The sequence below is a fragment of the Calliphora vicina genome, chromosome 5 (assembly GCF_958450345.1).
Source record: "Calliphora vicina chromosome 5, idCalVici1.1, whole genome shotgun sequence".
NCBI lineage: Eukaryota > Metazoa > Arthropoda > Insecta > Diptera > Calliphoridae > Calliphora > Calliphora vicina.
This window is the reverse complement of record NC_088784.1, coordinates 12,432,427-12,557,191: the sequence shown is the minus strand read 5'-3', so window position 1 is coordinate 12,557,191 and position 124,765 is coordinate 12,432,427. Positions and strand designations below refer to the sequence as shown.

General features: G+C 29.1%; 3 protein-coding genes and 1 non-coding gene across 6 annotated transcripts; 2 read left to right on the top strand and 2 right to left on the bottom strand.

Annotated features, from left to right (window-relative positions):
* The first annotated feature begins 4,216 nt into the window (after positions 1 to 4,216).
* On the top strand, positions 4,217 to 75,665 carry ckn (CRK like proto-oncogene, adaptor protein). 3 transcript variants are annotated; one of them, XM_065511556.1, is made up of 9 exons: positions 4,218 to 4,391; positions 57,929 to 58,278; positions 58,378 to 59,081; positions 71,137 to 71,370; positions 71,898 to 72,071; positions 72,680 to 72,931; positions 73,010 to 73,315; positions 73,383 to 73,691; positions 75,017 to 75,665. In XM_065511556.1, exons 2-9 carry the CDS (start codon positions 58,002 to 58,004, stop codon positions 75,635 to 75,637), a joined length of 2,877 nt encoding a protein of 958 aa, XP_065367628.1. In that variant the 5' UTR covers positions 4,218 to 4,391; positions 57,929 to 58,001; the 3' UTR covers positions 75,638 to 75,665. The 3 variants fall into 3 exon arrangements, with proteins under 3 accessions (XP_065367630.1, XP_065367628.1, XP_065367631.1); XM_065511558.1 differs by lacking the exon at positions 71,898 to 72,071 and having other exon boundaries at positions 4,217 to 4,391; XM_065511559.1 differs by lacking the exon at positions 73,010 to 73,315.
* A 4,710-nt stretch (positions 75,666 to 80,375) lies between these two features.
* On the top strand, positions 80,376 to 120,206 carry pcs (parcas). The gene is made up of 4 exons (XM_065510889.1): positions 80,376 to 81,074; positions 117,822 to 117,884; positions 117,950 to 118,127; positions 118,187 to 120,206. The coding sequence occupies exons 1-4, from the start codon at positions 81,036 to 81,038 to the stop codon at positions 119,485 to 119,487; spliced, it is 1,581 nt and encodes a 526-aa protein (XP_065366961.1). The 5' UTR covers positions 80,376 to 81,035; the 3' UTR covers positions 119,488 to 120,206.
* TRNAL-AAG (transfer RNA leucine (anticodon AAG)) lies at positions 88,514 to 88,595 on the bottom strand. The gene has a single exon. It is a non-coding gene; the product is annotated as a tRNA-Leu (tRNA).
* LOC135959814 (SAM50-like protein CG7639) lies at positions 114,361 to 123,683 on the bottom strand. The gene is made up of 8 exons (XM_065510891.1): positions 123,458 to 123,683; positions 117,616 to 117,757; positions 117,422 to 117,543; positions 117,032 to 117,352; positions 115,707 to 115,818; positions 115,202 to 115,633; positions 115,002 to 115,128; positions 114,361 to 114,930 (listed from the first exon to the last, which is right to left on the bottom strand). The coding sequence occupies exons 2-8, from the start codon at positions 117,673 to 117,675 to the stop codon at positions 114,779 to 114,781; spliced, it is 1,326 nt and encodes a 441-aa protein (XP_065366963.1). The 5' UTR covers positions 117,676 to 117,757; positions 123,458 to 123,683; the 3' UTR covers positions 114,361 to 114,778.
* Positions 123,684 to 124,765: the final 1,082 nt, after the last annotated feature.

The window sequence follows — 124,765 nt, the reverse complement described above, 5'->3', positions numbered from 1 at the left end:
ACTCACTAATTAACAAATAATTAATATGCTTATCACATTTTCTATCTAAAAATTACCAACTACATTTTTAATAAATTTATTTTTAGCATTTAACTACTTTTCTTACTCAATACAACTTACATTTTTCTTTTATTATTTTCTCTTATTTAACTATTTATTTTCTCCACTTTTAATTTGTTCAACTACGGTTTCCTTTCCACTTTTTCTTATTTGTAGTTTTTCCACCTCAACATGCAACAATTTTTTTTTCTTTTTTGCATAAATTGTCGTCTGTACGTGAGTGAGAATATTTTTTTGTTAACAAGGAAAATTTCTCCAGACACTTTTTTTCTTTTACGCTTTTCCCTCTTATTACACTTACACATAAATTTCCGTTTTTGCAAAGATTTTAAACAATAATTGTTAACACTAAAATATTTGTTATAAAATTGAAAATAAAAACAACGAAAAATATAAAAAATCTATGATTTCTTTAAAAAAAAATGTTCTTTTTGAGGGAAATCAACGCAATTTTTTTATGTGTCACCTACTACTAAAAAAAAATCACCGACCAGTGTTGTAATTTAAAGGAGTAAATTGAAGTTGTGCAGTGGTGTAAGAGTGGCAGCCCTGTAATGTAATGCAGCGATTTTTTTTGGTATTAAAACTAAAAAGCGTAGAAATAGTTTAATAACGGTAAAAAGGATTAAAATAGAGCTGCAGAAAGGGATAATAATGTTTTACCTTTAAAAAGTTGAAGGATAATTTATCATTTCATGTATAATACATCAATATGATCTAAATATTTCTTAAATGCTGGGTCATTCTTTTATTAAAATGTAGATTTTCAAGTATATACATAATTTTTATTTGAAATTTATTTTGTAAACAATATGTCTATTTCGACCTTTCTACTCTTTCAGCACAAAGTAACCGTAACCTCCATCTAAAGGCGAATATATTTATTGGTAGTTGAATAGCATAGCATATTAACATTTGCAAAATCGTGAATAAAATCCATGCATTTAAATGATTTTTTAAACTAGTCAATTTAACCTGATTAATTTAATGCTTTCATTAATCACTGATTACGATCTAGCATAGGCCACATACATTTCGGGTGTACTAATGATAAATAAATTTTGATAGGTTTTTTTATAAAAAACATTTCGCTTATTTCTATATGTTTTTATTTCGTTTTTAAATAATCCATCAATGTTCACAATTCCATCATTATTATGTTAAAAAAAACAAAAAAAATCGAGTAAAAAACGTAACCTATAATGAATTATCCTTGCTCCTTCCTTTGATAACAAATGCACAGCATTACCGACTTTACGCACGTTATTATCTTCTAGAGTTGCCTTTTGGTGTTATTTATTCTTAGGAACAATGATGCCAACTTAGTGCTTTTTGCATAAAACATTTTAATGGAAAAACAAAAGAGCTATATTCGGCTGTGCCGAATCTTAAATATGCTTCACCAAAATATACTTTAAAATAAATATTAAAAACTTTGTTTGATCTAAATTCAGCCATATTTTATATTTAATTTTTAAACTTGAGGCCACCACTTTTTATTACCTACAAAAATCGGAAATAATTTTTAAAGTTTGCTCAATTCATTATAAAAAGGACTCAAATTAAAAAAAAAGACAATTGAAAAAGGCATAAACTCTAGTTTATGGGTGCCACTCCGGATCGAGACTAAATTTTTGTCAGAGGTAAATCTTTTTATCGGCGGTCCATAGACCCTAAGATATGGGAATCCATAGTTCAAATATTGGATTTGTTGTATTTTTTTTATTGTTTTTATCCGATCTATATGCGAAACCGGTGTCCGACTTACCACAGAGTTGAAAACTATTTTATGCGAAGGTTTTCCGACAAGAAAATATTTTATGCCAAAACTGTTTTATCAACCATAAAACCAATATCTTAAAAGTTATGCGGTTATATAATAATTTAAATTAAAGCTATGAATCTTGTCTAATGTATAATAATACTTACCTTTATTATAGTATTTTTTTTTTTAAATAAAATACAATTAAAAATATAACTTCGGGTCAAAATTCGAAAATCCGGAATTGGGTCCAACTGTGTCAATAAATTGGGATGCTTAATAACTCATATTAAAAGTACTTCAAAATGTTATAAAAAAAATTTCAATCCAATAGCAAATATCAAATAATTAATAAAATTACAGTTTCAACTTCAAAGGCCCATAACTCGGAAAATATGGACCGGCATTAAAAAAACTTTTGTTTGGGCAAAATCACCTTCCTACCTTATATTTCAAGGTCTCTTTTTTCCCCTGGCGGCCATAAAATAGACTTGTTCCAAAAAAAATAAACAAAACTTTGACATTCTTGAATTGACACTCACCATTTTAGCTTATTTTAAGAGTAAATTTGTTCCAATTAATCTTAATAGATTAAATTAACAAAATTTCTTTGAAAAATATAGCAAACAATTCAATAAAAGATATTTATTATCAAAATTTGTTAAGAAATAAATAAATATTCTTAAAATAACGTCTGAAAATCATTTTAGCGTTTTTTACTGTTACTTTGTTAAAAGCAATACGGCATCCCTATTTTCTTTTACTTACAATAACACAGAGTTGATTTTATGTTAAGCCTTGCCATCTGTTCTCAAACAACAAACCTTTAAAACCTTGTTCTAAAACCAACAACAACAACAACGAACCAACCAACTGTACTAAAAACCAATAAAGAAAACCAACCAAAAGAGATAATAAAACCAGTTTTTCAGTAGATTTTCGTTTAGTGAGACGTGTTTTTGTATGTGAACAGTGCTTTTTAACATAAATAGTTTTTATTTGGTTTTTTGTGAATGTTACTTAGTTTTTATGTGTTTTAAATAAAACCAGATAAAAAAAAATAAATAACAAGAAACAAAAATAATGTACGCCTACGTATATAACTGAATTATGTGTAAAAAATACTACTGCTATTGTTGAAAAGTGTAAAATTGTGTGAAACTAAAGGAAAAAAATACAAAAAAGGGCACGCGCTAATACAATAATAATAAAAAATAATTGTTTTACAAAAAATTTAAAAGGTAAAATAACATAAATTAGAATATTTGTGAGACACATGACAACAACAAATAAATAACATGAAAATGGTAATTGTTACAAGAAAAAAATAAGAAATATCCCTTTAACAATTTCGTATGTACAAAAAAAAGTGGTTTTTACATGTAAATTTTAAAGAAGAAATCGAAAATCAAAAGAAATTTGCCATAAAAACAAGTGAACGAACAAAAAGGAAAAGAGAATTGGGAAAATCGTGAAAAAAAATAGAAACCCACCAGACGAAATATGAAACGTTAATTAAAATTGAAAATGTGAACCAAAAACGGGCTTTTTTAAGCTGTTTATTTTAATTGAAATTTTATGTGTCTTTTTTTTCTGTTTTGTTTTTATTATTTTATTCCTTTTTTATATGCTATTTCTCAGTTTATGTGTTTGATTAACCAACCAAGTGTTTTTATTTGAATCAAAATTGAGGAAAAGTTGGTTCTTTTTTTGGTATAATTGAAATCTAAAAAGTACAATTAATTAAACTGCTTAAATCGTTTATAAATTTCTTTTTTTAAAGATATCTTAGTGGAATTTACCTATATGAGCAAATATAACTTGTTTTGTTTTCTAAATTTGTAAACAAATAAATTTAATAAAATTTGGTACCTTTCAATTTCAAAAGTGTCCCCCAAAAGTACCTAGAAACTTAAACTTACCTCCCTGATTTGAAGTACTTAATCCAGCATTCATTCATTCCAATGTTAAGTCGTTTTTTTATTATTTTCTTCAATTATATTTTGTTTAACATTATGTTTTTTTTATTCCTCAAATTTTATTAATGTAATCTCAGTTTGTTTATGAGCATGTATGTGTAAAGTTTTTGTTTGACATTTGATTTCTTAATCACAGATTAAATTTATTATTTTGTTGTTTATTTGTGCGTGTCTTCCTATTCTTTTTAATAGCAAAATTTAATCTTTTTCTTACATTTTTATTATGGCTGTTCTTAAAACAAAGTATGTATCAAGTACATAATTTCAACAACTTTCAATTATGTTGCAAAGCTACACAAAATGTCAACAATTAATTTCTAATAAAAAAACTATATTTATTAAATGCTTTGAATTCATTTGTAATTTTTTTTTTATTGTCTAAATCTTTATAGGTTAATACTTGTTTAAAAATATATTAAAAATAAACATCACACTATAAATGAAATTGCCTGCTAATAAAAAACAAATAAAAACCAAAAAAATAGTGTGAAAGTGTCATAAAATAAATGTAAAATTTGGCAACTCTAATTGTGGAGTATAAACAGTGGTACGAGCAAAGGAAAAATAAACGCACAATTTTATTAAAACAGGTAAATAGAAAATAAATCTTTATTTAGTATAAAAAATAAAATTTATGCAAAAAATTAACAAAATAATTGAAACCAATTGAATATGTAATAGATATTCATATTGAAACTGTTTAGTAAATTGTTTTTAGGTGAAAATATTAATTATTCTTGAGCAAAGAAAAGCAAAAATAATAAAATTGAAATTTCAAATTTTAATTCAAATTTTCGAACATATTTTTAAAAGCTTATACCTATTCTGAAACATTATTGAAAATACTTCAAAAATCAAAAACATTTTGATTTTTTTTTCAAAAATTTTTAAATTCAAACTTAAAAAGTAAAAGAAAACAAAAAATATTTTTAAAAAATCCACAAGATTCATACCTAGATTATTTTAAAAAATTTCGAACATAAGTTAAAATTTTCGATATCAAACAAATGAACAAAATTCTGTTTTTATAGTAAACAAATATCAGGAAAAGAGCAAAAAATACCAAATATTAAATTTTAAAAAATTTTATTAAAAACAAGTAAGAGAGCTATATTCGGCTGTGCCAAATCTTATAAACCCTCCACAAAATTATGCGTCAAAATACAAATTTTAAATATTTTTAGGTAAACAAAATTTCTTTTTCCAAAGTTATTTTTTTTAATTTTTTGGAATTTTTTTTGTTGAAATTTTAAAATTTTTTCTTTTAAATTTTAAAATTTTTTTTGGGTGAAAAAAAATTCGAATTAAAAAATATTTTTTCCGATTTTGACCCATTGTAGGACCAACTTACTATGGTCTTATATACGTCGTTGCATAGGTCTTTGAAATATCTATCATTAGATATCTATATTGTCTATATTAATGACATAGTAATCCAAATCGAGGTTGTCCTGGTTTTTTCCATATATCTCAGTCATTTGTGGACCGATTTTGCTGATTTTAAATAGGAAACTTCTCGAAAGCAGTCTGACAGAATTATTGAAGATTTGTATCCCGATGATATCTGGGGTCTTCAGAAAATTGATTACAACATACAGATGATCAGACAGACAGACGGACATGGCTTACTCGACTCCGTTATCTATAAGGATCCAGAATATAAATACTTTATAGGGTCGGAAAATTATATTGTGGAAATTACAAACGGAATGTCAAACTTGAAGGTGAAGAGTATAAAAAAGCCAAAAAAAAATTACAAAGCAATAAACAAGTAAGAGAGCTATATTCAGCTTAGCCGTATCTTATATACTCTTCACCAAATTATACTTTAAAATAAAAATTTTAAATATTTTTAGGTAAACAAAATTTAAATTTTTTTTTTTAAATTGTTCTTTAAATTTTCAAAAAAAAAATTATTTTTAATTTATTAGAAAAAAAAAAGAATTTTTTTTGGAAAAAAAAAAATTTCGGCTAAAAAATATTTTTCCCGATTTTGACCCATTGTAGGTCCAAATTACTATGACCTTTTATTTGTCGTTGGAAAGGACTTATTTATCATAAGATATCCATATTGTCTATATTAATGACTTAGTAATCCAGATATACATAGATACAAAATAGGCTAAAAATCGAGGTTGTTCCTTATATACCAGCCATTTGTGGTCCGATTTTCTAGATTTTAAATAGACATCGAGCCGGGAATATTTTCGATATATTGATGTATCAATCATATTTGTAAGTTATATGGGGGTTACGTAAAGTTGATTTCAACATATAGGCGGACATTGTTAAATGGACTCCGCTATCTATAAAGATACAGAATATGTATACTTTGTAGATTCGCAAATGAAAAATGTTAGCTATGACCTTTTTCCATCTTTCTGGCAACATATGCATTTCGAACCAAAAGTACTGCTCATATTTTGAGGCCAAGAACGAATCAAGCCAATATCAGATACTATATTCCAAAGTAAAGCGTATCGATCGATACAAATAGTAGTCGGACGGGGCACGGTCTGGACTATAAAGCGGATGAGGCAATATGTGGCTTAGCCATGATGGGATATTACGGTCACAAGTGTTCCCTGTGATGGTCTGTTCTAATTTCTGCCGCTTACAATATATATAATCCCTTTGCTTCGGCTGGTTGTCCGGGCTTCACAAAATGATTCTCTTTTATAGCGTTCAAGCATCATTTCTTCAAAATCGTATTTCAAGGTCTCTCGCTTCTATTCGTATGGTACCCAATTTCACTGATTTTGTAAGAATCTTGCTGTTCGCAAACATTTTGAATTTGTTGCTTGGGAGTAATGACTCCAATTCTTGGTCTTCAAACTTTTTTGGCTGGAATGAGCGATCTTTGTTTTCCGTGTCAAAATCACCAAAAAATATTTTTGTTTACTGAAAAACTAAAACTTATCAAGTTCAAACTGAACTAAGAATTATATTTTCTTCAGTATCTTACGAGTGTCTTTGATATGAATTGACAACAGTTGACAATTCCATAAAGAAGTTACAATTTGCAGATTGCTACACGACGGAAATTAGTGGACTAAACAATCTTATAATGAAATTTAAAAATACTTTAGTCCTGTCGATTTACTGCTTCTATATTTAATTCCCAGCCTAAATACAGGCGCAACATGCTGAACTTATTCAGCTGTTCAGTGAAATTAGTTTCCTATATAGGAACTTAATCATGCCCTAAATAAGATATCTAATATTTACGAGATATAAAAAAATAAATATCAATCATATAATCGATTTGTAACATAGTTTTCAGCAAACCAGTAATCAAGCGATGATATGTTAATAGACAATTATGTGAATGAGAGAATATATTAGAACTAAATTCAAAGCATGTCTGACTTTTGTATTAGAAATATCAACAAAACTATAACTTACTAGCCTCTGTATCGGATACCTCTGACAGTTTAAAACCCAAAAACAATCCTCTTTACACTATAGCTGTTGAAAACCTTGTCAAAAATATCATCACTTCTATATGATAATCATATTTTTAGCAGTTTATTTTCTTACAATTGACTTCTTTATATTTTATATAAACAATTTTATGAAAACAAAATAAAAAAGATAAAAATTCCAAGAAATCGGTGACTTAGTCTTTTTTAATATGTTACTAACTAAATAAAAGCTATAATAAACAATATTTATTTACTTAGGAATTTGAGTGTTATATCTTATGATAAGAATTTATGTTTTCATCACAACTCATGTAATATATTTAAAAATTACTTATAACATATAAAAAAAGTCTTCACAGTACTTGTATTTTATCTTTTTAATTTAAAATAAATATTTGTTTATCATGTTCCTTCGAATTATAAATTCTTATTGGCAAATTGTCTACTAATTCAGTTTTAAACAATGTTATTTTACCTAAACAATTTCTATATTTAGACTACTGTGCTAAATAACTGTTTGTGACAGACTGTCTAGCTTTTATATATGTTTGCCAATGTATGTGTGATGATGTATTTGTTGTATTTCTCTGCTATTCCCTTGTACCTATCATTCTTGTATGTTTGTTTATTTATTTTTTTGTTTGTTGGCTTTTTCTACTTCCTGCTATAAATTTGTTTTACAGTTTTTGTTGTTGCTACGACTGTGGCTGCTGCTCCTTTTTGCCACTAATAGAGAGATGCCAGCTGTTTGGCTTAAAATGTCACTTCACATCATTATAAACTCAGAGACAGGCCAGACACACACACAGCTAAATTCTTAATGAATTTTTCTGCTTTGAAGGACTATTTTAACAATAAAATATGAATGAAATTAAAAATAAGCAAGGAAAAAAGAGAAGAACATTAAAGGAAATATAAATCTTTATACAAAACATGTGTTGTTGTTGTCTGTTATGACAGATTTGTCTAGTGTTTGGTATATTTTTGTTCTATAAATAAAGAATTATTTTTAACACGAGCCAGTTTTGGAGTATTAGAAATCTATGTAAATTTTTAAAAATAGAAAGGAATAAATTCATGATGTAATAATGATTGAATGTATTAGTTTTTAAATAGGAATTTAAAAATACGAGGGCAAAAGGTAAAGTGCTTTGTAAACAGATTTATATGTATATTTTTCCATAATTTTCGAAATTAGATATTAACAATATTGGAAGAATATTCCAATAAAATTCTTTTTTATTATTTTTAAACAATACCAACAATTTAGACATTTTTAGCCATGTTTGAAAATTCGAACATAATTTCGAAAATTTAGTTTTAAGCCAAAAATATTTTATTTTGAATGTTTATTACAAATGTGCAAGGATTTTTATTCTGTTCTCTGATTTTTGCCTTGTTTTCGATTTTCGAAATTAAAAATATTGGATGAAAACCAAAAAAGAAAAGTTTCTTTTATTATATTCTCGATTAATAATGAAATTGAGACATTTTGAGGCATGTTCGAAAATTCGAACATAATTTCGAAAATTTAGTTTTGAGTCGAAAGTGTCTTATTTTGATTGTTTATTGCAAATATATAAATATTTTTATAATCTTATGCCATTATTGCCTTGTTTTCGATTTTCGAAATTAAAAATGTTTTAGGAAAACTAAATATAATAATTTTTTTTATTTTAGTTTTGATTAATATTGAAATTGATACATTTTGAGGCAAGTTCGAAAATTCGAACATAATTTCAAAAATTTAGTTTTGAGTCGAAAATGTCTAATTTTGACACTTTATTGCAAATATACAACGATTTTTGTATGTTTCTGCCATTCTCGCCTTATTTTTTATATTTGAAATTAAAAATGTTTGAAGAAAGCTAAAACAAATCAGGTATTTTTATTTTATTTTCGATTGATATTGAAACATTTTGAGGCATGTTCGAAAATTCGATCATAATTTCGAAAATTTAGTTTTGAGTCGAAAGTGTCTTATTTTGATTGTTTATTGCAAATTACAAAGATTTTTATAATTTTATGACATTTTTGCTTTGTTTTCGATTTTCGAAATTAAAAAATGTTTGAGGGTAACAAAAAAGAAAAGTTTTTTTTATTATATTCTCGATTAATAATGAAATTGAGACATTTTGAGGCATGTTCGAAAATTCGAACATAATTTCGAAAATTTAGTTTTTATCAAAAAAAAAAAATATTTATTTATGTTTTTGTATTTTCATTTAATCTTGAATAATTTAAATTATAAATTCAGAAGGAAATTAAAAGATAGGTTTTCGTGTTTTCTTACAATATTAAAAGGACTTTTCGGTTAACCTTAGAATTCATTAAATTTAAGGTGTGTTGTTTTACTTATTTTTTTATTAAGAAAATTCTACTTATTATTAATATTTATTTTAAAATCTATGACTATATAAAATAAAAATCTCAAATAAAAAAAAATCAAAATAAAAAAACGAAACAAACTATAAAATCTTAAAAACTTATAACTCGTACATTTTATTACTTACTTGCATTTTGTATTTTGTGCATATGTTTCGTTAGTTTAGTTTAGTTTTTTCTTTTTTATTTTTTCTCTATAAGCATTGACACCCACATTTTCTGTTTTAATAGCGAGCGATAAGATACAGAAATGTGATGTGAGTTACTTTGACTTTATGGTTTTTAATAGTCAAGTCACCTGCGGCCATAATCCACATTGCACTCGTACATGTACGGCTACGACGTGTATTGTATTCATTCATACACTGCACGCTTAATTATCTCTATGAGTGAGTGCCTGCTCTTGTATGTTTTTCTTATGAATATTTTCTTACTGTGAAGTAAATGCATGAACTAAATTTATACATATATTTTTTTACTTTTTAAAAATAAACACCAACACAATATTTTGTGAACAAAAAAAAAATTATGTGTGGTGAAAAAAAATTATTTTCATCCTTGTGTTTTTAATGCGAAATGTGGTAAATCGTTTGGTTATAAAGGGGGTTTGGAATAGTGCAGATAGTAATCCTAGAAATAAAATTTAGACATTTTGAGAATTCGAACATATAATTCTTAGCCTTAAATATTATATTTTGCAACCATACAAAGGTTTTTTTTATATTATTCTGATATTTTGATAAAGTTTTTGATTTTCGAAATTAAAAAATTTTTGAGGAAAATTAAACAAAAATAGTTTTTCTATAATATTTTCTATTAAAATTGAAAATTGAGACCTTTGAGGCATGTTCGAAAATTCGAACATAATTTCGAAAATTCGAACTTATTTTCGAAAATTTGATTTTTAGCCTAAAAACTTATATTTTGGTTGTTCATTGCAAATATAAAAATATTTTTGTATGTAATAGCTATTTTTGCCTTGATTTCGAAATTAAAAAATTTTGAGGAAAACTAAAACAAATCCTTTTTTTTGTATTATATTTTTTATTGAAATTGAAATTAGGGATATTTTGAGGCATCTTCGAAAATTCGAATTTAACTTTAAAAATTTATTTTTTGAATTTATTCGAAATTTATTTTTTATTTTAAAAATTTTACTATTTTTTTAATAATATGTTTGAAAATTCGAATTTATTTTCGAAAATTATTTTTTTAGGCGAAAAAGTTTTATTTTGCTTGTTTATTGCAATACATTCAAAGGTTTTTATTTTTTCAGCTATTTTTACACTGTTTTCGATTTTCGAAATTAAAAATTACAGATAAAAATTCCAAAAATATCGTTTTTTAAAACATTTTCGATTAATATTGAAATTTTAAGACATGATCCAATATTCTAACTTAATTTCGAAAATTTAGTTTTTAGCCGAAATAACTTATTTGCCATATTATTACGAATATATAGAAATTTTCTATTCAGTTCTGGTTCAGAACTAGAACTGAACTAGAACTGAACTAGAACTGAACTAGAACTGAACTAGAACTGAACTAGAACTGAACTAGAACTGAACTAGAACTGAACTAGAACTGAACTAGAACTGAACTAGAACTGAACTAGAACTGAACTAGAACTGAACTAGAACTGAACTAGAACTGAACTAGAACTGAACTAGAACTGAACTAGAACTGAACTAGAACTGAACTAGAACTGAACTAGAACTGAACTAGAACTGAACTAGAACTGAACTAGAACTGAACTAGAACTGAACTAGAACTGAACTAGAACTGAACTAGAACTGAACTAGAACTGACTAAACTTATCACTGCAACAGCAGCCAGTTTTTAAAATCGTGTAATTAGCAAAACATTTTAGACTAGGAGTAATGACTTTTTGTTTAAAATAAAAAATCATTTGGTCCTAATATAAAGTGTTTTCTATTCTTTTAATAGACAGTTTTTTCCCTAATGAAAAAATCTACCTGTTTTTAGATACAACAGCACTTAAAATCTGTTTGTGTCTACCTTTATGTCGCCCTAATTTCTATATTTTATTACATATTTCTTGCTCAAGTGCAATTTTCTGCCATTTACTCCATTAAAAAATCATTTATTTTCTATTTAGTTTTTTTCTTTTATCTGACGTACAACTTCTTCTTAAACTCTTTTATGTGGCTGTTCTCAATAATTTTCGCTAAAAATAAAATACGCAACATCAACAATGAAAAGCGACGACAACGGCAACAATAACAAAAGTAACAAAATAATAATAATAAGTTCAAATCTATTGTGATTCTATGGGTTACAACAATAAAAACACTTAAACATTTTGCTCGTTTATTGTTTTTATTGTACAATGTACTTGTTGTTGTTGTAGTCAATTCATTTGCTACTTTTGCAGGTTTTTTTCTATTGTTGTACCATTTGCAAACGTTTTAAGAGGGTAGTTTGGAAAGGGCTTTTCTTAGTTGATATTGATTGGCAATATATTCATTATTTTAGAAAATTGACTCTGTTACAAAATTACACTAAATTTTGGCCAGTTCTAGTTCAGTTCTAGTTCAGTTCTAGTTCAGTTCTAGTTCAGTTCTAGTTCAGTTCTAGTTCAGTTCTAGTTCAGTTCTAGTTCAGTTCTAGTTCAGTTCTAGTTCAGTTCTAGTTCAGTTCTAGTTCAGTTCTAGTTCAGTTCTAGTTCAGTTCTAGTTCAGTTCTAGTTCAGTTCTAGTTCAGTTCTAGTTCAGTTCTAGTTCAGTTCTAGTTCAGTTCTAGTTCAGTTCTAGTTCAGTTCTAGTTCAGTTCTAGTTCAGTTCTAGTTCAGTTCTAGTTCAGTTCTAGTTCAGTTCTAGTTCAGTTCTAGTTCAGTTCTAGTTCAGTTCTAGTTCAGTTCTAGTTCAGTTCTAGTTCAGTTCTAGTTCAGTTCTAGTTCAGTTCTAGTTCAGTTCTAGTTCAGTTCTAGTTCAGTTCTAGTTCAGTTCTAGTTCAGTTCTAGTTCAGTTCTAGTTCAGTTCTAGTTCAGTTCTAGTTCAGTTCTAGTTCAGTTCTAGTTCAGTTCTAGTTCAGTTCTAGTTCAGTTCTAGTTCAGTTCTAGTTCAGTTCTAGTTCAGTTCTAGTTCAGTTCTAGTTCAGTTCTAGTTCAGTTCTAGTTCAGTTCTAGTTCAGTTCTAGTTCAGTTCTAGTTCAGTTCTAGTTCAGTTCTAGTTCAGTTCTAGTTCAGTTCTAGTTCAGTTCTAGTTCAGTTCTAGTTCAGTTCTAGTTCAGTTCTAGTTCAGTTCTAGTTCAGTTCTAGTTCAGTTCTAGTTCAGTTCTAGTTCAGTTCTAGTTCAGTTCTAGTTCAGTTCTAGTTCAGTTCTAGTTCAGTTCTAGTTCAGTTCTAGTTCAGTTCTAGTTCAGTTCTAGTTCAGTTCTAGTTCAGTTCTAGTTCAGTTCTAGTTCAGTTCTAGTTCAGTTCTAGTTCAGTTCTAGTTCAGTTCTAGTTCAGTTCTAGTTCAGTTCTAGTTCAGTTCTAGTTCAGTTCTAGTTCAGTTCTAGTTCAGTTCTAGTTCAGTTCTAGTTCAGTTCTAGTTCAGTTCAGTTCAGTTCTAGTTCAGTTCTAGTTCAGTTCTAGTTCAGTTCTAGTTCAGTTCTAGTTCAGTTCTAGTTCAGTTCTAGTTCAGTTCTAGTTCAGTTCTAGTTCAGTTCTAGTTCAGTTCTAGTTCAGTTCTAGTTCAGTTCTAGTTCAGTTCTAGTTCAGTTCTAGTTCAGTTCTAGTTCAGTTCTAGTTCAGTTCTAGTTCAGTTCTAGTTCAGTTCTAGTTCAGTTCTAGTTCAGTTCTAGTTCAGTTCTAGTTCAGTTCTAGTTCAGTTCTAGTTCAGTTCTAGTTCAGTTCTAGTTCAGTTCTAGTTCAGTTCTAGTTCAGTTCTAGTTCAGTTCTAGTTCAGTTCTAGTTCAGTTCTAGTTCAGTTCTAGTTCAGTTCTAGTTCAGTTCTAGTTCAGTTCTAGTTCAGTTCTAGTTCAGTTCTAGTTCAGTTCTAGTTCAGTTCTAGTTCAGTTCTAGTTCAGTTCTAGTTCAGTTCTAGTTCAGTTCTAGTTCAGTTCTAGTTCAGTTCTAGTTCAGTTCTAGTTCAGTTCTAGTTCAGTTCTAGTTCAGTTCTAGTTCTAGTTCAGTTCTAGTTCAGTTCTAGTTCAGTTCTAGTTCAGTTCTAGTTCAGTTCTAGTTCAGTTCTAGTTCAGTTCTAGTTCAGTTCTAGTTCAGTTCTAGTTCAGTTCTAGTTCAGTTCTAGTTCAGTTCTAGTTCAGTTCTAGTTCAGTTCTAGTTCAGTTCTAGTTCAGTTCTAGTTCAGTTCTAGTTCAGTTCTAGTTCAGTTCTAGTTCAGTTCTAGTTCAGTTCTAGTTCAGTTCTAGTTCAGTTCTAGTTCAGTTCTAGTTCAGTTCTAGTTCAGTTCTAGTTCAGTTCTAGTTCAGTTCTAGTTCAGTTCTAGTTCAGTTCTAGTTCAGTTCTAGTTCAGTTCTAGTTCAGTTCTAGTTCAGTTCTAGTTCAGTTCTAGTTCAGTTCTAGTTCAGTTCTAGTTCAGTTCTAGTTCAGTTCTAGTTCAGTTCTAGTTCAGTTCTAGTTCAGTTCTAGTTCAGTTCTAGTTCAGTTCTAGTTCAGTTCTAGTTCAGTTCTAGTTCAGTTCTAGTTCAGTTCTAGTTCAGTTCTAGTTCAGTTCTAGTTCAGTTCTAGTTCAGTTCTAGTTCAGTTCTAGTTCAGTTCTAGTTCTAGTTCAGTTCTAGTTCAGTTCTAGTTCAGTTCTAGTTCAGTTCTAGTTCAGTTCTAGTTCAGTTCTAGTTCAGTTCTAGTTCAGTTCTAGTTCAGTTCTAGTTCAGTTCTAGTTCAGTTCTAGTTCAGTTCTAGTTCAGTTCTAGTTCAGTTCTAGTTCAGTTCTAGTTCAGTTCTAGTTCAGTTCTAGTTCAGTTCTAGTTCAGTTCTAGTTCAGTTCTAGTTCAGTTCTAGTTCAGTTCTAGTTCAGTTCTAGTTCAGTTCTAGTTCAGTTCTAGTTCAGTTCTAGTTCAGTTCTAGTTCAGTTCTAGTTCAGTTCTAGTTCAGTTCTAGTTCAGTTCTAGTTCAGTTCTAGTTCAGTTCTAGTTCAGTTCTAGTTCAGTTCTAGTTCAGTTCTAGTTCAGTTCTAGTTCAGTTCTAGTTCAGTTCTAGTTCAGTTCTAGTTCAGTTCTAGTTCAGTTCTAGTTCAGTTCTAGTTCAGTTCTAGTTCAGTTCTAGTTCAGTTCTAGTTCAGTTCTAGTTCAGTTCTAGTTCAGTTCTAGTTCAGTTCTAGTTTGAAAGCACTGTTCCGTTGGCCCTTGTATCATATAAAAATAATTTTCTATTTGCCTTTTTAATGTTTTAGTTTTTTTTTTTCCTCTTGTACCTACTACATACTAATATATCAGTTCATTTTTTTTTTGTTTGTTTTACATTAAAGCTGCTTTTCATGTTTAGTTGTTTTTTTTTGCAATATTTTTCTTTTCATCAAGTTGCTGCTGCCTTTTATTTAGCTGTAGTAGTTGTAGTTGTTGTAGCTATTGTTGTTTTTGCTGTTTTTGTTTTATTATTGAGCAGGCAACATCAGCATATAAATCAATAAGAAGCTCTGTATTCAGCAAACAAAATGTATGATGGTTGAGATTTTGTGTGGGAATTGTTGTGGCATATTACCTCCTAATAATCCCCACCGCCATCACCACTATCACCATCACCACCCAATAAACACACTTACATACATTAGTATTTATACTTACTTACATACTTACTTATGTATGTATGTAGGGGGGGGGGGGAAGGGGAGAGTGCTTCTATGCACATAGATAATTTTATTAAACCAAGTAGAAAATTTTCTTAATATTCCACAAACGTCGTCGACGTAGTCGTCATTGTCATCATCGTGCTAGTCCCAACTAAAGTAGACCCATATGATGCTTTACGAGCACATTTACTCTTAGATTATTACAATTTATTCATGTAATAGCAGAGATGGACAACAGTCAGTTTAGTAACTTTTATTACAGGAGAGTTTTTAACATCATAACTTCAGTTCAAAATGTTTACCATTACTCCCAAAAAGCATGCTTTAAATTTCAAGTTTTGAGGAACTATTAATGTTGTTCCTCTTAAAGGTTAAACAAACGTATCACTTTGACCTACTTGAAGGAAAATTAAAGCACCCATTCCGTGGACCACAAAATAAAAATGTCTATTTGATCGATAAAATGTTTATAACTTTCAATGATTTCAAAAATATATGCTTTTAATTTTAAGTTTTTGAAAATTATGTTTTAAATTTTGCTAAATTTACAATTGCTTTGAATTTTCCATTCCTGCTTTCGAAGTGTTTTTGCATTAAAATTTGTATTAATACAAGTACTCGTATTATCAATAAAATGAGTAACTGCTACAACTTAAGAGAGAAAGAGAGATAGCTGACACCCTGGTGAAAATAATATTTATGTGTTTTAACGAGTAGTCATTGTTGTTCTCTTTTTCCTTGAAAATGCTCCTTGTTTATACACTTGCAAATTGCAATTTGTATTTACTATAGTAATGCTAAGTTAAGTGCTTTTATTTTTGAGCCACAATTTTGTAGTAACAAGTCCTGCCAAGGCACTGCTACATCTAAGCAGTGGCAGTGTCAGATGTTGATAACAGTTTTATTCTATTACTGCTGTCTCTTACCCTTCTTCTAAATTACGTATGTCACGGTTTCACTTCCAAGTGCAAGGTTTGCTTTCTAAATTTAAGCTTTGACAACTGCTTTCATAAGTTTTGAACTTAAATTGAATTATTCAGCCCATATTGATATTATTGATTAAAGGAGTTTTTTCCCTTTTCCCATTTTTCCTATTCAAATTTAGTGTTATAAAAAACGGATTTTTTTATTCATGATTGAGCTGATTTTCTTAAGATTTTCCAAGTTCTTCATATAAATATTTGATAATTACATCTTTACTGCCTCATTTTTAAACTTATTCAATGTTTGCTAGTTATTATTTAGCTTTATAATTATTGACATCACTTGTTTACTACCAAAATAATCCGGTTTTTATTTACTTTGGCTCTCTCTTTCTCTCCCTCTCTTAGTTTTCTGAACTCCACTCCTCATAATCATGTGTGTAATATGTGTGTGTTAGATGGATTTTTTACAATGTTGCCATCGTGATAATAGTTTTATGCCGAGTGAAGTGAAGGAAAATTGAAATATTGTTGCAATATAATTAATTTTTACATAATGTAACAATTTGCAAAAAAAGTCAGTGAATTTATCTACAATATATTTGAAATGGGAATAAATAATGTTAAAAAACTAAAACTTATTAAAAAGTTTATGGTTCAACTAATTTTTCAAGTGCCCAGCAAGATGGACATCATTGAAATTTCATTTTATAATGTTTTCTGTTCAAGAAGACTGAGTGCAATTTTGTCCCCTAAATCCATCACTATGTGGTGAAGTAGATTTGGCTGCTATTGTGCAAAAGTAGGGGATGGTACTCCGTATGCAAGATCTGAAGGGATTATGCTAGTTGGTGCCGGAAAGGCTTTTTTTCTGCATTGATTTTTCACGAAATATTGTAAAATTAAGCGATCCCTATCTTTAAATTCGAAATTTTTATTCTTTCAAAGGCTTATTGATGACATTATCTATGGTATATAACATAGCGCAATTTTCCGTCGCGGCTTTACTGGGAGGCGCGTATCCGAAATGTCGAATTTCCCATGACTGGCGCATAAATCAGGCTGAATTTGAGCAATTGCATGGGTTATTATGGTATTGAGGGCCAACATGGTTTGTAGCTTATTCGCATAGACTTGGGACATCACCTCCACGTTAGATGACCATGCCCTCAAATCACTTTGCAAAATGACCAAGGTGGCATGAGCTGTGCGGCTGTGGTATCATCCAATTCAGGCCAAAGGAAGTTAGTAATCACCGACCTATAGCGCTCGCCGTTGAGGATGATGGCCTGTCCAACGTCGTTCTCAGAGAAATATGGACTGATGAAGCTGCCAACCAAATATCCACACCAAACAGTGACTTTTACGGGATGCATTGGACGCTCTTGAATCTCAGTTGGATTGGTATCGTCCCAAATTCGACAATTTTGTCGAAAATGTTGTCCTAACCGTAAAATAGGCAAATCGAGCGGAAGTTTGCCCGAATAGAACACCTATTTTGATAAAACAATTTTATCATTTGCACGTGTTGTTGAATGCTATATTTGTTAATGGTGATTTTAAAAACAAACTGAATAAATGACACTCAATTCGACAGCTGTATAAGTTACTTAGAGACCGACATAAACCTGTTTATTTAGACCGAAATTGGACCGCTGTTCTATAAATTGAGTGATTACAAAAACGAGCTAAAAGTCATGCGAATTCGATTTACAGAACACTAAAATATGCGAATTCATTTAAAAACGAACACGTTCCTCGGATTCGGTTTACAGAACGGAGTTAAGTTGGTTTCGCGTTTGGTGAAGTATGTTTCGCTCCATTGCCAAAATCCTATGATTGCGAAATTTATGGCATTGCTATAAACATCAAAACTGTCAAAAATTTATCTTGAGCAATGCTCTGTATGATCTCCTAGTATTCAATGATGAATGACGTTGTATTTCCTGTGAAGGTTATTTATAATTTCTGACGGCGTTTTACGCCATGGAGAACAAGGTATAGATATAGTTTTTCCTCGTTCATTCAAAAATGTGGTCCATGGTTTAGTCATCCAGCAGGTTTTACGCACTGCATAACACAAATTGCCTTGGTAAAGTACTGACTACGGGTTCTGGTAGCTGTGTTGACAGGTCACTGTTTGAGGTGTGCGTACGTAAGGAGATCTCATTTACCTTTTATTGACTTCGGCAGATGTTGTCACAATGAGGACACCCTAAAAGAGTAGTTTTTGCACGATCTGACGGATCTTGTGGGAGTGGATTTTTAGGAAGATGTTTACATTCATTCGTGCATATGGTTGGTTTTGGCAGTGAACCGCACATGGACATGAAAAGGTGCTTATTGGGGGACCCAGACATAATCCTTTTCGGATATCGGTATGGACCATATATGGTTGGCGTATGTCAGCGGTGTACACGGGATTAGCTACGGTTTATGGTAGTTGTATTGACAAGGCACTGTCAACTTATTAAGAGATTAAATCTATCGAGTACGAGGAGAAATCGGTAGAATATATCTTCTTGCAATTGATTAGGTGGGTTTGGCATCGAACCGCACAGGACTCTGTTTGATGTGCGCGCATGTGAAGAGATCTCATCTACCTTTTATTGACTTCAGCAGAATTTATCGCGGTGAGAACGAGGATGAATCCGTGAAACATCTCCTCTGCCTTTGCCCTCTTCTATCTTCGAAAAGGACCCCCCAACGTACATAAGGTTGGTTTGGCAGTGAAACACAGACATTCATGAAAAGGTGCTGATTTGGGGGACCCCGGCATTATTCTTTTCGAATAGTGGAACACCTCTTCTGCCTTCGCCATGCTTATTTGGAGGGACCCAGGCATGATCCTTTTGGGATATTGGTATGGCTCCTACATGGTGGTCGTAAGTCGGCGGAATTCACGGGATTGGCTACGTCTTCTGGTAGCTGTGTTGATGGGTTCGCTTGTTAGGAGATTGAATCTATCTAATACGAGGAGAAACCAGTGCAACATCTCCTCTGCCTTAGCCCTGCTCTATGGTCGGAATTGGACAATCCAATTCTGTTGGATCTATTCGGAATATGAATTCGTTCAATCAAGGGTATATATAAGTTTGTCATTACGTTTGTAATTTCTACATTTTTATTTGCGACCCCACAAAGTATATATATTCTTGATATAGTCATATCGCCCTGTCCGTCTGTATGTTGAAAACAACTTTCCGTAGCCCGCAAATAACTTACAAACATGATTCATACATCAATATATCGGGAATTCTTCCGGCTCTGTTGCTATTTAAAATCGTCCTACAATCGGCTGAGATATAAGAAAAAACCGGGACAACCTCGATTTGTTACCTATTTTTGATCTACATCTGGATTACTAAGTCACTAATATAGACAATATGGATATCTAATGATAGATATTTCAAAGTCCATTGCAAAGATGTATATAAGGATATATATATATAGTAAGTTGGACCTACAATGGGTCAAAATCGGGTGAACATTTTTTTAACACGAATTTTTTTTCACCATAAATTTTTTTCATAAATTATTTTTCCAAAATTTTTTTTTTAAAAATTAAAAAAAAATAAAAAAAAATTAAAAAACAATTTGAAAAAAAAATTTAAAAATAATTTAAACAAGTAAGAGAGCTACATTCGGCTGTGCCGAATCTTATATACCCTTCATCAAATTATATATCAAAATACAAATTTTAAATATTTTTAGGTAAACAAAATTTATTTTTATACCCTTCACCATGAGTGGCAAGGGTATATATAAGTTTGTCATTCCGTTTGTAATTTCCACATTTTTCATTTGCGACCCCACAAAGTATATATATTCTGGATCGTTATAGATAGCGAAGTCGATATAGCCATGTCCGTCTGTATGTTGAAATCAACTTTCCGTAGCCCCCAAATAACTTACATACTTGATTCATACATCAATATATCAGGAATTCTTCCAACTCTGTTGCTATTTAAAATCGACAAAATCGGCCCACAAACGGCTGAGATATAAGAAAAACCGGGACAACCTCGATTTGTTACCTATTTTTGATCTGCATCTGGATTACTAAGTCATTAATATAGACAATATGGATATCTAATGATAGATATTTCAAAGTCCATTGCAACGATGTATATAAGGATATATATAGTATGTTGGACCAACAATGGGTCAAAATCGGTGCAAAATTTGTTTGAACCCGAATTTTTTTTCACCATAAATTTTTTTTTTATAAATTATTTTTCCAACATTTTTTTTTTAAAAAATTAAAAAAAACTTTTTTAAAAAAAATTAAAAAACAATTTGAAAAAAAATTTAAAAACAATTAAAAAAAAATTAATTTTGTTTAAAAAAAAAATTTGGTGAAGTGTATATAAAATTTAGCTCTCTTACTTGTTAAACCTTAAACTAATCCTTCTTCTCCCAACATTCCAATTATGCTGTGCTTTTAAGCTGAGCATTGCTTAAGAAACCATAACAATTGTATTTAACAATTTAGCTAAGCTTTTAAGATATCCTTAAACATGGCAAAGCAAAAAAGCCGGTTATAACATTGTTTTATGCTTTAACCCTGCCTAAAAGAAAACCGGTTGAAAAAAAAGCTTTCAAAGCCGGTTTACACAAACACACATGATTTAATTAAAAAATCTATATACGAGTTGTAGTTTTAGTAGAGTAGTTTTACTATTTCATGCGTATGGTCAAAGGCAAGGAGTGTGAGTGTGGGATGAAAGGAGTAGCAACAACAACAAATCGCATAAAACACTCTCTTGGCCAAACTCTCTCTCTCACTTTTAGACTTTATGAGTAGAAAATACTTCCTTGTTTAAAAAGTCCTTCCACATACAACATGTGTAACAACAAAAACAAGGGATTGGTAGAGCATAGATTTGTTTGGGGGAAGAAGGGATTTTTTTTCTTCATAAAAACTGCAACTCTCTTACCATAAATATGTTTATGCTCTTAAATCAAGTGCCCACCTTTAAACTGTATATGAATGTTGTTGTAGTTATTGTTGTTGTGTAGTGAGTTTGTCAAACTCTTTGCATAAAATTGTTGTTGTTTTTCTGAGTTTATGTTTTAAAAGAGTGTGAGTGAGTGTATCTGTGTGTGTGGAGTTTGTGCGCTGCAATTCACAAGTTTTGTGAACTTTTTGTTGGCAAAAACCAAAAAAAAAAAACAAACATGAAAAAAAGCCAGCAAGAAAAAACGTTTTTTCAATAATCGTAGCTCCTTTGTCGTCAGTCATCGTTGTCGGTTGTCGGGTCGGGAGTTGTTATTATACATAAAACATATTTTATATATTTTAATAAAAATTTATAAATTTAAGCTGGTATTTGTTCTTGTTGTGTGTGTGTGTGTATATGCGTGTGTTTAAAACGCTCGTACAAGTTTTTCCTTTTAATTTTGTGTGTGTGTGTTAACTTAAGCCCCTTTGGCCCCGTGTATGTGTGTTAGCCAGAAAATATAATTTAATTTCATTGGAAAAAAGAAAAGCAATTGTAGCAAAAATAATAAAAGAATAAAATTATATATGGCATTAAATTAAAATAATATCCCTAAAACAAAAATTAAAAAAAAAAGAATTTTGAAAAGAATTAAATGAATAATTTATAAATGTTTAACAAAATAAATGAAAATACTACATCAAATAGAAAATTCTTTAAACAAGTGCTGCAAGTGAAACTTTAATTCTTCGCCTATAATTCATTTTAATTCTTAACGTAAAAAACTTCTATGAAGTGTGTATACGAAAAAATGGTAATTTTTCCAATAGCCAACTTTTGTTTTTTTTTTTGTTATAAATAAATTACAAATGTTTTTATTTTGCTAAAAATTTTGCTTAATTTTTCATAAAAATTTTGAAATTCCTTGCAAATAATTTAGTTTGTTACAGAAATTTTCATAATATTTAAAAAGATTTTCCCAAAATCAAATATTTAATGATGTATAGCAATTTCTTTTATTTGATTTTTTTTGTTCTTCAACTTTATTAGTTTTAGAGGGTTCCTTAAGAGAACGAGAGGGACAGAGAGGAGGTGCCTTGTTGTACGTAGTAGTAAATTTTTAACAAGAGTAGAAATATGTATGTAAGTGTGTTTTAGTGTGCGTAAATGTAAAGAGAGCTGGGGCCTTGGTAGTAGGGTAGTATTGTGTTATATATTGGTTATTGTAGTGATTTTTTCCTTAATATTGGTTATGGTTTTGGTCTTGTTGATTTTCTTAACCCTCTAACCCACAAACTTTAAAAAGCTAAAAAAAAGTTCTCAAATAATTTTTTTTTTGGAGTAATTATGACCCAATAAACTCAGAACAGCCATCAGAAACTAATTTGCATATTAAGTTTAGGAACCAGGTGAAGAGTGCCTCAGGGCATTGTTACCAGTTTAGGTGTAAAAAACAATAATTATCAGGCCTGTCACAGAATTCCATTCCGATCGAAAGTGGAATTAATTCCGTAATTTGCTTCTTCACAAAAAGTAAAACGAAAATTTCTTTCGGAATGAAACCATTTTCAGTTTTCAAAGTGGAATTGATATTCGTTTGTATTTATTTGATTTTCTTAAAATTTGAATCAATTTCTGTAACAAAAACTTCACTTTTGTTTTAATATAAAAAAAGCCTGTCAAATTAAAATCTGAAATACAGAATTAAATTAAATATTTTTTGAATTAACAAATTACACGTAATCTGAAGAACCTAAAACGAAATCGATCGGAATAAAAACTACGGAGTTGAAACCATTCCGAACGAAATGTGTGACAGGTAGAGATGCCAAACGGGGAATCCCGTTCCCGAAAATCCCGGGGTTTTCGGGATTTCTCAAACCCCGAAGCCCGGGATTTTTTAATTTTAAATCCCGGGGTTTTCGGGATCTTCCAAATCCCGTTTTTCATAAATAAATAGAGGAATTTGACATTTTTGTGTGCCTTTTTCATTCATTTTGACATTCTACATGCCCGAATATCGCAAAGTGATGTTCAGCAAAGTTGTTAAGCTCAACTCCTGCTACAATAAAGTTAATAAAGGAAATCGGTATTTCTGGTTTTCCTTGAGTGGGGCTCTAGAAAATCAATTCTTCACCTTTTTTTGTAAGTTATCTAACAAAACTCAATTTGAATCCTCTTCAAACGAAATTGATTTTATCTCAAAGGCTAAAAGTATTATTAATAAATGTAAAAACCCAAATAACAATAACGAAACCAAGTTATAATGTAGATTTGCAACTTGCAAAAGAAATAAATCACTTAATTTCTGAAGGAACAAGAGGAAAATACTTGCAGATTTGTTATAAGTGTTTGCAAACGGTTTTGTTTTGTCGGAAACAAAATTCGTTCCAGAATGCCAGACGAAACCATAGATGCAGTAGTATGCTTTTTAGTATCTAATAAAAATTAGTTGCAAAATAAAAAATGTACTTTCAATTGTAAAGACATAATTATGTACATTTCTTTCTTATAATTTTCGGGATTTTAGATTTCCCGAAAATCCCGAAACCCCGGGTCGGGATTTCGGGATTCTTTACCAAATCCCGATCCCCGGGATTTTCAAAAATCAGTCCCGATTAGCATCTCTAGTGACAGGCCTGTATGATACGGTTTTATTGAAAAAGTAATTAAAAATAACTAATAAAAAATATTTCGAATAGATCGGGCGACTAAAAGTTCAAAAAAATATTTTTTCGAATTGTTATTTTAAATTTTTTTTTTTTAAATTTAAAAATTTTTTTTTTGGTGAAAAAAAAAATTCGGGTTAAAAAATATTTTTTACGGCTTTGACAAATTGTAGGTCCAACTTACTATGGTATTATATACGTCGTTGCAAAGGTCTTTGAAATATCTATCATTAGATATCCATATTGTGTATATTAATGACTTTATTGGCTGACAAACCCACCTTGATCTTCATTGGCGGCGATTCAATCCGAGAAACCACCACAACACTGGTGTGTTTTGTCCATGGATACACGTTTTGACCACGGTACGAAACGGCGCAAAAACTTTTCCATATTGCGGTCGAACAACACCCAACACTCCTGCGAAGTTTTCACACGATTTTGAGCAAACGCGGCAGCTACCTTCCGGAAAGCTTTCTCATACCCAAGATATCATTCAAAATTTAAATCACTGAGCCATGAGATACACCTATGGCTTCCACAATCTTTCGCACTTTCAAATTCACCATATCGTGATTTTTTTCAATTGTTTCGGGTATGAGACCGCAACTTCGATGCTTCAAAGGTCACAACGACATTCAGTAAACCACTTGTTTACCATTGAAATTGATGGTGCAAAATTCCCATAGTATTTATCAAGCTTAGCCTTGGTTTGAGTGATAGTTTTTTTCCGCAATAAATAATGCTTAATGAGCACACGATATTACTTGTTTCCAATTTCTCATCAGGTCACGCGGTAGTCTGCTATCAATGGCTGTCAAAACTCAAACTAAATGGCGCAGCTTATTAAAATATTGGTGATTTTTATCTGACTAATAATGTCAAATCGTTCTCAAACATTTGGCATTTGAGAAATTATTTCAATTCAAATCATTCTCAATTTGTTTAATCACACACATTAGCAAAGAGATAATATACCTCCCAGTCCTCGAAAGTAATGAGTTTCAGATGTGCTCACATTTGCCAGGCTATCCTGCTGTCATTCCTGGAGACTCGTTGAATCTGCGCTCCGGAAATATCGGCCAAATATTGTCAACTCTGTGACAGCTGAATTAACATATTTGCCAACTCGTCGATCCAATTTACTTTCCTCATTTGAAAAACATCTAACTAAGAGTAAGGATTGTTAATAATTTTAAAATAAAAGTACTTCTCAAATTATGAATAATGCGAAGGCTATTATTCTCAAACTTTTATAAAATCATTCTCAAACGTTTGAAAATTGTGTAAGGAATTGCCTGGATTTAATTCATTCTCAATTTAATATACATATGTTTTCTGGAAGTGTCCAAGATGATCCCACCACATATTTCCCTGTACTTGCCTTTGCTCCGGGATACAAATGGCCTGAAGTTAAACTGCTCAGACATTTTTTTCTTTGGGAAAGAGAATTCTAAGGCAGCAATCGCGATTGAACTGTGAGAATAGCCAATCTCGAGCGTTGTGAAGACTACATTCGAACCAAATTTGAACCAATCGCCAAAATCTCTGAGTTATATTCTGTAACTTGGAGTTATCTGACCCGGGAAGTTTAAAGCGTTGTATACAGACTCTCGTATATTATTACAGGGCAGCGTTGTATACAGACTCTCGTATATTATTACAGGGCAGAACTTTTAAATGGACAGAAGTCCACTCCATCTACATGTTTCTTCCATCTCCTTCTCTGCCAATTAATGCGAATATCAATACTCACATCGAATCCATATTTTGTAACTTTTTTAGCATTTCCATCTAGATACTTTTCTTCAAAGCTTGCCACAACTACAATCTCATACAGAAGACTGTAATGAACAATCACTGTGTAGACCCAGTAACTGATCTTGAGGTCCAATCCTTAGCTATTTTTTGCAGGTTTAAAGTGTGACAGTAGCCTTTTTCAGTTACTCCTTAATATTAAGTTTCAAGCTAAATTTACTATATAGCTTGATGTCGAAATATTCTCCTCTGTTGGTAAAATTGATCTGTCTTGTTGATCAAATCAATAGATCGAAACTCAATTATCTTTTAATTCCTTTATCAGAATTTTCATTTTAATATTGTCTAAAAGAGACTTGAAATGTCCATATCCGATTTTGCATATTTTTACTTCCAGCTGCATAAAAAGAACCAATTGAATAAAATCTTGAATTCTTCGTTACATCTAAAACTCATTGGTGTTGTTTTGTAAATCGAATTCACATGATTTATTGTTTATTTATGAGTAAACAAATCTGCATAATCGTGCGATTTGGAGAACTTCAATTTGGCTATTATCATTTCACATGAAAATTATTTTGTTCATCGATATTACATTAAAAAGTTGAGCTTTGTTTCGGTGTAAGAAATTCTTCCGTCTTCACACGGATAGTGGTTTAGAACCATTTTATTTCGGAATGAATTCGGTAGCTCGTGGAGATATCTTAATGAAATTTGACATGTCAGAGTTGAGGTGTTTTTGAGTTGATTTTTATAAGGACAGCCTAAGAAATTCTTCCGGTGGTTTAGAACCATTTGATTTTGGAATAAATTCGGTAGCTCGTGGATATATCTTAATGAAATTTGACATGACTTGAGGTGTTTTTGAGTTGATTTTTATAAGGCCCGTTCACAGTTGGAACGAGGGATAGCTAGCAGTATCCAAATCTTATAATACTTATATAGAGTTTCCAAATTTAGATTCGAGATGCATTGGCTGTCTTTGGAAAGTCGACAGGTTAAAGTGTTTCCTTAATTAGTTCTATTACGATAATTGCGAATTTTTAAAATTAAATCCTTTAGCTTAAAGTAGGGCGGGCGGCTCTAACACGTACCACCGAGCATGAAACAATAGTCAACAACACTTAAACGTCAGTGTCATCATTAATGTCATTGTTTTAAGTTTGTTTTGCTATTGCTTTTGTTTTGATTTCTTTTAATGGCAAGCAAAAACCTAAAGTTCAATGTAGCTGTAAAACAAAACCAAACAAAATTGAACAATTTTCATTTTACTACTACAAGGCGGGTGAGTGCAATGATCTTCTAAAATATACAATAACTATAATGATTACAATGAGCGCGACATACTACATACTGCCTGTGAGTATGAAAACTACAGTTGTAATTGTTGTTTTGCCTTAAAAGTATAGAAACAACAATGTTATTGTGTGTATTTTTTTTATAATTCTTTGTTTAGAGAATTACATGTTTCTTTTTTTAAACATTAGCGGGATTTTCTAATTTTCCTAATAGAAATACATATTGGCTGCTTGCTAAAAACCGCCATTGAAGACCAGGTCCACTAAGCCAAAACCCATATATGGATATTTTAAAGCGCTACAATATGGTCTGACTTATTCGTTACACATATGAATGTTTATATGTGCATTTGTATGGGAGTTGAAAATGTTTGATGAGTATTTTCCTTTCTTGGAGTTTCAATTTCATGACATCTTTTTAAGTATGGTTTGTTTGGTTGGTTGGATGGCTGGTTGGCTGGCTGGCTGGTTGGTGGTTTGGTTTTTTGATTTTATGTTCATATACTCCTACGGCCATTTTTGGGTATTACCAACTGTCTGCAGCTTGTCCCCGTGACAGGCACAATACACTTATAGGCATAATATTCACATACACCACCAACAACAATAAAAACAGCGAGTCAGTCTGTTTTTAATGTGGTAGAGGCACAGCAAACCTAACTGTGTCTTAAAGGCAACAAACAATGCTGTTTTTTGTTGTTGTTTTTACAAACCTAACCTAACTACCTACCTGCTAAGCTTTTATCCAAATACAGGGTGCTTTGACAAGGGATCTTTATTAGCTTGTTTTCTAGTTTTTTTACAACAAAACCGAAAAATTCAGAAATCTAAGTTTCTAGAATTTTATAGAATTTTAAAAATTACATTTTCTGTGTTAAGGAATTCATGTATCTAACCTTGAGTTTTTTTTTAATTCCAAAGCCTTGTTTTGTGAATTTGCCATAATATCCCAGTTTTATTTATTAAACTATTAAAATAATAACTGCCATCCTTTAATTGCCCGCTAATTTCAAATATCATTAGCCTAATTTAACACCCTGTAAATTATACATTTTTATTATTATGTATTTCATTCTTGTGTCATTCAGCCAGCCATTTTGGCCTGACTAACTGCACGTCTGTCTAAACTACTCACTTACATTCTACATTTACTTGATGCTGTTGTTATTATCATTATTGTTGTTGTCGTTCTTTGAGTCTCTTCTTGAGACAATGCCTCATATTCCAAAGCTGCGTTTTGTTTTTCACTTTTTTTTCCACTTCTTTCATTTCAGTCTTTGTATGTGAAGAAGAAGAATCAGATTTTTCTGTTTTCTTTTTTTCCCCCCAACACACTCACTCATTTATGTACACAAACAACAACACACATTCTTAAAACAAGTTTTGCATCTTTTCTCTTCTCTATAGCTTTTTGTGTGACTTTTTTAAGCTTTCTTAACATGTCTTTTTGTTGTATTATAAATAATTGTTGTTGTTGTTATTATTAATATTACTGTTGCCTGTAAATATGACTTTATTGTTGTTTGGTAAGAAGAAGAAGCTGACAAAAAAATGCAAGAAAAAGAATTATATTCCTTTAACAGAGAAAGAAAACTTTTCATTTAGAGCCTGTTTATTGTAAGTTGCATCTTCTTTTTTGGCTTTTACTACAACAATTCTACCATCATCGTCATTATTATGATTATCATGTTATTGTCATATTTTTGTTATTGTGTTTGCATTATGGAGTACACAGAGGGAAAATTTTTGTATGTGATTTGAGGGAAATGGAAGTGATTGTAGTCTCGTTTATATAGACTCGTCTATAGTGTCATCCATATTCTCGTCGATAGTCTCTTCTATAGCCTCGTCAATAGTCTCGTCTATAGTCTGGTATAAGTTTCGCCTATAGTCTCTTCAATAGTGTCGTCTATAGTCTTCTCCATAGTCACGTCCATAGTCTCGTCAATAGTCTCGTCAATATTCTAATAAATAGTCTCGTCTATAGTCTCTTCAATAGTGTCGTCTATAGTCTTCTCAATAGTCACGTTCATAGTCTCGTCAATAGTCTCGTCATTAGTCTCGTCAATAGTCTCGTCTATAGTCTCTTCAATAGTGTCGTATATGGTCTTCTCCATAGCCACGTCCATAGTCTCGTCAATAGTCTCGTCAATATTCTAATAAATAGTCTCGTCAATAGTCTCGTCTATAGTCTCTTCAATAGTGTCGTCTATAGTCTTCTCAATAGTCACGTTCATAGTCTCATCAATAGTCTCGACATTAGTCTCATCAATAGTCTCGTCTATAGTCTCTTCAATAGTCTCGTCTATAGTCTTCTCCGTAGTCACGTCCATAGTCTCGTCAATAGTCTCGTCAGTAGTCTCGTCTAAGTCACTTCTATAGTCTCGTCAATAGTCTCGTCTATAGTCTTCTCCAGAGTCACGTCTATAGTCTTCCCCATATTAATGTTCATAGTCTCGTCATTAGTCTCGTCATCATCTATAGTCTCTTTAATAGTCTGGTCTATAGTCTTCTCCATAGTTACGTCCATAGTCTCGTCTAAGTCTCGTCCATAGTCTCGCTTATAGTCTTCTCCATAGTAATGTCCATAGTCTCGTCAATAGTCTCGTCTAAGTCACTTCTATAGTCTCGTCAATAGTCTCGTCTATAGTCTTCTCCAGAGTCACGTATATAGTCTTCCCCATATTAATGTCCATAGTCTCGTCATCATCTATAGTCTCTTTAATAGTCTGGTCTATAGTCTTCTCCAGAGTCACGTCTATAGTCTCTTCAATAGTCTCGCCTATAGTCTTCTCCATAGTCTCGCCAATAGTCTCGTCAATAGTCTCGCCAATAGCCTCGTCAATAGTCTCGTCTATAGAGTCGTCTATAGTCTCGTCCACAGTCCCGTCTAAAGTCTCGTCCAAAGTCTCGTCCATAATCTCGGCAATAGGCACGTCTGTAGTCTTGCCAATAGTCTCGTCTAAGTCTCGTTTATAGTCTTCTCCATAGTCTCGTCTATAGTCTTCTCTAGAGTCACGTCTATAGTCTCTTCAATAGTCTCGTCTATAGTCTTCTCCATAATCTCGCCAATAGTCTCGTCAATAGTCTAGTCTATAGTCTCGTCTATAGTTTCATTCGTAGTCTCGTATATAGTCTCCATAGTCACGTCCACAGTCCCGTCTATAGTCTCGTCCAAAGCCTCGTCCATAATCTCGGCAATAGTCACGTCTGTAGTCTCGTCTATAGTTTCATCCATAGTGTCGTCAATAATCTCGCCCATAGTCTCGTCTATATTCTTCTCCATAGTGACGTCCATAATTTCGTCCAGAGTTTTGTTCATAGTCTCATCTAAGTCTCGTCTATAGTCTTCTCCATAGTCACTTCCATAGTTTCCTCCATAGTCATGTAAACAGTTTCGTCCATAGTCTCGTCCATAGACTCGTCTATAGTCTTCTCCATAGTCACGTCCATAGTATCGTCTATAGTCTCGTCCATAATCTCGCCTATAGTCTCGTCTATAGTTTCGTTCATAATCTTGTATATAGTCTTCTCATACTCCATAGTCTCGTCTATAGTTTGGCCTATAGCCTCGTCTGGCCTATAGTCTTGTCTTTTGTCTGACTTATATCCTTGTCTATAGTCTCATCTATAGTGTAGCCTATTGCCTCGTCTTTAGTCTGCCTATATCCACGTCTATTGTCTGGTATATCATCGTCTATAATGTTGGCCCTAAGGCATTACCAAACTTTAGCTAGCTGTCCTATTAACTAACCAATTTTTTCGAGTGCATTTTGCCATTCAGATTTATTTATTTTTGTTTCCATTTATGCATTTTGCTTTTGCCATAATTTTTTGTTTCATTTTTGCTGTATATGTTTTTGTTAAAAGTGATTATTATGGTTATTTTTGTTCTTCCGTTAATGTATTCATGTGTTTATGATACTGATGCGTCGTCATCTTCGTCCTCAGCTCTTGTTGCTGCTATGTTGTATTTGAATGTACAACATAAAGAAGATGTGGATGCTGCTGCATTGCTCCATATCTGAATGTGGCAAGGCGTGGCTTTTTGTTCAGTTTGCAATTCGAAATTATTAAAATTGTTGTTTCAAAGTCTTCACAACTGGCCAAAAATAACAAATATCTATAGTATTTGTTATTAAAATGGTTTTTTTGTTTTATAAATTTAAAATAACTTAATTTTTCTTGATGTGTTTGGTAGAACATGCCAATTAAATTGGTTTTTTTAAGAAATCATTTTTTCTTTTAGTTTTACTCCTTCTTGAGTTTTAAAATGGCTCCAATGACTTGTAATTCTTAGCCAGTTCAGTGGTTATTTTTTTTGCTTCGGCTGTCTAGAGTTTTTGGGAGCATGTGGGCATAATGGAATTTCTTTAAAATGCTTTAAGCAAATAAAAATTGTTTTAGCAAGTAGCCTTAACCAACTATTCCAAGCTAAAATACAAGGTGTCTTTTTCTTTATACATATACATATATGTGTATTTTATGTGTGTGAAGATAAATTCGTATTTAACTAGCACAGACAAAAACCACATTTTTTAACATTGCTCATTTTACAGTCAACAGAGCACTGTTAATCACTTAACAGTCTTGATAATTGAATTATAATACAAAAATACGTCTGAAATAGGTATCAGAAATAATTTCAGAAACAATTTCAGAAATATAAAAAATTAAAAAAAATATTTCAGATGTTTTTTTTATAATAATATTAAAAAAAAAACATTTTGAAAAAAGTCACTTTTATGATGAAGTTCAGGCGACGAATTTGGAAAAATATGGAGTTGCACACGTAACCCACTATATACGAATGGTAGTCCAATGGGTCCTAAATGCGACTGCATAAGTCGAATTTCTGAAATAATTTTGGAATTTGAGAAAAACAGTTTTTAAAAAAAGTCTATTTTGAAAAAAGTCACTTTTATGATGAAGTTCAGGCGACGAATTTGGAAAAATATGGAGTTGCACACGTAACCCACTATATACGAATGGTAGTCCAATGGGTCCTAAATGCGACTGCATAAGTCGAATTTCTGAAATAATTTTGGAATTTGAGAAAAACAGTTTTTAAAAAAAGTCTATTTTGAAAAAAGTCACTTTTATGATGAACTTCAGGCGACGAATTTGGAAAAATATGGAGTTGCACACGTAACCCACTATATACGAATGGTAGTCCAATGGGTCCTAAATACGACTGCATAAGTCGAATTTCTGAAATAATTTTGGAATTTGAGAAAAACAGTTTTTAAAAAAAGTCTATTTTGAAAAAAGTCACTTTTATGATGAAGTTCAGGCGACGAATTTGGAAAAATATGGAGTTGCACACGTAACCCACTATATACGAATGGTAGTCCAATGGGTCCTAAATGCGACTGCATAAGTCGAATTTCTGAAATAATTTTGGAATTTGAGAAAAACAGTTTTTAAAAAAAGTCTATTTTGAAAAAAGTCACTTTTATGATGAACTTCAGGCGACGAATTTGGAAAAATATGGAGTTGCACACGTAACCCACTATATACGAATGGTAGTCCAATGGGTCCTAAATACGACTGCATAAGTCGAATTTCTGAAATAATTTTGGAATTTGAGAAAAACAGTTTTTAAAAAAAGTCTATTTTGAAAAAAGTCACTTTTATGATGAAGTTCAGGCGACGAATTTGGAAAAATATGGAGTTGCACACGTAACCCACTATATACGAATGGTAGTCCAATGGGTCCTAAATACGACTGCATAAGTCGAATTTCTGAAATAATTTTGGAATTTGAGAAAAACAGTTTTTAAAAAAAGTCTATTTTGAAAAAAGTCACTTTTATGATGAAGTTCAGGCGACGAATTTGGAAAAATATGGAGTTGCACACGTAACCCACTATATACGAATGGTAGTCCAATGGGTCCTAAATGCGACTGCATAAGTCGAATTTCTGAAATAATTTTGGAATTTGAGAAAAACAGTTTTTAAAAAAAGTCTATTTTGAAAAAAGTCACTTTTATGATGAACTTCAGGCGACGAATTTGGAAAAATATGGAGTTGCACACGTAACCCACTATATACGAATGGTAGTCCAATGGGTCCTAAATACGACTGCATAAGTCGAATTTCTGAAATAATTTTGGAATTTGAGAAAAACAGTTTATAAAAAAAGTCTATTTTGAAAAAAGTCACTTTTATGATGAAGTTCAGGCGACGAATTTGGAAAAATATGGAGTTGCACACGTAACCCACTATATACGAATGGTAGTCCAATGGGTCCTAAATGCGACTGCATAAGTCGAATTTCTGAAATAATTTTGGAATTTGAGAAAAACAGTTTTTAAAAAAAGTCTATTTTGAAAAAAGTCACTTTTATGATGAAGTTCAGGCGACGAATTTGGAAAAATATGGAGTTGCACACGTAACCCACTATATACGAATGGTAGTCCAATGGGTCCTAAATGCGACTGCATAAGTCGAATTTCTGAAATAATTTTGGAATTTGAGAAAAACAGTTTTTAAAAAAAGTCTATTTTGAAAAAAGTCACTTTTATGATGAACTTCAGGCGACGAATTTGGAAAAATATGGAGTTGCACACGTAACCCACTATATACGAATGGTAGTCCAATGGGTCCTAAATACGACTGCATAAGTCGAATTTCTGAAATAATTTTGGAATTTGAGAAAAACAGTTTTTAAAAAAAGTCTATTTTGAAAAAAGTCACTTTTATGATGAACTTCAGGCGACGAATTTGGAAAAATATGGAGTTGCACACGTAACCCACTATATACGAATGGTAGTCCAATGGGTCCTAAATACGACTGCATAAGTCGAATTTCTGAAATAATTTTGGAATTTGAGAAAAACAGTTTTTAAAAAAAGTCTATTTTGAAAAAAGTCACTTTTATGATGAAGTTCAGGCGACGAATTTGGAAAAATATGGAGTTGCACACGTAACCCACTATATACGAATGGTAGTCCAATGGGTCCTAAATGCGACTGCATAAGTCGAATTTCTGAAATAATTTTGGAATTTGAGAAAAACAGTTTTTAAAAAAAGTCTATTTTGAAAAAAGTCACTTTTATGATGAACTTCAGGCGACGAATTTGGAAAAATATGGAGTTGCACACGTAACCCACTATATACGAATGGTAGTCCAATGGGTCCTAAATACGACTGCATAAGTCGAATTTCTGAAATAATTTTGGAATTTGAGAAAAACAGTTTTTAAAAAAAGTCTATTTTGAAAAAAGTCACTTTTATGATGAAGTTCAGGCGACGAATTTGGAAAAATATGGAGTTGCACACGTAACCCACTATATACGAATGGTAGTCCAATGGGTCCTAAATACGACTGCATAAGTCGAATTTCTGAAATAATTTTGGAATTTGAGAAAAACAGTTTTTAAAAAAAGTCTATTTTGAAAAAAGTCACTTTTATGATGAACTTCAGGCGACGAATTTGGAAAAATATGGAGTTGCACACGTAACCCACTATATACGAATGGTAGTCCAATGGGTCCTAAATGCGACTGCATAAGTCGAATTTCTGAAATAATTTTGGAATTTGAGAAAAACAGTTTTTAAAAAAAGTCTATTTTGAAAAAAGTCACTTTTATGATGAACTTCAGGCGACGAATTTGGAAAAATATGGAGTTGCACACGTAACCCACTATATACGAATGGTAGTCCAATGGGTCCTAAATGCGACTGCATAAGTCGAATTTCTGAAATAATTTTGGAATTTGAGAAAAACAGTTTTTAAAAAAAGTCTATTTTGAAAAAAGTCACTTTTATGATGAACTTCAGGCGACGAATTTGGAAAAATATGGAGTTGCACACGTAACCCACTATATACGAATGGTAGTCCAATGGGTCCTAAATACGACTGCATAAGTCGAATTTCTGAAATAATTTTGGAATTTGAGAAAAACAGTTTTTAAAAAAAGTCTATTTTGAAAAAAGTCACTTTTATGATGAAGTTCAGGCGACGAATTTGGAAAAATATGGAGTTGCACACGTAACCCACTATATACGAATGGTAGTCCAATGGGTCCTAAATGCGACTGCATAAGTCGAATTTCTGAAATAATTTTGGAATTTGAGAAAAACAGTTTTTAAAAAAAGTCTATTTTGAAAAAAGTCACTTTTATGATGAACTTCAGGCGACGAATTTGGAAAAATATGGAGTTGCACACGTAACCCACTATATACGAATGGTAGTCCAATGGGTCCTAAATACGACTGCATAAGTCGAATTTCTGAAATAATTTTGGAATTTGAGAAAAACAGTTTTTAAAAAAAGTCTATTTTGAAAAAAGTCACTTTTATGATGAAGTTCAGGCGACGAATTTGGAAAAATATGGAGTTGCACACGTAACCCACTATATACGAATGGTAGTCCAATGGGTCCTAAATGCGACTGCATAAGTCGAATTTCTGAAATAATTTTGGAATTTGAGAAAAACAGTTTTTAAAAAAAGTCTATTTTGAAAAAAGTCACTTTTATGATGAAGTTCAGGCGACGAATTTGGAAAAATATGGAGTTGCACACGTAACCCACTATATACGAATGGTAGTCCAATGGGTCCTAAATGCGACTGCATAAGTCGAATTTCTGAAATAATTTTGGAATTTGAGAAAAACAGTTTTTAAAAAAAGTCTATTTTGAAAAAAGTCACTTTTATGATGAACTTCAGGCGACGAATTTGGAAAAATATGGAGTTGCACACGTAACCCACTATATACGAATGGTAGTCCAATGGGTCCTAAATACGACTGCATAAGTCGAATTTCTGAAATAATTTTGGAATTTGAGAAAAACAGTTTTTAAAAAAAGTCTATTTTGAAAAAAGTCACTTTTATGATGAAGTTCAGGCGACGAATTTGGAAAAATATGGAGTTGCACACGTAACCCACTATATACGAATGGTAGTCCAATGGGTCCTAAATACGACTGCATAAGTCGAATTTCTGAAATAATTTTGGAATTTGAGAAAAACAGTTTTTAAAAAAAGTCTATTTTGAAAAAAGTCACTTTTATGATGAACTTCAGGCGACGAATTTGGAAAAATATGGAGTTGCACACGTAACCCACTATATACGAATGGTAGTCCAATGGGTCCTAAATGCGACTGCATAAGTCGAATTTCTGAAATAATTTTGGAATTTGAGAAAAACAGTTTTTAAAAAAAGTCTATTTTGAAAAAAGTCACTTTTATGATGAACTTCAGGCGACGAATTTGGAAAAATATGGAGTTGCACACGTAACCCACTATATACGAATGGTAGTCCAATGGGTCCTAAATACGACTGCATAAGTCGAATTTCTGAAATAATTTTGGAATTTGAGAAAAACAGTTTTTAAAAAAAGTCTATTTTGAAAAAAGTCACTTTTATGATGAAGTTCAGGCGACGAATTTGGAAAAATATGGAGTTGCACACGTAACCCACTATATACGAATGGTAGTCCAATGGGTCCTAAATGCGACTGCATAAGTCGAATTTCTGAAATAATTTTGGAATTTGAGAAAAACAGTTTTTAAAAAAAGTCTATTTTGAAAAAAGTCACTTTTATGATGAAGTTCAGGCGACGAATTTGGAAAAATATGGAGTTGCACACGTAACCCACTATATACGAATGGTAGTCCAATGGGTCCTAAATACGACTGCATAAGTCGAATTTCTGAAATAATTTTGGAATTTGAGAAAAACAGTTTTTAAAAAAAGTCTATTTTGAAAAAAGTCACTTTTATGATGAACTTCAGGCGACGAATTTGGAAAAATATGGAGTTGCACACGTAACCCACTATATACGAATGGTAGTCCAATGGGTCCTAAATGCGACTGCATAAGTCGAATTTCTGAAATAATTTTGGAATTTGAGAAAAACAGTTTTTAAAAAAAGTCTATTTTGAAAAAAGTCACTTTTATGATGAACTTCAGGCGACGAATTTGGAAAAATATGGAGTTGCACACGTAACCCACTATATACGAATGGTAGTCCAATGGGTCCTAAATACGACTGCATAAGTCGAATTTCTGAAATAATTTTGGAATTTGAGAAAAACAGTTTTTAAAAAAAGTCTATTTTGAAAAAAGTCACTTTTATGATGAAGTTCAGGCGACGAATTTGGAAAAATATGGAGTTGCACACGTAACCCACTATATACGAATGGTAGTCCAATGGGTCCTAAATGCGACTGCATAAGTCGAATTTCTGAAATAATTTTGGAATTTGAGAAAAACAGTTTTTAAAAAAAGTCTATTTTGAAAAAAGTCACTTTTATGATGAACTTCAGGCGACGAATTTGGAAAAATATGGAGTTGCACACGTAACCCACTATATACGAATGGTAGTCCAATGGGTCCTAAATGCGACTGCATAAGTCGAATTTCTGAAATAATTTTGGAATTTGAGAAAAACAGTTTTTAAAAAAAGTCTATTTTGAAAAAAGTCACTTTTATGATGAACTTCAGGCGACGAATTTGGAAAAATATGGAGTTGCACACGTAACCCACTATATACGAATGGTAGTCCAATGGGTCCTAAATACGACTGCATAAGTCGAATTTCTGAAATAATTTTGGAATTTGAGAAAAACAGTTTTTAAAAAAAGTCTATTTTGAAAAAAGTCACTTTTATGATGAAGTTCAGGCGACGAATTTGGAAAAATATGGAGTTGCACACGTAACCCACTATATACGAATGGTAGTCCAATGGGTCCTAAATGCGACTGCATAAGTCGAATTTCTGAAATAATTTTGGAATTTGAGAAAAACAGTTTTTAAAAAAAGTCTATTTTGAAAAAAGTCACTTTTATGATGAAGTTCAGGCGACGAATTTGGAAAAATATGGAGTTGCACACGTAACCCACTATATACGAATGGTAGTACAATGGGTCCTAAATGCGACTGCATAAGTCGAATTTCTGAAATAATTTTGGAATTTGAGAAAAACAGTTTTTAAAAAAAGTCTATTTTGAAAAAAGTCACTTTTATGATGAAGTTCAGGCGACGAATTTGGAAAAATATGGAGTTGCACACGTAACCCACTATATACGAATGGTAGTCCAATGGGTCCTAAATGCGACTGCATAAGTCGAATTTCTGAAATAATTTTGGAATTTGAGAAAAACAGTTTTTAAAAAAAGTCTATTTTGAAAAATGTCACTTTTATGATGAAGTTCAGGCGACGAATTTGGAAAAATATGGAGTTGCACACGTAACCCACTATATACGAATGGTAGTCCAATGGGTCCTAAATGCGACTGCATAAGTCGAATTTCTGAAATAATTTTGGAATTTGAGAAAAACAGTTTTTAAAAAAAGTCTATTTTGAAAAAAGTCACTTTTATGATGAACTTCAGGCGACGAATTTGGAAAAATATGGAGTTGCACACGTAACCCACTATATACGAATGGTAGTCCAATGGGTCCTAAATACGACTGCATAAGTCGAATTTCTGAAATAATTTTGGAATTTGAGAAAAACAGTTTTTAAAAAAAGTCTATTTTGAAAAAAGTCACTTTTATGATGAAGTTCAGGCGACGAATTTGGAAAAATATGGAGTTGCACACGTAACCCACTATATACGAATGGTAGTCCAATGGGTCCTAAATACGACTGCATAAGTCGAATTTCTGAAATAATTTTGGAATTTGAGAAAAACAGTTTTTAAAAAAAGTCTATTTTGAAAAAAGTCACTTTTATGATGAACTTCAGGCGACGAATTTGGAAAAATATGGAGTTGCACACGTAACCCACTATATACGAATGGTAGTCCAATGGGTCCTAAATGCGACTGCATAAGTCGAATTTCTGAAATAATTTTGGAATTTGAGAAAAACAGTTTTTAAAAAAAGTCTATTTTGAAAAAAGTCACTTTTATGATGAAGTTCAGGCGACGAATTTGGAAAAATATGGAGTTGCACACGTAACCCACTATATACGAATGGTAGTCCAATGGGTCCTAAATGCGACTGCATAAGTCGAATTTCTGAAATAATTTTGGAATTTGAGAAAAACAGTTTTTAAAAAAAGTCTATTTTGAAAAAAGTCACTTTTATGATGAACTTCAGGCGACGAATTTGGAAAAATATGGAGTTGCACACGTAACCCACTATATACGAATGGTATTCCAATGGGTCCTAAATACGACTGCATAAGTCGAATTTCTGAAATAATTTTGGAATTTGAGAAAAACAGTTTTTAAAAAAAGTCTATTTTGAAAAAAGTCACTTTTATGATGAACATCTGTGCAGACAATTTTTGTTCTCAGCAAGAAACTTATTGTGGATAAATAAAATATGTGTAAAAGAACTGCTATATTGCTACTTCGTACTCTCTCCCTGTTTTTAACATTCCTGTCTAACGATCCACTCATTTTTTTTCTTCAACTTTTTTTACTATTGTTTTTAGTTTTTGTATTATAATTCTAAGAAAAAAAAGTCAGTTTTGAGACTTTTGTGACTTTTGTGACTTTTTTCAAAATAGACTTTTTTTAAAAACTGTTTTTCTCAAATTCCAAAATTATTTCAGAAATTCGACTTATGCAGTCGTATTTAGGACCCATTGGACTACCATTCGTATATAGTGGGTTACGTGTGCAACTCCATATTTTTCCAAATTCGTCGCCTGAAGTTCATCATAAAAGTGACTTTTTTCAAAATAGACTTTTTTTAAAAACTGTTTTTCTCAAATTCCAAAATTATTTCAGAAATTCGACTTATGCAGTCGCATTTAGGACCCATTGGACTACCATTCGTATATAGTGGGTTACGTGTGCAACTCCATATTTTTCCAAATTCGTCGCCTGAACTTCATCATAAAAGTGACTTTTTTCAAAATAGACTTTTTTTAAAAACTGTTTTTCTCAAATTCCAAAATTATTTCAGAAATTCGACTTATGCAGTCGTATTTAGGACCCATTGGACTACCATTCGTATATAGTGGGTTACGTGTGCAACTCCATATTTTTCCAAATTCGTCGCCTGAAGTTCATCATAAAAGTGACTTTTTTCAAAATAGACTTTTTTTAAAAACTGTTTTTCTCAAATTCCAAAATTATTTCAGAAATTCGACTTATGCAGTCGCATTTAGGACCCATTGGACTACCATTCGTATATAGTGGGTTACGTGTGCAACTCCATATTTTTCCAAATTCGTCGCCTGAACTTCATCATAAAAGTGACTTTTTTCAAAATAGACTTTTTTTAAAAACTGTTTTTCTCAAATTCCAAAATTATTTCAGAAATTCGACTTATGCAGTCGCATTTAGGACCCATTGGACTACCATTCGTATATAGTGGGTTACGTGTGCAACTCCATATTTTTCCAAATTCGTCGCCTGAACTTCATCATAAAAGTGACTTTTTTCAAAATAGACTTTTTTTAAAAACTGTTTTTCTCAAATTCCAAAATTATTTCAGAAATTCGACTTATGCAGTCGTATTTAGGACCCATTGGACTACCATTCGTATATAGTGGGTTACGTGTGCAACTCCATATTTTTCCAAATTCGTCGCCTGAAGTTCATCATAAAAGTGACTTTTTTCAAAATAGACTTTTTTTAAAAACTGTTTTTCTCAAATTCCAAAATTATTTCAGAAATTCGACTTATGCAGTCGCATTTAGGACCCATTGGACTACCATTCGTATATAGTGGGTTACGTGTGCAACTCCATATTTTTCCAAATTCGTCGCCTGAACTTCATCATAAAAGTGACTTTTTTCAAAATAGACTTTTTTTAAAAACTGTTTTTCTCAAATTCCAAAATTATTTCAGAAATTCGACTTATGCAGTCGTATTTAGGACCCATTGGACTACCATTCGTATATAGTGGGTTACGTGTGCAACTCCATATTTTTCCAAATTCGTCGCCTGAAGTTCATCATAAAAGTGACTTTTTTCAAAATAGACTTTTTTTAAAAACTGTTTTTCTCAAATTCCAAAATTATTTCAGAAATTCGACTTATGCAGTCGCATTTAGGACCCATTGGACTACCATTCGTATATAGTGGGTTACGTGTGCAACTCCATATTTTTCCAAATTCGTCGCCTGAAGTTCATCATAAAAGTGACTTTTTTCAAAATAGACTTTTTTTAAAAACTGTTTTTCTCAAATTCCAAAATTATTTCAGAAATTCGACTTATGCAGTCGCATTTAGGACCCATTGGACTACCATTCGTATATAGTGGGTTACGTGTGCAACTCCATATTTTTCCAAATTCGTCGCCTGAACTTCATCATAAAAGTGACTTTTTTCAAAATAGACTTTTTTTAAAAACTGTTTTTCTCAAATTCCAAAATTATTTCAGAAATTCGACTTATGCAGTCGTATTTAGGACCCATTGGACTACCATTCGTATATAGTGGGTTACGTGTGCAACTCCATATTTTTCCAAATTCGTCGCCTGAAGTTCATCATAAAAGTGACTTTTTTCAAAATAGACTTTTTTTAAAAACTGTTTTTCTCAAATTCCAAAATTATTTCAGAAATTCGACTTATGCAGTCGCATTTAGGACCCATTGGACTACCATTCGTATATAGTGGGTTACGTGTGCAACTCCATATTTTTCCAAATTCGTCGCCTGAAGTTCATCATAAAAGTGACTTTTTTCAAAATAGACTTTTTTTAAAAACTGTTTTTCTCAAATTCCAAAATTATTTCAGAAATTCGACTTATGCAGTCGTATTTAGGACCCATTGGACTACCATTCGTATATAGTGGGTTACGTGTGCAACTCCATATTTTTCCAAATTCGTCGCCTGAACTTCATCATAAAAGTGACTTTTTTCAAAATAGACTTTTTTTAAAAACTGTTTTTCTCAAATTCCAAAATTATTTCAGAAATTCGACTTATGCAGTCGTATTTAGGACCCATTGGACTACCATTCGTATATAGTGGGTTACGTGTGCAACTCCATATTTTTCCAAATTCGTCGCCTGAAGTTCATCATAAAAGTGACTTTTTTCAAAATAGACTTTTTTTAAAAACTGTTTTTCTCAAATTCCAAAATTATTTCAGAAATTCGACTTATGCAGTCGCATTTAGGACCCATTGGACTACCATTCGTATATAGTGGGTTACGTGTGCAACTCCATATTTTTCCAAATTCGTCGCCTGAAGTTCATCATAAAAGTGACTTTTTTCAAAATAGACTTTTTTTAAAAACTGTTTTTCTCAAATTCCAAAATTATTTCAGAAATTCGACTTATGCAGTCGTATTTAGGACCCATTGGACTACCATTCGTATATAGTGGGTTACGTGTGCAACTCCATATTTTTCCAAATTCGTCGCCTGAACTTCATCATAAAAGTGACTTTTTTCAAAATAGACTTTTTTTAAAAACTGTTTTTCTCAAATTCCAAAATTATTTCAGAAATTCGACTTATGCAGTCGTATTTAGGACCCATTGGACTACCATTCGTATATAGTGGGTTACGTGTGCAACTCCATATTTTTCCAAATTCGTCGCCTGAAGTTCATCATAAAAGTGACTTTTTTCAAAATAGACTTTTTTTAAAAACTGTTTTTCTCAAATTCCAAAATTATTTCAGAAATTCGACTTATGCAGTCGTATTTAGGACCCATTGGACTACCATTCGTATATAGTGGGTTACGTGTGCAACTCCATATTTTTCCAAATTCGTCGCCTGAAGTTCATCATAAAAGTGACTTTTTTCAAAATAGACTTTTTTTAAAAACTGTTTTTCTCAAATTCCAAAATTATTTCAGAAATTCGACTTATGCAGTCGCATTTAGGACCCATTGGACTACCATTCGTATATAGTGGGTTACGTGTGCAACTCCATATTTTTCCAAATTCGTCGCCTGAACTTCATCATAAAAGTGACTTTTTTCAAAATAGACTTTTTTTAAAAACTGTTTTTCTCAAATTCCAAAATTATTTCAGAAATTCGACTTATGCAGTCGCATTTAGGACCCATTGGACTACCATTCGTATATAGTGGGTTACGTGTGCAACTCCATATTTTTCCAAATTCGTCGCCTGAACTTCATCATAAAAGTGACTTTTTTCAAAATAGACTTTTTTTATAAACTGTTTTTCTCAAATTCCAAAATTATTTCAGAAATTCGACTTATGCAGTCGTATTTAGGACCCATTGGACTACCATTCGTATATAGTGGGTTACGTGTGCAACTCCATATTTTTCCAAATTCGTCGCCTGAAGTTCATCATAAAAGTGACTTTTTTCAAAATAGACTTTTTTTAAAAACTGTTTTTCTCAAATTCCAAAATTATTTCAGAAATTCGACTTATGCAGTCGCATTTAGGACCCATTGGACTACCATTCGTATATAGTGGGTTACGTGTGCAACTCCATATTTTTCCAAATTCGTCGCCTGAACTTCATCATAAAAGTGACTTTTTTCAAAATGTTTTTTTTTTAATATTATTATAAAAAAAACATCTGAAATATTTTTTTTAATTTTTTATATTTCTGAAATTGTTTCTGAAATTATTTCTGATACCTATTTCAGACGTATTTTTGTATTATAATTCAATTATCAAGACTGTTAAGTGATTAACAGTGCTCTGTTGACTGTAAAATGAGCAATGTTAAAAAATGTGGTTTTTGTCTGTGCTAGTTAAATACGAATTTATCTTCACACACATGTGTATTTTTGTTTTCTAAATTAGACTAGTTTGTCTGTAGATGTTAGAGCTGTTGTCTATGAGAACCGCAATTAGGAACCATTATTTATGACTGCAATGAGCTGTGATATGCGCCAGTCTATGTGTTTGCAGTTAGATTTTGAAATGATTGATTTTAACATTAAACATTTAAATATTGGCAGATTTAATTTTATCCGTTTGCAATGTTTAAAGGCTTATATGGTGATTTGCTTAATGTTTACCATGAGAAAATGTTTGGAAAATAGACAAATGTTTTATAATAACATCTGCATGGTTAACGAATTGATATTATATATATTTTGTGTGATGAGATGTGTCTTTTAAGAGGTTGTTGATCTGTAATACGAGAAAACTATACAGTTTGGACTATTATCTCGTCTTTAGTCTCATCTGGAGTCTTATCTATAGTCATCATCTATAGTCTTCTTTATAGTCTCCTCTGTAGCTTCTACTATAGTCTGGAGTATAGTTTCTCCTATAGTCTGGACTATAGTCTCTCCTATAGTCTGGACTATAGTCTCTCCTATAGACTGGACTATAGTCTCTCCTATAGTCTGGTCATTATAGTCCAGTGTCCAGAATATAGTCTCTCCTATAGTCCAGAATATAGTCCAGACTATAGTCTCTCCTATAGTCCAGACTATAGTCTCTCCTATAGTCCAGACTATAGTCTCTCCTATAGTCCAGACTATAGTCTCTCCTATAGTCCAGACTATAGTCTCTCCTATAGTCCAGACTATAGTCTCTCCTATAGTCCAGACTATAGTCTCTCCTATAGTCCAGACTATAGTCTCTCCTATAGTCCAGACTATAGTCTCTCCTATAGTCCAGACTATAGTCTCTCCTATAGTCCAGACTATAGTCTCTCCTATAGTCCAGACTATAGTCTCTCCTATAGTCCAGACTATAGTCTCTCCTATAGTCCAGACTATAGCCTCTCCTATAGTCCAGACTATAGTCTCTCCTATAGTCCAGACTATAGTCTCTCCTATAGTCCAGACTATAGTCTCTCCTATAGTCTCTCCTATAGTCCAGACTATAGTCTCTCCTATAGTCCAGACTATAGTCTCTCCTATAGTCTCTCCTATAGTCCAGACTATAGTCTTTCCTATAGTCCAGACTATAGTCTCTCCTATAGTCCAGACTATAGTCTCTCCTATAGTCCAGACTATAGTCTCTACTATAGTCCAGACTATAGTCTCTACTATAGTCCAGACTATAGTCTCTCCTATAGTCCAGACTATAGTCTCTCCTATAGTCCAGACTATAGTCTCTCCTATAGTCCAGACTATAATCTCTCCTATAGTCCAGATTAGAGTCTCTCCTATAGTCCAGACTATAGTCTCTCCTATAGTCCAGACTATAGTCTCTTCTATAGTCCAGACTATAGTCTCTCCTATAGTCCAGACTATAGTCTCTCCTATAGTCCAGACTATAGTCTCTCCTATAGTCCAGACTATAGTCTCTTCTATTGTGTGGATTATATTCTATCCTATAGTCTGGACTAAAGTCTCCTATAATCTGGACTATAGCCTCTCTTATAGTCTGGACTATATTCTCTCCCATAGTCTGGACTAAAGTCTCCTACAGTCTGGACTTTATTCTCTTCTATAGTCTCTCTCTATATTCTCCTATAGTATTGACTAAAGTCTCTTATAATCTGGACTATAGTCTCTCCTATAGTCTGGAATATAGTCTTATCTATAGCTTGGACTATAACCTCTTCTATAGTCTGGTCTATAGTCACTCCTTTTAACCTTTGAGCTTAAATTTAGTTTTGTATTAATTGGAAAGCCTTGCATTTCAATCTTAATCATCATTATCCAAACCCCTCCTTTTTCTCTAAATCCCAAAAACTATCTTTGCTCCATTTATTTGCCTGCCTAAATGTAGTTAATTGATTTGAGCCACAAAATGATTTATGTATCTGTGTGTCTTCATTTTTGAAACTATTCCATTTTGCCAATGATTTAACAAAATGATGATCAAAATTCGGCATCCTTTAAGATTGATGATTTCATGCAGCCATTTGGCAAAATGTTTAGCTAACATTACTCTCTTTCCTTTCCATTCCTTTCATTAAACTCAACTCCTTAATTTATTGCTTTCATCCTATAAATACATTATTTCCTCTTTAAAACGACTTTATTTAAACGTTTTATAGTCATTGACTTTGTAGTTTAAATGAGATTGAATAAAGCACAAAAAAGAAAAACATAGACAAGAAAGCGATTAATTTTATGGCAAATTAGTTTTTTTTTTTAATTTTGCCCTAGAATCAGGATGGGTAGGGTAGAATAGTACTTGAATTTAAAACAATTGAAAGCTAAAAAGCTCAGGGTTGTTCCAATGACTAAATGGAAGCAGTGAAAGATTATATAGAATGTTGCTGTAAATAAATAGTTCCTTAAGATTTTTTGAAATCTAAAAATTTTACATGAAAATGCTTTAGTTTCCACTTGCTTAAGTACAATTTGCAATTGTCTTTGCCTAACCCTGATTTAGCATATAAAAACTATTATACTGAATGAGTAAGTGTTATGTGAGTGAGTGTGGTGAGAAGAAGAGTGAGTAGACATTTTAAAGCAGCCACCCTTAACATTACCCCATAATCACAATTTACCCAGATGATAATTATTTAAAGATTTTTATAGTCTAACAGCCCCTTCCCCCATTCTGGTGTCTTGTCATGACCCTTACCATAAATGTTAAGTGTTTTAAGACTTTTTTTTTGTAAATCTTCAAAAAAAAAAGAAGACAAAAACACCCACATTTCTTTCTTACACTTGAATGTGTTTAAAAGAGTGCAACCAAGTTTGTTTGAAAGAATAAACTTCACATTTACCGTGATTTCATTTGTTGTTGTTGTTGCGTTAGTGTGTGTTTTTGTCCCAGTGCATGGTTTTTGTACTTCTAAACGGTACTTTTTTTTGTTGTTTATATTGTTTTAAAATACACCATTTTTTTTTTTGCTAACAAAGGCGGCAATCAATAAATCTTTTACAATTTATATTTATTTAGCTTCATTTTTCAACCAACATCATTATTATTATTGTAGTATGTATGTAGTTTTTTGTGTTGTCGTCATCATTATTATCATCATCAACTGGGCCTTTGGTTTTCTCACACTCTATTACTTTTCTTGCTGTGTATTTTTGTTGTGTGTGCTCTTATGTTGTTGTAGCTGTTGTTGTTGTTGTTTATATATGCATATTTTTTCATATTTATTCACTTATTCAGTCACTAACTTCAGAGCTCTTCATTTAACACGTACCACCACACATAATACTTGAATCTAATGTTTTGTAATACATGAATGCAGTTATTGTTGTTGTTCTAGTATATGTCAAAATGCAGTGTGGCCAACTAAATAAATAGTGTGTTTATGAGGTGTCAGTGAGATGAGTTATCAACTTAAGAAATAATATAATAGATGATATTGAGCTGGGCTATCAATCTGAGGGTTGCGAGTTCGATTCCCGTGTTGCAGACAAACAAAAAGTTTCACAGTTTGTAATTATTTAAAAAAAAATTTAAATATTGAATTGAAATTAGCTGGAAAGATGTTCGTTTAGCCAAATTAAATTTCCTAAACACATTTGTGACAATATTTAATATAGATATTTCGGAGAAAACATTATATAAAGTTCCTATTTAACTTTCCTAAAGACTTTTATTATTAATATTTTGAAATTTTAAGTTGGGACATAATTTCTTGAAAAAATTTTTAGTTGGGACTTAATTTTCTGCAGACATTTTGTATTTTCCATAAAAATATTTAGTTGGGACAAAATTTTCAGTAGAAATATTTAGTTTGGGACAAAATTTTCAGTAGAAATATTTAGTTTGGGACAAAATTTTCTGTAGACATTTTTTTACGTTGGGACAACGTTTTCTATAGAAATTTTATGTTGGGATATAATTTTGTTTGGGATATAATTTTGTTTGGGACACAATTTTCTATTAGAAATTTTTTTGTTGGTACAAAATTATTTAGTTTGGGACATAATTTGCTATAGAAATTTTATGTTGGGACAAAAATTCAATAGAAATTTTATGTTGGGCCAATATTTTCCTTAAAAATTTTAAGTTGGGACAAATTTTGTTTTTTAGAAATTTTTTGTTGGGACAAAATTTTCTATAGAAATTTTATGTTGGGACAAAAATTTAATAGAAATTTTATGTTGGGACAAAATTTTCTATGGAAATATTTTGTTTGTGACAAAATTTTCTATAGAAATATTTAGTTTGAGACAAAATTTTCTATAGAAATTTTTGTGTTGGGACAAAAATTTGTTAGAAATTTTATGTTGTGCAAAATTTTCTATAGAAATTTTATGTTGGGACATAATTTTCTATGGAAATATTTTGTTTGTGACAAAATTTTCTATAGAAATATTTAATTTGGGACAAAATTTTTTATAGAAATTTTATGTTGGGACAAAATTTTCTATAGAAATTTTATGTTGGGACAAAAATTTAGTACAAATTTTATGTTGGGACAAAATTTTCTATAAAAATATTTGGTTGAGACAAAATTTTTTATAGAAATATTTGGTTGGGACAACATTTTCTATAGAAATATTTTGTTGGGACAAAAATTTAATAGAAATTTTATGTTGGGACAAAATTTTCTATAGAAATTTTTTGTGTTGGGACAAAAATTTATTAGAAATTTTATGTTGCGCAATATTTTCTATAGAAATTTTATGTTGGGACATAATTTTCTATGGAAATATTTTGTTTGGGACATAATTTTCTGTAGAAATATTTAGTTTGGGACATAATTTTCTATAGAAATATTTAATTTGGGACAAAATTTTAGGAATTCTGTTAAAAAATAAGAAAATTGTAATATTTTATTCAAAAATTATTTATTTATTGCCTATTTATTATATAAGTAGGGAATTTATTTGATTTTTAAAATTTTCTTTGATTAAATTTTTTTGAAACCAAACATTTTTCCAGCTGCTCACATTAATCCGCCTTCTGTGCATTATGTTTACCATTAACTTGTATTTATTTTTTTGTTGGTTTGTTGTTCTCTCTAGTGATTACTCATTTACCCATATTTAAGCAACATATTTATGTTTTAGTCACCCACAATCCTCCCCCATGTAAACAGCAAAAAACAAACATATTTGTTCCTCTACATAACACAAACACAAACAACAACAAGAACAACAACAAAAAATCCACAAAAATTATGCATTTTTAGTAAAGTACTATTATGTTGCAGTAACAAAAACAAGCAGCAAGGCTGGCTGAGAATGTAAGTTGTAAAGCAGTGTTTTTGTACAACAAGGCCTGTTAATGTAGTGGGGGAAAGTCTGAAAAGTTGTTTTAAAAATGAGGATAAATTTCTTGTTAACAAACTTCTATTTCTTCAGCCAAAATTGTGGCCCTTTAAACAAAATTTTCAAAATTACAGACAGATATTTTAAATTTGACAAAAAATCATAAAAGAAGTTTTAGGTTTTCAAATTTGTATACAAAAATAATTTCTGGGGAAAATTTTGCAAATTGGGGATTTTTTAAAAAATAATGGAAATTCCAAAAAATCATAAATTTTCCAACCCAAGTATTAAATAGGCTATAAATAAATAATTTACGAATTAAAAAAATTATAATTTTAAAGATTTCAAATTATTGGGTATTTTGTTTAAATCAACCAAATTTTAATATTTTATGCACATACATTTCAGAGTTAGTATAGAAATCGTAACTTTAGGAATTCAACCAAAATATTATTTTTTATCTATCAACTTAAAATACCTCCATTAATTAGGGGCTTTGGCTCCTAGCGTTTGAAATTAGTTTTCAGTTTACCCTCCTATATAAATGTTTTTTTTCTATTGTTGCTGTTAATGTTTTTAGTTTGTTGTGGGTTCGAGTAGTTGTAGTACTCGTATCGCCACCCCAACTTTATGGTGTTTTATTTTCAGGTCTTTCTTTATCTTTACTCTACTTTAGATTAACCCATGCTGACATCAGCAGTAATGTGCAATATTAATTCATAGAAAAACAATACTATAAAATATATACAAACATACTTATTTACAACACATTCATACATATTTATTTATGTACAAAATATACATATATACGAGCATGTATCTATGTAGAAAAAAAAATAACTAAACCGTTATGTTGTTGTTGTTTTTATTATTATTGCTGTTATATATTTATTCTTTTTTATTTTGGGTCTTATAAAAGCCGACACCGGTTCAACAACACCATTGCACTATTAATCTCCTCTATTTATGTATACTCATGTACGAGTACTATGTACGAGTACTAACTAAATAGTACTATAATATACGAACACTCATTGTTGTTTTCTTTCCTTTTGGAAAAATGCTGTTAACTCTCTTGTTGTACTTTTGTATTGGGCATGTATTCTCTCTACATGGATTTTTGTCTCAGTGTATTAGTGGGTAAAATACAATAGTGTTGTCAAATTTATTCGTTTACAAAAACCGTCCAAAAACGACCCACTAACTGTATTGAATTGTACTGAACTCTAAACCACCCACAATTTTTGTGCTTTTTTTTTATTAGACTTTAAGCCATTTATTATTGTATCGGATACATCAGACACACTCTTTTTTTGTTTCTTTCGTTTGCTCTTGTGTTTTAATTTTTCGGATTTGTGGTTATAAATTAAATTCTATTTAGTATTATTTTCCTCTTTTTATGTGCCCGTTTTTATCAAAGAAAAACAAAAAAAAAAAAGAGGAAAATATGACATAATTAATTGCAACAGATTGAAGTGTAAAAGCCGGCATCTTTGGGATTATATTTTGTATATTTTATTGAGGTTTTTTTTTTAATTAAAAAAAAAGCTTTTGAAACATAAGCATCGTTAGTTTATGAGGGCTTCTGTGATAACTTAAAAAATAAATTATTTGAAATTTATAATTTAGAAAAAAAATAATGATTTGACTTGACCTTTGAGAATTTTTTTAAAAGATTTTAATGGAAAATATTTCATTACGAGATAAAAATTTCTAGAGAAATTTTTCAGAAAAGCAGAAATGTGACAAAATTTTATAAAGGGAAATATTCCACAAAAACAACTTTGAATTTTTTTGTAGGATAATTTTTCAGATTTTAAACATACTTCTCTGTAATTTTGGGAAATCCCATTTTGGGCATTAAAAATCCCCAATTAGGAATTTTCTAAATCTTCAAAATTTTTATTTTTTTATTCACAAATTATTTATATATAACCTATTTAAAACTTTGGTTGAAAAATTTATGATTTTTTGTAACTCCCATTATTTTTTTAAAAATTACCAATTTGCAAATTTTCCCCAGAATTTATTTTTTTATTGAAATTTTAATATCTAAAACTTTTTTTATGATTATTTATCAAATTTTAAATATGTGACTGGAATTTTGGAAATTCCCATTTTGGATATTAAAAATACCCAATTAGGAATTTTCTAAATCTTCAAAATTATAATTTTTTTATTCACAAATTATCAATTAATATCCTATTTAAACTAGCGATGGAATATTTATGATTTTTTGGAACTATCATTATTTTATTAAAAACCCATTTTGCTAATTTTTCCCAGAATTTATTTTTTTTTATTAAAATTTTAATATCTAAAACTTTTTTATGATTATTTATCAAATTTTAAATATGTGACTGTAATTTTGTAAATTCCCATTTTGGGTATTAAAAATCCCCAATTAGGAATTTTCTAAATCTTCAAAATTATAATATTTTTTAATCACAATTTAATTATTTATAGTCTATTTAAAACTTGGATTGGAAAATTTATGATTTTGTGCAACTCAAATTATATTTAAAAAATCCCGAATTTTCAAATTTTCCCCAGAGTTTTTTTTATTAAAATTTGAATACCTAAAACTTTTTTTATGATAATTTGTCAAATTTGAAATATGTGACTATAATTTTGAAAATTCCCATTTTGGGTATTAAAAATCCCCAATAAAAAATTTTCGAAATCTTCAGTTATAATATTTTTTATTCACAAATTATTTATTTATAGCCTATTTAAAACTTATGTTGGAAAATATATGATTTTTTTTTTAAAAAATTACCAATTTGCAAATTTTCCCCAGAAATTATTTTTTTTATTAAAGTTTTAATACCTAAAACTTTTTTTATGATTATTTATCAAATTTTAAATATGTAATTTTTCAGATTTTAAACATACTTCTCTGTAATTTTGTAAATTCCCATTTTGGGTATTAAAAATCCCCAATTAGGAATTTTCTATATCTTCAAAATTTTTATTTTTTTATTCACAAATTATTAATTTTAAAGCCTTTAAATGGCTTTAAAATTAATAATTTGGTAACTTGGGTTGTAAAATGTATGATATTTTGGAACTCCCTGTATTTGTTTAAAAATCCCCAATTTGCAAATTTTCCCCAGAAATTATTTTTTTTTATTGAAATTGAATATCTAAAACTTTTTTATGATTATTTGTGAAATTTTAAATATGGGACTGTAATTTTGGAAATTCCCACTTTGGGTATTAATTATCCCCCATTAGGAATTTTCTAAATCTTCAAAATTATAATATTTTTTAATCACAAATTGTTTATTTATAGCCTATTTAAAACTGAAGTTGGAAAATTTAGGATTTTTTGGAACTCCCATTATTTTATTAAAAATCCCCATTTTGCAAATTTTCCCCAGAACTTTTTTTTATTCAAATTTGAATATCTAAAACTTTTTTATGATTATTCGTCAAATTTTAAATATGTGACTATAATTTTGGGAATTCCCATTTTGGGTATTAAAAATCCCCAATTAGGAATTTTCTAAATCTTCAAAATTATAATATTTTTTATTCACAAATTATTTATTTATAGCCTATTTAAAAAATGGGTTGGAAAATTAATGATTTTTTGAAACCCATTATTTGTTTAAAAATCCCCAATTTGCAAATTTTCCCCAGAAATTATTATTTTTATTGAAATTGAATATCTAAAACTTTTTTATGATTATTTATCAAATTTTAAATATGTGACTGTAATTTTGTAAATTCCCATTTTGGGTATTAAAAATACCCAATTAGGAATTTTCTAAATCTTCAAAATTTTTATTTTTTTTATTCACAAATTATTTATTTATAGCCTATTTAAAACTTGGGTTAGAAAATTTATGATTTTTTGTAACTCCCATTATTATATTAAAAATCCCCATTTTGCAAATTTTCCCCAAAACTTTTTTATTCAAATTTTAATATCTAAAACGTTTTTATGATTATTCGTCAAATTTTAAATATGTGACTATAATTTTGGAAATTCCTATTTTTGGTATTAAAAATCCCCAATTAGGAATTTTCTAAATCTTCAAAATTATAATTTTTTTATTCACAAATTATCAATTAATATCCTATTTATGATTTTTTGGAACTATCATTATTTTATTAAAAACCCCCCATTTTGCTAATTTTTCCCAGAATTTATTTTTTTTATTAAAATTTTAATATCTAAAACTTTTTATGATTATTTATCAAATTTTAAATATGTGACTATAATTTTGGAAATTCCCATTTTGGATATTAAAAATCCCCCATTAGGAATTTTCAAAATCTTCAAAATTATAATATTTTTTATTCACAAATGATTTATTATAGCCTATTTAAAACTTATGTTGGAAAATTTATGATTTTTAGAAACTCCCATTATTTTTTTAAAAATCCCCAATTTGCAAATTGTCCCCAGAAATTATTTTTTTTTTATTGAAATTGAATATCTAAAACTTTTTTATGATTATTTATCAAATTTTAAATATATGACTGTAATTTTGTTAATTCCCATTTTGGGTATTAAAAATCCCCAATTAGGAATTTTCTAAATCTTCAAAATTATAATATTTTTTATTCACAAACTATTTATTTAGAGCTTATTTAAAACTTGAGTGAAAAATATATTTTTTTTTTGGAACTCCCATGATTTTTTAAAAATTCCCAATTTGCAAATTTTCCCCAGAAATTATTTTTTTTTTATTGAAATTGAATATCTAAAACTTTTTTATGATTATTTATCAAATTTTAAATATGTGACTGTAACTTCGGAAATTCCCATTTTGGGTATTAAAAATCCCCAACTAGGAATTTTCTAAATCTTCAAAATTATGATTTTTTTATTCACAAATTATTAATTTAAAGCCTATTTAAAATTATGTTGGAAAATTTATGATTTTTTGAAACTCCCATTATTTTTTTAAAAATTCCCAATTTGCAAATTGTCCCCAGAAATTTTTTTTTATTGAAATTGAATATCTAAAACTTTTTTATGATTATTTATCAAATTTTAAATATGTGACTGTAATTTTGGATATTCCCATTTTGGGTATTAAAAATCCCCAATTAGGAATTTTCTAAATCTTCAAAATTATATTTTTTTTTATTCACAAATTATTTATTTTTAGCCTATTTAAAACTTACGTTGGAAATTTTATGATTTTTTTAAACTCCCATTATTTTTTAAAAAATTCCCAAGTTTTCCCCAGAAATTATTTTTTTTTTAAAGTTTTAATACCTAAAACTTTTTTATGATTATTTATCAAATTTTAAATATGTGACTGTAATTTTGTAAATTCCCATTTTGGGTATTAAAAATACCCAATTAGGAATTTTCTAAATCTTAAAAATAATAATATTTTTTAGTCACAATTTATTTATTTAGAGCTTATTTAAAACGAGGATTGGATAATTTATGATTTTTTGGAACTCCCATTATTTTTGTAGTTAACTCCTTTTGCCTTTATTGCAAAAGTATTATATGCGTTATTTAACCTTTTAAATAAGATACTATAAAACTATCTCAAATAATATGTACTAGCTTAGCATTAAACACCTACACTCCTACAACTAACTATATTTTGTAGTTTATTCTTATTATATTTTACGTAGTATGTAGGTATTTATTTTAGCACATAAAAGAATCCTCGAACTTTAACCTTTTAAAAAAAATAAATTTCTTTGCTTTGCCTCCTACTACCACCACCTCTAACACATCTTGCTAAATGTTACCATAAAAAAATACAAATTTCTTTGTATATAATATTGCAATTTTATTAACTTTTGAACTTTGCATTTTTACCCACTCTCATACATACATTGGGAAAAGTGTGTGTGCTGTTTGTTCTCTTAAACTATTTAGTATGTACACTAACATTTTACTCTTTGTTAAATAAAAACTGCAACAATCAACTAAAAATGTAAACTATAATTTTGTACTCTGTTTAAAAAAAAAGCACAACCGACTAATAAACGTACTATTAGTTTTAACAAGATTTTAGAACGAGTCCTTACTATTTTATTGACATTTAAAGTTTTTTGCTGTGAGTGTAAGCAACAGCAATCAGCCTCTTGTAGGGAAATTGGTGATGCCAGAATAACGTTTTTCTAATTAGACCAGACAAGATTAAGCAATCATCAAGTCTGGTCTAATTAGGAAGGATTCAGAAAATGCTTTTTAAAATAATAGATTAACATTATGACTTCTTCTTAATTCCTTTCTAATAATACAAACCCATTATAGTATCAAATCTGTAGCCTTCGAAACATTTAACTCTTACATGACATTCATCTGGCAGCTTTTTTTAAAAAATACAACCGGCCTACACACTCTTTCTCTGTGTTTCATCTTTTTTCTTCTCTCTCTCTCTTTCTCTATCTTCTTGGCTGTAGTAAAATCTATTTGAAATCATGGAAACCTAAAAAATTTATTGTTATTTTTTTTCTTCAATGAAATTGTAATATGACCTTTTGCGTGAGCCCAGTTTTTTTGTGGGTTTTTTAACATTTAAATGTTAAGCATGATTAAAGAAAAAAAAAAGAAATAATTTTTCTATGAATTAAATTCCCTACAAAAAAATTAAAGGCGAATCAAGCAGCCATAGACATGGGTGTGTTTTGTCTCGTTGTAACAGATTTTTAAATACTTTCCTTCACCAAATAAAGCAAGGAATACTTGTAACAGACCACAATACTAATGATGTTTGTAATTGAGTTTGGACCTGACCATAATAAAAGCTAAAGAAACAGAGTTTAGTGTTGTGTAGGTGGAGATGATGAATTTCGCCCCAGTAAGCAACTCCAACAAAAGATTAATTGAAAGGTATAAGCCTCTATTTTGTTGAAACTATAACAATTTAGAAAACTAATTTCTCATAACAACGGACCATTGGTTTAAAGGGTGTTTCTGCTAGAGATGCTAATTGTTTAATTGATTGTTATTTTGAGAGTTTAATAGAGCTCAAACGAAATAATAATAATCATTGAATCATTGATTTCTTGAGACAACAAATCTCAACAACCTGTTCCTAAATCCTATTCATGCAGGACAATGTTTTAGTTATTAAAATTTTAATAAAAAATATAGTTTCTGGGGAAGATTAGCAAATTGGAATTTTTAAATAAATAGTGGGAGTTTCAAAAAATCATAAATTTTCTAACCCATGTTTTAAATAGGCTATAAATAAATAATTTGAGAATAAAAAAAACTATAATTTTGAAAATTTAGAAAATTCCTAATGGGGGATTTTTAATACCCAAAATGGGAATTTTCAAAATTACCGACAGATATTTAGAATTTGACAAATAATCATAAAAAAGTTTTGGTACTCAAATTTTAATAAAAAAAATAATTTCTGGGGACAATTTGCAAATTGGGGATTTTTAAAAAAAATAATGGGAGTTCCAAAAAAATCATAAAATTTCCAACCCAAGTTTTAAATAGGCTATAAATAAATAATTTGTGAATAAAAAAATATAATTTTGAAGATTTAGAAATTCCTAATGGTGGATTTTTAATACCCAAAATGGAAATTTCCAAAATTTCACACAGATATTTAAAATTTAACAAATAATCATAAAAAAAGTTTTAGGTATTCAAATTTTTTATAAAAAATAATTTCTGGGGAAAATTTGCAAATGGGGATTTTTAAACAAATAATGGGAGTTACAAAAAATCATTAATTTTTCAACCAAAGTTTTAAATAAGCTCTAAATAAATAATTTGTGAATAAAAAAATAAAAATTTTGAAGATTTAGAAAATTCCTAATTGGGGATTTTTAATACCCAAAATGGGAATTTACAAAATTACAGTCACATATTTAAAATTTGATAAATAATCATAAAAAAGTTTTAGATATTAAAATTTCAATAAAAAAATAAATTCTGGGGAAAATTTGCAAATTGGGAATTTTTAAAAAATAATGGGAGTTGCAAAAAATCATAAATTTTCCAATCCAAGTTTCAAATAGGCTATAAATAAATAATTTGTGAATAAAAAATATCATAATTTTAAAGATTTAGAAAATTCCTAATGGGGGATTTTTAATACCCAAAATGGGAATTTCCAAAATTACCGACAAATATTTAGAATTTGACAAATAATCATAAAAAAGTTTTAGATATTAAAATTTCAATAAAAAAATAAATTCTGGGGAAAATTTGCAAATTGGGAATTTTTAAAAAAATAATGGGAGTTGCAAAAAATCATAAATTTTCCAATCCAAGTTTCAAATAGGCTATAAATAAATAATTTGTGAATAAAAAATTTCATAATTTTAAAGATTTAGAAAATTCATAATGGGGGATTTTTAATACCCAAAATGGGAATTTTCAAAATTACACACAGATATTTAAAATTTAACATATAACTATAAAAATGTTTTAGGTATTAAAATTATAATAAAAAAATAATTTCTGGGGACAATTTGCAAATTGGGGATTTTTAAAAAAATAATGGGAGTTCCAAAAAATCATAAAATTTCCACCCCAGTTTTTAAAAGGCTATTATACATAAATAATTTGTGAATAAAAAAACTATAATTTTGAAGATTTAGAAAATTCCTAATTGGGGATTTTTAATACCCAAAATGGGAATTTCCAAAATTACAGTCACATATTTAAAACTTGACAAATAATCACAAAAAAGTTGTATGTATTCAAATTTCAATAAAAAAATGATTTCCGGAGAAAATTCCCAAAGTGGGGATTTGCTTAATTTCCTTAAGTAACTTAAAATTCTCCAAAAACATAACAGACTTAAATATAAATTTGGTTTTAGTTACCAGACAGATGTTAAATATACCTCAATCACAGAATAAAAAAAAAAACTATCAAAAGATAGTTGAAATTTAAATGAATCAAATAATCTTATAATTATTGTCAATTGAAGACTCTCAAATAGTCCCTCTTAAACCTTTATTTCTATGTTCTTTTTTTTTTAATAAAATTATTATTCAATCATCAAATAAACCAACCAACCAACCAATCAATATCAATCACATTTAATTTCATTTTAAATTTCTTTCCCTTTTCAGGATCATATACAAAATACTAACCACTCTTCTACGCCCTTGACAGCAACACCAATTTGTGGTTGTTATTGCGATCATGCATCGTTCATTGAAACCACACGCACAAGCTAAAAAGATAACAAAAGTCGCACCACCAGCATTGCCCGGCGATCCCGTACCACAGCAGCAATCCACACAGTCAGCATATCAACAGCAGATACCATTGTATCGTTTGGGTGGCAGTATATCGGGTGCAGCTGGCAAAGTACAGCATGAGGATGGGATTATAATGAGTAGTATGGTATCGTCACCATCGCTCGAGGAGGGCGGCTTCAATTTGCCACGTGAACCTACAGTAGCATTAAGAATTAAAGGTGAGTTAAAAGGAAAATTAAGAAAACAAAATTTTAAAATCACCAAATCATGTTATACTTTGAAAATCTCTAACATCTTCTTTCTTCTACCTTTCACAGATGAAATAAACGAATATTCATCAGCCATGTCAACCTCAGGCTCATCACAGACCTCGGCCACGGCTACGGCCGCCTCTAAGAACGCACAAGCTTCAGCAGCGGCTGCAGCAGCAGCAGCCGGAAATCCCCTACTGGGCTCTTGTCCACCCACTCTAGTGCCATGTCCCCCGCCAGTCTTTTGCGCCACTTTGCGTGAACCCCTCACACACAAGGCGGCCGTCTACTACCACCAGCAGCTGGCTCTGCAAGAGGATCAAGGCATCGACCTAACACAATCACCGGGTCGTGATTCACCCGGTTCCTCCTCTGGTTCAGCTGGTTCTGGATCACGTCACTCAACCGCTAGTTTAGATTCAGGTCGTGCTTCATCATATCTAACCGGTGTCTCGGGCGCCGGTTCCATACGCAGCAGTGGCGGCGGTGGTGCTCTATCATCGCCACGCTGCAGTTCACTTAGTTCATGCTCGATCGGTTCAATGGATCGTCAGCGCAACGAGGAGTTAATCATTGACTGGCTAATGGAAATGAAATATGAAGAGTATGCTCAATTGTTTATAACAGCTGGCTATGATTTACCCACAATTGCCCGTATGACGCCAGAAGATTTGACAGCGATTGGCATCAAGAATCCACATCACAGGGAGCGTATCAAGCAGCGCATAGATAAATTGCAAGTTTTGGATAATCTACCGCATTTTGTGCCGGTAAGTGTGTTAAGATTTACTTATTAGAATGAATGTAAACAAACAAAATGGGAGACAATGTTTGAAGAGGAAATAGTTTCCTCAAACGATATGGATCAAAACTATGGATCAAAACTATGCCAAAGCTTGTTTAACCTACAATCGAACGGGAATAATAATGTTTTAATAAATTCTCTTGAAATTCAAGTTTAGAGAATGATATCACTATCAGCGAATGTTTCTTGACAAATTATTCTTTATAAATATCGAGAGCGGATCGCGAATGAGCTCCTTGAGTTGAGTTATTTTTCAGATTGCGCCAGCATTCGCTAATGCCGAACATGTTTCTTATACTTCTTCAAACATCTTTCTATCAAGGATTTTATTGCTATAGCGGAGATTTGATCGCTTTAGATAATATTTGGTCCAAAATTGCCTATTTTGCCCTTTTTATACCCTTCACCTTCGTGAGAAGGGTATATATAAGTTTGTCATTCCGTTTGTAATTTCTACATTTTTCATTTCCGACCCTATAAAGTATATATTCTGGATCCTTATAGATAGTGTAGTCGATTAAGCCATGTCCGTCTGTCTGTTGAAATCAATATTCTGGAGACCCCAGACATCTTCGGGATCCAAATCTTCAATAATTCTGGCAGATATGCTTTCGAGAAGATTGCTATTTAAAATCAACAAAATCGGTCCACAAATGGCTGAGATATGAGGAAAAAACGAGGACAACCTCGATTTTTTTACCTATTTTTGATCTATATATGGATTACTAAGTCATTAATATAGACAATATGGATATCCAATGATAGATATTTCAAATACCTTTGCAACGACGTATATAAGACCATAATAAATTGGACCTACAATGGGTCAAAATCGTGAAAAATATTTTTTAACCCGAATTTTTTACCAAAAGTTTTTTTTTCGCTAAATATTAAAAAAAAATTGAAAAAACAAAAAAAAAATTTAAAATTTACAAAAAAAAATTAATTAAAAAAATAATTCGAAAAAAATTTTTTTTACAAAAAATTAAAAATTAAAAAAAACAATTTTGTTAACCTAAAAATATTTAAAATTTTTATTTTGAAGTATAATTTGGTGAATTGTTTAGCTCTCTTACTTGTTAAGAAACCAATAGTCTTGTTTTATATATAATTAACCTGAATCTATTCGTCCAAATCTTAATTCAGTAGACGACAGTTGAAACACGTTAAAGTGTCCTAAAGTCCTTTTGACTTAAAGTTAAAGTGTCCTAAATGCTAAATGCTTTTTGAGCGTTTTAATAATATAAATCACATACAAATTAAAAAATCGCTAAAAGGACTTCGTGTCTCCGGCGATTTTTCTCACCAGCATGTCATTCTAGGGTGAATGGTATTTATATGAAGAAGAAGAGTTGGAATGTGCGTGATAGTCAGACATAAAAACAACGGTAATGTAGACATCATTGTTTGTAAGGTAGAAAGAGATAGAGAGAGAATAAATGAACTATATCAAAATATTTTTGAAATGTTCAATGTTTTTAATTGAAACTAAAACCTTTTCTCCACACCAATATTATTTTAAAACAAACATTTTGTTAAAAATATGTTTTTGTAAATATTTTACCTGGAATTCAATGTTATTGCATGTGCTGAAAACATTGTTAATTCAATTAAACGTCTTGGAATGTGGTTTTTTTCTACATACAAATTAAACAAAATATATGAATGTATATACAATTTAATTGACATTTAATTAACTGGAAATTATTTACAGTCATTGGTTTTCAATCATATGCAAACGAGTATATTTAAGCTGATTTTTTTGTTTGTTTGCTGGCTTCGCAAATAAAATTTTGCATAAATAATATTTATTGCGAGTAGCATCAAGATAAATAAAAAACTAACAAATGAAATATGGCAAAAATTATACAAAATAATGTAAGAATATTATCACGTTCTGGGGGAAAATTATACATTTTGTTTCTAAAAAAACAATATCTTATCACGGAGAACAGCAAACAAATGCAGCTATTAAATAATGCTAGTATTGTTTAAAAAACAATTCATATATTAATGTTTATTAATAATAATACAATGCAATAAGCAAGAAAAAAACTAAGCAAACAAAACAAAGAAATAGCAAAAAAAAAATTAAATGTTGAATATAAGGCCAGATAATACGAATACATAACTTTACTTTAAGTGTATATAAGTTGATGTATATAATACTGTTTTTCAGCTCATAAGTATATGTTTACAAATAGTTAATGACTTCACCTTTGTTTCAGATTTTTATCGCCCCAGAAAAGAAGAAAAAAAAACAAACTACATACATTTTTACTTTGTGTATTTAGTTTATACATACTTACTTAGTTTATAGGCTAGCAAGCATAAGGCCATAAAGTCCCAAAGTATCTTAAGAGATCAGAGACTTTCACTAATGCCTCAAGTTAAAATGTTTAACTAATTTACTTAAAGTTATTGAGGTAGAAGTAATATATTTTGTTATTTCATTTCGTAAAAAAAACACACACATTGGAATATTATTGTAACAAACATGTCTTGAAGTACTTATAGTATTGGTCAGCTAATTAGCATACACCCCCATGTAACAGAATTATAAAATACTTTTTTATGCAAATAATTTTTCAATTAATTCTTATATAAAGATATTAATTACATAACACTAACAAGCTTTTGAAAGTCATAAACTATTAGTTTAATACAATGAAACTCTTAAGGCATTTGATTTGCTGATTTGTTTACCTTTTCTGAAACAACTGTAAAATTGTCAACCAGCTACAAGTTCTTTTCTAAAAATTACACCCTAAAGAGGCAATTAATGTTAAATTTGTTTTGCCTTTTAGTGAAACTCTTAAAGCTCTTTCATTTCTGGCAAAAATAATGCCTGTTTTATGCACCTTTTTTAAAACAAAGGCAAAATTTTTCTTTTCTAAAAATTAAAACTATAATTTTTACGCACTAAAAATGTTACCTTTTTATACCACTATCTCAACACTTTATCACATCACTATAAAATCCAACGGGAAAAAGTTATTTTTCATAAAATTAAACTTTTTCAGGCAAAAATGTTGCTCTTTTTCTGCCCTTTGATAATTTTTTTTGTGCTCTTATCTTTAAAAAGTCAAAAATGTTGCCCTTTTTCTGCCCTTTGATCATTTTTTGTGCTCTTATCTGTAGAAATCAAAACTAACGAAAAATTCAATAAATATAAAATTTCTGCCCCTACTTTGTCTTATATGAAAGTATAAAAATTATTGTCTTTTTATAAAGGTTTTTTATGGCAAAAATGGGAGTTTTTCAGGCAATAATGTTGCTCTTTTTCTGCCCTTTGATAATTTTTTTTGTGCTCTTATCTATAAAAAGTCAAAAATGTTGCCCTTTTTCATTTTTTTGTGCTCTTATCTGTAGAAAGGCATAACTAACGAAAAATTCAGGGAATATTACATTTCTGCCCATAATTTGTCTTATATGAAAGTATAACAGGTTTGTTTATGGCAAAAATTGCGTTTTTTCAGGCAAAGATGTGCCCCTTTGATAATTTGTTTGTGCTCGTATCTGTAAAAATGCAAAAACGAAATGTTCAATGAATATTACATTTCTGATCCTATTTTTTTATGTCAAAGTATAAAAATTGTTTTTTTTATACCCTTCTCCATCGTGAGAAGTGTATATATGAGTTTGTCATTCCGTTTGTAATTTCCACAATATAATTTTCGACCCTATAAAGTATATATATTCTAGATCCTTATAGATAGCGGAGCCATGTCCGTATGTCTGTTGAAATCAACTTTCCGAAGCCCCAAATAAATTACATACACGATTCATACATCAATATCTCCGGTATTCTTCCTGCTCGGTTGCTATTTAAAATCGAGAAAATCGGTAAATATTAAAAACAAAAAAAAAATATTTAAAAATTTTTAAAATTTAAAAAAAATTTTTTAAAACAATTGCAATAATTTTTTTTAAAAACAATTCGAAAAAACAAAAAAAAAATATTTTAAAATTTAAAAAAAATTTAAATTTTTTTTTTTTTGAAAACAATTCGAAAAAAATTTTTTTCCAAAAAATGAAAAAAAAAATAATTTTGTTTACCTAAAAATATTTAAAATTTCTATTTTAAAGTATAATTTTGTGAAGGGTATATAAGATTATGCACAGCCGAATATAGCTCTCTTACTTGTTTTTATAAAAAAAAATTACATTTTCTCACGATGTGCATGTCAATACTAAAGCTACGTTTACACGGTTGTCATATTCTTACAATATTGTCCGAACATGCTCATAAAATGGTTAACACAACCATTAGAACTTATGTTGAAACATATGGGTGTTAACCATTTATTGAACATTTTCTGACAATATTGTAAGAATATGACAACCGTGTATACGTAGCTTAACTACGAAGTTAAAACTAGAAACCAAAAACATCAAAGCAGATTAACGTTAGATTAGTTTTATTTATAGATTAACTAATCTGATTATTAATTGGGATTTGATCTTCAAGTAAAAAACCTAACCTAAAAATATCATATCATTCTAGGTTTAAACTATAATTTAATTTTAATCATTGTTGGCTAACTACTAAACTTCCGTTTAATAATCGGTACTATCCTGGTTAATTTACAATATTTTCCGTTAAATTTCAAACCAAGAATATTGGTTATTAAGCCTTTATTCATTATAATAACTATACATAACCATAAATTATATATAAATGTTTACACATAATACGTCTTTTTTATCTAAAATGTCAACAAAATGTATGTAAAATGAAATGAAAATAGAGCCATAAAAACAATAAGATATTGTGAATACTTATTAACTGTTGAAGTCAGTCACTCATTTAGTCGGCCAAACAGCCAGATAGTCAGTTTTTATTTTCTTTATTTATTTTTTTGTTATACATATATTGTATACAATGATATAAACAATGAATATGAGGTTTATGACTGAAAGAATATAATATTTTATTATATAGAATATATGTATGGCATACGAGACAAGTGTAAACATGGCATAATTTTTGCAAAACACGTTCATTTAAAGACATCTTTAACAAAAACAAAAATTGTAAAAGAAAAAAAAAATAAACTAAAACAGAAATATCTATATGCGGCATGTTATTATTCATCTGGGTTTATTTTTTTGTTAGTCTGTTTTTTGTATTTCTTTCTACGCTTTTTTTTTGCATTAAAGTGTTAAATAAAAAGAATATTTGTAGTGGCTGGTATATATATGGCCAGACAACAACAACTAACTTATAATAGTTGGCTTTTAAACGGAAAAAATGTGAATCAGTTTGTTTTTTTTTTTTCATCACATTTATTTATTTTGTATATACAGGAAATAACTTGGCTAGATTTACTGGTTTTTAAATACATAGTAATAATAATTGCGTAGAACTTGCAACAAATTACACTAGTTTACAAATCAAACATTTTTGTATGCTCATGGAATGAAACTTATATTTTTGAGAGGACCTAGGGACGCTAGTTAATTGACCATTTTTTGTTTCCCACCTATACGTCAAAATTTTGAGATATATGGGTTTTTATTTTTCACCTGCCCTGAGTACTACTAATGCATACTGTAGTGTACCGAAATGTAGTAATTAAGTATTTACATCGTTTTTGGGTACTCAATACTCTGGCGAAGCTACTAGATACTTTCAGAGTTGTATTCTTTTGACAAATTCCAAAAAAAATTAACGGGAAAAAAATAAATAGTGTTTAAAAGTACATATTTCCTGTAGATAAACGTTAATAAATCGCTATTAAATACAAAACTCTAAAGTAAAAACTATTTTTAAATGTCTTCTAGAAACTGTAAAATAAACCCAGACCATTTTTGTTTTATTTGCTGAAAAATTATTCAGTCAAATTGAGGTTTTCCTATAACATAAACACTGCAAAATGCTTATTTACATTAACAAATTTCGTAAAAGCTTTAGATAAGACAAAACCAGCATTTCAATATTTATGCAGCGTGTTCCCGAGTCTTTCTGAGGCTAAGCTAAAAGAAGGGATATTTGTGGGTCCTCAAATAAGAAAAATTTTGGTTGATACCAAATTTGAGTGTCTATTAATCGATGTTGAAAATGCAGCATGGAATTTTTTTAAACTTGTTGTTCAAGAATTTTTTGGGAATAAGAAAAGTCTAAATTACAGAGATATTGTTGCGAATTTATTACATAATTTTGAACTGATGAGTGTAGATATATCCCTCAAAATTCACTTTTTACATTCTCATGTGGATTTTTCCCGGAAAACCTCGGACACATGAGTGATGAACATGGAGAGCGTTTCCATAAAGATTTGAAATTTTTCGAGAGGAATTTTTGGGATCAGAATATGCTAGGAGACTACTGTTGAAGTGTCGTGAGGGAGACAAATTAAAATAATTATAAAATGAGGACTAAACACTTCATTTTTCATTTTTTTGTCCTAATTTAATGTACATTTTTACACGTTTCTTTTTTAATAAATATCTCAAAAGTTTGACGTCCAGGATTTTTTTTAATATTTTTTCCGAAGTTAGAAGACCTAAATACACAAATCCCCATATGTTTCAATTGATGAGCAAAAACCTTGTAAACTAGTGTTATTAAAACTAAAACAGAGTAACAGCAAAGTTGTTAAACAAAAACTAAAACACATTTTTTCCTCAGAAAATATAACATAATTAAAGTAAAAAGTTTGTTATTTAAGCACAAACAAACATCTCTAGTTTAAAGCAAACTGTTTGTTGTTGTTTACCATGTTGTCAGAAGCAGCTTCTTCTTCGAAACTGTAATTCACTTAGAATGACTATGCTGGTTTTACCATTTGTTCATGCTAAGTGAATTACAATTTTGAAGAAGAAGCAGCAGCTGACAACAACAAACAGTTTGCCAGACAAACTTTGTATCAAGGCGAATTCATACAAGGTGCTATCAGTTCTACAAATACAACAATTGGTCTTAACAAACGTCAAAAAACAAAAATGAAAAATTAAACAAATAAGTATTAAAACTTAATGTAGTGTAGATAATTGTATAGTGAGGGCTTTACTTATTTATTTAAAAAATAAATATTTTGTTAATACGATTAGAATATGTAGATATTTAAATATAAAAACTAGCTTTGACAACTGTTAGAACCAAAAAGCGAAAAAAAAATTATCAGCTGTTTGACTGACTCCACCTTGTATAAATTCGCCTTGCTTTGTATTTTGCTTTAATTTATTTAAACAATTGTACAAATTATTCTTTATTATACTGTTTTTTATATAAATCATTAGTTTTCTTAAGAAATTTTAAATCCACCATATCCGTACCAGACATAAATTAAATATAAATTATAATTTATCAAAATAGTAAATAAAAACATTTTATCTTAAATTAAATTTTCTATTTATTTTCTTATTTAGCAATTTAGGTGAATTTAAATATTTCACACTTGATATTAAATTAAACTTAAATCATGAGTTTAAGATTTTTGTACATTTGTTTAGCTGATTAGCACTTTGTATGGTCCATATTTGTTTAAACATTTAACGGTAAAATTAAAGACGAGACATTAGGGCAGCTAGATCAATTAGTGGTCTTAGAATTGTTTTTGTTTTTAGGCTGAAATGTTTGCAAACGATTTTTTTAGCTTAAAAGTGTTTTAAAATTATGTTTAAATCGTTTTAAACTTAAAATGTTAATAACAATTAACATCACTTCAAGGACTATTTATACAATTATTATTTAATTTATAGCCTTATTATATACAATTATACGTGCTACTACATATTTCTTATTAAATACTAGTAGTAATTAGGTATCAATGTTTAACAATCATTATAATCTTTTTGCTTATATAATTTCAATTTATTCAATCATTGTATAGAATATTAAAGATCATCATTAATGACCTTATTGTAAACAAATAAACTTGCAATATTCAAGTTTCATTTAATGTTTTAATCATATTTATGTAATTTTTTTGTTATAATTATATTCCTTTTTTAATCGTATAGTCATAAATCTTATTATTTTTTGTTTCATTTTATATAAATTTTGTCGATTTTTTTTTCTTCAATTTAATTTAAGTTTCAAAACACGAAATGAAAGTTGTTTATGTCTGTTTACATTTATTTTTTTTATCAGTTCTTTTTTGTTTTCGGTGGTCTTAATTTTCATAAAAAGAAACCTTTCATTTAGGTTTCTTTTATTCCTTTTATACCTACCTACAGCATGAGTAATGAGGAATATGTATGTAAAAAAATTGCAATTTGTCGGCATATAGTACACCAGGCCAGGGAAATAGGAATTTTTAAATAATATTGAAGAAGCAACAATTTGCATTTAGTATTTAGAAGCAGCTGTTGAAACAGGGATGCTTCCATGGAAAAAATACTTGGAAAATTATAAGATAGAGAAAATTTAAATTAAAAAAATGTCCAGGTCAATCGTACCAATCTTAATGATTGACTTATGTCCTATTAGAGATAAGTTGGTTAAAATTAAATTTCGTATTGCCAAAAATAACATTTAATGCTAATATTGTTACGAAATTGCACTATCAATTTGATTTTAACACTTAACACGGGTTTCCACATCCAACAGCTTTTGTATACACTGTCATAAGTAGATACTTGGCAGTATAGTGCTGCCAACATTAACTGTCAAATCTGCTAACATAAACATTGTGGCTGCCGAAAGCTCTGGAAGTGGAACCTTCTAGTTTTGTCCGTTAGATAATTAATGTAGCTTCTAGAAAATGGCACTGTGTGTATATATATAAATAAAGAGTTGTTACAAATTTTAAGCTACTATACTGCTTTTATTTGCAATCAAAAGTATCCGGTTTATTTAAAGAAAATAAACCACCGTTTTTAAAAGGAAAAAATTACTTTGAATTATAAATGTCATAATATGATTACTTCAGAACATATTATAATCATGTATGACGATGTTATGATCATATATGTTATTGTAATATTACGACTATGTTTGATCATAATATGATATTTTATGATAATAATAATGATCATAATATTGTTTAGGATACATCTTATTCGTTTAGACTTTATTGAATACATAGTATGTGTTTTTTTATAATAAATTCTACACTCGCTCCACCATGTTGGTGTTTTGTTTTTTTTTTCTTATTTTTTTCCATTAAAATTTTGTCAATAGCGTGATGTTTATAAAATATTTACAATTGCTGGTTTATTTTCTATTTACCTTTTTAGTTTGTTGTTTTCTTAACACTTTGTTTTTTTATATATATTTTTTTTAAATACAATTTTATACACCAGTTGGGGAAATAAACGTACCCAGTCGGTTGGTTATGGCAAGAAAAATCTGTACATTGAACTTAAAGACGAATTTACTTAAAATTCCTCAGGCATTTATAAAGATTTTTTTCCAAATAGATTTTAATTTTGAGATTTCTTTTTCTGTTTTTTTTTTTACAGAAAATTGTTTATTTTTTATTTCTTTTATTGTATAAAGGTGGAGAAATTTTAATTTGGTGGTTTTTAATGTTTAACTAAGTAAATTTCACTAAGTATTAAGTTTGTTTTTAGATAATAAATTGATTGATGTTTTCTTAAGTTGTTTAAATAAAATGGAGATATTTAAAATTTTATTATAAATAAGTTGGCTTTTGTTTAATAAAAGGTATTGCCATATTAGATTTGAAAAGTCAATAATTTTAATTATTTTTAGATGAAGCAAACAAAAGAACACTTTAATTGATTTAAGATTTAAAAATCAAAGTTTATTCAATTAACTTATTAAAACTCTATCTTTGTTTCATATCTACATTTGCTTTTGAAAACCACATAACCATATTTTGGATGTCGTTTGTTAACTCCTTTTAAAAAACTTCAATCTAAAGTTTCTTAATTCAAACATTATTATTATTTATTTTTCTTGATTATTTATTCTGCACTCAGGTAGCATATGGCATGATATTTATTTTGTTGTTTTAAGACATTTTAAAGCTTAAAAAAAATTCAAAAATTAGCTGCCATTCGCAGGAAAAAAAACGTATGTATGTACCTCTAAATTGTATATAAGATCATATTAAATTCATTTAAAGTACCTACAATACTTTAAAATCTAAACCGGTTTCATATATAGACAGACAGTCAGGCAGGTTAGAAAAATCCAAATAAAATCCCCATAAAAACCATCATTTTGTCAAGGTCGAAATTTTTATTATTATTTATTTGTTCTGTTACGAGTGTAGAAACTAAAGTTTACGTTGGCCGTTGTGTTTCTTTCTAATAAATTAAATGTATGTTTGTTATTTTTTCATGGTTTGTGTTTTTGTCTTGAAGAAATTCATAATTAATTTGCACAAGTAGCTGAATATGTATATTTCTGTTGTGAGTTTTTGTTTGTTTATTTATTTTTGTTTTTGCTTTGCAGTCAATTTTCTAGGCTCATTAATAAAAAAAAAAAAAAACAAGAAACAACAAATAAACAATAGGAATGTAAAAATTAAAACAATGACCGACCGACCGGTTGTTTGGTTAGGTTTTATTATTAATGACGCCATGTTTAAGACTCCGGCTAATAAAGCAAAAATGTTGACAGACATTCCTTAATTATACCTGCTAGAGTTAATTTTAGTTTAAAATTCTGTTTTAATTGATTTAAGAGAATTGAACTTGAGGTTGTTGGCTGTTGGTTATTTACAAATATGAACTCAATTTCAGTTACACTTGTAAAATCCAGCTTAAGCAACATATTTCTATGTAATTCACATATTCCTTTGTGAATTACATATGCACACACATAAGTATTTGTGACTGATTACCGTTATTATGTTTTGCAAGTGTCAAATATGTTGAAATTCTCTTATTGGCAACATTGTGAAATGTATGCAGTTATAACAGGGTTGGAAAATTTAGTACTTTTGTAAATATGTATGCAGGCGTAAATTCAGGTGCCGAATTACCGCATTCGTGATCGAATGAGCTATCGTATCGAAAAATAATTTCGATATCGAAATTATGATAAAATATACCAAAAATGGGGTGGCAAATGATAAGCATAGTTTTAAGGTGTGGTGAAACATTTTACCTTTTGTTTAGGAATTTAGAGCACAATTTAAGCTTACATATTCACAATTAACGCTTTAAAATAATTCTTAATTAATAAAAAAAAAGTAATTAATAAAAAAACATTAAAAAGAAACACAAATCAATTGTTATTGAAATTGTCCCTGAACTAGTTCAATTGAAACTTAAGAAATATTAGCAATAACACATAGATTGAAAAGAAATACAATAATAAAAAAAGTCTATTAAATTGTCTGAATGGCATTGCAATTGAATAACCAACCCCAACAATCAAATCCAAATAAAACAAAATTAAGAAGCAAACCACCACAAATCTAATAAAAATACACACACAAAAAACTGAGTTATCAGATTTATGGAAAAAATAACAAACTATAAGTAGAAACCAAAACATTTAAACATTTTGTCACTGTTGCTATCAACAATACAAAAATGTTTCAATCTGATAATATTTTACCAACAAAAAAGACCTACAAAACTAAAGCATTAAAATTGTAAACTGTATCTATCTAATCATACTGTGGATGTGAGACAAAATGTCAAAAATAATTTTTGTTTAAACTTATGAAAAGTGTAATAAATAACGTCTGGTTATAAACCGCAGACAATTACTGGCACTACTGTAACTATTATGAAGTAAATCATTTTAAAGTTGTTTTCAATTTTAGTTATTTATGTTTATTTTAAAGGGTTTTTTGAAAAGTGAGTACGTTCGTAAATGCAGTGATATTGAATATGTAAAGCATAACAAATGTAGCTAAATGGGCAACACTGATTTACGTCAAACGGGTTTTAATGCAAATGGCGGGCGGGCAGTGATGAGTAACGATAATTGCAGTTATTTCGGTAACGGTAATCGAGCTAAAAGGGTATTTTAGGGTTAATGGTCGCCAATCTTGTTATAAAACGATTATAAATCTATTAAAATTTCTCATTATTATTAAAATATCAATGACATTTTATTTATGTAAATATTTGTTTAATAATTCCAGGGTTCAATCGAAGAATGGCTGCAACTATTACGTTTGGAAGAGTATATACAACCTTTGTTGGATCAAAATTATAAAACAGTACGCGATGTCACCCAAGTAACCTGGGAAGATCTCGAGGATATTGGTATTGTTAAGTTGGGACATCAAAAGAAAATTCTACTGGCCATAAAACGTGTCAAAGACATTATAAGTGGAAAATGGAATCCCGGTGGTTCAAATCCCTACAATCAACAGGTATAAAAATGATATTAGTAGTTTAAATTATTTGAAAACACAAACCTAACACTTGTTTCCTTATTATTTCTTAATGAATTAATTTATTTTTTGATTTTTAATAATGATTTGTTTAACAAATAAATATATTACATTATTTCTTTATGTCCAATAAAAACTGAGAACGAAAATTTTAATGAAAATCGCTCAGTTTTGAAAATATTTTAAAAAATTCTAAAAATATGAAGTCTGCAATTTTCAAATATAATAAATAGTTTAACAAAATTTTAATTTTACCAAACAAATAAATGAATTGTTCTCTATATTTCTAGTAACAATTTCAAAAAGCAGATTTTTATTTTTAATTTTTTTTTAACAAAGTTTTAGGACCTGATTCAGAAATGATGACCAGAAAGCAATTTTCAAATGTTTGTATGAAAATCACTCAAAATTATTTCTGAATCAGTTTTTAATATTTATTTTACTTTTATTTTTATATGTATTATTATTATTATTTTTTCTTTAATTTTTATGTTTTTTTGATTTAGATTTATACCAAACCCTGGCAACAATTGCCTCCCACTCCTACTTATTTACCCACTACACGTGTATCATGGGATGATTCGAAAATTTATGCCAATACATCACCCACTACCGATGCTTACTACTGCACTGGTAGTAATCATGAATGTTGTAATGGCAATGATGTTGTTTTAATTAAGGTAATGAATTAAAAATGAATGCTTTCAAATCAATAGAATAGTCTTGCATTTAGAAAAACCAACTCTTTAGGTGTCATACAATTTTGGAAATTATGTATTTTGGCGAAAATTCCATATTTATAAAATTCTAAAATAAAAATTTAAGATTTATTAGAAAAGTATAAATTTCGGGCAATTTATTCATATTATTTATCATCTTTTCTAAATTTTCTTTATGTTTTGAAATAAAATTTTTAGTTTTCTTTGTTTAACAATAAAATAATTTTTCAGCCTTATTGTGTAACTCATAGTCTAGACTGGCAATAAATTCATTAACATAAATATATTGTGGCACATTTGAAAATTATGTTATCTCCAGTGAAGACTCATCTTGTGTTACACGATAAGGCTGATTACTCGATGGTAAATTTCAGTTCCCAGATGATTTTTTCAGCCTAAATTTCATATTTTTAAATTTTGAGAGTTTTTATATGACTGCTAGTTGAAAAATTTATCAAGGACCAGAAATTTACAATTGAGAAATATTTATGAAAATAAATCCAACTAGTTAATTGATCTTTATTGAAATTGTTTTAATACTTTTTCCATATTATATATTTCAAAACTAGGTACGTCAACCACGTGGCAAAAGTTTGGAATCACTGGAGGATATACACGACAACAGTACACGCAGCCATTTGACTTTTAGTCATTACACCACAACCGACTATGGTCACTTTGCCCATCCCTCACAACTGCAACAGCATCAGCAGGCTTTGCAGCAACAGCAGCATTTGCAACAGGCTGCCCTAATGGCGGGTGCAGCTGGCAATGTGGCCGCCGGCCAAGGACAACGTATGTTAAGCAATCCAGCCACTATGGTAAGTCATCAATCAGCAATATATAATTAACAAAACTACTAACAAACAACTATACTAATCATTTATGTTGCCATTTAGAATTGGCGTCGTTCTTATGATGATGGTGATATAACACCCACCAATGATGCTGCCGCTCGTGAACTCATGTATGAGGAGGGCGGTGGCACTTTGCCACGCCAACAGCGAGGCATATTACAAAGGGCTGTTTTAAATACCATGCCACCATTGGAACATCATCATTATATGAATGCAGCCGCGGCTGCAGAATATGTCTGTCATGCTGGTGGCCTAGGTCCGCCTACAGCTAATGTACCACCTGGTACAGCTGGTGTAACCTCAAATATAGGTGCTGGCAATGTTTTAGATAGTTCCAGTTTAACTAATGTTAGTTAAGAATTAATTGTGTTTAAAAAGATCCATTTTTAATCGTTAATAATTTCTATTGTTTTAGCCCTATTTAACTGGAAGTCCTATGACTACGAAAAAAATTGCTCCCGAACCTCCACGTCGCCATTGCAGTATACGTAATTCACGTACTTTAAGTCAGGATGGTTCTCAGATAAATCCTGCCAGTGTTGCTGCTCACGGCATGTCGCCCAATTTGTATTACGGTACGGGCGGTGTGGGTCCTGGTGGCACTTCAATGCATCCACATGCTGCCTATTTGCAACAGCAGGCTTCCCAACCCATCTATGCCAACTATGCCACCATACAGCAAACCACCGCCGAAATACATTGTGAGAAATTTCATGACAATAAGGTAGGAATTGGAAAATATTGTTAAAATTCAATATGAAATTTTACATTTTTACTAAATTGTGTTATTTTGTCTATAGTTTTCTATAGAAATTTAGCTACTTCGTAAAGTTTTACGAAAATTTATCAGTATTCTACAGAAAATTATAGTTATCGTATACATTTCTAGATATTTTACTGTTATCGAAAAATTTTTTATATAAAATTAAAATTATCGATACATATTTCTAAGGAAATTATAGTTAAATTTTCTATAGAAAATTAAGTTATCGATAAATTCTATGGAAATTTAAAGTTATCGATAAGATTTCTATGGATAATTTTATACTCTATAAATTCTGTGGAAATTCGATAGATTTTCTATCGATAATTTAAGTTATCGATAGATTTTCTACAGAAAATTATGTTATACATTTTCTATATAAACGTAATGTTATCGATACTCTATGTATTCTCTGGAGATGTAAAGTTAAAATTTAAGTTATCGATAGATTTTCAATAGAAATGTAAAATTTTCGATACAAATTTTAAGTTATCGATAATTTTTTTATAGAAATGTAAAATTACCGATAAATTTTCAATACAAATTTGAAGTTATCGATCAATTTTCAATAAAAAATTAAAATTATCGAAAAATTGTCTATTAAAAATTAAAGTTATGTAAAAATTGTGTACAGAAAATTCAAGTTATCGATAAATTTTATTTAAAAAATTTAAGTTATCGATAGATTTTCTATAGAAATGTAAAATGACCAATAAATTTTCGATACAAATTATAAGTTATCGATAAATTTTCTATAGAAGTGTCAAATTATCGATAAATTTTCCATAATAAATTAAAGTTTTCGAAAAAATTCTATAAAAAATTAAAGTTATCGCTAAATTTTCTATAAAAAATTAATGTTATCGATAAATTGTCTTTAGAAAATTATAAATATTTAGAAATTTTCCATAGAAAGTAATAAATATACTTAATTATACCCTTCACCTTCATGAGAAAAGTTTTTTTTTTCTAAATATTAAAAAAAAAATTGAAAAAACAAAAAAAAATTTTAAATTTAAAAAAACAATTCGAAAAAAATTTTTTCCCAAAAAATGAAAAAAACAACTTTGAAAAAATTATTTTGTTTGCCTAAAAATATTTAAAATTGTTATTTTGAAGTATAATTTGGTGAAGGGTATATAAGATTCGGCACAGCCGAATTTTTATGTAGAATTATAGTTAACGATTAATTTTATAGAAACTAAAATAACTAGTCTTTTTTTTAATATATTTTTATTAATTACTTACTAAAATATAAATATTATTTTGTTATTTTCTTTCTTCAGTCCAATTCGAGCATTGATTCTATTGATACGATTCCATTTGCCAATGAAAATACTGGTACTATCAAACAACGTTTACTTAATCGCCAAGAATTAACCGGAGCCACTGGATCTCAAGGTACTCCTGGCAGCCATTTACATTCCTCCTCTTCCTCATCGTCCTCATCATCAACAAACACTATAGCCAATATTGCCCATTCATTCCATTCCCTTAAATCATCCTCCTCACTACATGACGCCTCCCTAATACGTAGTGAAAGTATTGGTTCAACCGCTAGTGGTGGTAGTGCTGGTTTATCTTTACTAAGATCACCTACTTTACAATATCCTCCCGTTAATGCCGACAGTGCACCATCATTGGCTGGTCTAGGTACGGATGATAATTGCTCGGCTGTCAGCTCCGCCGCCGCCTCCTCCATCGATAATCCTAACGATACAAGTGCCATAGCGTCCGCCGCAACGGGTGTAGCCGGTATCAGTGTTGGAGCAGTTGCAGCCGGCGGTCAAAAGGTTTCGGTAAATGTGCTCAATGATATTGGTAATATGTTGGCAAATCTCACCGATGAATTAGATGCCATGTTAGAGGAAGAGAAACGTGTAGGTTTAAATATAGACAGTGAATAGGCCGTAGTTGAACAGATTAAAACAGTTTTAAGATAAAATAAAAAAAATAGAAAAAGAAAAGACGAAAAGTGAGAATCAAAATGAATATTTCATTGCAACAAAACAGGTGCTACACTATAAATCCCACTCTAAACTAACTCCTCTCTCTCTCCACTATCAAACAATCTTTCTATATGCATTTTCCAATAAGAAAATTAACAAACAAAAAAACCGAACCGAAATATATATTTAAAAACAATGAGGAATAATAGTTATAACTTAATTAACATTAACACTACGATTATATATGATATGTATGTATAAATATATATGTATTTAGTATATATATAAATATATATATAGTTTAGTTATTGTATATGTAACTGTGGGTAGCCCTATATTTATATGTTTTTTCTCTAAAAGTTAAACAAATAACATCAAGTATGTTTTTTCATATAGTTTTCTTTTTTAAATATTTGTTAATACTTTTAATGATTTTTGGTTTGTTTACCTTTTTGATTTTTTTTTATAATGATGATTTGTAATTAAATGTTTATTATTATACTTATTAATATATAGTATATGACTAAGTAATTAGTATAGAATTTTTTATATAACAGAAATATATATTTAAACATATAAAATTAAGAGTTTAAAACTTAACGTACAATAAGGTTAAGTAAACAAGAGTTTTATGTTTTATTTTTAGATTTAAATCGAAAAAAAAAATACAACGTTTAAACATTCCAAAGCTGGCAGCTAAACACATTCCCTTTTTTATGACAATATTTAGGACGTAATTTAATGAAACGAAAATTAATTTTTTTTAAGAAATGCTTGATCTTCTACTAATTAAAGAAAGCCTGGAAGGCAATTTTAGGGCTTTGTCTGTTACTATTAAAAAAATAAAATTTTCTTAAACAAATTTACATATTTTGATAAATGAAAATCATATCTATTTCATAGACAACTTATAACTAGAGATGCAGTTAGGTTATTTTGAAATTTAAGAAAAAAACGCAACTTTTAATTTCAAAGCATAATTTTCTATTGAAAATTTTATTTACCGCTAAATTTTTTATACAAATTCAAGTTATCGATAAATTTTACATTTATACATTTTCTGTATAAAATTAAAGTTATCGATAAATTATCTATAGAAAATTCAGGTTACCGAAAATTTTTCATTAGAAAATACTAGTTATCGATAAATTTTCTATAGAAAATTCAGGTTATCTGAAAATGTTCTATAGAAAATTTAAGTTATCGTTAAATTTTCTTTAGAAAATTCATGTTATCGATAAATTATCTATAGAAAATTCATGTTATCAATAAATTTTCTATAGAAAATTCTAGTTATCGATAAGTTTTCTATAGAAAATTCAAGATATCTGAAAATTTTTTATAGAAAATTCTAGTTATCGTTAATTTTCTATGGAAAATTAAAGTTATCGATTAATTTTCTATAGAAAATTAAAGTTGTCGATAAATTTTGTTTAGAAAATTCCTGTTATCGATACATTTTCTTTAGAAAATTCCTGTTATCGATAAATTTTCTATAGAAAATTAAAGTTATTGATAAATTTTCTATAGAAAATTAAAGTTATCGATAAATTTTCTATAGAAAATTAAAGTTATCGATAAATTTTCTATAGAAAATTAAAGATATCGATAAATTTTCTATAGAAAATTAAGTTATCGATAAATTTTCTATAGAAAATTAAAGTTATCGATAAATTTTCTATAGAAAATTAAAGTTATCGATACATTTTTAATAAAAAATTTAAGTTATCGATAAGTTTCCTATAGAAAATTAAAGTTATCGATACAATTTCTATAGAAAATTATAATTATCGATACATTTTTAATAGAAAATTAAAGTTATCGATAACTTTTTATAAAAAATTAAAGTTATCGATAAATTATCTAGACAAAATTCAAGTTATCGATATAATTTTCTATAGGATATTAAAGTTATCGATAACTTTTATATATAAAATTTTAGTTATCGAACAATTTTCTTTCATCGATAAATTTCCTACAGAAAATACAAGTTTACGGTGAATTTCTCAATTTATTTGCTCATAACTTAAGTAGTAACACTCGGATTATAAAAATTTCACAATATTCTCTCGATTTATCAACAGAATTGTAACGAAGTTTTCTTTAATTCAGTATTACGGACGAAAATCTTGAATTCCTTTGTAAATATAGTTTATTGCATAAACTGATGCATGCTAAAAGTTATTATTTTATTTTTAGATGCAAAAATTTTGTCGGATTTGCACAATTTACTGTATTTACAAATGTTTTTCATGGATTGCGAATTTTTTTAATACTCATTCCCAACATCCATTTTTAGAAGTTAATCATAAAGTAAACTGAATTTTAAAATGTTTAATTATATTTTTGAAAGATTTGTTTATATATTAAATATAAATCAGAATTTAAATAAAAACCTCTTGTTTATTTAATCTTAATGTAAAATGAATAAAAAAAAACCAATCGAGTTATAAAATATACTGGAGGAATGAATGCCTTTTTCCAATTTGATCTTCTTAACAAACAAAATTTAAAATAATCCTTATATTTAAACAAAATAGTAACAAAAACAAAAAACATAAAGAAAAAAATCAATAAAACTTAAAAAATAATATATAGTATATATAAATATAAAGAAATTAAGTAAAATTTAAAATTTATTCATATAAAAAGGAAAGCTTTTTAAAAGTATACTTTTTGTACGTTTTCAAATAAAAAACAACATGTTAACATAACAAAAAAAAAACAATATATATTAATAATATATACATAATTAATAAATACTATAAAACAAAATACATTTTGAGGGATTTAAATAATAAATATAAAAATAAATTATGAACATAAAGAAAAGAAAAAACAAAACATAAATTGTGTTAAGTAAATATTAAAATTGTAGACTTTCTAGCACATTTATACTTACATAAAATAAAATATTTAATAAACATTTATAATTAGCATAAATAATATAAAATAATTGCAAATTATTTATATATTATACACTTAAAGAAAATCTTTAATAAAGACAACCAGAACAAAAAAAATATATGTTAAAACAAAACCAACTGAAATTTAAGGCTAGAATTTGAAAATACTAATTGAAACACCTAACAAATATGATTTATGTGGTAAACTTTTCTTTTTAATAATGCTACTTATTAAAAAGAAAAGCTTAATTATACATACTTGGAATTTATAATAGTGTGTGTGTTTTTTTTTAATAATTTATGTTATTGGAATTAAAATTTTATGTTTTTTTTTATATTAAGTTGTATGTTTTGTCATAAATTGTGTAAAATTTTTATTTCTTACAAATATTTAATATTTTTTTAAATGGTTTTATGTAATTATGTATGTATTTTGTATTATTTTCTGTGTAATCTTTCTTAATTTTATCTATAAAGCTATATTCTAAACTATTCTTTTGCTTTTTTATAAAATTTTTAATTTGAATTCTTCAATTTCGTGAATTTTTTTTTATTTTTATAAGTTTTTGTGTTTATTTTATTTAAAAAAATATATTTTAATTAATTTTTAAGTTATGTATTTTGAAAAATTTATTTTAACTTTTTTTAAATATTTCAATCAAAAAAAGCTCTGATAAGTAAAAGAAAAAAAACTTGATTAAAAAAATAATAAAATGATTATGTAAGTGTTATTCCATTTAATTAAAATTTATATACAAAAATAAATAAAATATAAATAATATTAAAATTTTCATGGATTTTTATTTATTGGTATTAAATTAGTTTAAAACCTAACATATAACGATATTCTAACATAACGGAGGCGAGTTGAAACGGTAATTTAGCATTATGGTGGCAATCTTTGATAAGTATGTACAAAAGTTAGTGAGGTTTCACACCATTGGTTACTCTGTTAATTGAAGATGTCAGGTGTTACCAACATCAAAAACTGTTTTTAACAGTTAATAATATTCATCAGTGATGACAACGCGAGTTTATTTTAAGGTGTACACAAAGTAAGCAGTACAATTTGACAGGATTTTAGATAAAATCGATATATCGGCTATTGTTTTCAGTCTATTTTTAAACAAAGTCGAGTGGAATATGTAGTTTAAATAATTTCCCATTTTGTATTATTGATAATTTTTGGGAAGATCTTAAACGGTCTTGTAACCAAATTATCTTGTCTTGAAGTAGTTTTTTTTACGATATCTTCCTCCCAAATTAATTTTCTGGCTCTCTATCAGGGCAAATAATTTGACAGTCCAACACGTCTGAAATACATATTTCTTCTTATATTACGAGCATCCAATACGATTCCCCAAGAACTTATGAATGAATTAATCTCTCCAATAATGAAATCTGACCATAGTTAAAAGAAACATACTGTCCAAAACATCCCTAAATTTACTGCAAAGTGCAGTAATAAATCATTGTAAACGTAGCTTAAACATTTTAATGTTTATTTCTCAATAAAACGCTTAAACTCACATTACCTCAATAAAACGCTTAATACATATTACCACAATATATGAGCTCCGGTAACCCTAACCAATCTATGACAACAATATAATAACCAACTACCGACTACTTTACTTTATGAATACCCAAAAAACACCAACTACTTAACAAAACCGACTACACATTTGACATTAGTTGTTGGTCGTGATTCGAGCAGCGCTGTAGCGTTTTTTCTCGTAGTCGTTTGTTGAATTTTATTATTTAGAAAAAACCTCAGTGTAAAAGAAAAAAATAAATCTTATTTTATAACTACAAGAAAATCCACTAAACAAGCTTCCAATTAAAGTAATTTAAACAAATTGTTAATATTTAAAGAAATGTTTATGGTAAAAATTATATAATTATGAAAGAAAATCATGAGTGTTTGTGAATTTTTGCAAAAAAAAGAAAATAAAACAAAAAGTACAACAATATTAAAGTGTAAAATAATAGAAAAAAACAACGAAATAAAATTATCTGTGTTGGGTTTAGTAACGCAAATAAATGATAGAACAAGCTAATCTATTTTTTTGGGCAAAACACAATTGATTAACATTAATTATAGTTTATAAAATTTGTTTAAATTCCATGTAGTGCAAAAAAAAGAGTTGATAAATGATAAAAGCTATTTGCAGCTTATAAGAGTGTGTGATTGTGTTGATTTTTTTCCCCAACTCAATGAATGAGCTACAATGATTGTACAAATAATAAACAACTAAACAAAATCGGAAAAAATAAAATAAATATCAAACGGTGTGAAGCTTCTCTCCAAATAAAAATATTAAGTACCAGACAACGACATCGCCAACATTTTGTTTGTTTGTTATTTGTTTAAGGGGGAAAAGAAATTGCAGTGTTTAATTTTGGCTGTTGTTAATTTGGAAAGTCTGTAATTGAAATTGTTAGCCAAAATGTCGGCTGAAGACAGCGAGCTGGACCCGCGTATAAAGGTGAGTCACTGAAATATAATAATTTGCTTTAGTAAAAATAGTGTTAAATGACAAATTTATGTAGCTTAGGGCTAGTTTTTGTTAGGTAGTTTAACTATATTTGTAGGTTAAACTTAGTTTAAGATATATTCTGTTCTATTCGGAAAACGAGGAATAACTTTGATAGATCCCAAAAAAACTTGATATTTCGTGGTATCATAGCCAAAAACAAGTGTTGCATACAGCAAAAAATTCCGAGGCTTTTATCGAAAAATGAGGAACAACTGATTGATCCAAAAATTCTTGGAATTTGTGCTAGTTTTTGTTTATATTTGTTAAATATATTTGTTGATTAAACGTAGTTTAAAGAAATATTCTGTTGTATTTGAAAAACGAGGTATAAGTTAGAAAGATTCCAACAAAAACTTGATATTTCGTGGTATTATAGATGAGATGGTTAATATTCAAAACGAATACTAAGGAAAATAATCGTGATTTATGATATTTTTACTTTTGAAAATTGAAAATTAGTTTATTTTTAATTTAAAATCGAGGCTTTTATTGAAAAATGAGGAATAACATTGATAGGTCCAAAAATTCGTGGAATTATTGGGATATTATGGTTAATAATCTATATGAATACTGAGCAAAATAATCGTTATTAATAATATTCTTACTTTTATATTGAAATGAGGTTCATTGTCAAAAAAACTTTAATTACTTTTAAATTTGAAGCTTTTTATCCTCTAACATACAAGAGATATTAAAAAATACTTAACGGATTTCGATTTCAAAGGGTTTCTTACTCAATTTTCTTAAAAATGTAGCAAAATTCACAGTTCCATAAAAACATTGTATAATCAGTATCATGACTTGTACAAAAATTTAAATAAGACACGATTTAAGATCAAATTACGATGATCTTAATATTATATTCAATATTTTTATGGATTTACAAGCAAATTATTGTTATTTTCCCCCTTTGTTTTATAAAAAAAAAACGAAACAATGTATTTTATTAATTACATTTAAATTTCAATGGCTATTAATTCCAAACACATTTTAATAGCTATATAAAACGCACAACTCATGTATAATAATTAAATGTACATTTCTCACGAATATTTGCATTTGGAAAAATATTTTTTCCCCAACTCTATTGTCTAAACTCGTAAACACAAATTAACCATGAAAATTTTCTCTATACAATTGGAATACAATTAAAATTTCAACACAAATTATAAACACTAAATGCACCTCTATGACTTTTTGGTGCTACCTGGCTAAGCACAATTAAATTTTGCCATGTTTTCACAGATTTTCCATTAATTTTACACGCAACATCCCATTAAACCCATGGAATTTCCTGTAATAAATGATGGAATTTTAAAAAAAAAAAAAATAAAATTATATAAGAAAAACCATAAAATTTAATTTAATTAATTAAAAAAGTTTAAAGAAATGCACTCATTCATAAACATATTTTAACACACGTGACTTGAATTAAAAAAAAATACCACAATTATCCATAAAATGAAAATTGTTGTGGGTTTTTAAAGGTAAAATTTAATTTAAAATTAAAATGAAATTTAATACATAAATTATGACGGAAGTATTGCTACACGATTTTTTTTATTTTTTTTTTTTAACGATTTGTTAATATTATATTGATGACATTGCTTTTGTTTAAATTTTTGTTAATGATTAAAATAAAAACTGGTTTTTATTGATAAATTTTCTCATTCTCTTTATGTTTTGTTTTTATGTTTAAAAATATTTAAAGCTTTTTAAATATTTCTGTATAATTTTTGCTTTTTGAAAACAGGTCAAAAATTTCAGCAAATTTTTATAAAAATTTTTGTTTTGTTTTCATTTTATTGCAAAATTTTTGTTTATTTGTATAACTTGGTTAAATCTCTTAACTTTTTGTTTTCAATTATAAATTTTTTTTGAATTTTTATTTGTTTCCTTTTATGTTAATAGGTATTATTCTTTGTGTTTTGTCTATTCTCTATAAATTCCAGTTCAATATTTTTAGTATCGCTAACACCACATGCCAAGCAAGAAAAGCATTTGTGATGTGTGAGTGTTTTTGTTTAATAAATTGAACTGAAACAAAAAAAAATAATCAAAACAAAAGACTTAAATGCAAATTCAAAACACGTTGTTGTTCTTTTAAAGTCTTTTTTCTACATTCTATTTTATTCTATTTACACATGCTGAGGTGATACTAAATTGTATACATTGGCTATTTTTATTTTATTTGTATTCTTAAGGAATGTTTTGTTTTAAAAATTTCTTCACGCACTTGAAATTAACATGAAATTCTAAATTTAAGTACATACCTACATATTTTAAATATTCTTATGGTTAACCTAAAATAAATTGTAAATTTGTTTAATAGAAACATTTTTATACAAATTTGGTAGCTGTTAGTAAAAGTTAATGGTGAATATTCTAGGGTATTAACAACTGCTTGTATTTGGAGATTTGAATTTTTGCAGTTACTATTTCACATGTCCAATGAGGCTGGTATATAGAACACTGTTCTCTTTTAGGATAAATTCAATCAGAATTAAGAGGAAGATTATTTTTAAGACGTCCAAAGGCAATGTGACTGGATTAAAATTACACAAATAAGAATTTCAAGATTGCCAGTGGCAATATTATGTTTTGTGGGACTGTTCTTCAGGACGAGCCATTTTGTGATTCCAGCAAGGGGTTAGGTTCCATGGGTAGCCACTCTTCAAGCAGCCCACTTGGGTCCATCCAAAACTGATCCCTTTGCAAGGGGTTACAATTCAATAAAGTGTCCTCCCCTATTGCCAGATCTCAATTCCATAGACAACCTATGGGAAATTGTCGATTGCTAAAGAGGACTGAGCCGAAATGAAAACAAACAAAAAAATATCAAGATTGAAAACAAATAAAAAAAATTGATGAAAAAAAATTTTATTTTTTTAAAAAAAATTTGAAAAAGTATGTTTCCCGGTTTTGTCGATCTGAATTCGTTTTCCGTTTTTTTAAACCAGTTTATATAAATGGATGGGTTTCGAGTTATTCGACAAACCAGATTTTTTGTCTCGAATTATTCAACAAAATCGAATATTTTTTATTTTATTTATTTTCAAAATTTATGCAAAAATTAGAAGCTCAGCTCAGCGCAAAAAAAAACTAGTATTGCAACAACTAGCTATAAGATTTTGGTTATTTGGTAAAATTTTATACAATGAAATTTTAAAAGTTTATGCAACTTCAACTATAAGTGATCGTGTTTTTCTGTTTCTTCTTTAATTAAATATGAATTAATTATAGCGGGTTTTTAAAATTAGGCTTTTTCGAAAACCAGTTTTTTGCATATGTCGAATATTTCATAACTCTAGTTAGAACTTTCATTGATATGCCTTTCATTTGATATACATATACACCCCTATCGCGAATCAATATTTCACATGAAATATTTTCCCTTTTCCTTTTTTCGTTCATCAACATTGTGCACGTGAAAAAATTCGCCTTGTTGTGAAATTTTTAGATGGAATTTTGTAAACAATAAGCAGCTGTTACAAACAAAATTAACTATTGTGAATGAAAAGTTCATGGGAATATCACGATAGCAATTTTCCCTTCTAGGGAAATGGAACAAAATTTCACATGGTATTGCCGATAGGGGTGATTATTTATATTCATAACTTGGTCAAAAATGATTGTGTTTTGCTTATATCTCAGATGTTATATAACAACCGAACCAGGACTTCACCAAATATATTGATGTATCAATCATGTTTGTAAGTTATTTGGGGGTTTCGAAATTTGGATTTCACCAGAAAGATGGACATGGCTATATCGAATCAATAGTAATGATTCGGTTGCTATTTAAATTCGAAAAAATCTGACTTCAAAAGACCTTTCCAACGACGTTAAAAACGCCATAGAATTTCGGACCAGAATCGGAAAAAATATTTTGTAACCCAAATTTTTTTTTTCACCAAAAAAAAATTTAAAACCCAAACATTTTTTTTAAATTTAAAAAAAAAAAAATTATATTTCAATTTAAAATAATCGAAATTTTTTTTTCAATAAATGAAAAAAAAACAACTTTGGAAAACACAATAAATTTTTTTCACCAAAAAAAAAATTAAAAACCGAAAAAAATTTAAATTTAAAAAAATTAAAATAACAATTCGAACTTTTTTTTAAAAAAATTGAAAAAAACAACTTTGGAAGAAAAAAAGTTTTTGTTTAACTAATAATATTTAAAATTTGTATTTTGAAGTATAATATGGTGAAGGGTATATAAGATTCGGCACAGCCGAATATAGCTCTCTTACTTGTTTATTCATAAAATCTTCTTGTTTCCAAAACTAAGACGTATTGATATGTATTTACATTTTAACTATTTAGAAAACTCCTTAAACTATATAATAACCTCTAAGTAAATATTTATTTATTCACTTATAATGTATCTTCATATTTCCCTGAATTCATACCAATAAAGGTACTTATTATTTCTCTTTTTCTCGCAATGACGCAGTCCTTTACACTAAATAGTATTATATTTGAATAGAATTGTTGTTTTATTATATTTGTATATTCCACAATACTTTTTTCCATAAACAATTGAAATACTTAAGGTACGGTCACACACAGCTAATATTTGACGTTTATCGTCAAATATTTCATTGCCTGAATCTGACCACAAATAAAATTTAGAGCAAACAACAAAACAGATGATTTTAGTCAAACAAAATTATTTGCCGGCAAACAAAATATTTTCTTAATGTGAACAAAGTGTGACCACTAGCTACATAAATACCTAAAAAATATATAATTTGATCTTGCAAATATTTTTAAGGTTAAAGCACTTATTTCGAATTGTAAAGTAATCATTTTATTAGAGATTTATTGAATTTTGTTATCATATATTGAATTTAATTTTTCACTTTTTGTTTGACCAAACTGCTGCGAAAAAGAATCAGTAAATATATTTGCCGTGTGGTCACACTATATCAAACACTTTCATAAAATAATTGTTTGATCAAATAGAAAAAACAGAAAATTATTTGCTCAACATGGCGGAAAAATAGGAGGAGATTATTTAAATATTTTTCGTACTAAATTAAAGACACAAATTCACTATTTTTTTTTTTAAACATAAATACATATTCAATGTTTCATGAATATTTGTTATTTAAATTATTTTCACTAAATAATTGCATCAATAAATGAAGTCTTCTTCTTCACATAAAAGTCATTCACCATAGGATGACATACTGGGAGAAAAACTAATTGAAGACATGAAGTCTATGTTGCGATTTTTGCAATTTTATGCGATTTATATTTTTGTACGTTTAACATAGTCTGATGTTTGATTATTTTTTATTTATACATGGAGTTTGTCTATTTTCAAAATTTAAAATTGCTCATATGTACATATGGAAAATTAACTGAAATTTTATACAGATTGAATTTAAAATCAAAGAAAATTTTTTATACATACATAAATAGTATGAATTGATTGTAATTAAAAAATAATTCTTCAACAGTATGATCTGTTAAATTTTTTTTACTACAGAAGAAGACTATGTCTAATAGCATTTTTCACTTTTCTGATTTTAGTATCATAAAAAAATTTTTATTATAAATTTTTAGATAATGCGATTGAATTGGAATTAATTAAAAATTTATGTAAAAAAGGTAAACATTTCCATAAAATTTAACAATATTTGTGAACATGTTCTTATTCTGAATGAAAAAAGTTTGGAAAAAGTCGTGTTCGATTAATAATATGTATTAAAAAACCAATAAGCATTTTTACTGGAATTCAAGTTGATAGCAAGTGTAATTCAAGCCTTGAGTTATAGTCAAGCAATTGAATTACAGTTGTATTACACTTTATTTCAATAGCATTCTCCAGTAAAAAGGAAACATAAATTCAAGCCATATGTTTTTTGTTTGAAAAATATTTAATATTTCAAATATTTTTCAAGTATAAAATATGATTACATTTCCATTCAATTTCAATTTCAATTATGAATTGTGATAGTAATATAATTTAATAAATAAACATTTAATAATTATATTATTAAATTGTTCAAGCTTGTGTTCTTTTCGCGATTTGTTTTCATTATTTAGCGATTTTTAATTTAAGATATAGCAACACTACTTTTGCGATAACACATGATACAACAGCTGTTATTTGACGCTGTTTGATCTTGCAAATGAATTGCAAGATCAAATAAAAAAATACCCAAAATGCAGGAAAATATTTGCTGTTTAGTGGTCACACATTGGTCACATTACAAGAATGTTTTCATATTGGCAAATAAATTTGTTTGACCAAATTCAGCTGTTTTCTTGTTTGCAGTGCAAAAATATTTTGTGTTCAAACTAGAAACATAAAATATTTGACGCTTAAATAAAAGTACTGAAATTTCATAATTCTTTCAAATGTAAAGCAAAATCTGGTAATATTTTACTTTCTAGAAATGTCTTTTTTATTGATGAAAGAAATTAAAGTTGTTTTGCAGCTTTATTTAATAATTATTTAGAACAAATATTACCATAAATGTGACCACAAGTCAAATATATTTTCCCCTTTGTGTGTTTGATAGTATTTCGGTGTTGTTTGATTAAACAAATATGGCAAATAAATGTGTACAGTGTGAACACAAAATCAACCCATGAATTATTTGATGTAGTTTTGATCAAACACATGAAACATCTTGTGTCAAATAATTTGCGTAGTCTGACCCTACCTTTAGTAACATGTATATCAGCACTGTGTCTAAAAAACGTGCCCTTATTCTCAAATAATAAAAAAATAAAATAAAAATGAAACGTATAAGTACCCTTCTCTAACATATGAACATTTCTATTTTATATATTTCCAAATAGAGGTCAAAGTTTTGTATTTATTCTTAACAAAGAAAATAAAAAAAAACCAAAGAAAATAAATAAATTTTTTTTATTATACAACAACTCTTGAAGAATATGCTACAAGTGACGTCAATTTAGCACGTTTGTGTTTATTATATTGTATTTACATACAATTATTTGTTGCAACATCTAACTTTGCCTCAAATTAAATACTACTTTCATTATACATACACACTTAGTTAGATATTATAAACAAATTTCATTTTTAGCTATTACTCTCTTACTATAGCTCTTATCTAGCGATTTCAAAAATAACATAAAATTATCTTAAATAAATATACAAAGTATTTAGTATGTATTTTATTTATATAAGAAATATGCACTTATTTTCAAGTACATACATACAAAAAGTACCTTTATATATTCTTTATAGAAATGAATCATGCAAATTTTATTTTATTATTCTAAAGGTTTTTTTTTCTCATAACAAATATCCCCACCCTTACTTATTTTTACGTAAAAATAAATAATTTAATGAAAAATATTTATTGTTGTTAAAAAAAAAATAAAAAAAAAAAATCACTTGGCAGCGGTGGGATTCGAACCCACGCCTCCGAGGAGACTGGTGCCTTAAACCAGCGCCTTAGACCGCTCGGCCACGCTACCTCATAACTTAACATTACTTTATGTTAAACTGTCGTGTGTTCAGTACGTTCTATTCTAATTTTAAATCATAACAGTGTCATGTTATGTTAACATTATGATGGACAAATGGCTGGGGACAAAATGAACACCAAATGGCTCTACTTTTTATCAACAAATTATTAAAATTAAAGAAATTTTAATTATGAAAATAAAAATTTAGACTTTTTGCAGAATATACATCTCTTCTGGGAGGGATGTCCTCTATAATTTTTAGTAATCCCTAGAGTATTAAAAATTGTTTCATTTACACCAATATTTGTAAACCAGTTCACTTCCTCACTTTCAAAAATTGTTCCTATAAATGGTTTTTATTTAAAAAAAAAATTCTATGGAATAACTTTCAAATTGTTGTAAAGTGTTTTAAAACATAAGGACATGTATTTCTTTTGAAAAATCCTCCCCTTGAACACTTTTCATCATTATTCCCAAATTTTTTTTGTTATTTTATTATATTGATTGCCTTTAATTGTGTACTGTCTGTTGGAATAAATAAATTGTTCATTTAACAGCATAAAAAATTGATTTGAAATTCCTTTGTTCCCGGTAATTACCAAAGGTCGGCCGGCAATTGGCAAATGTTAATTAAATTTATTTGTAACGTTTTTCCAAAACACGTTTAGTCAATGTTTGTCATTGTTAAAGGATAATAACCTGTAAAATAAAGAATATTAGAAATCAACACGACATTATGTCCTTAATACATAAGGACATACGTAAAAACACACAGATATACTTAAATAAAACCTTAAACACAAACAGCATTAACCTACATTTTGTATAGCGCACTACAACAATACTTAATGCCAAAGAAGGAAACTAGATAATGCAAATGGTACCAGACACAGTTTGAAATGGTACTTTTGAGGACTTGATGGTACCAAATGATAAGGAGTATTTTATCTAAGTTTAACATTCCTAGTATTCCTTGTATTTGTCAATTTATCTTAGTTTTAAAATATATATACGGATCGAATTCTCCAGTTTCGATACCACCACTCTATGGTTGGATTGCTAAAATTAATAGATGTGGGGAATATAAACTCATAATGGTATTTCTTCTCTAGGGACATGCTATATTTGTACCAAAAAAAAAGTACTTTAACCAAAAGTACGTTACAATCTTGTTCTTGACTTGTTGTGACAAAAACTAAACTCTTAAGTAACATAGTGTTTGTGTAAGTGTGTAAAATAATGTTTCAGCAGTTCTTTTAACATTACCAATAACCCTTAAAAAGCCATAAATTTGCTCAATTTTTTATTCGCATATTAATATGTCTCGTGTGGATAACTGTTGTCATTTAAAAAAATTATGATCATAAACATCGACACGTTTTCAGCACACAGAAGAACATGAGCAAATTAGTTCTCGATATTCTGCTGACAATATGTTCTTGTGTGCACAATGCAAGTTGATTCTTTCTCCCATTTGTTATTGACAATGGAGAGATAAGAAAATGTGACGAAGATAAAGACTGGCTGGAAGATAAGCCAAAATAGTTAAGGTATATCTCCCTAACTGGCTACTTGAACCATCTAATCATTTCATTTTTATTAACATACAATTGTCCTAGCAGGAAGCTAAATGAAGCTTCATTAGCATCCTTCTAAGTAGTAGACGGTTCATACTAGTTAACACAATCGGATATTAGTATCAAAGAGACTGGGTCTGTTTTTAGTTGTCTGGGTTAAATAACTACTTCTTTAAGTGAAATATAAAAAAAGATTTATACTGAATACTCTCTAGATTACTTAGGGACAATAAAGTGACAATTAAAGTAAAGCTTACTAAAATGGAGTCATCTAAGTTCTAGGATCGCTATCCATATTACATATTAACATGTTAAGGTTAACCACAAGGCATATTCATAGTGGTGTTGTGTATTTTGGTTCTCTCCCATCTTATATTGGCAATGGAGGAATAAGCCCATGTTGAAATTGCTTTACAGACTGGTAGATGTGGCCAAAATAGTCAACGAATATCATCCTAACTGCCTAAATGATAAGCGATTTATACGTGTCCTAGGAGTAAGCTAATTATAGCCCGTATATAAGACGGTTAATAGTCAGCATCAGGCGGCTCGCGAGAAGATATTACAAATCGCATCAAAAAGACAAACCAAGCATTTGGGGCTTTGCAAAAGGGATGAAAATCACGCTATATTTATCTGAGGACCTAGAGTGCTTTCCGTCCTGTTGTATGGCTGTAAATTCTGGAACACCAAAGCCAGCAACTTGCAATCCTTGCAGGTACTCATTAATCGCTCATTACGAAAACTGTTCAGGATATTTTGGTCGAAAGTTATCTCAAACAAAGACATGTGGGAAATAGCTGGTAAAACACCAATACGTATCCAGATAATCGTAAATGGAGTTGGATTGGCTATGATCTCAGACGCACCAACGACAATGTACGACAAGATGGCAAGTGAATGGAACCCCCAAGGCAGTAGAAGAAAAGGCAGAACCGCTAATACCCGGAGGAGACAAACTGGAAAATGCAAGGGTTTATCGCAATTAATACACATAAATGGAGTATTGACAGGTTAATTTCAAGTGGCGTTATCTCTCTTGTATTTTTTATTGATAGGAGCTATTGACAAGCTGCATTTATAGTGAGGCTATGGGCTTTGTAAGACCCTCAACCAGACAATTACCTCCAATGTCCCGATGCACAGGCACCCATATAACTCAAAATTATATCAATTTCAAACAGCTTGGTAACGGAAATTTACTCTATAAAGCTGGCTTTCCGCATACACCGTAATCGGCGCCGATAACGAAAACTGAAACTGAAAATCATTGGTGTTCGTCACCGTCTCGTTTCTGAATTGTTTTCGTTTCAGTTGGGTGCGTTGCGGCATAAAACAGAAACGAAATTATTTTTTAAGTTGTCAATTGGAAATTAAATAGAATTTCATTATTTTTGACAAAATCTATTATTTTTCCCTCTTCCAATAAATAAAATTTATTTTTTTATTCATTTTGATTTGCTTTAAATTTGAAATAAAAAAATAATTAAAATAATTTCGTTACTACAGCACCGAAAATAACTTACTTGAAGTTGTTTTCGTTCCGGCCCCTAATGACAGGTTTTTCGTTACTGATCGGTGCCGTTTCGTTCCTAATTTTCGTTGCCGATTTCTGAAACGAACTTTTTTTCGGTGCAAATGTATGGAATTTCGTTTTCGGTACCGATTACGGTGTATGCGGAAACGTAGCTTAACCTCCATTAACACGAAGCCTGGTTATGCCTTAACTAATAGTTATATACTGTTAAAATTATTTTTGTATGAAAACTGTCAGTATAACTATTAGTTAACACATAACCAGACTTCGTGTTACTGGGGGTAAAACGGGTATACATTGCCTCTATCAAAACTGAAGGGTCGTACGTTTGTGTATTTGTGTAAGATTTAAATAAAAGTTAATATCCTGTATAATATAACAAAAACAACAACACAAATTAATGCTGAGAAATACTACAAAACGAACATGATGTAATCTTTCTATTTTTTGTTCGTCCTTTCTCAAATGAAAACCTACAAACATGAAACCTTTTTATTTTTTTTTTGCTATATTTTGTTTTCGTACAAAGTTCTACGAAAAATATGAGCCACATTTCTATTTTGCTTGAAATATTAAGGTTAAAAATCAATATTTTTTAAAGTAGAAATTCATGAAACTAGAAAAAAAATGACCCAGAAAAATTTTAATTTATCAGTTTGAATAGAATAAAAAACTTAGATCATTGAGCAATTGCATATAATTGCAATTTCCGTTTAACGCACAATATACATTCGTGTAGTACAATACATAAAAATAAACCACGACTATAAATTATATATATTTCAATTCAATTACACAAATTGACCGCCACACCAAAACGAAGATACGGCAGAGAAAATGATAAAAATATGTATAATGACAAGATAAATATGTGTACCTACACAGAGAAAACAGATTCGTTGTGATCAGCAAATTTGTGGCCAATCGAATGATTCGATTATAGTCACAGAATTTTTCGTTTCTAGCAAAAGAAAGTCAGTTCAGAAAGAAGTATTACAATTGAAATATCCAAATTTTGTTTCTCCCAGCTTAAACTTATAACTGAATGATTCGATTAGCAACAAATTCAGTTATCACAACCAACACTTTTTTCTCTGTGTAGTTATAAACTTGAACAAATTATTTCTGTTCAAAAATATTTAAACATGCCAGCAGCTTGACACTGAGAGATAAATATGTCTAGCAAATATTAGTTAAATGATCGATGTGTTGTGAACAACGCAACCCTACTAAGGGGCGCTTAATTTGAGCTTGATTGACTTTTATTTGTTTGTACGTATACCCTTTGAATATCTCATTAGATCTTTCAGTCTTGTGACAGATATTTTAACAAGTTGGATTATATATGCTATAATCCAGATTTCCAGTAGAAACAAAAGCTAGCGGATGAAGTTTTGATAACCATAAACGTAGACGATATCCGCACTAGATTAAAATCTATTTTAATTTTATTGCGATTTCTGTAATCCAAGGTCACCACGAAGCAATATTTATTGCCGCAATTGTCAAATTTGATTTCGTCCATAAAATTTGCGAGGTGTAGACGGCAAATTGCCATATGTAGCAATCCATTGCACTACTGATAGCTTCCCAGCAAAAAATGGTGCTTCCTCGGAAGCAGGTTTGTAAGGCAGAAAGCACTTGTATACTGCTACCACTTCGCATGAAAGATTACATGATTTTTATATGGGATTCCTCGCGTAGAGGCTCTGCATAAGGAATCCAAAATAAGCATATTTCACAGCTTTAAAATTAACCTGATTTCATCGAATTAAATATGTGCAAACAATTGTGCACATAGATTTTAGAGCTGCTGAGAAGCAATAAAATCTTACAGACCCAGTGATTGCCTAACAAGAAGCGCTGATTTTTTCTAAGTTCTTCACTGCCTATACGAATAGCTTAATGTATGCCTTCCAAAATCATTTTTGTAAGGCAATAATTTTAGGATGCAATTAATGTAGCAGTAGAAGATGCAGTAATCATATTTATTGCTTCCAAATCCAGAATATTTTTTGCTGGGTTTAAGCCTAGGCCTCCACGTAGGCATATGCCAATTGTAGTCTACACATTTCAAATTTTATGGTCGCAATCAAACTTGACAATTGCTGCTATAAATATTGCTACTTGGAGACCTAGAGTAACAATTATTGCTTAGCAATAAGCTGTCAGTTCAGTTGTCATTAATGTCAAATTTATTCTTTCTATGAGTCGGGTTGATTAATGTATACACATTTAATTTATTTAAGTACCAAAAAGTAAAGAAATAATGATAGTAAAAAATCCTTCAACTCAAACAAGTAAAAGAGCTATATTCGGCTGTGCGGAATCTTATAGTCCCTATTTTTTGTTTTTCAATTTTTTTAATATTTAGCGAAAAAAAAACTTTGGTAAAAAAAATCGGGTTAACAAATATTTTTTCCGATTTTGACCCATTGTAGGTCCAAGTTACTATGGTCTTATATACGTCGTTGCAAAGGTCTTTGAAATATCTATCATTAGATATCCATATTGTCTATATTAATGACTGAGTAATCCAGATATAGGTCAAAAATCGAGGTTGTCCTGGTTTTTTCCTCATATCTCTGAAATTTGAGGACCGATTTTGCTAATAGCAAACTTCTCGAAAGCATGTCTGATATAATTATTGAAGATTTAGATCCCGAAGATATCTGGGCTCTTCAGAAAATTGATTTCCACAGACAGACGGACATGGCTTAATCGACTCCGCTATCTATAAGGATCCAGAATATATATACTTTATAGGGTCGGAAATGAAAAATGTAGAAACGTATATAAACGGAATGACAAACTTATATATACCCTTCTCACGAAGGTGAAGGGTATAAAAATTGAGGTTTTCATACAACTTCTCCTGTTGAAAATTCAGCAATTGCTGTGCTGTTGATCTGCCGACATTTTTGCATGTGATAAAAATTGTTACGTGGAGACCTAGGGAAAGCTATCATCTTTTCACTCTCTATCTCAGTTAGAGTGTTTTTTTATATTTTACGAACATACAAAGTAACATAAGTAATTCTTAAATAATTCTATGAAACACAAACAACAATAAAATCCGCACCGCATCATTTAATTTGTATTTTTTCTAAAAATCGGAATCTGCATTAAAATCCGTAAGCATATGTATAAATGTTTTATATCCTATTTGCAATTGTTCAAGTTCGGAAGGAATATAACATTTCATACAGAGAAGTAATAAAACATTATTTATTCCTTAACATACTATGTTTATAGCCTAAAAACCGAAAGGTTTAGATCAGTGGTCAGCACTCATAGCCACCACGGACCGAACATAATCGGTTATTTACCTAAAAACATCACGTATGTCAACGAAGTTCACGAATATGGTCGGATTAAAACAAAGAGAAGAATTTCAGGACATGTTATTAAATTCAGGTTTCATAATCTCTCTATGTCTACCACTGGTGTAGACCTAAACTGTGTTGTGATATATAAGATAAATTATTCTCAAATATCTTCCCGTTTTTCTTTTGCATATAGGAAATAAATTTACACTTACACGAATATTTCTTCATGTGTAAATTTTATTTCATTACAAATTTATGTTGTATATTTGTAACTGCCACTACCGTGTCACATTAATTTTTGTCATATACTACAGCCATATAAAGAGTCATCAGTGCACGACCATCATCATCATTATTTACTTACGAGTACATACCTACATATTATTTCCATATTACGAGTATTATTACATCAAGTGGCCAGAAATATTTAAAAAAAAAACTCATAAAAAACTTTTCTTTTATAAATCACTTCAATTTTTTATTATTTTTTATATTTTTGCTTTAGTGATGAGGTACATACTCTGATGGTAATGGTTAGAGGTGATTGTTATGTCAACACAAAGAAATCTCATACCATTTGTATTGGACTTGTAGCAAATTGTAAGAGGAGAATGACGTTAGAAAAACCCTACAAAAAGAAGCGTATTGTATTTTGTAGGTGATGTTTTTTGTTTTGTTTTGCTCTGTTGTTTAATTTATTTATCTTTGTATTACGTTTTCATATCAAATAACAATTAATTAACAAAGACTTTGACGCATATTGACTAGGGCGCTCTAACGTCATTACCAATATTACAAAATAAGTTTAACTTGTTGTTATTTTGTAAAGAATTTAATATTGAATTTAATGTAATTTTATGGAATATTTTATTTTATTTAGCATGTGGGTGTGAAATTACACTAACTTTTTTGATTATTTTGAATGTTATTACAAGACATAGTTACGTCTCTTAGGATAGAAGTAATATTAACGAGATTGTCAATTATTATGGTTTAAACGCAGCTTAAACTCCAGTTACTTAGCTGAAGTTTTACCGATAGGAAAGTCAGACAGCCTTAAAAATCTTATTGGCATCTACATGGCATCTGGTCCTAAAATGCCGGCAACCTCTGAATGAGATTTCGAGACTTTCTTAAGTTGGACTCTTCTGGATACCGTGACACAAAAATGTCTCTTAGAGTTGTGCATTCATTGGTCAAAGAGAGTCCAACTCTTGGGCGATGAGGTTGACCGATTGGTTGGAATAGCGCTCTCATCGTGCAAACTGAATGGTCATTTGAGATCACATTGCGAGGAAATGCTTTGCTTCATACCCTCTCCATTCAGGATTCACAACGTGACACATGTAGGACCCACGTGTGACAGGAGTTTGCTACATTACCAGCGTTTGCAATTTAGCAAATAAAAAAACAAATTAGGAAAGTTTTGACTGTGATTGGAACTTAATCTTCAAATCGAAAACTAGCTCAGACAATAGTTTAACGAACATATTAAAAATGTAACCTACACAAATCGAAATGCATTCACATATCATTAAAATTTCTCATACATATTGTTAACAAATTAAATGTATAATATATTTTTGGAACAGCAATAAATGACCTAAATAAAACAAATTATAAATCTGACAATTGATTGATTTAATTATTTGCTGTATGATGTATTATTTGCAACCTATTAAATATAACAATAATAATTTGTATAAAGCCAAATATTAATAATCTGGCAAAACCAACGAGCCAAGAGAAATCGTTGATAATAATAATGTTTACAATGTTTTGAATTAATTTTAATAAATTTTGCACAAAACGAGGACAAGGTTTTCAATTTCCGATTTAGGGGACAACATTTTCTTTACAGAATTAAGACAATAGACTATATCGACGTAAATACTCTTCCCTGGTTATATCTGGAATTTTTTGAACATTAAATATCATAAGCTCAGTATTGGTTTTAACTCGACTTATATAGGTTTTAGTATATTTCATGTTTTGTCTTTACGCTATAGAAATGTCCGTTTGTATGTTCAAATCACCTTTCCGAAGCCCCCAAATAACTCACATATTCATACTTCAAAATATAAGCTATAGGTCCGGTTTTGTTGCTATTTAAATTCGGGAAAATCGGCCTGATATAACCAAACAACATAGATTTTTTATCTATATCTGGATTACTAAGCCATTAATATAGACCATACGGATATCTAAACATAGATATATCGAAGACCTTTCCAACGATGTCAAAATTAAGAAAAAATATTTCTTAATCCAATTTTTTTCAACAAACATTTTTTCAATAATAAAAATCTTTCAGTAAAAAAATTGTTTCGAATTGTTTGGGTCAAAATCGGGAAAAATATTTTTTAATCAAATTTTTTTTATAATTTTTTCACCGATGTCAAAATCAATCATGGGTCAAAATAGGGAAAAATTATTTTTTAATCAAATTTTTTTCATTAATAAAAATCTTTCAGTAAAAAAATAGTTTCGAATTGTTTGGGTCAAAATCGGGAAAAATATTTTTTAATCCAATTTTTTCATCCAATTTTTTTTTCAATAAAAAAATTAAATATTTTTTTAATATTTTTTCCCCAAAAAATTTTTCAGTGAAAAAATTTAAAAAAAAAATTTATTTTTACACAATTTTTTTTCTTAAATATTTTCCATCTTTGTGAAATGTATATAAAATTCGGCACAGCCAAATATATCTCTCTTAAGGCCTAGTTAGTTTGTACGTTCCGTTCCGTTCCGAATCAGCTGTTTTGTTTTTAGCATAGGGAAAGTTGTGTATGTCGTTAGTTTTTCTGTAATGTTGCCGTTCTGTTGCGGATGAATCTGTTGAAAACAGAATTTTGTCCGCAACGTTAAGTGACAGCTAAAACAGCTGATACATATATACACAAAAATGCCAACAATATGAAAGCAGTGGTGCCAACATTTTTGAAAGGGAAATATTTATTATTAACAAAAGAATAAAAAATATAATATTTTCAAAAAAACATTGAAATTTAATAAAATAAATATAAATTTCTTTTAATGTATGTACTATTTATGTAAAAAAATTAGTTTAAATTAAATCATTAACAAAAAATATATGTATGTATTTATAAAAATGTTCACAATAATATGTTGAAGGTCTAAATACAAAAAACACTAAAAATAGTAACAAAATCACCAAGATGGTTTTTTGGTTATTATTTTAAAAACAGCTGATACGATCTTACGGAAAAACTAACTGCAATAAAACAGCATTCAGAACGGCACAGAACAGAAACGTTACAGAACGCAAAGACTAATGGAGCCTTTACTTGTTTCTCTTAATAATACGGCAACTTTATAAAAATAACAATATTCACAATAGATTATGATTAACAATAAAAATTAAATTGTTTAAAATTTTTCGAATATGAATAAAGGATTTCGTTCACAATACCTTTTAAAATCAAAATATTTCGAGTTGATCGTTATAGTTTCATTGATTGCAATATCTCTCAAATAATAATTTCATGTGAGTTTTTTACTTTTGATTCTATAATTAGTTTCCAGACTGTTTTCCAAACATAGAAGACATGATGACTGACTGACTATTAATTACTTATGATGAAATAATGAATCATTACTTATATTTTGTAGCTCACTGTATAAGGTATGTAATAAACAATGATGTCAATACATATTTTAAATTGCTGACTACAATGGGAAACATTATTTCTTATTAATATTCATATTTTTGCATGAAATTTAGATACTCGAATTTTTCGTCAGGTATTTCAAATATGTTTTAAACTTGAATTCCAATATTTACATAAATAAATTTCTAAAAAATATATATTAATTTTGTATTAAAAGTACGGTGAAATTCAGCTTTCTGTGTCTTCGAAGAGCTTAAAAAAAGCTCTGGGTAGAAGCAAACATACGAGAATATGCAAACAAATTCTAGGGCATTGAATTTCCTTTAAAAAAAATTGTATAGACAGAAAACTGACACTGATTACTGCAACTACAAACACTTGTCATGCCTTAAACATGATCACAGAGTATACAAAGGTGTCACGAGACAAAAGATAACCAAGTTTTATATTTCTCTCTTTCTCTCAGAACCTTCTTTTGTTAAATTTTTTTATATCTTTCTCATTCCTTGAGAACTGTCCTAGAAAACCAATTTTGTCTTTTTATACCCTTCACCTTCGTGAGAAGGGTATATATATAAGTTTGTCATTCTGTTTGTAATTTCCACAATATAATTTTCCGACCATATAAAGTATATATATTCTGGATCCTTATAGATAGCGGAGTCCATTAAGCCATGTCCGTTTGTCTGTCTGTTGAAAACAACTTTCCGAAGCCCCCAAATAACTTACATACACGATTCATACATCAATATCTCCGGAATTCTTCCGGCTCGGTTGCTATTTAAAATCGAGAAAATCGGTCCACAAATAGCTGAGATATAAGGAAAAAACTAGGACAACATCGATTTTTGACCTATATCTGGATTACTAAGTCATTAATATAGACAATATGGGTATCCAATGATAGATATTTCAAAGACCTTTGCAACGACGTATATAAGACCATAGTAAGTTGGACCTACAATGGGTCAAAATCGGAAAAATATTTTTTAACCCGAATTTTTTCACCAAAAGTTTTTTTTTTCGCTAAATATTATAAAAAAATAATAATAAAACAATTTGAAAAAAAACAACTTTGGAGAAAATCGGTTCACAAATAGCTAAAATATAAGGAAAAAACCAGGACAATATCGATTTTTGATCTATATCTGGATTACTAAGTCATTAATATAGACAATATGAATATCTAATGATAGATATTTCAAAGACCTTTGCAATATAATACAATGGGTCAAAATCGGAAAAAATATTTTTTAACCCGAAGTTTTTCACCAAAATTTTTTTTCGCTAAATATTTTAAAAAAAAATAATAAAACAATTTGAAAAAAAAAATTTTCCAAAAAAAACAACTTTGGAAAAGAAAATTAATTTGTTTACCTAAAAATATTTAAAATTTTTATTTTGAAATATAATTTGGTGAAGGGTATATAAGATTCGGCACAGCAGAATAAAGCTCTCTTACTTGTTTAAACGTCAAATTGTCACCTCTGTAACATGACAGAAATTTTTCATACTTTTTGACACTGACAACTAAAAACACTTGTCATGCCTTAAACATGTTTTCTTTTTTTTAGGAAAATAAAAATATGACCCGTTTAGACTATGTATGTAAATCAAAAGTAGTTTAGGCCTGTTATAATTTCATAACTTTCCAGAAAAATGTGTTTACCATTAAAAATACTTGAAATCTAAAGTATGTATTTTCAACCGCTATTTAATTTTTTTTGTTTTTTTTTCGCTAACACTGTGCATATTTGGTATTACACATATTTTTGCTTACACATCATTGAGTTTCAAAGACAGACTGGTTTGTTTTTTAAATTTTAATAATATTTTTAATTTTTAGTTGTTATGGTTTTGCTGAAATTTTAATTATGCCGGTCAGACATTAAATTTAGTTGTGGTTGGCGTAAAAAATTGTTTGCTTTGCATATTTTTTTAATATTTATTATTATGTATTGCCATTTGCACGCACAATATGTATGCTGAAGTATGTGAAAATATTTTTGAAAAAAATATATAAAATACTTAATTAAACAACATTGTGTACACATTCATTTATTTCAAAGACCATATCTAAAAATTATAGGCGCTTTATGCTTGTTTTGTTGTTACTTTTTTTAATGAATATAAGATTTTATCTTGTCAAGACAGTGTTTTTTTTCCAAACAAAATATTGTGACATGGAAAAAGTAAATATTTGTTATAGATAAATAAATATGTGCATAGATATATATTGAAAATTAAATTGATTTTTTTAACGATTTTGAAGATTTCTTTTATAGTTGTCTCGCCTTTGAAATTTTATCTTCAATGTAAGTAAAAAAAGAAGGTAAAACAGGTAGTTGTTTAAAACCGGTTGATATAGGAAATACATTGAAGTATAAAATATAGATTTTTGAAACAGGATAAGATATGAGTGCATAATGCATGCACTATTAAAGGGAGAAGACAATTGAAAGTGCTATGTAACCACAAAACATAGCTACACCTTCAAATTACAATATTATACCCTTCACCATGGGTATATGTATGTATGTATATAAGGTCGTCATGCCGTTGGTAATTTCTGCATTTTTATACCCTGCACCACCATAGTGGGGAGGGTATTATGCGTTTGTGCAGATGTTTGTAACGCCCAAAAATATTAGTCTAACACCCACCTTAAAGTATACCGATCGACTTAGAATTAAACGATGTCCGTCCGTCCGTCCATTATTTCACCTAGCCCCCATACAAATGTCCTCTCGAATTGGACTTTATCGGTCATAAATGTTTAATTTATAAATGTATCTCCACAAATTGCGCTCCAAATAAGTTTTATATACACAAAATTCATGTCACCAAATTTTGTTACGATCGGTCTATAATTAGTCATAGCTCCCATATAGCTTAAAAATGTTTGTATACTCACAAAATTCAACATAGTAAACTTTCATATAGACACAAATCACACGACCCAATTTCATGGTGATCGGTCCATAATTAGTCATAGCCCCCATATAAGGCCCACTTCCGAAAATCACTCAAAAATAAAAATTATTGAAATTTTAAAAGATAAATGTTTTTACTCTTTTACTTAGTGTAGGGTATTATATGGTCGGGCTTGACCGACCATACTTTCTTACTTGTTTTATTTGTGGATTCGATATAGTCATGTCCGTCCGTTTGTCTGTTGAAATCAACTTTCCGAAGCCGAATATATATATCCGATATAGTCCCGGATCAATTGCTATTTAAATTCGGGAAAATGGGGCCACAAATATCTAAGATATAAGCAAAAACCACGACTGGCTTAATGTTCATGTAATCCTCAATTTTTTCGCTTGTTCTTTGGCTTCTAAGTTCTTTACCGCATTACGATCTGAAACTTTTTCAACTTTATACGACTTCATCCTAGCATTAGCTTTTGCTCTGTGTACAAAAGAATCAGAATATTTAATTTAACGAGCTGCTTTTCTGATACAAGTGTTCGGTGCTCTTCGAAAGAGTTGTTCGAATATGTTTGCCTTACCAATAACTGTTAGACCTTTTTTCATGCTGATCCAGGTTTTCTTTCAATGTTCAAGACTTCCTTATACTGTTTAATGGCTTTTGAAATAGTGTGACGATGAACCTTCAAATCTTATGCTATTTTTTTAAGAGTCCATATTGTATTCAATATATTTATTTTGTAGAATAAAAACAAGTAAGAGAGCTATATTCGGCTGTGCCGAAACTTATATAGCTTTCATCAAATTATACTTCAAAATACAAATTTTAAATGTTTTTAGGTAAACAAAATTTATTTTTTTTTCCAAAGTTGTTTTTTTAATTTTTTGGGAAAAAAAATTTTCGAATTATTTAAATTTTTTTTTTTAAATTTAAAAAAAAAATTTTTGTTTTTTAAATTTTTTTTTTTGTTGAAAAAAAATTCGGGTTAAAAAATATTTTTTGACCCATTGTAGGTCCAACTTACTATGGTCTTATATACGTCGTTGCAAAGGTCTTTGAAATATCTATCATTAGATATCCATATTGTCAATATTAATGACTTAATAATACAGATATACTAGGTGAAAAATAGGTCATAGGTTGTCCTGGTTTTTCATCATATCTCAGCCATTTGAGGGCCGATTTTGCTGATTTTAAATAGGAAACTTCTCGAAAGCATGTCTGACAGAATTATTGAAGATTAGGATCCCGAAAATACCTGGGGTCTTCAGAAAACTGATTTCAACAGACAGACGGACATGGCTTAATCGACTCCGCTATCTATAAGGATCCAGAATATACATACACTGAATCAATTAAGTCTCCGTACAGACATACTCATAATATAAACTAGCAATTTATGGTCACTTTTCAATACATATTTAAAACTTTTTTCAATTCATTTTATAAAAAATCTTATAAACTAGAAATCAACATAAAAAAAATACAAACGTTTTCCTTAAAAACATAAAAATTTACATAAATTCAATAATTGTACGAAAAGTATCACCAAAAAAGTCTCCGTACAGTTAACCGTTTTAAGGCTAGGAATCCCAATATTAAACTTAATTGCATTTAATATGTGGTAGGTCCTCCTTTCTAAGCAATTGCTTAATTTTAATGGCTGTGCATGGAATGGACCAGCTTTGTTGTCAGGGAATCCAAAAATAAGCAAATTTTAATGGATAGAAAGAAAATTATTATTAACTTGCAAAATGAAGGAAAAAATCTAACCGAAATCAAGGATATTGTAAAAAGACCACGCTCTTCCATTCAGTACGTTATTCAACAGTTCAAAAAAACCGGAACAATGGCAAATAAACAAAGAACTGACCATCCAAGAAAAATAGATCACCACTTAGAGAGAAGAATTGTACGATTTGTAGAAGGTAATCCAAAAATTAACGCATGTTTAATTGCGGGAAACTTGAAAACTAGTGATGAATTAACGGTAAACCCCCAAACTGTAAGAAACGCTCTTAAACTAAATGGATACAATGGTCGAGTAAGCCGTAAGAAGCCCCTTGTTCGAAAAGTGAACATGAAAAAGAGATTGGATTACGCTATCGAGCATATTGATAAAGATTTTTTTATTTTGGGATCGAGTTATTTTTAGCGATGAAAGTAAATTGAATGTTTTTGGTTCTGATGGAAGAGAAATGTTATGGAGAAAGCCAAATACTGAAATGAATCCGAAGCATTTGACGCTAACCGTAAAGCATGGAGGAGGTAACGTTATTGTTTGGGGTTACATGGCTTCATCTGGGGTGGGATAACTTATTTTTGTTGAAAACACTATGGTATAATATGCATACCTTAATATATTAAAAGAAAACTTAAAACAAAGTTCTGGAAAATTAGGCTTGGGACGTTTGTATTGCTTCCAACAAGACAACGATCCTAATCACACCTCTAGATTAGTAAAGGAATGTCTTATTTATAATGTTCTTAAGCACTTAAATCGCACAGCTCAGTCACCTGATCTCAACCCGATTGAGCATATATGGATCACTTGGAAAGAAAGGTTCGGCAGCACAATATAACAAGAAAAGATCAGCTAAAAGCCGTTATAATGGAAGAGTGGTATAAAATAGATTCCCTGACAACAACAAAGCTGGTCCATTCCATGCACAGCCATTAAAATGCTGCAATTGCTCAGAAAGGAGGACCTACCACATATTAAATTCAATTAAAATTAATATTGGGATTCCTTGCCTTAAAACGGTTAACTGTACGGAGACTTTTTTGGTGATACTTTTCGTACAATTATTGAATTTATGTAAATTTTTATGTTTTTAATGAAAATGTTTGTAGTTTTTTATGTTGATTTCTAGTTTATAAGATTTTTTATAAAATGAATTAAAAAAAGGTTTAAATATGTATTGAAAAGTGACCAGAAATATCTAGTTTATATTATGAGTATGTCTGTACGGAGACTTAATTGATTCAGTGTATATACTTTATAGGGTCGGAAAATTATATTGTGGAAATTACAAACGGAATGACAAACTTATATATACCCTTCTCACGAAGGTGAAGGGTACATATAATAAATGATTTATGCCCGTAACTTCAACAAATAGATATCTAAAATACTCATCAGATAAATTGGCATTAATTTCAAATCAATATCTAGGGGTAAAAATTACAAAATATTTTTAAGCACTGATAGGTACCTATTTGTTGAAATTACGGGCATTAATTAAAGTATTTTTTTTAAATATTTGAATAAAATATGTATGAATTTGCATTTGTTTACTTTGTTAATGGAATTAAAAAAAATTTCACTTAAGCTGGCCATACACGTAATGATTTGTTCGCCTGATTTGTGATTGAAAATTTTCAATTACTTGTGATTTTGTGCTCGCACAGCCCCATTAACAAGTCGAACACGAACAAATCACCCGTGTGTGGGCAGCTTTAACTGACATCTTTATTTATAACGGATGCGCCATTATGAGAGATTGCTCTCCCTCTCTCGCTCTTTAAGCGTTACCATACTTACTTTAACTATCTATAATTGTAAACAATACTATATAATAATCCCAGCAACAATTTTCAAATGCAGAAAAACTTGCTTATCATAACCTTATTACGAATTTTCCACACTTCCTCCAAAATTTTGAGTTTCTACTGTACATTTCTCATGAAATTTGTTTATAATCCTTGAAACTTCTGATTTATTAATTGAATATTTATCACAGATAGTTTTTGCATCAATTCAGCCTAAAATCGTTTATTATTTTGGTTTTTAAATTTTCACAAATCTTGACTCTAGACATTTTTACTAACTATTTAAAAAAAAAACTAATTGTGCGAAAAAATACAAAAAATTTTTAAATTGCTTTTCTTACTTATTATTTTTGTTTTAAACTTCTTTCTTGATAAAGTTTAAAAGTTTGCATTTCCAGTTTTGTCAATGCTAAGATTATAACCATATTCTATAAATGTATTTTTGTTAAAATTTATATTAGAATAGAAAACCTAGTAAATTTGAATTTATATTAGAAAAATATACATTTATTATTGATAAAAAGTGTAAACTGAAATTAGGAAATATAAATTTAAAAAAAAAATTCCATTGTATTGTAACTTACTGTATATTTCGAAGTAATCATAGAATAATCTATTTTTGCTTGTTTTCAAACTACATTTTATTTATATTTTACTTATCGCTTCACTTTGACATTTCTTGCACAAGATTAACTCTTGAATATAGACCACTTAAACAATCAACAATTAATCTTAATTTAATCGCTAATATGCAAGTTAAAAACCGGCTCTTACTTTAGCCAACATAAGCGTAATTTTATCAGTGTATTGTTTGATTTTCTTAAATTGCATGTGCGTTTTTGTTTTTTGTAAGTTCACTAACATTTAACCCTTTTTTTCTTTAGCATTTTTTTTGTTAATTTTATAAAACAAAAGAATAATAAATTAAACAAACTTTGTTTTATTTATTTTATGTGATCATTTAAAGAGTAACTAAAATATTGTAAACAAAATTTTACACAACAATTTTATTGCTGAAAATTTTAAATAAAAATTTTTTAATTTTTTGGTTTAAAGTTTTTAGAATATAAAATGAGAAAGTCAAAACCTAAAAGTCGCAGGTTTTGCTATAAAATAACAGAATATATCGTTGGTTTAATATAAAAAGGCCCTAACTCGTGTTTTTTAAGTCGAAATGTTGGCTAATTATTTTCATCTATTGATAATATGGCAACAAATATTCACAATAATGTTACAATATTTACATAAGTACTGTGAATGTTTTGGAAGCAAAAGAAATATTATATATTCCTGTGGTTGCATCAAGGAGCATTAGGCCTGAAAAGCAATAGTAAAAGTAAAATTTGGAAAATCTTACTGAAGTAATATGGCTAAAACATTCACAATAGTGAAACAAAATTTTGAAAGTTTCTAACGTTACTACAATGGAACAAGAGCTTGTTATGTGTATATCTTTTACTTGTTTCAAAAAAGATGTTGATTTTCATTTTCGAATGACTGATAGATAGTAACAGTTATCACCACCAATTCGAACCCCTATGATTTAGTTAAAATATTTTATCTTTTGTAAGAATTAATTTTTGTTACACTTTGCTCTTTTTTGTAAAATTTCAATACAAACAAATGAAAAAAAAACTGTATTTGAATACCAATACAGAAAATAACAAAATGCATCAACCATCGCATAAGATGTGGACTTAAAAATTATACCTTTAAAAAGTAGACACATGCATGTGGTAAGAAGAAAAAGTCACGCTTGGGTTAACAATTTGTGTTATAGCCAAACACAACACACTTTAGTGGGGGGAAAACCATCAAGGAGGGAGTTAGACATAGCAATAAATTTAAAAAAACTTTAAACCAAATAAACAGGTTCTTGTTGGGTTTGTTTTTTTTTGTAGAAAAATAACTCTTGGCCACTGCGAACTGTAAAATTCAAGCATAAAAGGTGCGCCACAAGCAGAGATAGACCTCATTTTAGGACGGTGAAAGAAAAATTTCATCATACTATACAACAAACCAGAAATTTGAAACAAACAGCGCAACAAACTCGTATATATATCGATTAATGGATATTTTGGCTGTTTTTTTTTGTTTATTTGTATAATTTCCTTGTAAAGTTTATGGCCAATAACAATTTCTTCAATGTTGCCTGACATTACGGGCAAACGACGACCAACGAAGACAGCCTGGTTTATAGTCAGTCGTCGGTCCAATGTTTAAATTGCATGTTTTTGATTTAATTGGCCTAACATGGCAGGCCATTTGACCAAACCAGCCAGCCTTTAAGGTAGAGTTTTTTTGTTTTGTTTTATGTGTTGCCGTTTATGGTGATACCAACAGACAGCTAAACATATTTACAAATAGTTTAGTAAACCTTTCTTTTTGCCTTTTTTTAAACTTGACTTTTTCAAGTAATTTTTTGTCTACCAGAAAATAAACTCGCTTTATACAAAAAAAAATAATACTACTACAAAATAACTTTATTGCGTTGTTTATTTTGTTTCTACTTTATTATTGTTCAAAATTTAAAACCAGTTCTCTGTTTTTGTCTCTCTGTGTTTTAAATCTTTAGAATTTCAAATGTGTGTTCTTTATCTTTCCCAGAAATTCTTTTGTTTATATGTACATGCTTTTGAATACATAATATTTTTATTAAATATTTTCCTTGCTTCCATAAAAGCACAATGTATATGAATGACTCTTTTAAATTATGTTAATTAGTTTAAATTTTCAGAATTTTATAACTCTATACAAAAGTCAAGCCTTACATAGCGTTTAGGAAATAAGTAAATTGGTCAATTATTTGCTTAAATAGTAAATTTTAAATTAAGTCACCAAAAATAGAGTATTTTTTATTAAACTTACAGCCGGTTTTAGATTAAACTCCAATTAATAATCAGATTAGTTAATCTACTACTATGTTGGCTTCTAGTTTAAACTTGGCAAATAAAACATTTGAATCCAGTTATGCTAACTATTTGTGAACAAAACCCAACCGATCTTCACCACCAAATGCGCATTTCTCAGGAAAAAAGTGTTGACTGCCAAAAATGCAACATTTGGGTTATAGAAAAGCGACAACTCTATCGTGAAAAGTGCAAAATGGCAACGCTATCTGGAACTGTTACAATTTGTTATCAAAACAATGAATGTTTTTTGAATAAGAAAAAGATAATGTTTCGGAGTGTGTAAAAAAATAATTAAGAAAACTCAAATTATATTCAAATATTATATTTCGAGGTCACTATAATCTTCCTCAGCATTTATATTCAGCCCAATTGAATAAAAATTCCCCGGGAGTTTTTTTCCCTTTTCTCATTTTTCCTATTCAAATACAATGGGAAAAAACTCCCGGGGAACAAACTCCCGCGGAATTTTTTATTCATAATTGGGCTGATTATGAATCTTTTTGTTTGTTTTCTTGTTAAATTTAATTTAACTCGCCAACATTATCCTCTTAGGATCAGTTTTTGACAAATGAAAACTGTAAATTTGTACAGATAAACCGGAATAACTCAATTTATTGCGCTCAACACATCGAGCCCTTAGCGCCAAATTATCGTAAGCGACATTTTCTAAATTTCTTTTTTTATTGCAAAAATTAAAATTTTATAGACCGACTGATGTTTTAGCGTTCTCAGAATATCAAAATTGTTAATAACTTCAAAATTATAGGGGGTAAGATTTTATCCTAAGTCAATGTTTACCTTTTACAGTAAACGAATTTGATCGTAAACGACACATAGTGGTATAGAAAAAAAAGAGGGAAATAAATCTGTAACTTCTAAATGGTTAGATTGGTTTGAATGAAATTTCACATGCGCAAAGAAGAAGTGTTGTTAAGAAGTTAAGTTCTGGACCTCATTTGCCCACCAGGGGCGCGACCAAGGGTCCTCAAAGTAGGACACCTCGGGTATGTTACATTTTTAAAACGATCCTATTTCTTCGTTTGTGTTTCAATTTCAAAAAAATAACACAATATAAAATCTTTTCATCGAGCGCTACAAAAGACGTCGTAGCTATCAATTATCTCTTATAGCTTAGGAGATATTCGCATTTGAAAATTAAATTTTCAACAGTTTTTGATAACAGCGTATCCAAATATTTTCCGATTTTCTCCAGTTTTCCTTCATTAGACTAACAACATATGTATGTGTCAAATAGAAAAAGAAGTGTTTAAAAATAATGACTAAGTCCAAAGTTATATGTATTTTAATTTAAACAATTTTAAAAAGCCGATTGTTCACTAATTATCGCATAAAATTTCTAAAAGGATGTATAAGGAATTTATACTTTCTGAAAGCTAAGTTTTCAAAAAATATTTTAATTGGAAAAAAATTAAAAATTTTTCTTACCGAGGGGACCAGGTACATTCAAAAAACACCTATTTTTATGTAAAATTAAAATTTAGGGCAAAAATTATCAAATCGCATATTCGATATCAAAATATAGTAACCGATTTTAGATGGCCCAATATGCTTTTAATTATTTTGTAAAGGTATGGATATTATAGCCAAAAAACTAAAAATTTCCATTTTTGGGATTTTTCAACAATTTTTTGGGGAATTGCGGGATTGCTGATAATAAATTTTAAAATTCGTTTTTATTTTTCCATATTAAATAGAAAATTTTACATAACTGTGAAATTTTATTAAAAACTATTCATAAATAACAATTTTATTTCAATTCGAAAAATTTGTATCTATGCAAAAATTCAATAAAAAACATTTTTTGTCATATTTTTCAATAAAGTTTTCCATGAATTTTTAATTGTCAAAAGTTATAAATATTTTTGAAAAATAGGAAAATAGCTTAAACGAAATTATATTATATCGCAACCTAACCTTTTTAATTTTATGTATAAATTTCAAAATAATCGAAAAAACCTGCTCCTGTAAAATTTGTGTTTTGTCGCTTACGATAATTTGGCGCTAAGGGCTCGACAAAGTAAAATATGTATTCCAAAGTGTGCGATAAATATTTAGTTGCATATCGTTTTTTGTCAAGAATGTCCTGTAATTGCTTTGGAATCGATTTTACCAAGTTTTGGCATAAAGTCAAAAATATGTATTTTTAACGAAAAATTAACAATTGTTTACCAAAATCATCAGTTTTTATCCATCATCAAAATGTAAACATTAACATAGCTTCTTCTACGATGCCGCCATTCACATTAAATGACAACAGAGTTAATAACCTTCAACAAAATGTAAACATTTAACTTTGCTTCTTCTTCTTCTCATGAAAAGAACAACTGAGTTGACAAAAGTTTGCCAATACATACATCTCAACATAATTCCTAGATTTCAGGAAAACTTCGATTGATTTGTATTGCTTGCAATTTTTAACTATGAATCATACTAAAAAAATAATCAGCTGTTTAAATAAAAGCAAACATTTCTTAAATACCAAATACAAACATTATAAACAATACATTTATTTAACAATAAATCAGTCATTGTTTTCCAAAACATATCGTTTAAATATTTAGACACAACGTCAGTGCTGTAAAAACTTTTAAATACAAAAAAAAAAAACTGAAAACTAAATTTCCATATTGTATATAATTAAATGTGATACAAATGTTATTGACTGGAATAAAAACAATGCAAGAAAATAATAATATGAAAAAGTATGAATAATAATGATATTATTATAAATATGATATGGTATTTGCTTAAATTTATACAAACACACTTCAAAATTAATGACATTGAAAAATGAGAAATTTACAGCAAAATAATAAATAATAATAAAAAACTTGGTAATGTAAAGAGAAAATTGTTTTGTTTTTCTCTTGCTATTATACACAGACTAGCATATTGTAATAATAATTACTATTTCCAAGATTTTATGATAAAAAAGTGATTTAATATATTAAAAAATATAAATATTTATTATTTATTGGTAACAATAGCAGAAATATAGCTAAACACGTGTTCTAAAATACTGTAATATATGTTTAATTTATAAAATCTATATTAAGGGATAACCCACGTTAAACGAGTGTTTGGGGTACATTTAGCCCTCAAAGAATTCAACAATATTTATTATGTATTTACTTTGCTGTGTGTGCGTTTTTCGATCAGCAGTTCTGTTGTTTATACATTTGTTGTAATAAAAATCTATTTTTAACTTTAACATTTCTGCTCTCCCGCTGTTAGTTAACATTGTTTTTTTTTTTCCCCTCAAATTTCTGTACATATTTATCGCCTGTTAAATAATTCTTGCTTTGGCCGAGTTGGCTAAGTGGTTGTGTCTTTATCATCACGTTTGTTGTTTGAAAAAAACCCAACGACACGAGTTCGAATCCACAGTCAGACAAACTTGAAAATTTATATTCTTTCTTCTTCACTCTCTAGTTATGATGATTAGAATTTGTCTGCCCCTATGTTTGATTATTGGGAATTGCTATATTAGGCAGTTTTCATTTGCACTTGGGGCTATAGAAATTACGTTTCCGTATCACTCCACGGGGTCGCTGCGTTTAACTACCAAGCTGTCGACTCCACTAACCTGGAAAATACAGATTTAACTTTTTGAAGAAATAAATTATAAAACATTTACAATATGAAAGAAGTAAAAGTGAAATTTGTTTTTATAAATGGAATGACCTAAATAAAATAATGATTATTCATTAATAAACATCATAACTTAGTTTGTTTCTCACATTCTAAATAAACCAAAAGGTGATTAAATGGTATATGAAAGATAACTAAATATTTCTGTTACTAATTATATAGACAAATATTTGGCAATTGAATTTCGGGTTATTACTTTTGTTTAAGAAAATTAAAGCCCTCTCTCCTGCTACAAAATGTAAATATTAGCTTCTTCTTCTACGAACCAGCCATTCACGTAAAATGGACAACAGATTATTTTACTGCTCATTTTAAATATTATGCATATATTTTTCCGCAATTAAAAACACATAGATTTGAATTCTTTTTTTAACTTTTCTTAAACTCATTTAATTAAAATTTTTTTACAATATTAAATTAATCCTCTTTTGTATTCATTAAAATTATTATTAAACATTGCAGCCACGTGCTTGCTCTAAATATCAAGTTTCATTCTAGCAATTTATTCCTGCTTTTAGTTAATTTAACTTTGACCTACTTGAAAGAAAATTAAAGAAAATACTTAAAACAAATGTTATAAAATATTACAACTCTTCATACATATTTCGAGCAAAAAGTTATACAAATTTCCATTATTATACATTGATTTTCTTTCAAGTAGATCAAAGTAACGTTACTGGGAGGCTAACTGATTTTTCATCGCACTTACAGGCATTTTGACTATAGGTCGTTCCTCTATTCGGTTCCGAATATTCGGTGAAACTCTAATAAATATAAAAAAAACATTTAAAATGCATCTTCATCCATTTTAAAAATTAGCAGTCAGGTGTTAAATGGAAAATGATACTTTACCTCTAATTGTATTTTTGCATTTGATGGTACTTCGAATTAATTAATTAATTCAATTTGAGCTTAATTCACTAAAATCTTAATTCGGAATAGGCTTAAATTAGCCATGTATTTCATAAATCCACTCCCAAAATCGAATTCTTTAGCTTCATTCAAAGGCTTTTATTTAAATAGAAATCTTTAATCGTTGAATTATTTTTCACTAATAAATAAATTTAATTGTTTTTTTTTCAAAAAAATTAAAAAAAAAATTGAAAAAATTTTAAAAACCTAATTAAAAATTTACTTTCAAATTACTATATAAAATAAAAAGTTCGAATAATTACCAATAAATCTATAAATATTGATAACTTTACTGCCTGTTTCTCTAAATGCGAACGAACATTTTCTTTCGTATTTTAAATGGAAAACAACAAATAAATTTTACATTTTTTGTTGTTTTCAATATAAAATATGAAAGAAAATGTTCGTTCGCATTTAGAGAAACAGGCAGTTAATTGTATTTATCAAGACATATTAAAAGATTTAAGCGAAGTACGAAATAATGAATTGTTTATACTTGGATTTGCCTTCAAATAGTTCAATTAACAATTATTATTCTGTCTCTCTAATTGGTTTAATTAGGAATACATTTGAGACCTTGTAACTGATAATTATGTCCAAAATTAGATAATGATGCCAAACAACTTCCGTATGATGGAGAGAAATCATTATCATTGTATCATTAACTCACGTTGAAAAATGTATTTCAGTCTAAAAAAAAAATCAATTAGATTTCAATTCAAGAACTTTGTTCAAACAAGTAAGAAAGTATGGTCATCGGACGGACATCGTTTAATCGACCCAGAAAAGTATTAGAAGTAATTCGGTATCTTTTAAGATTGGTAATATTAATAATAATACGTTTGGACGTTACAAACATCAGCACAAACGCATTATACCCTCCACACTATGTACACGACCATATACAAATTTAAAATATTTCAATTGAGTACATACTGTGCTTTTCGGTTTCAAATTCTACCAAAAAATTAAAATGTGGCACAATAAAGGATTTTGAATAATATTCAAAGAATTTGTAATAGAGCGAACGTTTTAATTTTAATGATATCTGTTTCATTTAATCTTAAATTTTGATTATTTCTTCTCTTCTCAATCTTAATAAAGAATAAAACACTTTTTTCCGTTTTTTTTCAACATTGTCTTTTTCTGTAACATTTTATTTTTGCAAACTGATTGTACTATGTATGTACTTCTGTATAATTTTGTTTATACTTTACACAAAAATTATTGTAAAACTTTCCAACAAACATGTTTACAAGAGAAAGTATAAATTAAGCCGAAATAAACGTGTTAATTGTTACAGAAGTTACATACTAAAACAAAATAAAGCACTAATTTTCCTTTCCATTTAACAACAAAAAAAAATGAAGGAGCAAGTGCCAAAGCAATTAAAACTAAATATTATTATACAATATTTGCAAAAATATATAAATTGCCATTCACAAAAGTCATAAAATTAAAAGTAAAACATTTAAAATAACTAAAAAAAATGTAACTAGAGCTTGTTTAAGATTTTCCTCGTCAAGGAAAAAACTAGAATATAGAAAAAAATAATTTAGCTATTTGTTAATTAAACAGCTAGACAAGGCGGCAGTTTCTATTGTTTCTAAAACTAGAGTATATTATTGCAGGTAGTACGTATGTATGTTTAAAATAAATGTTAGAAAGAAAGAACGTACGAAAAGAAAGTTCTTAATTATATGCTGTAGTTAGTTAATTAGGGCTTTAAGAAAACTTCTTTACATTTTTTTTAAATAATAAGGTGTTAACAATATTGTTGGGTTAGTATTTAAACTAAGCAAAAAATGAAAATTTAAATATGTCTAACTATACAAGTATAATTACTAAATATCTGCAGTTTGTTTGTAATAATGACTTCAAGATGTTTTATGGTATTTGTGTTTCTGGTTAGTAATTGTATTTGTAGGTTTGTTTTTTTATTTTTATATAGAGTTATGTTAAACTATTACATTAATATAATAATGACAATTTTAACAATTTATTCACATTTATTATTATTACTGTTTGATTTTCTTTAATTTTTTGTTTCGTTTAATAAAACCTTATTGTTTAGAGTAAGTAAAATATAGCCTTCATTTTAGTTGGTATTTTAAACTACATAGTTTAGTTAAAGTTTAAACAAATTCATAGCCAATACCAAACTGGAAACCATTTTCAACTCTATCACCGGCAAACTTGCGTAAAGGTACACAATAATTGAATTCTATGCGAGCTCGTTCTGCCAATTTAAATGCCAAACCAATACCACACGCACTGCGTAGATTTTCTGCAAATAAAATACATAATTTATTAGATATTTTTAATTATTAATAATAAGAATTAAGCTAAGATAATCACCTGTAGAGAATGTATTGAAATTTCCCAAATTATAAAACAAATGTGTGCGGAAATTATCGGCCAAACCTTTAAATACTTTATTAAAAGGCAAAGGTGCCCATAAATGGAAGCCCGTAGACCAATATGTCTAAAAGATAAAATTACACAATATGTAGTTATAAAATATATGTAACAAAAAAATATTATTATTTTTAACTCACTTGTGCTCCTATGGGTGTACCCTCTACAACTGGCCCCGCACCACCATATTTAAATCCTCTTAGGGTCAAAGGACCACCACAATAGTATAAATTATTTATGGGCAATATGGTCGTTTTTTTTGTCTCCTTAATAATACCCACACGGCCACATACCTGAGCTACCAGGCCACCAAACAATGGCACACTAACCTCAGCATGGGTATTATTACTTACATAGGCTACATTGCCGCCCAGACCACAATATTCATTTATCGATTTAATCATTAGGCCTTGAGTGGGAAACACTGGATTGTCGCGTTGATCAAAAATCACTGAGTAGCGCAGCAGGGAAGCCAATTTGGGACCACAATGTTCTCGTATAGCCATGGGTACGTTTTTCATTAGCAAGGAAACTTCTCGCACGGAGGCCTCATATTGTAGGGAGTGGGTTAACTGTTGAGAGAATTTGCCATAAGTAATAATGTTATTGAAGCTTTAAAAATTTTGTAACTCATTCAGAATTTACCTCTATTGGTCTTAAAGTATTGAGTGCAATTTCGGCTAAACATCCTAAACTGGTATTTTTGAAATTACTAACATCCATACGGTCAATATGACGGAACAAGGAAAAGGATACTCTAAAGAAGAAAAAAAACGGAAATATAAATTGAAATGAAAGAAATTTGGTTAAGAATATAATAAAATTTAAAAAAAAATAATATCTAAACGAAATTAACAGAATTTCTTTTTTTATTTTGATTCAAATTTAGAAATAAAAATGTGTGTAATATTTTAAAATAACATTTAATAAAATTAAGAAATAATTTTAAATAAAAATTTTGAAAAAATATTTTTCTAAATTTTTAAAAAAATATATAATTTTTTTAAATTTTAATTGAAAAAAATTTTTCAATAAAAATTTTAAATTTTTAAAGAAATAGAAAATTTTTTTTAAAAAATCTTAAAAAAATAAAAATTTTAAATTTTGAAAAAAAATATTTTAACATAACTAATTTATTTTAATACGAAATTAATTTTATTTAAAAAAAAAATTTTTTTTGGGAAACAATTTAGAAAAAAAATTCTATAAATTTTAATGAATTCGGAAAAAATCTTAATAAAATTTTTAAACAAAATATTGAATAAATGTTAATAAAAAATTTAAAAAAAATTGTATCGTCTGTTTTAAAAAAAAAAATTATAGAAGTTTGAAAAATTTTTTATACATTTAAAAGAAAAATTTAATCAATTTTGAAAAAAAATTGAAGAGTTTTGCCAAAATCGAACCGGAACTACATATAATATTCGACAAAAAAATCATATTCAGTTTAATCCGAAATTAATCTAAACTAATATAATTTTGAAAAAATCTAATTTGAAACCAAATTTAGAATTAATTATAAATAAAACTTGTAATAACATTTTTAAACTAAAAATTTAATGGGAAAAATGATTTTTTTTAAATTTTTTTAAATTTCTATATAATCAGAAAAAATACTGAATAAATTAAAAAAAAAAAATATTTTTTTCGAAAACAAAGTTAAAATCAATATTCAGTTTAATCCGAAGCTAATCTAAACTTGTTTAATTAATGTAGTGCACGTTTTAGCCGACTTTATGTGTAATATTTTGAAACAAAATTTGATAAAATTTAAAAAAGAAAATGGAAAAATATTTTGAAAACTTTTTTGATAATAAATAATTTTTATTGGTCACAAAATTTTTTGATGAAAAATATAAATGTAAAATTTTAGAAAAAAAATATTTTGTAAAAAGTAACACAATTAAAGTTTAATTTGGAAAATGAAAAAATCTTTCTTAATTCTTTTGATATAAGATTTTTGTACTTACTCTGGTCTATTATCCACCAGACGTGTATGAAAATATGATTTCCAAAATTTCAATTGTATATCATTCGCCCGTTTACTGCTGTAGGAACCTTGTAACGAAACACTTTCACCGCGGCCAAATAAATTCGGCACCGTCAGTTCGGTGCGCAAAGAACCCTCATTTTGGCCCACCTCAGTACCCACCGAACCCACAATGCGTGACAGTTCTTTGCCTTTGAAAGTCACCTCATAGCCATTGGGTGAGGCATTTTCGCCTCGGCTAATATCAATGTGTACACTGACATCTTTAAATATGCCCAATTCATGTAAATATGATTTGGCGCTTTTTAAAAAAAGTAATAAAAAAATAATAAATAATTTATATTTAGAAATATAGAAAAGAAAATCTTACTGCATGGATTCAACCATTAGATCTTGGAAATTTGTTGCCTTGAAAAGGCTTTCGGCAGCTTTCATAACATAATCGTTGTGCGTGCGCATTAAACCACTAACATTGACACGATCAACACGGGCCTGAAATGAAATATAATTGAAAGAAATTAAATAAATATATAATAATTTTAATTTATGTTTTGTATTACTCACTGATACTTTTGATAAATCAAATTTAGGCTCCCGGGGAGTAGATGATTTGCCAGCCACCATTTTTTTGTGGTGTTTTTCTTACTTATTATTTTAATAACTAACTGATAACATATAAAAATACAATTTAATTGTTTTTGAAGCCCTGTAAATAAATATAAAACAAAATATTAATATAGAATTCTTTTTTTTTATTATTATATTTTTAGATTGAATTGGAGAATCTGAATACAGCCACTGATGAGATTAATAAATTGGAAATTGAATTAGAGGTATTTATAATAGTTTATTTTAATTTCATAACAATTGTTAACAATTAATATTTATTAACTTTTAGGAAGCAAATTCAACATTTCGCATATTAATGAATGAATCTACTAGACGCTTAAAATTATCCTCCAAAAAACTAGGCAGTTGTATAGATAAGGCTAGACCTTATTATGAGGCTTTGGAAAAGGCCCGTGAAGCACAAATTGAGTGCCAAAAGGCGGCAGTTAAATTTCAAAGAGCCAATGGTAAGTTCAAAATAAAATATTAAAATCATATGTATTTATTTGTTTATTTACTTTTATAGAAATCCATGCGGCCGCCAAAGAAACTGTGGCTCTGGCCGAGCAACGTTTCATGTCTAACTCACACGAGTGGCAATTTGATAATGCCTGGCAAGAGATGCTAAATCATGCCACCCAAAAAGTTATGGATGCTGAGAAACAAAAGGCCGACTGTCATGCTGAGCATCAACGTCGCACCCGCATATTCCATGCAGCCGAACAAAAAGTCCAACAATTAGAGGAACGTTTTCGTCGCAGTATTACAAAATCCCGACCCTATTTCGAAGAGAAACAAATATGCCAAGATCAATTACAAACCCAAAAGAATCGCATTGAAGAACTACAAGTCCAAGTGCAAACAGCTAAGAGTACCTATGCCACGGCCTTGCGTAATCTAGAGCGCATCAGCGATGATATACACCGTCAAAGAGGCGACTATCCCCAGCTGCTGAATACTCCACCGCCCGGACCTCGAGAGCCAGGAGTGGGTGCCGAGCTTAATTCTCCCACTAGCACCACCATGCCATCCTTGCCCGACTACCACATGGAATTGGATAAATGTGATTATCCTTCTATAGCCGGCAGTCAAATATCTCTAAGTGGTCAATCGGAAAAATCCTCTGAAACAGCTTGTTCCAGCAAGAATCTAACACAAACTACCAGCAACAACCTCAATAAGAATGCCGCACCCTTAGCCATATTGGCATCAAAGGCAGATACGGAAATCGATGAAGAAGATGATGTTGTTATAAAACAACATTATGGCAGCCACGATGCCGAAGATTATCCCGATGAACAGGTCGATGACTACAATGATAGCAGTGAGCTTAATTCGGGTCTAGTCGATGAGAAAGATCTCGAAGCTTTAAGACAACAAGTTAAATTTTTAGCGGTAAGACCCATAGAGGGTGGTGATGGTCAGCAGGAGCAAAATGATGTCTGGGAGCATGAGTTAAATGCCACGGTAGATAAACTCGACCATTTAATGTTACTTAAAGAGTGTGCTAAACAACAGCAGCAGCAACAAACTCAACAACATTCAACTAAAATCAAAAACATTTCGGCGCGTCCCGATTCTTTGGGAGCTGAGGCTTGTCCTCCAAAAAATCCCATCATAAAAGTAACACAAGATGTCGATGTGGTCAACAGTCTACCCACAACACCAGAACATGTGGTGAAACCCTTGAAAAAATTACAAAAACTCGAACCCTTGCCTTTGGTTAATGTTTCCATGAGAGAACTACCTTTACTCGCACGTCTTTCAAATGAAGTACTCGATACCAGCAGTGGTTATAATAGGCAACGTAGACGTTCGCTTGATTAAGTTTAAAACATTGTAAATTCACAAATTATAATTATAATTCATATATAATAAGTTTAATTGTTAGTTATGGTAACATTGTTCGGCTAATTAATTTAAAATAAAAAAATTAAAATAAATTTTAGAATTTTAATGAAAACAAGCAGCATTAACGATCAATTTAATTAATAACAAAAACCAACAAAATAGTATACCTTCATTTTATAATTTCTCTCTCTCTTAATACATAAATAATTTAATTAATTAATTAATTTTTTTAATGAAATCTTACCGCAAAATAATTATAATTAAAATAATAATGTTAATGTGATAATTTATTAAAATTACAAAAATTAGTTATAGATTTGAAAAAAGAAACAGAAAAACAAACAATAAAATCGTTTCATTTGCAGCTTTAATGCTTTATGTTAAAAAAGTAAAAACAAACAAGTAGAGTTAAATTAAATATAATTTTTTTAAAACTAAAATTAAATTTCAACTAATTGATTGTGGTTATAAAAATATAAGTATAATTATTTGTTTTAAAAATATACTAAAACTATTCCATATAGTATAAACTTAATATGAAATTAAACATATTGTTAAAAACAAAATTCAATGAATTCATATTTAATAAATTTCAAAAAGAGTGCATTGCAAGCTGTATTAGTAAGTTTTAAAAAGAAAAGTTGTAAAAATAAAAAAACAAAACAAACAAAAATTAAATAAATCATTAAATCATATATTTATGCTGTTGTTCTTATTTAAAGGGAAAATGGGAAAAGGGAAAAAACTCCCGGGTAATTTTTATTCATAATTGGGCTGTATAACATGGTGGAAATCGGCAAAATTGGCTGAGTTATTAGCAAAGACACATGTTTATATTTAAAAAAAAGTCTTTCAAAATTCGAAAATTTCTAGAAATTGTTCTAAAATAAGTATGTAGTTCTATAATGAGTGTAGTCCGAACCCCATCAGATTCTTTAACGGAACTAGTCATGTTGCAATTACTTCAGTATTGAGTTCTGTGGAACACTATAACTGATGAGTGTTAGAACTGTTCCTAGGAAGGTGTATATCTTAAAGATTCTCAAGAACTAGTTCCGACGGCAAAAATTTCGAGCCAAAATCACTGATTTTAAAACATAACCATCCAAATAACATGTTCTAGCTGCACAACGTTTCTTTAAATCCGGTTTTGAAGGTGACAATTAAAAAAAAACAAATAAGAGAGCTATTGTTAAAAAAAATTAATTCTTTTTTTAAATTTATTTGTGAAACTAATTTTAAAACAAAAAATTTTAGTGGACAAAAAAATGGGATAAAATATGTGTATTTATTTGTGGGCCTATTGTATCGATAGTATATCGACTTCGCTAACTATAACGATCCAGAATATATATACTTTGTTGGTTCACAAATAGAGTTTTTCAACGAGATTTCCGGGACAAGAAATCCCGCGAATTCCGCAAAATTTTCAATACCGAAATCCCGGGAATTGTAATGTTTTTTGAACTTGACGTTCTCTAAAGATGCTTAAACCTCAAAAACAAATGCTGAAGATTGATACAACAAAAAAGATTTAACCCAAATATAACAATCACAAGTTCATTATTCAAATTATTCTAAAAACTCGTGAATTTTCAGGGCTGTCACAGAAATCTATTCCGATCGGAAGTGGAATTATTTTAGTATTTTGCTTTTTCACAAAGATTAAAAGAAATTTTTTTTTTTGAAATTGAATTTTGTTTAATATTAAATATTGGGTTTTCTTCAAGTTGTAATTAACATCTTAACTTAAGACAAACATGATGAAGGGTATAAAAACATTGTTGTTGTAGCAGCAGTGATTGCTGAGTTGACAGCCCTTGGCCGAGTGAACTCGGGTCATTCCGGTGCGTAGAACCGGCTGTCATGGGAATGATAAAACATTGTCGTGTTCTGTGGTTGAAATTCTCTAGAAAAATACATTTTCTATGATACATTTTTTAGCTTATCGAACACTAAATAATTTTGACTATAAAAAACTTTTGAAAATTGTTTTAAATTTTCCAATGAGTGCGAGAGTACAACTGTACTTTTTAATATGAAGTATGTAGTATAAAAAAAGTACGAGGTGAAGTATAAATAAGATTCAGCACAGTCGAATATAGCTCTCATACTTGTTTTATGTGTGATGTAATGATACAGATATGTAGGAACGGGACAATACACGACGTATGAAAGGCGTAAAGGCAAATATACATTGACTGTGGACGAAATGGAATTGAGTTACTCATACAGAAATTACGGATGCATAAAAGTCAGGACTGACAGATATACGCTTGTAACATGCACGTTGGAGAAGTCGTATTGTTTAATTTTTTTACTCTTTAGTTTTTGTTTCATTAATATTATGTTAAATTTATGGGGATTGAAGATGGATGCGTTTCATTTTGAAAGAGGTTAACAAAGGGAGAGAATGATGAAAATATGATGAATTGACAATCTATTACTTTGATTATAATTTACAAGAACGACAATGTCCATTTTCAACTGTACGGATACGCAAAGAAAGACACTTCTTCCCCTCAATGTCCCTCTTTTTTTACAGATATGTAATAGGACCTTATTACACATTCTAACTTTGATAAAGTAAAATCAAAATAATCACCCTTATCGTGGTTGGCGTAAACGTGATACGCCTACGACAGTTTCGTACTAGATTAATAAAACAGTTTGCATTTTATCTTTAATCTAGTACAAAACAGTCCTAGGCGTAAGTCGTTTACGCCAACCACGATAAGGGTGAATGCATATTGTAGTATTTTTTTAAAAAACATATAAAACTATTGTTAATGGGATGGTTTTTCTATGATAATTATTTTGACAGATACACTATTGTTGAAACAAATCAAGATCCTAGAAACCGTTCTATTTCTGAAAATAATTCAGCTATATATAAAAATTTTCTAAATTAGTCATTTAGATACTTAATTGTATTAGATATCAGATGAAAAGTGTTTGAACAATTATTTAACGATACTCATATTATTCAGATAATTTATTAATAATGATCTTGCTGTAACAGTATTTTTCTGGGTGAAAATCTCCCAGTTTATATAGATGCAGCTGAGTTGACAATATTTGCCCGAGTGAGAGTCGAGTAGTTCCGGATAGAAGATCCAGTTGAATGGGAAACATTATAGGCGATATTTAATAACTTCTTAAATAAGGAGCACGAAAAATGGTTTACTTGCTTTAAATTTAAAGCAAGCTCATAAAATGTCTGCGAGATTTTAAACGAATCTTATCTTTTAATACACTCTACGTAAATACATATGGGGTATTCACCTAATATATTATGATAGTTTAATCAAATTTTTGTTGTGTTTCAAAAAAAAAGTTCTAAACTAATAAGACTATTTGAACTATGTTTATTGTTTTGTCATAAAATAATACTTTTTTTTTTTGTTTAAAACACAACAACAACTATTATAATATATTAGGACATTATGACAATACGACTAATAGGAGACCGTGTGAATACCCCAATAGTGTATTTCTAACAAAAATTGGCAAAAATATAAAATTCCTACATCACACACTTGCTTGTTGCGTTTACATTCACTACATTATATTTTTTCACACGTAAATGACATCATTATTAAAATGTAACCAATATTTATAGAAATTCGCTAATTATTAATCAAATTTAGAATAATATAACAAAACCACAACATTTATAACCTGTAAACAAATAATAATGAAATAAGCATTAAAAATCAAATAAAAATACTACATATTTCACAATTTTGGAGAAATTGCTGAATTTCCATAAATGACCTCTCAGCAAATCATTAAATTCCTAAGTTATACTAAGAATTTATTGAACCTTATCTTGTCTAACATATTTCTTTAAATTATAATAAATTATTTAGCAAATAATACCAGAAATTTGCATAAATTATATAACTTTTAATATTAAAGAGAAAATATTTCCAAAAAAATTTACCTTCTGCAGCACGAGACTTTCGACAGCCTCACGATTTTTCTGTTTCTATTCGTTAAAAAAAAGAGTAAACAACAGATATTATATGTTAGTTTAAACGCACATTAAGACTTTTAATTTAATACTACAATATTTTGTTAAGATTAATAAAATATGTAAGAAAAACACACAAATATTTTTTATTTTTTTTTGTTTTATTTTTTAGTTATATTACACGCACAACATAGACAAAATTATATCGTTAACTGTCAAAAATAAAGTCAGCTGTAGAAAGTGTTGCCAATCATTGATAAAATTTAACGAAAAATATTAAAGTTTAAAAAACTTAAAATAGTTCAATTCGACAATATACAATTTAGAGCGGATTCATAAGTTTTTAGGGAAGGCGGGTATAATAAAAACAATCTGCCCAAAACTTACAAATATTTCATTTCAATTACGTAATATAGCTGCAGTTAAATACATGAAAAAAATCCAAAAGTTCAATAATTTTTATTATCGTAGTTAAACCAATAATTGAGTCGACATTTATTCACATTTTTTGTATTCGTTTACTAGAAAACATAACGCATAATAAAACGTTGGCAGAATAACCATAAAATTTGGTAAATATCAGTTATAATGGGGAAAATTAATGCTATGTTTAACCAACCATATAAAAAGCTACAATAACAACTGTCCAGGCATGCACTTTTTATTTTCTAACCCTTTGTCTATACCTAAATAATTTTTGTCATAATAAACACAGCTTACTTTAAAACATATGCTCATCCAAAAAGCTTATACGCTCAATTTGTATTACTGAACATTAACAATAACGTTGGCGGAATAACCCCCTGTCCAAGGTGCATTTAATAAGGTGCCATCGACAGCACAGCTGATTATAGAAATAGCACGCACAAATGTCAAACTACATATATAAAAAATATCCGCCCGTACGCCCGTATGTCAAACTCTATATATAAAAAATAAGTGAATTCGCCTGTATTTATTTCAATTCGCCACTGCTGTCACCTTGTTAAATACGCCTTGCCCCTGTCTATACTTGACAAATTTTTATCATGATAAACGTCAAAATGGTTGTCAAGATAAAAAATGATCAGGTATAGTCCAGAGACCTGCGCCGACTAAATTTCACGGCGGCGGCGGCTGACACCAAAAAAGGTCGGCGGCGGCGGCTAGCCGGCTGTCAGCCGTCTAAAGAATAACTGCTCAAATTCTAAATAATTAAAAATGTGAAATTTGAAAAAAGTGAAATTCTGAAAATTTTATGAAATTACCAAGGAACTTTTATCAAAAACGGCGGCTATT

What these genes read in the sequence shown, in the direction of transcription:
- ckn (XM_065511556.1), top strand. Translation starts at nt 58,002, where the DNA reads ATGCATCGTTCATTGAAACCACACGCACAAGCTAAAAAGATAACAAAA. An exon ending in ATCTACCGCATTTTGTGCCG is followed by an intron (nt 59,082 to 71,136) that starts GTAAGTGTGTTA and finishes TAATAATTCCAG; the next exon opens with GGTTCAATCGAAGAATGGCT. An exon ending in TAAGCAATCCAGCCACTATG is followed by an intron (nt 72,932 to 73,009) that starts GTAAGTCATCAA and finishes GTTGCCATTTAG; the next exon opens with AATTGGCGTCGTTCTTATGA.
- pcs (XM_065510889.1), top strand. Translation starts at nt 81,036, where the DNA reads ATGTCGGCTGAAGACAGCGAGCTGGACCCGCGTATAAAG. An exon ending in AGCTGGACCCGCGTATAAAG is followed by an intron (nt 81,075 to 117,821) that starts GTGAGTCACTGA and finishes TTATATTTTTAG; the next exon opens with ATTGAATTGGAGAATCTGAA. An exon ending in TAAATTTCAAAGAGCCAATG is followed by an intron (nt 118,128 to 118,186) that starts GTAAGTTCAAAA and finishes TTACTTTTATAG; the next exon opens with AAATCCATGCGGCCGCCAAA.
- LOC135959814 (XM_065510891.1), bottom strand. Translation starts at nt 117,675, where the DNA reads ATGGTGGCTGGCAAATCATCTACTCCCCGGGAGCCTAAATTTGATTTA. An exon ending in TTGATTTATCAAAAGTATCA is followed by an intron (nt 117,544 to 117,615) that starts GTGAGTAATACA and finishes ATTTCATTTCAG; the next exon opens with GCCCGTGTTGATCGTGTCAA. An exon ending in CTGGTGGATAATAGACCAGA is followed by an intron (nt 115,819 to 117,031) that starts GTAAGTACAAAA and finishes TTTCTTCTTTAG; the next exon opens with AGTATCCTTTTCCTTGTTCC.